The 121,896-nt window shown below is 44.9% G+C and overlaps 1 protein-coding gene across 1 annotated transcript; it reads right to left on the bottom strand.

Annotated features, from left to right (window-relative positions):
• Positions 1-5,512: 5,512 nt before the first annotated feature.
• Positions 5,513-91,163, bottom strand: LOC122936185 (interleukin-12 receptor subunit beta-1-like). The gene is made up of 16 exons (XM_044292270.1): positions 91,068-91,163; positions 83,517-83,569; positions 81,325-81,372; positions 80,942-81,080; positions 77,247-77,407; positions 70,444-70,562; positions 57,543-57,678; positions 55,573-55,652; positions 54,944-55,151; positions 52,732-52,893; positions 50,912-51,031; positions 47,975-48,127; positions 12,190-12,336; positions 9,425-9,521; positions 7,322-7,403; positions 5,513-6,192 (listed from the first exon to the last, which is right to left on the bottom strand). The coding sequence occupies exons 2-16, from the start codon at positions 83,560-83,562 to the stop codon at positions 5,926-5,928; spliced, it is 1,965 nt and encodes a 654-aa protein (XP_044148205.1). The 5' UTR covers positions 83,563-83,569; positions 91,068-91,163; the 3' UTR covers positions 5,513-5,925.
• Between the last annotated feature and the right edge of the window lie 30,733 nt (positions 91,164-121,896).

Genomic DNA, 121,896 nt, shown 5'->3' with positions numbered 1-121,896 from the left:
GTAACGCTTTTTTTCAGTATACCAATACATCCAGATTGTCAGTTTTGGTTTGCATTTACCTATAAAGGAAAAAGGTATACATTTACCAGAATCCCTCAAGTGTGAGTCACCAAAAATATTTTCCCAAGCAATGTCTGCCAATTTGGCCAAGTTTGAACACCCAAATGGTAGTCAGGTTCTTCTGTGTCATGGTCTTACCTCCTTGCTGTTCTCCTTCGTTTGACATGTGCTGGCGGCCATCTTGGTTTCTGGGTTTTCTTGTAGCCTCCCACCCTGCGGCTCCTCCTTCCCACTGGGAGGAGCTGGATGCCTAGCTCATATATATAGGAGGTCTGTGGCTTCAGTTCCTTGCTTGGTCCTCCTGTGCTCACATGCTTCTAAGACTGCTGCTGCTTCTGGTTCCTGATCCTGGCTTCGTCTGACTACCCTGCTGATTCCTGATCCTGGCTTCGTCTGACTACCCTGCTGATTCCTGATCCTGGCTTCATCTGACTACCCTTCTGGTTCCTGATCTCTGGTTTCGCAAGACCCTGCTTCGGTTTAGCCATCCGTTTGGACTTTTGCCTTACAGCTTTATTTTCAATAAAGCCTTCTTATTTCCACTCATCACTTGTTGTACGTCTGGTTCATGGTTCCATGACATTCTGTATGTGAACGACATTTCAATGGCATCACCTACTGACGAAGCCTGCAAAGCAGACACAAAAGCATTGTTATGGTTTTTGTCTGAACAAGGTCATAAGATAAATAAATCCAAACTTCAACTGTGGCAGACAGTCGTCAGGTACTTGGGATATAATCTATCCCAAGAAAGTAAATATTTGGATGAAGACAGAAAGATGGCTATACTCCAGGCACCGAAGCCAATAGCGAAAAGACAGATGATTTTCTTCCTTGGAATGACAAATTTCTGTAGAAGCTGGATAGTCAGACGGATCAGACGTCTGACAAATGCCTTCAGTTTGCATACGTTTTGACGGATCCGGCAGGCAGTTCCGGCGACGGAACTGCTTGCGGGAATCCACTGCCGCAAGTGTGAAAGTAGCCTAATGCCTCACATAATCCAGATGATAGTTTATGTCAGACACTCTCTTTACTGTATCCACCTGTGGGGAGAGTCGAAGCTCCTCCTTTAGTGGTTGCCCACCCAGGTAACTACACCTGCTTCATGAGAAACGGACCAGGTAGGGAATTAGGGAACCTTGCTAAAGAATACTGTGAAAGAACCATAAGGATTGATTAAGACAATAAGAATTATTCCTCCAGCTGGTTTATTAACCAGACAAGCGCCAGGACTGACATTTGGCGGCTGTGTGGAGATAGGAAGCTGAGGCCTAGGCTCCCCTATGAATGGCAGGGAAGCTGTGCTTTGGCTCAGCTCCTTATGCCCTTCCATTTATTTTCAGCCACAGAGTTTAAGAAGGTGAGGGAAAGTCCTGAAAGCCATATATATCACTATAAGTGATCACTTCCTAGAGGATACATTGACTCTAAGGTATATATTGATGAAATATGGGTACCTCAAGGGGTGCCAAATGAGTTTAAGGCCCGATATCAGATTGCAGCAGGGTTTGAATCTGTATTTTTTTTGGTGGGTAACAGTAAATTAGAATGTCGACTGGATTAATTATATCTATTATCAACAAAGGTTTGTTAATTATACAAAAGATGCGATAAAGGGCATAGTAGACAAACTGGGTCCTACTTCTCTGATGGCATGGCAGAACAGGATGGCCCTAGATATGTTACTAGCTGAGAGAGGAGGTGTCTTTAAAATGTTTGGTACTTTCTGTTGTACTTTTATTCCCAATAATACAGCTCCTGATGGCAGCATTACCAAAGCATTGGAAGGACTAACATCCCAGTCTGAGGACTTGGCGGAGAACTCAGGGATAGATGATGTTTTTTTCGAATTGACTTGAAGGATGGTTCGGGAACTGGAGCACCCTTATATCCAGTTTATTGATCTCTCTGACAACAGTGGCGGCTGTGTTGATGACTTGTGGACTTTGTTGTATTCACTGTATAACGGTACTTTCACACTTGCGGCAGAGGATTCCGGCATTCTGGACGCAAACAGATGCATTTGTGAGACAGATCTGGATGCGGATCCGTCTGACAAATGCATTGCAATACCGGATCCGTCTTTCTGGTTTTCATCCGGAAAAACGGATCCGGTATTTTTTTTCTTCTCATTTTTAAAGGTCTGCGCATGCGCAGATCGGGAAACCGGATCCAGTTTTCCGGAACACTTAGTACCGGATCCGGCATTAATACATTTAAATGGAAATTAATGCCGGATCCGGCATTCCGGCAAGTGTTCAGGATTTTTGGCCGGAGAGAAAACTGCATCATGCTGTGGTATTTTCTCCAGCCAAAAAACCTAAGAGGGACTGAACTGATGTATACTGAACGGAATGCTCTCCATTCAGAATGTATTAGGATAAAAGTTTTTTTTCGGTATTGAGACCCTGTGACGGAACTCAATATCGGAAAAGAATAACGCTAGTGTGAAAGTACCCTAAGAGGACTGATTCAAAGACTAATTGACACTTCTATTACTAAAACTATGTATCAAGAAATTAAAGTTGAAAATATATACGGTACGATGACTTGGAGATATCCCATGATGATGATGATGATCGAGACTCTCAAATATGAAAGGACTGGTGAAAACTCAAGGAGAGGACCTCTCCTTGAGGTCTTACAAAAAACTTGAATGATAAATTTATAAAAAAGGGGGGAATGTTGGGAAAATTTTAAATTTACTCATTGTTTTCTAGAATATACTTTATTGTAATTACTTGATGTATATGCAGGGGCCTGGTCTATGCAATAAAGAGGTCAGAGGCCCTGGACACACAGATCATTGCCACCCTGAAACTAGAGACGAGCGTAACAGTGGACAGCTGGGACAGATCTTGTTCTCAGGCACTTTTTGATCAATTGCCCCCAATGTCTGTAATTTTTTTCCATACGTCTTTCACACTGTGAATATGTTGTTAAAACTAGTTCAAACCAGTTTCACTATGCCTTAAGATTGTCTATATAAACTCAACTTTCAAAATATACCGCAGCCAATCTGCTGCACCTCCAGCTAGTGTGTTGTCTCTTCTTATATAGGAACAAAGAGAAATTACCTCCTTTAACCTTAAATTCAGATGACATCGTGATCCTAAAATTATTTTAACAGATGCATATTTTTTCTATGCTTATAAGCTAACACTTAGTACTGGTGTCTTTATAATCATATACTGTGTGCCCGTTTTACAAGGTGGGCAGTGCTAAAGCCCGCCCATTAGTGATGTCACCAGGCTCACTGCTAAGCGTAAGCCTCCGCCTAGCTTTCCCCATGAAGAGCCTGGTACGTCACCAGATCTCCAAAAAATGCCTTTTCCCTGCGTGATTCAGGGCATCATGTTAGGGGGGCCGGAGGGGTGAAGATGGGTATATGTCTGGGTTCAGATTTTAACCCGGAAAACCGCTTTAACTTTATACAACATATTAGGTGGCTTATACAGTTGCAAGAAAAAGTATGTGAACCCTTTGGAATTATATGGATTTCTCCACAAATTGGTCATAAAATGTGATCTGATCTTCGTCTAAGTCACAACAATAGACAATCACAGTCTGCTTAAACTAATAACACACAAAGAATTTAATGTTACCATGTTTTTATTGAACACAACATGTAAACATTCACAGTGCAGGTGGAAAAAGTATGTGAACCCCTAGACTAATGACATCTCCAAGAGCTAAATGGAGTGAGGTGTCAGCCAACTGGAGTCCAATCAATGAGATGAGATTGGAGGTGTTGGTTACAGCTGCCCTGCCCTATAAAAAACACACACCAGTTCTGGGTTTGCTTTTCACAAGAAGCATTGCCTCATGTGAATGATGCCTAGCACAAACGAGTTCTCAGAAGACCTACGATTAAGAATTGATGACTTGCATAAAGCTGGAAAGGGTTATAGAAGTATCTCCAAAAGCCTTGCTGTTCATCAGTCCACGGTAAGACAAATTGTCTATAAATGGAGAAAGTTCAGCACTGCTGCTACTCTCCCTAGGAGTGGCCGTCCTGTAAAGATGACTGCAAGAGCACAGCGCAGACTGCTCAATGAGGTGAAGAAGAATCCTAGAGTGTCAGCTAAAGACTTACAAAAGTCTCTGGCATATGCTAACATCCCTGTTAGCGAATGTACGATACGTAAAACACTTAACAAGAATGGATTTCATGGGAGGATACTACAGAGGAAGCCACTGCTGTCCAAAAAAAAACATTACTGCACATTTACAGTTTGCACAAGAGCACCTGGATGTTCCACAGCAGTACTGGCAAAATATTCTGTGGACAGATGAAACCAAAGTTGAGTTGTTTGGAAGAAACAAACAACACTGTGTGGAGAAAAAGATGCACAGCACACCAACATCAAAACCTCATCCCAACTGTGAAGTATGGTGGTGGGGCATCATGGTTTGGGGGTGCTTTGCTGCGTCAGGGCCTGGACGGATTACTATCATTGAAGGAAAAATGAATTCCCAAGTTTATCAAGACATTTTGCAGGAGAACTTAAGGCCATCTGTCCACCAGCTGAAGCTCAACAGAAGATGGATGTTGCAACAGGACAACGACCCAAAGCATAGAAGTAAATCAACAACAGAATGGCTTAAACAGAAGAAAATACGCTTTCTGGAGTGGGCCAGTCAGAGTCCTGACCTCAACCTAATTGAGATGCTGTGGCATGACCTTAAGAAAGTGATTCACAACAGACATCCCAAGAATATTGCTGAACTGAAACAGTTCTGTAAAGAGGAATGGTGAAGGATTACTCCTGACCATTGTGCACGTCTGATCTGCAACTACAGGAAACGTTTGGTTGAAGTTATTGCTGCCAAAGGAGGTTCAACCAGTTATTAAATCCAAGGGTTCACATACTTTTTCCACCTGCACTGTGAATGTTTACATGGTGTGTTCAATAAAAACATGGTAACATTTAATTATTTGTGTGTTATTAGTTTAAGCAGACTGTGATTGTCTATTGTTGTGACTTAGATGAAGATCAGATCACATTTTATGACCAATTTGTGCAGAAATCCATTTAATTCCAAAGGGTTCACATACTTTTTCTTGCAACTGTATTTTAATTCTAGCACAAATTTTTTCTCCTACGAAACTGCACCTCCACAATCGATGAGGCACAGTGGATACCAGTAATTTTTTTGGGTTTGTTTCATAAATGTGTCTAAAATAATATCCACCAAAATTTGGTGCAACCACAATAGTAAATGTGAACTGAAGTCTTTATGGCTTTTTTGTGGTAATGCAAAAAAAAAAAATGCCATGAAAAAACTTTTAGAATTAACTGTAGACTTTAAAGTAACATCTGGACATACACACAAAAAAATAAAAATAAAAAAATAAAAGGATTAAAAAGGCACCATGAAAAATGCTAAACCACCCTTTGGTAAGGGGATTTGGGGAGAGATGACATGAAGAAACGTTCCCCCGGAGGTCACTTGAGGCAAGTTTACTAGGCACACAATGAACTGCAGCCAGAACATAATGTGAGGATGCTGTACCTGCCTACAACAGCGTATTCAGGAGAAAGGGTTCCACGAGATGGGAGAAAGATATCATGAGTTTCCTCACAGTAGAAAGATTGAGAACTGCAATTGAGATTAGTAAATGACGTGGTTCTGCTATGGAAAAAGTTTGTTTTTCATTTAAAGTATAATTATCATTTTATAAAACTTGACTAAAATTTTGATCATTGGTGGTTGGTGAAACCTCAATAATTTCCTTGCAGAACAGAGAGAGCTTGGGCTCATAGTCTATAAAACTGTCCACTTTGAATGTAAAACAGTGAAGGACATAATTTTTATCCATCAGAATACCCTGTATCCAGGTACGAGATCCAAGATGTGCTACTTCTGTACTGCGGGAGGCTGTTGGCATATGTAGTTAGCACTTTCGGGCATCCTTTGGAATACTTTGAGGACTGACATAATGTTGGTGTACTGTTCTACGCCTCCTGCATGGGCCTGAGATCTCTGAAGGTTAGAGTTCTTCTGTGAGATACCGTTGTCCGTTCCCTCTGTCAGAATAGATTCTGTCTGTGGAGTCACCTCCACACCAGGCTGGTCAATACAAGATTCTTCTTCATCAGATGGTGATGACTGGATGAGCAAATTCTGGAAAGTAAGTGCAAAGGACAAGCGAAAGAGTTTCTACCAGTTATCAAATCACTTGATCATACTAGTACTAAAGTACTATAGGGAAGATTTATCATCTCCCTGCACTTTTTTTTTTTTTTTTTTTACTAAAAAGGTTGCTTGTTTTTGAGACTTTTTAAACACCACTTGAGATAAACCTTGTAGCAAGTGGTGTTTCTGCACCCCTCTTGCCACTTTCTGAAAAAAGAGTGTGGTAAGGGTGGGGCCGGCAGGTCAGCCACTTTTATCTTCATTTGCTCCAGTTTTCAGGTGCAAATGAAGATAAATCTATGGCAGCTCCAAATTGCTGTAGATTTTATTCTGGCACATGGACTGCTGATGCACCTAATTTATGACAAAGCCTGAATCTTAAATAGTGTTCTCATCAATAAGTCGCAGCCCCCAGCAGCGCAGAAGTTTTCAAAGACCCGCCTATGGCTACTTTCACACAAGTGAGTATTCCGGCTCCGGAATACGCTCTGATTTTGGATGATGCACTATCAAGATTGTCATCAGTATTGCTTCAGTAATTCATCCGGATTTACATGCGTAATCCTTCTTTTCTGCATTTTTAATGCCCTCCCATGGACAATAATGGGCATATTTGGAATCAAATACACACAAAACTACATGCTGTGTATTTCAAATGCTTATGGAAATATATGTCCATGTGAATAGAACTATTCATTAAAGGGTTTGTCCAGGCTAGGTCATCAATATAAGATCGGCGCCGGTCCCACACCCCTGCCAATCAGCTGTTTGAGTACACGGCGTGCGCAGTGCCATCTCTCTTCCTGTCCACCGCTGATGGCAAAGCTGATCAGTGGTGGTGTCGGACCCCACCTATCTGATATTGATGACCTATCCTGAGGAAATCCGCGGCAGATGTAGGTACATTATGGTCTCATAGCGGCCTAGGGATGCTCTATTAACTGCTCTGTATTACAGATAGGTTATATGGAGCTGTCATACAACCATGGCATGTGCCATAAATGTGCCCCTTCTCTCTTATATAGAGGGACACTGTTATGTCAGATGTATCTCAAGGATATAGAAGTGAGAAGTGAAATATATATTATATATTTATATATATATATATATATATTACCTTTGTGCCGGCCGCCTCCCTGATCTTGACAGTGTGACTATGTTTTGGATTAGGAATTTCTGGAAAATACCAGTTCTTTGCTCTGTGTAAAGATAAACCATAATTATGACAATATATCGTCAGGAAGGAAAATGCAGAAAAAGTTTTTTAGTTTTTTTTTGCAGCAATTCTAGTGTTTTTATCAACTTCACGTGACTTTGTTACTACATTTTATTTGTATGCTACACTGACCGTTTCTTCCTGAACAACAGGGACACATAGTAGTGCATGTATGACACATAGTAGACATGTAGGAGTGCAAGTACTGTATGTGTCCAAACTATGACACTGTGTAGTTACTCTTTGGGTTTTGCTCATCCACTTGATGGGAGTGTGTCACCAGGAAATTTACTATTGAACCAGTTTTCATACTGGCCACTAGTCCTAAAATATGTTAAGACTTCCTGTCTTTTGAGAGCAGCTTTATGTGCCATAGACACAATTGAAAGGAGGGGACTCCATTTACTTCTATGTGAGAATTTGCTAGGCGTGCTCTGTGACCTGTGCAGGGAGGGAGTAGATAAGCTGTGATATCACCTATTGCAGGCATGGCCAACCTGTGGCTCTCCAGCTGTTGTAAAGCTATAATTCCCACCATGCCCTGCTGTAGGCTGATAGCTGTTGGCAGTCTGGGCATGCTGGGAGTTGTAATTTTGCAACATCTGGAGAGCCTCAGGTTGGCCATCCCTGACCTATTGTAACTGGTGGGTCCTATCCTATCTATACAGAGGTGTTAAGGTGGATTTAGATGGAACGATTCTGCAGCCGATTGTCAGAAAGGAACAGTCAGCTGCTCGCTCAGTGAAGGAGACCGCTGTATTTATATGCAGCGATCTCCTTCACTGTATGAGGATGAAGGATCGCTATTGCCATCCCTTATCCTTAAATAGATTCATGGTTTCTGAGCAGCAGATTGCTGTTTAGACCACACGATCTGCTGCCCAGAAACTATGATCGGTGGTGCCTGCATGAACGACAGGATCTGATTGGCATCACATTTACATTGGCAGATTGTCTGGAACACCCGTTTGCAGGAACGATCGGTCGGTCCCGATAATCTGCTCCATTCTCGGGTCGTCTAAATGCATTGTAGTCTGCCTGTAATGCTGAAAAGCTACCTGTTCAGAACAGGAAGTCTGGCCTATTATTAGAGCTAGTGGCCAGTGTGAAAATTGCAGGATTATATACATTGTTTTAAAATATAGATAGCTGACATGAAAAAATGTTAAAAAATAAAATTCTAAAAAAATTAAATAAAAATGTTTAACATAAAAATTTGACTTTTAATGTGGGGATGGTGAGGGGTGATTAGAATTTTTGTTTTTATTATTATTATCCCTAAGGGACAAACATACGGTTGTCTGATCGCTGCTCCTATAGACTGGATTCTGTAACAATTTCCATTAGAAATCAGTGGCATGTAGAGATACAGTAGAGGCCTCTACAATGAAACCATAATAAGGGTACTTTCAGACTACCGTTTTTCTTTTCCGGCACTGAGTACTGTCCTAGGGGCTCTATACCGGAAAAGAACTGATCAGTTTCATCCCCATGTATTCTGAATGGAGAGTAATCCGTTCAGGATGCATCAGGATGTCTTCAGTTCAGTCACTGAATGGCGTTTTGGATGGAGGAAATACCGCAGCATGCTGCGCTATTATCTCCGTGGTTGCCGGAATGCCGAGTCCAGCATTAGTTTACATTGAAATGCATTAGTGCCGGATCCGGCATTAAAAATACTGGAATGCCGGACCCGGCATTAAAAATACTGGAATGCCGGATCCGTCCTTCCGGTCTGCGAATGCACAGACCGGTAAAAATGTGAAAAAAGATAGAAACTGATCCGTTTGTCCGTATGACAAAAGGAGATACGGATCCGTTATTGCAATGCATTTGTGAGACGGATCCGCATCCGGATCCGTCTACAAATGCTGTCCGTTTGCATGCAGATTACTTGATCCAGTAGGCAGTTATGGCGACGGAACTGCTTGCCGGATCAAGTGTGAAAGTAGCCTAAGGTTGCTTGAGCCCTAAGCTTTAGGTGATATTGAATCCATGACTTACCTGTGAACGGTATAGGCACAGCCTCTGACCAGTACGACAGCACTGATGATTAGTCCAACACATGTTACTATTATAATGATTCGGAATTCAGCTTCATCTGTTCAAGGAAGGAGAAAATAGAAGTGAATAGAAACCATTTGGTCTTTCTAGTGGTCCAATTTATTGGTATGAATGGGTACAATTTTGGCCACTTTTACTCAGTTAATATTGATCGATTTAAAGTCATTTTAACTCTAAAAATCAAAAGATTGCAAAGGAAACTGTCCAGAGCATACTGATACATAAGCTACTTTACATTCAGTCATTTCTACCCTATAAATTGTCTTAATGTCTATTGAAACCCATGTAAGGAGAGAAGCTAGCTACTTCCTTCCACTCCTTGTACACTGATGTCAGTATTGAGTTACATCTCCCAGCTTTTTGTTTTTAATGTGTTCTATTAGTATAAGAGTGATTTTAGAAGTTGGACAAATAAAAGAGCCCCATGAGCCCTAATATGGCTGACAGAGGCAGGTCACACACTTCTTCCTGGGCTAGACTCAAGACGTCCAATGGCTGACCTTAGGCTACATTCACATCAGCGTTTCTAAAATCCTACAGGCTGTAATGAACAGAAGAGAACAGCCTGCTGGAGTTCTCCATATCCGGCAAAGCCAGATAATGCCGGGAAACACCAGATTCCTATTGAGTACATTGGGATCCAACCACTTTCTGGCACAATTCCGGGTTTCAGATGGACAAACAGTCGTGCATGTGCAATAGAGCGAGGACACTGGTACGGTGGCCAAATATGCAGTGGGTCAGGATAGATGTGTATAAGTCTCTGAGTTGTTCGTGACGCCAATTGCAATGGGCGCAGGGTACTGTTGCAGGGCCCTTTAAGATGTTATAACTCACATACCAGGTGAGGAATGCCAGAGGGGGATAATGTCTCTGTGTAGTAGGTATGGTGTCAACTGTGTCTCCTACCTGGCTTACTTGCAATAAAATGAGTGCTGCTAGTAGGAGTATTTGAGAAACTGTGGTAGTAAGAAATGAGATCCAGATTGGAGATATAATCCAACTTGTCTTTACTGAATAGCAGCATTAATCCATACGAGTTACAGCAATAGTCATCTGGGTCCCAGCAGGCATAGGCAATGTATGTCAGGGATCAATGTCTCTTTTGCAGCTATACTATGTGCCTGGAGAGTCTGGCAGGTATCTATCTTCTGCTCTGTCTGTCTTCTGCTTGTAATGGGGCTGACTAGCTGAGGAGGAATTTGGCTTCTCCTGAACTCTGGATATGTACTCACAGCTTGCTCGCAGGCAATGGCTCTTCCTGGATATCTATAGTTCTGGAGGTGCTGCTTGCTTGTCCACAGTCGAGGCTGAAGGCTCAGGTTGGGAAGAGTGATCTTTGGCCTCAGCCGAGGCAAGATCCTGTCTTGGGATCCCTGTTTCTGGGAGCTCCAACTAACACAGACTACCCCAAGCAGGGGTAGCTGGCACACTTTACGACACCTAACATGTTGTAGCGGGGAGACAGAGTTTGGTAACATACTCCAGAATGTTACACATGCAGGACTTGTTATACGGCCAAAAGGCAGCTAGATACATTTGGGATCCCTCTGTAGTCAATGGGGATCTGACAGTTCCCGGCATTATCTGGTTATGCCGGATACAGTGAACTCCGCAACAACCTCCTTGATTTCAAAACGCTGATGTGAACTCGGAGGATTCACATCAGCGTTTCGCTTTCCATTTTAGCAATCCGTTCAAATGTGATTAAAATAAAAAATAAAAGAATTGCCAAAACGGAAAGCAAAATGGAACACTTTAAAGCCATTCTATTTTGATCCGTCCGCATTGGGTTTAATGGAAAAAGGAAAGGAAGGCAGCATTCAGTCAGGTTTCCGTTATTTGGGATGGAAAAAGACAGGACTCTTTTTTTTTTTTTTTTTTTTTATGTCCAAAATTACAGAAACCTGACGGAATGCCGCTTTCTATTGAACTCTAGGAGGACAGATTAAAAAGGAATGCCCTTTAAAGTGTTCCGTTTTGCTTTCCATTTTAGCAATTCCATTATTTTACATTTTAATCACATTTGAGCGGAAAGTGAAACTACACCAGAAAGTGAAACTCTAACGTGAATATCCCCTGAGCCTTATAAGACAAAGACAGAAGGAACATTCATTTTCATTTCTCACTGGAGATATGGTTAAGTGAAATGCTGAAATATTGTATAGAGAAGTAAAATGACATGATGCGACATTTGTGCGACTTTAGTCACGCAACAGCTCACAGTCTTGCTCTGCCCTATAATTAAATTATACATATATCATGCTAATATTGCATTGAAATGTTGAACTCCTGTGAAAGTGCAGCTCAATGCATTCATATGTGTGTATCCATCGTGTAAGGGTATGACCACACGGTGAAGTCGTGACACTGCTTTGCTGCATTCGACTATGGCTCCAATTAAAATAATATAGACTTGCACTGTTAAGTGGGTCTGTATTGATGGCATTGAAGGTGCCACGTGGCCATTAACAATACAGACCCACTGAACAGTGTGGTTTTCATTAGTTTAATTAGAGCCCGCCGCATCACAACCGCGACATGGCTGCACAGCATGGTCGTACCGTAACTTAACTTGCTGCTCAGTAGAATCCCAAAAAACCTCACAGCCTAAAAGGACAAATTTTATTGAATGTTAAGATTGAATAAATATAAGCACAAATGACAAACTTCTGTGATTCGAAGTGAATGAATGCTGCTCGTACCGTAGCTGAGAGTATGGATCTCCTGAGGAATACTGGGCTCTCCTGCACCCGTCACGGTCACTCCTGACACCGTTACTTCATAGGTCTGACTGCCTGTGAGACCCTTAATCTGGTAACGTCTTTGACTCGAGACATTTAGAAAAATATCTAGAAAATAAACATCCAAATATAATCGTGATTTACCGGTAACTAAAATCTGGTTGAACAGTGCAAAAAAGTACAAGAGAAAAGAACTCCAGTGAAAACTCATTGTATTTAGTTGTTTCTCCAGCCCTACATTATCAGGCCGATTTTACTCAGTGACAATGCTCTGGGATTTCATTTCCTGTGAAGGTTTGGCTAAAAACTTCAAATACAAGTTTGGCAAAAGAAGAAAACGCAACAGTTGATTTTTTTAACCATGAAAAATATTGCATATTATCTTAACCACCTCAGCCCCCCTAGCTTAAACACCCTTAATGACCAGACCACTTTTTACAATTCTGCACTACACTACTTTCGCGGTTTATTGCTCGGTCATGCAACTTACCACCCAAATGAATTTTACCTCCTTTTCTTCTCACTAATAGAGCTTTCATTTGGTGGTATTTCATTGCTGCTGACATTTTAACTTTTTTTGTTATTAATCGAAATTTAACATTTAACAAAATGTAACAAAATGACACCCCAAAACACATTGCCCAACTTCTCCTGAGTACAGCGATACCACATGTGTGACACTTTTTTGCAGCCTAGGTGGGCAAAGGGGCCCACATTCCAAAGAGCACCTTTTGGATTTCACAGGCCATTTTTTACAGATTTTGATTTCAAACTACTTTGCATGCATTTGGGCCCCTAAAATGCCAGGGCAGTATAACTACCCCACAAGTGACCCCATTTTGGAAAGAAGACACCCCAAGGTATTTCGTGATGGGCATAGTGAGTTCATGGAAGTTTTTATTTTTTGTCACAAGTTAGTGGAATATGAGACTTTGTAAGAAAAAAATAAAAATAAAAAAATCATCATATTCCGCTAGCTTGCGACAAAAAATAAAAAATTCTAGGAACTCTCCATGCCCCTCACGGAATACCTTGGGGTGTCTTCTTTCCAAAATGGGGTCACTTGTGGGGTAGTTATACTGCCCTGGCATTTTAGGGGCCCTAATGCGTGAGAAGTAGTTTGAAATCAAAATCTGTAAAAAAAAATGCCCTGTGAAATCCGAAAGGTGCTCTTTGGAATGTGGGCCCATTTGCCCACCTAGGCTGCAAAAAAGTGTCACACATCTGGTATCGCCGTACTCAGATGAAGTAGGGCAATGTGTTTTGGAGTGTCTTTTTACATATACCCATGCTGGGTGAGAGAAATATCTCGGCAAATGACTACTTTTCCCATTTTTTTATACAAAGTTGGCATTTGACCAAGATATTTATCTCAGCCAGCATGGGTATATGTAAAATGGCACCCCAAAACACATTCCCCAACTTCTCCTGAGTACGGCGATACCACATGTGTTACACTTTTTTGCAGCCTAGATGCGCAAAGAAGCCCAAATTCCTTTTAGGAGGGCATTTTTAGACATTTGGATCCCAGACTTCTTCTCACGCTTTAGGGCCCCTAAAATGCCAGGGCAGTATAAATACCCCACATGTGACCCCATTTTGGAAAGATGACACCCCAAGGTATTCAATGAGGGGCATGGCGAGTTCAAAGAATTTTTTATTTTTTGGCACAAGTTAGCGGAAATTGATTTTTTTTTGTTTTTTTCTAACAAAGTCTCCCTTTCTGCTAACTGGGGACAAGAATTTCAATCTTTCATGGACTCAATATGCCCCTCAGCAAATACCTTGGGGTGTCTTCCTTCCAAAATGGGGTCATTTGTGGGGTGTTTGTACTGCATGGAATTTAAGAGTCTCCGCAATTATTACATGTATGGCCAGCATTAGGAGTTTCTGCTATTCTCCTTATATTGAGCATACGGGTAATGAGATTATTTTTTTTCATTCTCTGGGCTGAAAGAAAAAAATGAACGGCACAGATTTCTTCATTCGCATCAATCAATGTGGATAAGAAAATCTCTGCCAAAAAAAAAAGGAGGGGAAAGGCGTCTGCCAGGACATAAAAGCTCTGCCCAACATCCATATCCACTTAGCTCGTATGCCCTGGCAAACCCGATTTCTCCATTCACATCAATCGATGTGGATGAATACATCATTGCCGTGATTTTTTTTTTTTTAAATACAAAGTGTTTGCCAAAGCATATGAACACCGCCGCCCCCTCAGCTCATATGCCTCGGCAAACGTATCTTTTACTGCAGAGGAGAAATCTCGTCTTGCAGCGCCGCATACACCGACTTTTGTGCAATCTGACAGCAGCGCAATGCTTCTGTCAGAATGCACATCAGTGCTGCAGCTAGTCGATCGGTTAGTCCACCTGGAAGGTAAAAAAAACAAAACAAAAAAGAAAAAAACAGGCCGCAACGCAATAAATTTATTAACTTTATAATAACATTTGAACGGAACATAGAAACTTTAACTTTTTGAACAGAAATTAACTTTTTTGCTTACCGGTGATTTTTTTTTTTTTTTTTTTACCTTTATAGGACAAACCTCTCCTTCCCCATGGGACAATGTGCAAAGCGCAAATCGCCCAAAGATGTGGTGAAGTACATTATGCACGCACTTTGTCCCAGGTGAAAGGAGAGGTTTGCAGCAGCTGTGAGTGAAAGGGCCCTAATAGCCCTGTGTGCCTGTCCTGTGAGATGCAATCCATATGCTAAGTGTACCTGTGTGTGGTACTTCCGGAAACACTAAGCACAGGGCAGGGTGGTCAGGGCAGTCAGGATAGAAATAGCGGGTGTCATGCCTTATTCCACTCCTGCTACAGACACAACATCTTTTTCGGGGTGACGGTTGGGTTGAGGTACCAGCAACGACATTGGGGAAATGTCGCTCATGTAGACGGCTCACTACACTGGTGGATGGGTCCACGGAACCTGCTGGATACAGGAGGTTCTCTATATGATCTCTTCCTGAAATTTGAGGAAGGATCCTGTTCTCCCAGCCTTACTGTAGAGAACAAAACTATTATATGCAGCCAATTGAATCAAATATACAGACACCTTCTTATACCAGTGTCTGGTGCGTCGAGAAACTAAATAAGGAGCCAACATCTGGTCATTGAAGTCCACCCTTCCCATGTGAAGGTTATAGTCGTGGACTGAGAGGGGCTTTTCAATGACACTGGTTGCCCGTTCTATTTGTATTGTCGTGTCTGCGTGAATGAAGGAGAGCATGTAAACGTCACGCTTGTCTCTACATTTCACCGCGAGCAGTTCTTCGTTACACAAGGCAGCCCTTTCCCCCCTTGCAAGACGGGTGGTAACGAGCTGTTGGGGGAAGCCCCAGCGACTAGGTCGCGCGGTGCCACAGCAGCCAATCTGTTCTAGGAACAAATGCCTGGAGAGGGGCACACTTGTGTAAAAATTGTCCACATAAAGATGGTACCCCTTGCCAAATAAGGGTGACACCAAGTCTCAGACTGTCTTCCCACTGCTCCCCAGGTAGTCAGGGCAACCGACCGGCTGCAGGGTCTGATCTTTACCCTCATAGATCCAAAATTTGTGGGTATAGCCTGTGGCCCTTTCACAGAGCTTATACAATTTGACCCCATACCGGGCGCGCTTGCTTGGGATGTATTGTTTGAAGCTAAGGCGCCCGGTAAAATGTATAAGGGACTCGTCTACGCAGATGTTTTGCTCAGGGGTATACAAATCTGCAAATTTGGTGTTGAAGTGGTCTATGAGGGGCCGAATTTTGTGGAGGCGGTCAAAAGCTGGGTGGCCTCTGGGACGAGAGGTGCTGTTGTCGCTAAAGTGCAAGAAACGCAGGATGGTCTCAAATCGTGTCCTGGACATAGCAGCAGAGAACATGGGCATGTGATGAATTGGGTTCGTGGACCAATATGACCGCAATTCATGCTTTTTGGTTAGACCCATGTTGAGCAGAAGGCCCAGAAATTTTTTTATTTCGGGAACTTGGACGGGTTTCCACCGGAAAGACTGGGCATAAAAGCTTCCCGGGTTGGCGGCTATAAATTGAGTGGCATACCGATTTGTTTCTGCCACGACTAAGTCCAAGAGCTGCGCAGTCAAGAACAGCTAAAAAAATCCCAGTGCCGAACTGATCTGAGCTGTCTCAACCCGAACTCCAGACTGGGCGGTGAAAAGGGGAACTATTGGTGCGGCTGAAGTTGGGGGCTGCCAATCAGGGTTTGCCAGCACCTCAGGGACTCTAGGGGCTCTACGGGCCTGTCTGTGCGGTGGCTGCGACGGGGTATCTATTGCACATGCCACCGTACCAGCTTCAACTGCCCTTCTGGTGCTCGCCACTTCACCATGTTGTACGGCAGTACTGGTACTAGGTCCAGGATGGGCTGCGCTGCTGGTGTATGCCTCACCATGTAATCCGACAGCGCCAGCCCCACTCTGCTGCCCTTGAAGCAGATCCTGCGCAACCTGTGGTCTAGCAACATGGGGCCGGGTACGCCTGGTGCTATCAGGGACCTCAACCTCCTCGTCCGAACTTTGGGTCAGACTGCCACTGCTTTCTACAGGTTCCTATTCTGACCCGCTGGATTCGTCAGATGAGGGTTCCCATTCCTCATCCGACTGGGTCAGAAGCCTGTAGGCCTCTTCAGAAGAATACCCCTTGTTTGACATTTGGTCAACTAAATTTAGGGGGTATTCCCTGAGACTACCTAAGAAAAAAAGCAAGCCTGTCTTACAAATGGGAGGCTAGCGAAGTACCGGAGGCCGCTGCGGTTGATAAAAAATATCAAAACTGATTTTTTTATCGCCGCAGCGCGTGTAAAGTGAATGTGCAGTGATCAAAAAAAAAATAATTTTTGTCACTGCGGTGGGGCGGGTGTGGGCGAACGCACGTGTGGGCGACCGATCAGGCCTGATCGGGCAAACACTGCGTTTTGGGTGGAGGGCGAACTAAGGTGACACTAATACTATTATAGATCTGACTGTGATCAGTTTTGATCACTTCCAGATACTATAAAAGTACAAATGTTGATTAGCGATACGCTAATCAGTGAATCAGTGACTGCGGTGCGGAGGGCTGGTCGCTAAACGATCGCTAAACTACCTAACCAAGGGGCCTAAACTATCCTAAAACCTAACAGTCAATACCAGTGGAAAAAAAAGTGACAGTTTACACTGATCACTTTTTTCCCTTTCACTAGGCGATTGACAGGGGCGATCAAGGGGTGATCAAGGGGTTAATTGGGGTCCTGGGGGGTGATCTGGGGCTAAGTGAAGTGTTTGGTGGCTACTCACTGTGATCTGTGCTCCTCTGCTGCGACCAACCGACGAAAAGGACCAGCAGAGGAGCAGAGAAGCCATTTAACACCATATTTATAAATATAAGGTGTTAGATGGCTTCTGATTCGATTTTTTGAAAATCGCCAGCCTGCCAGCAACGCTCATTGACTGGCAGGCTGGTGACTAAACGCTCCTTTAACTTTTGCCGGCCCGCAATGCGCATGTGCGGGCCGGCTGTGAGCGTAATCTCACGTCTCGCGAGATGACGCACCGGGCATCAAGGAGGAATGAATCGACCGCCGCTAGGACGCATCCCTGCGTTAGGCGGTCGGGAAGCAGTTAATGGTGCCCAAAAGAGAAAAAGAGAAACAATATAAAATATTGTAATTTCATACCCTTTAATGGCTAAGGTTACTTTCACACTGGCATTTTGGCTTTCCGTTTCTGAGATCCGTTCAGGGCTCTCACAAGCGGTCCAAAACGGATCCGTTTTGCCCTAATGCATTCTGAATGGAAAAGGATCCGCTCAGAATGCATCAGTCTCCATTCCGCTCTGGAGGCGGACAACAAAACGCTGCCTGCAGCGTTTTTCTGTCCGCCATGTGGTGCGGAGCAAGACGGATCTGTCCTGGCACACAATGTAAGTCAATGGGAACGGATCTGTTTTCTCTGACACAATAGAAAACGGATGTGTCCCTATTGACTTTCAATGGTGTTCAAGACGGATCCGTCATGGCTATAGAAGACATAGTGCAACCGGATCCATTCATGACGGATGCATGCGGTTGTATTATTGGAACGGAAGCACTTTTACAGATCCATGACAGATCCGCAAAAAACGCTAATGTGAAAGTAGGCTAACTAAAATACATGATGTTATAAGGCAAGCTTTCGAGACTCTGAGGTCCCTTCCTCAGGCCAGGAATGAAAAAATCTCTAAAGCAGGGGTCAGCAACCTTCGGCACTCCAGATGTGGTGAAACTGCAACTCCCAGCATGCACACTTGCTTGGCGTTCTCAGAACTCCCATAGAAGTGAATAGAACATGCTTGGAGTTAGGCCCCTTTCACACGGGCGAGTTTTCCGTGGGGGTGCAATGCGTGCGGTGAACGTATTGCACCCGCACTGAATCCTGACCCATTCATTTCTATGGGGCTGTGCACATCAGCGGTGATTTTCACGCATCACTTATGCATTGAGTGAAAATCGCAGCATGCTCTATATTGTCCGATTTTCACGCGACGCAGGCCCCATAGAAGTGAATGGGAAGCGTGAAAATCGCATAGCATCCGCAAGCAAGTACGGATGCGGTGCGATTTTCACGCACAGTTGCTAGGAGACGATCGGGATGGAGACCCGATCATTATTATTTTCCCTTATAACATGGTTATAAGAGATAATAATAGCATTCTGAATACAGAATGCATAGTAAACTAGCGCTAGAGGGGTTAAAAAAAACAACAACATAATTTAACTCACCTTAGTCCACTTGATCGCGAAGCCGGCATCTCCTTCTGTCTCCTCTGCGCTGAACAGGACCTGGGGTGAGCTGCTGCATTAAATAGAAGTTAAGGACCTTTGATGATGTCACTCCGGTCATCACATGGTCTTTTACCATGGTGAATCACCATGGTAAAAGATCATGTGATGTACCATGTGATGACCGGAGTGACGTCATCAAAGGTACTTAACCTCTATTTAATGCAGCAGCTCACCCCAGGTCCTGTTCATCAGCAGAGGAGACACAAGGAGATGCCAGCTTCGCGATCAAGTGGACTAAGGTGAGTTAAATTATTTTTTATTTTTTTTAACCCCTCTAGCGCTGTTTTACTATGCATTCTGTATTCAGAATGCTATTATTTTCCCTTATAACCATGTTATAAGGGAAAATAATACAATCTTCAGAACATCAATCCCAAGCGCGCATTTTCCCGCAACGCACCCGCCTGTTATCCGGGCAAAAAAACTGACGCCCGTGTGAAAGAGGCCTTATAGTTTCACAACAGCTGGAGTGCCCGAGGTTGCTGATCCCTGCTCTAAAGAAACATAGATATAACAGGAAAGAACAGAGAGGTGGAGTAAAAGGTATCAAATTACAATATTTTATATTGTTTCTCTTTTGGAAAGCATCAAGACTTTTCACTACTGGCTAACACGATACCAAACCTGTTTTTAGTATATTATGAAATCGCTGGTTCCGGGTGAGCTAAGGTGGATAAGGTATATGTAAAGTGATAAGTTACAGATGTGCCTGCACTTAAAGGCGTTGCCCCGTCTGGGATATTTAGGGTACATGCCACATGATCAGGTTTTGTTAGACAGAATGTATAAAGGGAAGATACAACTTCTCTTTTTTGAATACACTCCTGGTATTGGCTTTCAGAAATGCTTCAGGAAACCTGACCGTGTGGCCATACACTTATGGCTTATCGACATGATATAGCATAAATGTTAGATAGGTGCAGGTCCGAACTATAGCACTCACTCCTACTTCAAGAACGGGGCCCCAAAGTGAATAGACAGAAGTCCCATAGCAGTTGTAATAGTGCAAGTGCACCTACTCCATGTACTCTACTATGGGACTTATGGAAATAACTGAACCAACACTTGGCTATTTCAGAAGTCCCATAGCAGAGAATGGAGGGTGGCTGTCCATGTGTTCTCTTTGAGTCCCCATTCTGGAGATAGAATAGGGTCTTGCATCTGTCAGACAGTTATGTCATATCCTTTCATTATACCATAAATGTCCCACATTTAAAGGAATACCCCTTTAACCTTTCTTTGAAGAGGTTGTCCTGCCATATATATTGATGACCTATCGTCAGGATAGGTCATCAGTATCAGATTGGCGGGGGTCCAACACCGGGCACCCCCACAATCAGCTTTTTGAAGAGAATGGTTGGTGGTCCATGCGAGCGCTGCTTCCTCTTCTTTACACTATGCGTCGTCTCCTGTGGAGCATGGACTGCTCATTACACTGCACTTCCAAGATGACGTGCAGTGTGATGAAGAGGAAACAGCGCTTGCATGGAGTGCCACCTTCTCTTCAAACAGCTGATTGGCGGGGGTGCCGGGTGTTGGATCCCCACTAATCCGATATTTATGACCTATACAGGGAGTGCAGAATTATTAGGCAAGTTGTATTTTTGAGGATTAATTTTATTATTGAACAACAACCATGTTCTCAATGAACCCAAAAAACTCATTAATATCAAAGCTGAATATTTTTGGAAGTAGTTTTTAGTTTGTTTTTAGTTTTAGCTATTTTAGGGGGATATCTGTGTGTGCAGGTGACTATTACTGTACATAATTATTAGGCAACTTAACAAAAAACAAATACAGGTCCTTCTCAAAAAATTAGCATATTGTGATAAAGTTCATTATTTTCTGTAATGTACTGATAAACATTAGACTTTCATATATTTTAGATTCATTACACACCAACTGAAGTAGTTCAAGCCTTTCATTGTTTTAATATTGATGATTTTGGCATACAGCTCATGAAAACCCAAATTTCCTATCTCAAAAAATTAGCATATTTCATCCGACCAATAAAAGAAAAGTGTTTTTAATACAAAAAAAGTCAACCTTCAAATAATTATGTTCAGTTATGCACTCAATACTTGGTCGGGAATCCTTTTGCAGAAATCACTGCTTCAATGCGGCGTGGCATGGAGGCAATCAGCCTGTGGCACTGCTGAGGTGTTATGGAGGCCCAGGATGCTTCGATAGCGGCCTTAAGCTCATCCAGAGTGTTGGGTCTTGCGTCTCTCAACTTTCTCTTCCCAATATCTCACAGATTCTCTATGGGGTTCAGGTCAGGAGAGTTGGCAGGCCAATTGAGCACAGTAATACCATGGTAAGTAAACCATTTACCAGTGGTTTTGGCACTGTGAGCAGGTGCCAGGTCGTGCTGAAAAATGAAATCTCCATCTCCATAAAGCTTTTCAGCAGATGGAAGCATGAAGTGCTCCAAAATCTCCTGATAGCTAGCTGCATTGACCCTGCCCTTGATAAAACACAGTGGACCAACACCAGCAGCTGACATGGCACCCCAGACCATCACTGACTGTGGGTACTTGACACTGGACTTCAGGCATTTTGGCATTTCCCTCTCCCCAGTCTTCCTCCAGATTCTGGCACCTTGATTTCCGAATGACATGCAACAGTCCAGTGCTGCTTCTCTGTAGCCCAGGTCAGGCGCTTCTGCCGCTGTTTCTGGTTCAAAAGTGGCTTGACCTGGGGAATGCGGCACCTGTAGCCCATTTCCTGCACACGCCAGTACACGGTGGCTCTGGATGTTTCTACTCCAGACTCAGTCCACTGCTTCCGCAGGTCCCCCAAGGTCTGGAATCGGTCCTTCTCCACAATCTTCCTCAGGGTCCGGTCACCTCTTCTCGTTGTGCAGCGTTTTCTGCCACACTTTTTCCTTCCCACAGACTTCCCACTGAGGTGCCTTGATACAGCACTCTGGGAACAGCCTATTCGTTCGGAAATTTCTTTCTGTGTCTTACCCTCTTGCTTGAGGGTGTCAATAATGGCCTTCTGGACAGCAGTCAGGTCGGCAGTCTTACCCATGATTGCGGTTTTGAGTAATGAACCAGGCTGGGAGTTTTTAAAAGCCTCAGGAATCTTTTGCAGGTGTTTAGAGTTAATTAGTTGATTCAGATGATTAGGTTAATAGCTCGTTTAGAGAACCTTTTCATGATATGCTAATTTTTTGAGATAGGAATTTTGGGTTTTCATGAGCTGTATGCCAAAATCATCAATATTAAAACAATAAAAGGCTTGAACTACTTCAGTTGGTGTGTAATGAATATAAAATATATGAAAGTCTAATGTTTATCAGTACCTTACAGAAAATAATGAACTTTATCACAATATGCTAATTTTTTGAGAAGGACCTGTATATACCCATTTCAATTATTTATTTTTACCAGTGAAACCAATATAACATCTCAACATTCACAAATATACATTTCTGACATTCAAAAACAAAACAAAAACAAATCAGTGACCAATATAGCCACCTTTCTTTGCAAGGACACTCAAAAGCCTGCCATCCATGGATTCTGTCAGTGTTTTGATCTGTTCACCATCAACATTGCGTGCAGCAGCAACCACACTCCTCCCAGACACTGTTCAGAGAGGTGTACTGTTTTCCCTCCTTGTAAATCTCACATTTGATGATGGACCACAGGTTCTCAATGGGGTTCAGATCAGGTGAACAAGGAGGCCATGTCATTAGATTTTCTTCTTTTATACCCTTTCTTGCCAGCCACGTTGTGGAGTACTTGGACGCGTGTGATGGAGCATTGTCCTGCATGAAAATCATGTTTTTCTTACCTTGCAGACTTCTTCCTGTACCACTGCTTGAAGAAAGTGTCTTCCAGAAACTGGCAGTAGGACTGGGAGTTGAGCTTGACTCCATCCTCAACCCAAAAAGGCCACACAAGCTCATCTTTGATGATACCAGCCCAAACCAGTACTCCACCTCCACCTTGCTGGCGTCTGAGTTGGACTGGAGCTCTCTGCCCTTTACCAATCCAGCCATCTGGCCCATCAAGACTCACTCTCATTTCATCAGTCCGTAAAACCTTAGAAAAATCAGTCTTGAGATATTTCTTGGCCCAGTCTTGACGTTTCAGCTTGTGTGTCTTGTTCAGTGGTGGTCGTCTTTCAGCCTTTCTTACCTTGGCCATGTCTCTGAGTATTGCACACCTTGTGCTTTTGGGCACTCCAAATGGGCAGTTATTTTGCACCTTGGTTTTTCCACACGCTTCTTGCGACCCTGTTGACTATTTTGAATGAAACGCTTGATTGTTCGATGATCACGCTTCAGAAGCTTTGCAATTTTAAGAGTGCTGCATCCCTCTGCAAGATATCTTACTATTTCTGACTTTTCTGAGCCTGTCAAGTCCTTCTTTTGACCCATTTTGGCAAAGGAAAGGAAGTTGCCTAATAATTATGCACACCTGATATAGGGTGTTGATGTCATTAGACCACACCCCTTCTCATTACAGAGATGCACATCACCTAATATGCTTAATTGGTAGTAAGCTTTCGAGCCTATACAGCTTGGAGTAAGACAACATGCATAAAGAGGATGATGTGGTCAAAATACTAATTTGCCTAATAATTCTGCACGTAGTGTACTGGCGATAGGTCATCGATATATTTAGCAGGAAAACCACTTTAATTGATTTGTTATGCAATTTGTCGTGATACCAATTCAATACAATATTACACTATCCAGTAAAAAAAAAAAAAAAACAATATACACATAATGTATTCTTTTTTTTAACATCTGTCAGACTTTTTAATTTTTCAGAAATGAATTCCTGAATATATGGACTATTTTCTCTGTTGAGTACCGCCATGGTATAAGTGTCAGTGTTGACGTTCCTAGCAAGAAAGCAGTAGAGACTTGCAGTGCTGACCACGAATGTGTTATTTTTTCACAATTTTTAAAATTTCATATTTGTTTAACAGACCATAACTCTTGGGATATGTACAGAGGCAAGAAAGTGATCACTATAGTCTGCAGGTGAGGACCAAATGTGGACCACAGATGGCTGCTGAAAATGTTGATCAACTTCATAAATTGTGGTCAAGTCGTTGCTGGTGAAAGTGGTTTTGCAATAGGCACGTACAGAAAGGATACATGAATGCTAGTCGTTTGTGGGTAAGGCTGTGACAGGGTGCAACTGACTGACTGTAGAATGTAGAGCTTCAGGCATTACCGATGGTGAGGTTCATTGTGTCACTGCTTGATGCTGTATGTGGTTTTTATCAAACTCATCTGAATTCTGAAACCAAAATAACTTTCATCTGGTGGCATTGTGCAACTGCAGGTTAAATGTTCACACAACAACAAAAAAAGTGACAAATATACACCAAAACCACGGATAGGCGATAACATCATAGCATGTGTCAAGGGGTGGGATATATTAGGCAGCAAGTGAACAGTCAGTTCTTGAAGTTGATTATTAAAAACAGGAAAAATGGTCAAGTCTATGGATCTGAGTGACTTTGACAGATGTGATAGCTAGATAACTGGGTCAGAGCATCTAAAATGTCTAGTATTGTGGGGTATTTCTGGTATGTGGCGCTGTTACATAGATGATGTGATCTTCATCTGGAAACAAAGTAAAGAAGAATTGGAAAAATTCCTAGAAATAATTAATATTAATAACTTAAATTTGGTCTTTACCTCAAACATACAGGAGAGCACCGAATTCTTGGATTTACTAATCACAAAATCTGGTAATAAATACATATGAGACGTTTCGCAAACCCACAGCTAGAAATAGCTATATTGATTTTTCTAGCTGTCACCTGCCAAAATGGCTGACAAATGTCCCCTCTGGTCAGTTCTGTAGGATAAAACGGAACTGCACAGAGGGACACACTTTTGAGATAGAGGCCATTGAGATGAAAAGACAATTTATTGAAAAGGAATATCCTGAAAACTTAGTGGAGGAGTCACTCAATCAAATTAGGAAACTAGATAGAAGAGAGTTTTTTGAGAAGGAAGACAACAAAGATGAAAATGAGAAAGATAAAACACAAAACAAAGAAGAAGCCATTAGGGTTGTTCTTCCATTTAATGAGAACTATAGGAAGATTCAGAAAATTATTAAAACCCATTGGCACCACGTGTTGAATGACAAAATTGTGGGACATCTACTTCCGACTGTTCCGACGATTACCTTCACTAGGGCACCTAATCTAGGTATTAAGGTGGCCCTTACTGTAAAACCTTGGAAACAGAACAAGTTGAGTCTTTCAGGAACCTGGCTGAGTCTGAAGGGTTTTTATAAATGTGCAAGGTGCATGGGTTGTAGAATGAATAAGAAACCCCACCTGACGACGACTGTCCCCTTGACTCAGAATGATTTTAATTGGGAGATAGAAGATTGTCTTACATGTGACTCCAGTGGAGTTATCTACCTTCTCCAGTGTCCTTGCAATAGACAATATATAGGACGCACCAAGAGGCCATTCAAAAAAAGAGTGGCCGAGCATATTGCTAACATCAGGAAAGGGTACGATAAACATTCCCTATCAAAACATTATAAAGACGTACACAACCAGGATCCATCCAGTCTGATGTTTGTGGCACTGGAGAAGGTGGAGAAACACTGGAGTGGCGGTGATTTTATTAGACAAATGTCTAGGATAGAATCCAGACGCATTTATGAATTTGGATCTCTACAACCGAAAGGTCTTAATTCGGAGTTGGAGATTTTTGGATTCATGTAGGTTGGGTGTCTTGTGGCCGACGGCACGTCGCATGCCAGGCTGTTTATCGGCGCTGCGACGTGTCCTTGGCTCCTAGATACCCACCCTTCCTTCTCTATCAAATTCCAAGAATTTTATCAAATTCCAAGAACCCTATAAATCTCCAACTTTCAAGATTCCTCAAATGCATTATAAATGTTGGGGAGTATTTATAGTTTTATATCTGGATTTTAATCTAAATAATTTGTTTAATAATATTTTATCATTAAAATGTGATTTTATAAGTGTTAGCAATTAGATATCAAGTTTATATTTCATACATCAGTATATCACACCAATTGGGACATTTGGGCAAAAAAACGCATGTGTCCCCAAAAAAACGCATGGAAACTGCAAGTAGTGAAAGAATTTTTTTTTTGTTTGTTTTTTTCAATGCTGTATAGAATTATCCCCTGATTATGTGGGAGGATTTCCTGACCAATTGGGAACAGCATGAACAGCAGGTGTTTGAGAGTTGGGAAGTAATTAAGGAATGGATAAAAATGGAGGCCAGGCAGGCAGACACTTGACCACTGAGGAAGGGAGAGCGAATCTACCCGAAACGCGTATGGTGAAAGAAGTGATGTACCTGTATTGAGAAGCCTCCGATAAAACTGTATGGCCATACAGAGAAAGAAAAAATTTTTACAGTAAAGGAACAACTACTTTTATCGTCGAGAAGCTGTACCGAAGGAAATTGCGGAACAGAGTGTCAACTCCCGCGATCTTTGGAACTCCCGCAAAATTTGAACCAGCTTGCTGGAAGGAGCGATCAAATAAGCCGGCAGACATTTAAAGCTCCACTCAAGCAACAGGGAGACAGCAGACACCAGACGGTAAGCCAAATACCGATTTAAAGTTTACCTCGACTTTAAAAGGAAATACCATAAGAGACTTTTTATTCCAACATTATCAGGATTCCTGTGGACATTTTATGAATACATTACGTTCCCAGGGGAAATACACCTACAATATTTAAAGTGATACTCATTTTCCCAATCTGAGATAGATTCACAGAGAAAATGCCTCCCCCTTCACAATAACAGCATATATAGGACCTGGACAATACTTGAAGTTTTTGGTGTGTGATTTATATCAGTGAATTTATCGACTATAGATTAGTATCAAACATTTTATTATCATATATTTTATCATTCAATACAATATCGACTATACTATTATATCTACTATAGTTTATGTGATTGTAGTTTTTGTATGTCATTGCTATAATACACTGTTTTTTATTATTTTTATTACTTGAATTTTATGGGGATTTAATAATAAATATTTTCTGCATATGTCAATTTGGTTGCCAAGTGTATGAATGCGCGCTCATTTTTCTATTGTTACATTCACTTTTTAACAGAGGGTGGGGTGATTCCCTCTATATGAGCTTGCAGCACCACCCTGTAACTACTAAGGAGTGAGCCACTACAACCCACTACTATTTCTGGTATGTCGTGGTTAGTACCTCCCAAAAGTGGCCCAAGGAAAGACAACCAGTGAACTAGCATCAGAGTAATGAACACCAAAGGTCCGTTGATGAGCTTGGAAGCGTGAAAGCTAGCTTGTCTCTACATAAGAACAGCTCCTGTAGCACAGATAGCTGACAAAAGGATATGCTGGCAGAAGGTGTTGGCACACACACAGTGCATCAGAGCATATGTGGCTACATAGCTGCAGACCGGTCACAGGGCACATCCTGTCCACTGCTGAATGCATGTGAGCATCAGGACTGGACCACAGAGAAATGGAAGAAGTTGGTCCCATCTAATGAATTACATTTTACATCATGTGGATGGCCAAGTGCTTTTGCACTGCCTACCCGGGGAAGAGGTGGCACTATGGGATGAAAACAAGCAAGTGGAGGCAGTGTGATGCTCTGGAGACTGTTGTCCTGGGAATCCCTGTATTTTCACATTCATGTGGTTGATACTTTGACATGTACCACCTACCTAAACGTTGTACAGACACAAGTACATCCCTGCATAGCAACGATGTTACCTAATGACAGGGGTCTTTTCCACCAGAATGATGCTCCCTGACACAGTGCGAAAATTATTTCAGAATAGTTTGAGGAACATGAAAAAGAGTTCAGGGTGTTTGCTTGGCCCCCAAATTCCCCAGATCTCAATCTGATGTACTGGAAAAACTAAGCTGACAGAGGCACACCACCAATGAGGCGAGGTGAGGCAATTGCCTCAGGCGGTGATCCCTAATGAAAAGTGGGGGTCGGCAGCTGGGCAGTGAGCGCTTCCATTCTGACAGGCTTCTAGCCTTGTGCCTGCAGTCTCTTGGAGGCAGGCACAAGCCTTGCGATTACATCATCACAGCGTGGCCTTAGTCGGGCAGCATGTCCTGTGTCCTGCGCTGTATCTTGACAGCCACATGAGGGTAAGTATTCGAGTTTGCTATTTTTCTTTAGCACCATGCCGTTAGGCCTTTACGGGGGGAGGCCATTATTATAACTGGGGGAACACTATGGGGACATTGTTTCTGCTGGGGCACTAACAGGGAACCTTTTTTGCAGTGTCGCACATTTTAGGGAGGGCACTTTGGGGACATTGGTTCTACTGGGGGCAGTAAAACGGTATTTATTTAGTACTCACACACATAAGGCCTCACGCACGAAATCATATTTTTGGTCTGTGCCTGATCCATGTTTTTTTGGGGGGATCATACATGGGCCTATTCATTTCTATGGGTCTGCAAAAAAAAAAAAAAAAGACAGCACACGGATATCATCCATGTGCTATCTGCATTCATGTAGCCGGGCAGCAACCTGTACTATTCTTGTCCATTTTGCAGACAAGAATAGGTATTTTTACAGTGGGTCCTGCGGAAATTATGGATCCACAATTTGCAGACCATAAAACTAATACGGTCATGTACAGGAGGGGAATTATTACCGCTGGGTGTAATATACTGGGCTTTATAATTTATTATTATTGGTGTTATGAGGAAGGGCTGGAATTGTCTCTGGTAGCCCGAAAAGCTTATACAAGACTGCTATTTTCGTAATTCATGGATGAGTTTTTACCGCAAGCAAAATAAATCTACATTCCTTTATTCAAGTGGAGCTGGATTTCTTTCAACCTCTTTTCGCACTGGGCTTTATTACTACTGAGAGACTTTGGGGAACAAGATTACTAATATAGGCACTATGGGGACATTATTACTTCTGAGGCGCAATGAGGGACATTAGTACTATTGGGGGAACTGTTAACACTAAGTGCAGTGAATCATTTCTTACATTTTTTTTATACTGTAGATTTTTATTAGCACATAGCGTGCAAATTTTCAATAATACAGAAAGGAAGAAAAGGGAAAAACATGAAATGGTACGACTTACCTCATACAGAGTCATTTGGCAGACCATCAAAATGGGAACATGTACAATGAACATCGCGTGTAGTAGTACAGGTCCCATAATTATATCCAAAGATGTACCACGTAAAAAACTCAGGACTAGGGATAAGATTTAGTGTCCCACTAGGTAGGAGTGGGCACTACACAAGGGTCAATTGGGTAACTTGTTACTTCTGCTCACAAGGGACAGTGATGTTATCTTTATCCATGCATTGTAATGTATTTCCTATGTGTTTTTTTGCATTGGTATATTTCCCCTGTTAATGCTTATCAGGCCTAGTTGGGTGTAATTAGACATCCTAGACACTAGAGGGAGATAGGGAGCCCCTAGTATAAATGTCCAGGCCCAGACAAGGAGTGGTTAGGTCATAGTCAGGAGTCTGTGGAGACAGAAGTGAGAAGGCACCAGCCCAGGATATGCTGAGGGCCTCCTCCTGATATGCAGCTGGACAGTCCTGGTTCCTAGCTGCACCAAGAGGCTAGAAGGAGTACAGCCTGCTTGGAGACCAAGTGTATTCCAGGGGACTAGAGGAGTCACCTCGTCAGCCTGAAGCTCCTGAGGCTAAGGATAGCTCAGTTGAGATACCCCAGTAGTAGGACAGCACCTCCTGGGAGCAACCTGCAGTCATCTGTCAGCTGAAGCAGAGAGAGACAGCTAGGAAGCAAAGGTATTGTAACCTTAAGCAAGCGCCAATACTGGAGGAAGGAATTCATACCAAGGATTTAAGCCAGCGAAAAGGATCCAGCCAGCTAGAATAGCTGTGGGGATAGAGCAGCATAGCACTGCCAAGTATTGTATACCCTCCAAGTATCTTGCAAGATTGCAACCTGCTGTGATATAAACCTGCTGTGCTTTTGGAACTGTAAAGGACTGCATTAACCTCTTCTGTACTGCATGTATAAAGTTGGACTGTTGTCACCAAGTAAAGCAACGTTTGGTTCACTATACCATCTGTGTACCTCACTTATTGCTACTGAAAACCGGTGTGCCACCGTCACAGGCACTGGCGTTACGAACCTTAAAGGGACCTTGCCTCAGGCACTCTAAACACCTGCAACAACCAGGGCACCTCACCCAACATCAGGCCAGGTCTCTACACTCAGAGTGTGCCCCAGAGGAATTAGTGTCTGCCTCTCATTCACTGCTACATGCCTGCCCAGGGTCCTCCAGAAAGTGAGTAACCCTCGATTGCCCATACCGTGACCTCACTGTCGCTATACCCTGCAGGTCTGGCGTGTTGCATATCTTGCAAGATTTATGCCTGCCATATTGTGAAGTGAACCTGCTGTGCATTTGTGCTATAAGGGACTGCATCATTATCAACTGTAACTGCCTGTACAAAGTTGGACTGTTCTGCCAAAGTTAAGCAACGTTTGGTTTACCATCTGTGTACTCCATTAATACTCCTACAAATCGGTGTGCCACCGTTAAGGGACTGGCGTCAAGATGCCTAAATGCTGGCTTGAATCCTTGGTATATAATTCTTCCTCCAGTATTGACCCTTGCTTTATATTTAAGTACCTCTGCCCCTCAGCTTACTTCTCTGAGCTGGGTGTTCTGTCTCTGCTGGGTTGGAAGGTGGCTGCAGGTTGCTCCCAGGAGGTCCATATCTACTACTGGGGTTTCTCATCTGTGTTTGCTGGATTACTGGTCTCGAGGTAGGCTGTACTCCTTCTAGCCTCCTGGTACAACTAGAAGCCTGGACTATCTAGCTGCATGTCAGGAGGAGGCCCTCAGCATATCTCTGGCTGGTGCCTTCTCACTTCTGTCTCCACAGACTCCTGACTACAGACCTAACCCCTCCCTGTCTGGGCCTGGACATTTATACTAGGGGCTCCCTATCTCCCTCTAGTGTCTGGGATGTCTAACTACACCCAACTAGGCCTGCTATGGATGTAACAGGGGAACCATACAAATGCAAAAACACACAGAAAATACATTACAATGCATGGATAAATATAATATCACTGTCCCTTGTGAGAAGAAGTAACACGTTACCCAATTGACCCTTGTGTAGTGCCCACTCCTACCTAGTGGCACACTACATATTGTTTGGAATTGTTACACAATGTTGTTAAGGGATGCCGTGAGACATTCCATGGACCAGAAGTCACGGACCCTGGCTATAAGCATCGACTTAGTGGGAGGGGTAGTCTACTTCCAGGATTTAGCGATCAAGGATTTGGCTGCAGTACATAGTGAGAAAAACAGCCTGGAGGAGTACTTGTCCAACCCCAGAGGTGGTAGGTTAAGTAAGTAGACCTTTGGGTCTAGCGGTACAGGGGATCCAAAAAGGGAATGAGCTACGTCCCCTACCTCCCGCTAAAATGGGATGATACTGTGGCACATCTAGAAAATATGATACAAAGAACCCACGTCGTTCAGGCACTGCCAGCAGACAGAGGGATTTATGGAATGTAGGAGTGCAGGGGTATGGTACCAGTGTATTAGCAGCTTATACTGCGTCTGCTTATACATGGTGCAAATAGATGACTGGACTGCCCTATTCCATACAGTCTGCCAGGCACTGCGAGAAAGAGGGCATCCAAGATCTAAGGGCGGTAGCCTATTTTTCCATGTAAGCATGATATGGGGGCTCGCCCTCTGCAATTGTGGCCAGAAGTCGGTAGATAAGAGAGATCAGACCTCTCGTCCCTGTGCCCAGTCTGCACAAGCGCTCAAATGGGGTAGGAAGTGACACCTTAAGTGAACCAAAAGTGGTGCCCACATAGTGACGAACCTGGAGATAGTGGAATCCCTCCGTCGCCGGTAATTTCGATTGGTCCTGAAGTTGCGCAAAGGACCTCAATGTCAGAGTAGAGGCGTCTACATTGTCCGCCAGATGGAAGAGACCCAACGACGACCAGGCCCGGACCATGGGGGCGGTCAAGCTAGAGGTAATAGCTGGGTTGTAGAGAAAGGACATCATAGAGGAGTGCTGAGAAGGACATGAGGGGTTAAGTGCTGTTGGGGGGAGTCCTAACAAAGCATGACCATCTGGATGAGGACTAACGCACGCAACCTGAAACATCAACGGTTAAAATTGCACACAAAGGCCAAACAGGTCCTCACCCGTCAGGTAGCAGTCCATGAAGTGGCTCCCAAACAATGTCACTGAAGGATTTTTCTTATAATGGGGACACCCTACAGGAAGGTGTCCAGCTCCTCGTCGCTGGAGCTGCTAAATCTCATCAGAGGATGTTCCTGCCTCTGGTGGTAGCTCATGGTAGCATTGGTTGTAGTGCGCCACCACCCTCTACTGGTGGCTGCAGGAACTGGCTGCGCGGACAGCCTGGTAAATGCTGCGGTGACTCGCTGTAGCCCGAGATCTCCAGCCGGTACAGAGGGGGATAGGACCTCTGGCTGCAGGGGCTCAGGAAGGGCTGGAACAGCTGCCTGGGGCTGCTTCCAAGGAAGAAAATTGGGTGGCCTGAGGTAGGGCTGCACCTTAGGGTTGAACGTAAGGACAGAGTTATTTATCTGTCCTACCCTCAGGGTTGGTGGTGGAGACAAATCCGGAATGAGAGGTACTGGTTCAGGTTGGGGCTTCTCTCTATACTGCAGGTGGCCATCTGGGGCTTCCTGAAGACATCTGATCCTGCCCGGAGAGCCTGGATTCTCCTGCTAGGACTCTGGGTTGACGGCAGGGGCAAGCGGTTTGTCCAGCAAAGTGATACCAGCCGCAAAGAGTCCTTGCATGGACCGCATAGGGGTATTTTCGATTTGGTCCCCCACATAAAGGTTGTGTCTGACCTGGGGCAGGTAATGCCTTTTGACAGAGCGCCAGCCTACAAACACTTCGGTGCCCAAATAGGTGTCCTGGAGGAACCCTACTCCCCGTTCTACAGAGAACCACAACACTGTCCCGGTTCTCCTAGTCAACTTGAGGGCCGTCGATTACCTGCTTCACCCACTCCTCGACGGCGGACTTGTACTCCCAAGCCGTCTGGGCGAAAGCAGTTATTTTGTGTGGGAACTCGGGGTTCAAGCTCCGCAACTTTTCGTAGCTGTGCGGTGGAGTGGAATCACTGGCCGCCTCCGACGCACCAGGAGGTATAGACAGCGGTGCGGGCTGGGGTCTGGTGACGTTGGCTGGGGTTGCGGGACGTGGGGCAGGGGCGGACTCGGACCGGGGCCTCAGGGAGCGGGGCAGCTCCTACCTGTTGCTGCGGCCAGTTGGCCGGTTCCGGTGCCTCCTGGTGGCCATCATGGACTTCTGGCGACATCTTTTTCTTTGGCTTGTCCACGGCGTGAGTCGCTACGTCAGTGACGTCCTCTGCGGGTACTATCTTGACGTCGACCTCCCTCCGGGCGGGAACGTCGTCTTCCGTGGGGGTGCTTGATGAGGCGGAGGGATCCACGGCCTCCGGAAACTCCATCAAGTCCGGGCCTTGTGCAGCAGGAACTGGGACCTCATCAGCGGTCTGCTCCGGAACCTCTGGGATGCTGTTTAAGGTAGACGGTCTTGCTCTTGTTTGCAGGGAGGAATCCACAGCCACCGGCACAGCAATTATGATCAAGGGCCCACTTTTCTTTATGATTCAGGAGACATGGCTCTCTGGTGGGCGCTCTTCATATATTGGTTCATCACTGAACGCCATCTGGTTCCACCGTGGTTGGGGAAACGCCATCTTGACAACCACCTCAATCCAGCAGGCTCCCAGTTCCAAGGGTGCGGCCCAGAGGGTGGAGTCTTTATCACCTTGGCTTGCACTAGAAAGTTCACTGGGGGCAGTCTCTCTTTTTCCCGCTTCCGGAGGGGCGTATTCGATATCTTCGCACCTTTAAGGGGGCGTTACTTGGTTTTCCCGCTTCTGGGGGGCGTATTTAATAGTTTCGCGCTCTTGAGGGGGCGTCTTTGTCTCTTCCCATCTCTTGGGTTCTGTTACAGCAACTTCTTGCAGGGGCGTGTATTCGCTATATTCGCCATCTTGGGGATCATAAAGAAGCTGCGCCATGAGGGAGACATGGCTGATTAACCCTTGTAGTGCCGATGCGCACAATGCAGCGTTTTCTGGGCCAGCAATGAAAGTAATAAAGTCCATTTTTAAAGTTTTTTGCACAATCTTCAGCCCTTATAATACTGTGAAACATTCGATGGGTTCAGTTTCTTTACACACAATTGGATCCGGTTCTGTTGTTAGGAATAGCACACAATTCAATCCGATCCTGTTCGTGACGCCACTTATGCAATGAGCAGGACCCTGGTACAATGCAGTGGGTCAGGATGGATATGTGTATAAGTCTGTAGTAGTTTGTGACGCCAATTGCAGCTTGCGCAGGTACTGTAGCAGGGGCCTTTAAGATGTTATAACTCACGTACCAGGTGAGGAATGCTAGAGGGGGATAATGTCTCTGTGTAGCAGATATGGTAGTGTCAACGGTGTCTCCTACCTTGGTACAGCTGGACTCCTGGATCCTGGCTCACTTGCAATAAATTGAGTGTGGTCAGTAGGAGTAATGGTGGAATGATTGAGATCCAGACAGGAGATATAATCCAACTTATCTTTACTTAATGGCAACAGATATCCATACGAGTTACAGCACTGAATGTAAGAGGTATGTAGTACTGTATTACCCTGTAATGTCTTTTTCAAGTATTTCTTTAACAGTAGAGCGAGGGAAGAGGTTCGGTTGAGAATTTGGCATGGCGGGGCCTTGTTTAAAGGGGTTCTGCACTTTCATTTAACTGATGATCTATCCTCTGGATAGATCATCAGCTTCTGATCGGTGGGGGTCCGACACCTGGGACCCCCACCGATCAGCTGTTTGAGAAGGCAGGGGAGCTCCAGCAGTGCCGCGGCCTTCTCACTGTTTCCCGCCGGCCCACTGACGTCACGACTAGTATCAACTAGCGTGGGTGCGGCTAAGCTCCACTCAAGTGAACAGAGCTTAGCCCCGCCCACGCTAGTTGATACTAGTTGTGACGTCAGTGGGCCGGCGGTCTGGCAGTAAACAGTGAGGAGGCCGCAGTGCTGCTGGAGCGCTGCTGCCTTCTCAAACAGCTGATCGGCGGGGGTCCCGGGTGTCGGACCCCTGCCGATCAGAAGCTGATGATCTATCCAGAGGATAGATCATCAGTTAAATGAAAGTGCAGAACCCCTTTAAATTTTCACCTTAGGCAGCAGAAAGGCTAGGTGCTCTCCTTAGTCTGAACCATGGTAGCTCCACCTCGCAATTTATAGGACTTAAGGGATCTGCTGCTAATGTCTTGGTGCCAGTCTGCTGTCTTGGTGCCAGTCTGCCAGATACCACAGGTTACCTTCAGCTTCAGGGATCTTGTGGAGTGCATGCCTCAACAGATCAGAGCTGTTTTGGTGGCATGATGGGTACTGAAAATATTAAGCAGATTTTAATGTTATGGCTGATTGGTATATGTGAGATTAGTGAGATAACACTCAGGATTATGGAGTCATCACAAATTCTGCTGCCTTTCCACATTTTTTTCAACCTTAACACTATCTTCAACTGCAAGTGTTTTAGATGGTTGCTGATAAGAAACCAGGTAAAGAAATGTGGAACCACATAAATATTTTTAATCATTTCTTTAAAGGTTGCATTATCAGGTTTCCTGTATTCTTATGAAAAATAAAACTGAGCATAATCTTGATAAGGAGCAAGTTTAGTGTTTGTTTAGTGGAAATTTTTAGTTGAAAAAAAAAAAATAATTGTACTAAAAATCAGTCACTTTATCTGACTTCTAAGTTGGGGAAAAACCATCATGTGCTTCATACATATGGCCCTCATTTTGAACACCATATTTCTCAAAGTATTTAGATCAGATAACTGGAATAAATACATTAATAAACCTCCTGATTCCCTTCACACAGTATATTGTAAAACTAGCCATCTGCAGCGACCACTAGTGGAGCTCAGTGCATAGGATTTTTTTTCTGTTACCATTGTTATCAATGAAAGCTGTAAATCATTTCAGACCACTAGTGGAGCTCAGTGCATAGGAATTTTTTTCTGTTACCATTGATATCAACAGAAGCTGTAAATCATTTCATTGTACTGAACTCCCCCTAGTGGTGATTGCTGGAAAAAGAATTTCAGCACTGGGCATCTCATCTTCCTTGGCCCTTTTATAGGTAAGTCACTGCTTATTGCATATGTTTTTATACTGAATTCACTGTACATGTGTCATGGAACCATGAACCAGACGTACAACAAGAGATAAGTGGAAATAAGAAGGCTTTATTGAAAATCAAGCTGTAAGGCAAAAGTCCAAACGGATGGCTAAACCGAAGCAGGGTCTTGCGAAGCCAGAGGTCAGGAACCAGAAGGGTAGTCAGACGAAGCCAGGATCAGGAACCAGCAGGGTAGTCAGACGAAGCCTGGATCAGGAACCAGCAGGGTAGTCAGACGAAGCCTGGATCAGGAACCAGCAGGGTAGTCAGACGAAGCCAGGATCAGGAACCAGAAGCAGCAGCAGTCTTAGAAGCATGTGAACACAGGAGGACCAAGCAAGGAACTGAAGCCACAGACCTCCTATATATATGAGCTAGGCATCCAGCTCCTCCCAGTGGGAAGGAGAAGCCGCAGGGTGGGAGGCTACAAGAAACCCAGAAACCAAGATGGCCGCCAGCACATGTCAAACGAAGGAGAACAGCAAGAAGGTAAGACCATGACAACATGTCCTATGTAGTTCTAAATTTAAACAATAAAGGTTGAAAAAAAAATACAGTATTCAACTTGATTCTTGATAAGAATTCTGTCTGTAGGGACCCACACCAATCCCTTTCTAGCTAGCAAAATTATGGAATTTCTATTCATCAAAATTTATTTTGATGGAAAATAACCAAAGATACATGGGCACTTCTCTATTTCTGATCAAGATCAGTCCCTAGGAATAGCAGGGTCCTATTGACCCAACAGCAACCCTCTGTTCCCTGCTATTTCTAACAGCCAGTCTGGTAGCGGTGAATGGAAAGGTGGCTGTGCTTGCATGGTGCATTCTCCATTCACCACTATGGGACTTCTGAAAATAGCTGAGCATACAGTAGTTGCTGCTGCTCAGTTATTTTTGGAACTCCCATAGCATAGTGCGCTCTCCTTCACTTTAGGGACCCATTCTGGAGACAGGAGCGGGTCTCAGAGGTGGACCCCGCCCCATCCGACATTGATGGCATATTTTGGTGATATTCCATCAGTGTCTAAGACAAGATAACCCCTTTCATGGCACAATCTCAGATTGGGTTATAGTCAGCAGAGGGTGTCACAGGGGTCAATATTTGGCCCTGTACTGTAATATATTTATAAAAGATCTTGTAGAGGGCTTACTGCATAAAATTTCCATATCTGCAGATGATACTATGCTCTGCAAAGTAATAAACACAAAGGAGGCTAATGTAAAATTATAGAAAGATTTGGGGAAGCTGAAGGCTTGGCTGGAGAAATTTCAGTGTGGCTAAGGCTACTTTCACACTTGCGGCAGTGTGATCCGGCGGGCAGTTCCGTCGTCTGAACTGCCCGCCGGATCCGCTGATCTACATGTGACGGAAAGCATTTGTGAGATGTATCCGGATGCGAATTCCTCTCACAAAGGCATGGCAAGAACGGATCCGTCTCTCTGCTTGTCATGCGGACAGACGGATCCGTCTTGTATATTTTTTCACATTTTTGCCTGTCTGCACATGCGCAGACTGGTAGGATGGATCCGGCATTCCGGTATTTTGAATGCCGGATCCGGCACTAATACATTCCTATGGAGAAAAATGCCAGATCCGGCAAGTCTTCAGTTTTTTTCGCCTGAGATAAAACCGTAGCATGCTACAGTTTTCTCTTTTGCCTGATCAGTCAAAAAGACTGAACTGAAGACATCCTGATGTATCCTGAACAGATTAAGTGACTTTAGATTGATTAAGTGACTTTAGATTCAGGGACTTCAGTGGGGGACTGTAATTAGCCAGTTTCTTAGTACTACATTATATTGTATTTTTTGCTTTGCTGGTGTAATCCCCATTCAGTATGTGTTGCACAATTGACAACGCAGTCCAGTGCACATCTTGCATGATGTATGCAGTCCTGGAACAGGAGTTCAAGGGTGCATATCTTTGTTCTAGATGTGAGCAAATTACCCGTTTGGAATCGCAAATCGAGTCTCTAAATGGGCAAATTGCAACACTGAGAGGCATTGACAATTTGCAAAAGAGTTTGCTTCTCACCGAGCAAGCACTCTTTGGGGTAGATGAGGGGGAGGGTGACAGAGAGGAGGCTGAGGAAAGTGAGGTAGCTAGCTGGGTAACATTAAGAAAGCGGGGTAGAGGGAAGAGTGTCAGGGAGGCTAGCCCTGATCTGACACACCCCAACAAGTTTGCACGTTTGGCAGATGAGGGGGATGTCAGTCCAGGGATGGCACTGCCGCAGCCAGACACTTCCTCTGCCAGTCAGGGGAATGTCAGCTCCGGTAAGCAGGGGCCCAGGAGAGCAGGGCAGGCCAGACAGGTGCTGGTAGTGGGAGACTCAATTATTAGGGGAACAGATAGGGAAATCTGTCACAAAGACCGTGATCGCCGAACAGTGTGCTGTCTTCCTGGCGCTAGAGTTCGACACATCGCGGATCGGGTTGACAGATTACTGGGAGGGGCTGGAGAAGATCCAGCGGTCATGGTCCATATCGGAACCAATGACAAAGTTAGGGGTAGGTGGAGAGTCCTTAAAAATGATTTCAGGGATTTAGGTCAAAAGCTGAGGGCAAGGACCTCAAAGGTAGTATTTTCCGAAATACTACCTGTACCACGGGCCACACAAGAGAGGCAGCGGGAGATTAGGGAAATTAACAAGTGGCTCAAAAACTGGTGTAGGAAGGAGGGGTTTGGGTTCCTGGAGAACTGGGCCGACTTCTCTGTCGGCTACAGGCTCTATCGTAGGGACGGGCTGCACCTCAATGGGGAAGGGGCAGCTGTGTTGGGGAGGAAGATGGCTAGAAGGTTGGAGGAGTGTTTAAACTAGGGACTGGGGGGGAGGGTAATTATGTTATAGAATGGGAAGATAGTGCAGATAGAGACCGGGGGCAAGGTAGTGAGACTGGGGGAGGAATGGAAGGAGGGACTAGAACAGTTCAGAAGGAAAGGTGTAGAGTAAAAAATATACATAAACCTCTCAAATGTATGTATACTAATGCCAGAAGCCTGACTAATAAAACTGGTGAACTGGAATTAGTGATGTGTGAGGAGGACTATGACATAGTGGGAATAACTGAGACATGGCTGGATGATAGCTATGACTGGGCGGTTAATGTGCAGGGTTACAGTCTGTTTAGAAATGATCGTCAAAATCGGAGAGGGGGAGGGGTCTGCCTTTATGTAAAGTCCGGTCTAAAGACCACACTCCGTGAAGATATAAGTGAGGGACATGAACATGTGGAGTCACTGTGGGTAGAGATACATGGCGCTAAAAACAATAATAAATTACTAATAGGAGTTTACTATAAACCACCTAACATACCAGAGTCCACAGAAAATCTACTACTAAACGAGATAGATGAGGCGGCAAATCATAATGAGGTGGTTATTATGGGGGACTTCAACTACCCAGATATAGACTGGGAAACTGAAACTTGTATATCTCATAAAGGAAACAGGTTCTTGGCAATAACTAAAGACAATTACCTCTCCCAACTGGTTCAGGACCCGACTAGAGGGACGGCCATACTGGACTTAGTATTAACCAATAGGCCTGACAGAACAACAGACGTGCAGGTTGGGGGACACCTGGGAAATAGTGACCACAAAGTAATAACCTTCCAATTATCATTCAAAAGAGTGTTTCTACAGGGAGGAACAAAAATACCAAACTTCAAAAAAGCTAAATTTAGCCAACTAAGAGAGGCCATAGGCCTAACTAAATGGGATAAAGTCCTCACAAATAAAAATACAGCCACAAAATGGGATATCTTTAAAAGCATCCTAAAATCTCATTGTGAGAGGTACATACCGTATGGGAATAAAAGGTTAAGGAACAAAAAGAAACCAATGTGGATAAACAGAACTGTAAAGAAAGCAATAAATGACAAAAAGAAAGCATATAAAACACTAAAACAGGAGGGTAGCACGGAAGCACTGAAAAACTATAAGGAAAAAAATAGAACATGCAAAAAACAAATAAAAGCGGCCAAACTAGAGACTGAGAGATTAATTGCCAAAGAGAGTAAAACTAACCCTAAAATGTTCTTCAATTATATAAATGTTAAAAAGTATAAATCTGAAGGTGTCGGCCCGTTAAAGAGTAATGAGGGGGAAGTCGCAGAGAGCGACGAGGAGAAAGCAAAGCTGTTAAATATTTTTTTCTCCAATGTATTCACTGAGGAAAATAAACTGTCAGATGACATGCCGAATGTTGAAATAAATTCCCCATTAAAAGTGTCCTGTCTGACCCAGGAAGAAGTGCAACAGCGACTTAAAAAAATTGAAATAGACAAATCGCCAGGACCGGATGGCATACACCCCCGTATCCTAAGGGAATTAAGTAATGTCATAGCCAGACCCTTATTTCTGATATTTGCAGATTCTATATTGACAGGGAATGTCCCACAGGATTGGCGCATGGCAAATGTGGTGCCAATATTCAAAAAGGGTCCAAAAACAGAGCCTGGAAACTATAGGCCGGTAAGTTTGACATCTGTTGTGGGTAAACTGTTTGAAGGTTTTCTGAGAGATGCTATGTTAGAGCATCTTAAGGGAAATAAGCAAATAACGCCATATCAGCATGGCTTTGTGAGGGATCGATCATGTCAAACAAATTTAATCAGTTTCTATGAGGAGGTAAGTTCTAGACTTGACAGCGGCGAATCAATGGATGTGGTGTATCTGGACTTCTCCAAGGCATTTGACACTGTACCACATAAAAGGTTAGTATATAAAATGAGAATGCTCGGACTGGGAGAAAACGTCTGTAAGTGGGTAAGTAACTGGCTCAGTGATAGAAAACAGAGGGTGGTTATTAATGGTAAATACTCAGATTGGGTCACTGTCACTAGTGGGGTACCTCAGGGATCAGTATTAGGCCCTATTCTCTTCAATATATTTATTAATGATCTTGTAGAAGGCTTGCATAGTAAAATATCAATCTTCGCAGATGACACTAAACTGTGTAAAGTAATTAGCACTGAAGAGGACAGTATACTACTACAGAGGGATCTGGATAGATTGGAGGCTTGGGCAGAGAAGTGGCAGATGAGGTTTAACACTGACAAATGTAAAGTTATGCACATGGGAAGGAATAATGCAAGTCACCCATACTTATTAAATGCTAAAACACTCGGTAACACTGACATGGAAAAAGATCTAGGAATTTTAATAAACAGCAAACTAAGCTGCAAAAACCAGTGCCAGGCAGCTGCTGCCAAGGCCAATAAGATAATGGGTTGCATCAAAAGGGGCATAGATGCCCGTGATGAGAACATAGTCCTACCACTTTACAGATCATTAGTCAGACCACACATGGAGTACTGTGTACAGTTCTGGGCTCCTGTAAACAAGGCAGACATAGCAGAGCTGGAGAGGGTCCAGAGGAGGGCAACTAAAGTAATAACTGGAATGGGGCAACTACAGTACCCTGAAAGATTATCAAAATTAGGGCTATTCACTTTAGAAAAAAGACGACTGAGAGGAGATCTAATTAATATGTATAAATATATCAGGGGTCAGTACAGAGATCTATCCCGTCATCTATTTATTCCCAGGACGGTGACTGTGACGAGGGGGCATCCTCTGCGTCTGGAGGAAAGAAGGTTTGTGCACAAACATAGAAGAGGATTCTTTATGGTAAGAGCAGTGAGACTATGGAACTCTCTGCCTGAGGAGGTGGTGATGGTGAGTACAATAAAGGAATTCAAAAGGGGCCTGGATGTATTTCTGGAGCGTAATAATATTACAGGCTATAGCTACTAGAGAGATATCGTTGATCCAGGGATTTATTCTGATTGCCTGATTGGAGTCGGGAAGGAATTTTTATTCCCCTAAAGTGAGGAAAATTGGCTTCTACCTCACAGGGGTTTTTTGCCTTCCTCTGGATCAACTTGCAGGATGACAGGCCGAACTGGATGGACAAATGTCTTTTTTCGGCCTTATGTACTATGTTACTATGTTGGATTTCTCTCCATTCAGAATGTATGAGGATAAAACTGATCAGTTATTTTCCGGTATAGAGCCCCTGTGAACGAACTCTTTGCCAGAAAAGAAAAACGCTAGTGTGAAAGTACCCTTAAGGTGTTGCACTTTGGTTAAGGAAACAGAATGAACAATTATGTAGTAAATAGTAAAATGTTGAGTAAAACTGCAACTGAAAAACACTGAATAAAGGGGTTGTCCCATCTCTCTTGTATCTTGATAGTGCAGAGAAGTGGAGCTCTGATGATGTCATCATTCCATTTGCCTATGCTTGAGCATTCTTGAGGCTTTTAGCGAAGCATTTTATTAGCAGCTTCGGCAAGGGATACTGGTGTGAGCAGTCAGTGATGTAGCTGTGCAGAACAGCGCCAAGGCTACTGCATATGCCCTAGGGCAGGGATGGCTAACCTTGGCACTCCAGCTGTGGTGAAACTACGACTACCAGCATGCTCCATTTATTTCTATAGAGTTCTGAGAGCAGCCAAGCAAGGGGGGCATCTTGGGAGTTGTAGTTTTACCACAGCTGGAGTGCCAAGGTTAGCCATCACTGCCCTAGGGCTATTCTACACAGACAACACGGACTGATGCGAGGGGGCCCATGATCCTGGCCACCACACATACAGGAAGTCTTACGGGCTCTGCACAAGTCCGGCCACCACTGCTAGAATACAGTGGTGTCTGTATCCTCTGACAACAAGCATTATAGAAAAGGGTATATTCATGTTTTCAGGATTTCCTTAGTATTGAGCAGGTGATATAATTAGTGTCCATGCATCAGGACTTACCACAGGTATTCATTCTGTGGGATATTCTCAAATCCTGAACTGTAGGTGGGTCCCGAGGGCCGGAGTTTAGAAACCCTGGGATCACGCACGTGTGCATGTGTGTCCCGTGTCCATGTTGTAACTGATGTATCTAAACTTCTAGGAGTTATCTGGGAAATAATATTGATCACTTACCCTCAGGATAGCTCATCGATATCAGATTGGCGGGGGTCCGACTCCTGGGACCCTCACGATCGGCTGTTAGAAGAGGCCAGGCGCTACATGAGCGCCGTGGCCTCTTCTTAGGCCATTTGACATCACCATAAATCAGTCACATGGCCCAATTGCAGCTCAACCTCATTGAAATGAATGGGGCTGAGCTGCAATACCAAGCACAGCTGTGATACAATATGTGGCGCTGTGCTTGGTAAGCTGCTGGGAGGCCACCTCACTCACCAGAGCTCCACAGCTCCCTGAAACAGCTGATCGGCGGGGGTTCTTTGGACCCCCACCAATGTGATAATGATGACCAATCCTAAGGATATCATTTCCTGGATAACCCCTTTAATCTTCAGTAAAGAACCATTCTACTGTTAACCCAGCGTCATTATTCCCTGCACCGCTACACTTCACCGACATCTACAGCTGCACCAAGGGACCCTGTCTTGCTCCTCACAGCAACCTTCAAGATCGAGGGTACCTCAACTGACACCAGGCAGTACCCCAAAACCAGAGAGTACCCCCAAAAGGAAGAACAGTTGCACCCTTCCCATCACTGCATGGACCAAGGGAATGACAGAGTGAGTACTACAACCACCATTCTTGCTACTATCACTCCTCATACCCTTCTCTGCTGGGCTCGCTGCATATTGACTGTCCCGCTCTCTCTGAACATTAACATTTACTAACTCAACATGTGATAGTTAAAGGGGTTGTCTAAAATTATTTTTCTTTTAAAGGCAGAGATGTTATTAGAATACCAAAAAACAAACACCTAAGGGTCCATTCACACGTCCGTATGTGTTTTGCGGATCCGCAAAACACGGACACTGGTAATGTGCCTTCCCCATTTTGCGGACCACACATCGCCGTCACTATAATAGAAAATTCGGACAAGAATAGGACAAATGCGGATGCGGACAGCACATTCCAGCCCCATTGAAAATGAATGGGTCCGCACCTGTTCTGCAAAATTGCGGAACGGATGCGGACCCATTTTGCGGAATGGGTCTCACAGTCCCTCCATTTCAGTGTGCTGCTCCAATTTTCTTTGCTGCTGCAGCCATGAGGCCATGAGTTGGCTGCAGAGATGACATGCCTGTAGTACAGCACAAGACCACTGCTGCCAGCCACTGGTTTCAGCAGCATACAGGACATGACTGTTGAGTCGGGTGATTGGACGCAGCAGTCCAATGCGGTTTACGGACATTTCATCACCGCAATCAGGAAAAACAAATCCTTTAAGAAATGGACAAACTTTCCTGCTGAGTTACATTAAAAACTTAAATGAAAATATGTTGCCAAGTGTGCTCTTACCCCTCCAGGTTTAGGAATTGCAGAACAAAAAGTTAAGCATTGATGTGTTATGTTACCCCATATCAGAGCCCTGAATGAATTCAGACCCCAGAATCTTAAAGGGATTGTGTCACTTCAGTAAATAGCATTTATAGTGTAGAGAAAGTTAATACAAGGCACTTACTAATGTATTGTGATTGTCCATATTGTCTCCTTTTCTGGCTTGATGCATTTTTCCACCACATTATACACTGCTCGTTTCCATTGTTATGACCACCCTGTAATCCAGGAATGGTGGTCGTATTTGCACCTTATAGAAAAAAGTGTCAGCCTCTCTGGTGGTGAGGACCATTGGAGCACGCGTAGACACACATGCACAGCAGCTCCTGCCCCGGCCATCTCATATCTGCAATGAAGAGGTGGTCGTAACCCCTGGAAACGAGCGGTGTATAATGTGATGGAAAAATGAATCCAGCCAGCAAAGGAGGCAATATGGAGAATCACAATACATTAGTAAGTGCCTTGTATTAATTTTATCTACATGATAATTGACATTTGCTGAAGTGAGACAACCCCTTTAAGTGATCAGACCCCAGAACCTTAGATTATCATTCCCCAAACTTAGCAGTGGAAAAGTGGTTGCCAAACAGGCCTGCTGCTTATCTCTTAGGTAGTCAGAGAGAAATATAAAATCCTGTAGTATACAGGGAGTGCAGAATTATTAGGCAAATGAGTATTTTGACTACATCATCCTCTTTATGCATGTTGTCTTACTCCAAGCTGTATAGGCTCGAAAGCCTACTACCAATTAAGCATATTAGGTGATGTGCATCTCTGTAATGAGAAGGGGTGTGGTCTAATGACATCAACACCCTATATCAGGTGTGCATAATTATTAGGCAACTTCCTTTCTTTTGGCAAAATGGGTCAAAAGAAGGACTTGACAGGCTCAGAAAAGTCAAAAATAGTGAGATATCTTGCAGAGGGATGCAGCACTCTTAAAATTGCAAAGCTTCTGAAGCGTGATCATCGAACAATCAAGCGTTTCATTCAAAATAGTCAACAGGGTCGCAAGAAGCGTGTGGAAAAATCAAGGCGCAAAATAACTGCCCATGAACTGAGAAAAGTCAAGCGTGCAGCTGCCAAGATGCCACTTGCCACCAGTTTGGCCATATTTCAGAGCTGCAACATCACTGGAGTGCCCAAAAGCACAAGGTGTGCAATACTCAGAGACATGGCCAAGGTAAGAAAGGCTGAAAGACGACCACCATTGAACAAGACACACAAGCTGAAACGTCAAGACTGGGCCAAGAAATATCTCAAGACTGATTTTTCTAAGGTTTTATGGACTGATGAAATGAGAGTGAGTCTTGATGGGCCAGATGGCTGGATTGGTAAAGGGCAGAGAGCTCCAGTCCGACTCAGACGCCAGCAAGGTGGAGGTGGAGTACTGGTTTGGACTGGTATCATCAAAGATGAGCTTGTGGGGCCTTTTCGGGTTGAGGATGGAGTCAAGCTCAACTCCCAGTCCTACTGACAGTTTCTGGAAGACACCTTCTTCAAGCAGTGGTACAGGAAGAAGTCTGCATCCTTCAAGAAAAACATGATTTTCATGCAGGACAATGCTCCATCACACGCGTCCAAGTACTCCACAGCGTGGCTGGCAAGAAAGGGTATAAAAGAAGAAAAACTAATGACATGGCCTCCTTGTTCACCTGATCTGAACCCCATTGAGAACCTGTGGTCCATCATCAAATGTGAGATTTACAAGGAGGGAAAACAGTACACCTCTCTGAACAGTGTCTGGGAGGCTGTGGTTGCTGCTGCACGCAATGTTGATGGTGAACAGATCAAAACACTGACAGAATCCATGGATGGCAGGCTTTTGAGTGTCCTTGCAAAGAAAGGTGGCTATATTGGTCACTGATTTGTTTTTTTTTTGTTTTTGAATGTCAGAAATGTATATTTGTGAATGTTGAGATGTTATATTGGTTTCACTGGTAAAAATAAATAATTGAAATGGGTATATATTTGTTTTTTGTTAAGTTGCCTAATAATTATGCACAGTAATAGTCACCTGCACACACAGATATCCCCCTAAAATAGCTAAAACTAAAAACAAACTAAAAACTACTTCCAAAAATATTCAGCTTTGATATTAATGAGTTTTTTTGGGTTCATTGAGAACATGGTTGTTGATTAATAATAAAATTAATCCTCAAAAATACAACTTGCCTAATAATTCTGCACTCCCTGTAATTCTATTCATGAGCGTTGCCTTTATTTTGTGGGTCAGAGGATTCATACCAAATGTACGGTATTTCGTTTTTCGTGTTATACTGTTATCGCGTAATAAAAAAATAATTCTTTGTGTAACCATTTTATATTTCATTTGAAGGAGCTGTGTGAGGGTGTTTTGTTTTGCAGGGCAAGCTGTAGTTTTTATTGGGGTACATATGACTTTTTGATCACTTTTTATTCATTTTATTTTTTTGGAGGTGAGGAGACGAATCAAAGAAACAGTTTTTCATTCTGCTTTATTTTTACATTGTTGCATTACAGACACGACAATACCAACTATGTGTACTTTATTTGTTGTTTTTTAACATAATAAACCTCTTTCTAATGGAATTTTTTTTAAGTTTTTAAAGATTTGTATCAAATTTTTCACTAGGGGACTAGACAATACAATCTCTGATATAATACACTGCAATACTTCTATATTGCAGTGTATTATGCCTGTCAGCAGTAAGGACTAGAGTAGGGGGTGAAGTATAGGGGCAGTTTACAGTGTGCAGAGGAAAGGGTTAATACTAAAGGTGCACGATGACTATACAGTTAGGAGAGACTAGTGCAAACACACAGGAAGGCTGCAGTGTGGGGGAAACATAGCAGACTGTATTTGGGGGGGAAAAGTGTGAAGAAGAAGAAAATCCTATTATTGTCCCTCAGTGGGGACATTTTGGCATAACGGCAGCAATCACATTCACAACAGGAGCAAAAATAAGAGTAATTAGAAATTAAAGAGTAAAAATACAAGAAAAACATAACTCAGAATTTACTTAGGCTACTTTCACACTTGCGTTAGAGGATTCCGGCAGGCAGTTCCGTTGCTGGAACTGCTTGCCGGATCCGGAAATCCGTATGCAAACAGATAGCATTTGTTTCCGGATCCGGATGTGGATCCGTCTGACAAATGCATTGAAATACCGGATCTGGTCACTACACAGTGGATGGAGCCTTCTGCTTCCAACTCCATCTGGTCTGCTTTGTACAGTAGTGAAACTAGCTGGTGTGCCAGCTAACGGACTCCCAATGATCTGATATTGATGACCTGTACTGAAGATAAGCCTTCCAATAAGGTCCAGGACCTTGACAGAAAAGATACCAGCTGCATCCAGTGAGCAGCGCAGAAAGTGGTTTTATATCACATACCTTTTCTGGGGTTTCCTGAAGTATCAATGTAGGAAATTCTGTAGCCCAATAAAAATCCCATGCAGTCGTCTGCCGGAATCTCTTCCCACTCAATGACGGCGGAAGTCTTGGTGACATTTTTCACGGTGACATTACGTGGACCTGTTCTTGGAACTTAAAAAAAGAAGAAAAAAAAAGACACCGTCAATGTCACATATGGATAATAATTAATGTGGAAAATGGTCATGAACTGAGAATAGCAGGAAGTAGGGATTTCTATTTATATGGCAATTACCGTAAGAATGTCTGAATGTCCTAGGTGGAGTTCCTGTTTGCACCACAAAAAATATAGATGAGCCATCATGAACTTTCTGACTTCTTCTGCACACTTGGTTCCCATTTCTTGGAGATCAGCCTTACACCAGAGGTGTCTGGAAGCAGCTTTCTCCCCTCTCCCATTCACAACTGCCGAGCTGAGCATGCATGTGTATGGGAAGATTGGGAGAGATGGCTGACTACAGTTCTTCCATATGTATGTGTATAAATGGGCTAGTAATGTAGGAATAGCCTATTTGTTCACGGTATTGTATTGTGTGTTCTCAATCGTGGCAGAAGCTTTTCTATAAATCACTAGTATATGTGTCTATACTGCATGAAAATAAAACTTATGTTATAACTTTAAAAAGTTCTCCTGCCGCCAGAGTCAGGCGGTCACGTGAGCACAGCCCAGATGACCGGATCACCGGAATGGTAAATAGTGGTGAAACAATCTTCCTGCAAGCTACGGTTTCGTCATAGTCCCCTTAAAACCTATAATAGGGCCTCTTTCCTACCCTGGGCCATTTATTTAAGGCCCTATGCACACGACCGTCTCCGTTTTGTGGTTCGCCAATCATGGATCCGCAAAACATGGACACTAACTATGCTTGGTTCGAATTTTTCCGTTCCACTCGCCCCACTTTCTTGCGGGGCAGTGGAACGGACATACAGATTCAGACAGCACACGGGTGCTATGCATTTTTTTGTGACCCCCATTAAAATGAATAGGTGCACATTCAATCTGCAAAAAAATACAGATCGGATGACGACTAAAAATATAGTCATGTGCATGGGACCTAAGGTCTGCAAAATACAGATGTGGTCGGTGGCGCATCTGCTTTTGTTTGCGGACCAATTGTTTTCAGTGGTTCCAGGGGCTGCATTTTGCAGACAAGTATAGTACATGTTCTATCTTTTTGCGCAAAGGACATATGAATGTGGGCAGCACATGGATCATCTTTGTGCTTTCTACATCCGTATGTCCGTTCCGCAAAAGAGACAGACTACATTCGCAAGATGCGGACAACAGACCCATCGAAAACAATGGGTCTACAAATAAAATGCAGACTGTGTCCATGTTTTGTGGATCCCCGATTTGCGGACTGCAAAATGGATACATTCATGTGCATGAGGACTAATACTGGTTGCTTCTAATGTGGCAGAGCAGCCTTTGGGGTTCCAGGGCATGGGGTGACTGTTTTCCCTGCCAGTTGGCTATATGTAAATGCTCACAAACTTCCCCAGTCACCTAGTGTATGTAAGACAGTAACATCGGAGTCAGACATCAGACTGAGAGAGAGATAGATCATAGATTGCAGGGGCTTGGCAAGGGGGGGGGGGGGGGGGGAGCAGGGCACGTGCCCTGGGTGCAGAGGCTTGAGGGCGCATCCGCTGGGCAGTTTGTTTACATTGTTAAGCAGGGTGCCGTCTGCTCCCTGCTTCACTTTTCCACTTAGCTCCGGCGCTCCCCAGCAGGCCGCACATGGCGATGCTGGGGGTGTGGGAGGAGCGGTGAAGGCCGGGAATCAGCCTCCAGCAGCTTGATGTGTTTGTCGTGCTTTTTGTGTTTTGTCGTGCTTGATCATCAGGGAAGCTGTAGGGGGCACTAGGGGCCAAAGGTCGGCCTTAATGCTGTGAGGGAGGCAAAAAGAGGACATAACTACAGGGAAGGGGCCACAGGGAAGACATAACTACTGTGAAGGGGCCACAGGGTGGACATAACTACAGTGAAGGGGCCACAGGGAGGGCATAACTACAGTGAAGGGGCCACAGGGGGATATAACTAATGTGAAGGGGCTACAAGGAGGACATAACTACTGTGAGGGGGCACAAGGAGGACATAACTACTGTGAAGGGGCCACAAAGAGGACATAACTGCTGTGAATGGATCATAGGGAAGACATAACTATTGTAAAGGGGCCACAAGGAGGACATACCTGCTGTGAACGGGGCCATAGGAAGGACATAACTACTGTGAGGGGGCACAAGGAGGACATAACTGCTGTGAAGGAGCCATAGGGAGGACATAACTACTGTGAAGGGGCCACAGGGAGGACATAACTACTGTGAAGGGGCCACAGGGAGGTCATAACTACTGTGAAGGGGCCACAGGGAGGGCATAACTACAGTGAAGGGGCCACAGGGAGGGCATAACTACAGTAAAGGGGCCACAGGGAGGGCATAACTACAGTGAAGGGGCCACAAAGAGGACATAACTACAGTGAAGGGGCCACAGGGGGGATATAACTACTGTGAAGGGGCTACAAGGAGGACATAACTACTGTGAGGGGCACAAGGAGGACATAACTACTGTGAGGGGGCACAAGGAGGACATAACAACTGTGAGGGGGCACAAGGAGGACATAACTACTGTGAGGAGGTACATGGAGGACATAACTACTGTGAGGGGGCACAAGGAGGACATAACTACTGTGAGGAGGTACATGGAGGACATAACTACTGTGAGGGGGCCACAGGGAAAACATAACTACTATGAACGGGCCACAAGGAGGACATGCTGAATCTTTACCCTGGGTGCTGGAAAGCCTAGCTACACCTCTGTACATAGATATGAGATAGATTCATAGATAGATATAGAACAGTGTATGGCTCGTTCCTCTTACAGTATGTCGTACATACCTCCTTCTTCTGTGTAGATATAGGTCAGTCCATAGGTTGTTTCTTCAGTAGAGTCTCTACACTGACAGAAGCTATACAAGTAAATCCCGATCGTGTAACGTTTCATTGCTTCAAATGACCCTGGAAAAAAATACAACACCAGGATAGATGGGTATATAATGTGCACAGGTTGTCTATTAGTTACTTATGGGAAGGGGGGAATGTGGAGCTGTCAGCAGGTTTGTTATTAAGGACCCTTGTGCTTTTCATGTACAGAAAGTTAAGTACAGGGGGGAATGGACCATTTGGGCATCATGAGTAGATAAATGCTGCTGATGCAAATTATTAATCCTGCTCAATTTGTGCCCAGGGAGCCACAGCACACTTACTCCACACCTGCCAGTTACCGACATTGAGGCTTATTTATCAAAAACTGGAATTTACTAAGCCCCTGTGCTGACGGAGGATATGCTAAGTTAATATATGCACATGCTACATATATGCACCTACAATAAACACAATCAAATCTATACCAGAAAACTGGCATAAATGATAATAAATCTGCCGGGGCTGTTGGCCTGCCCATGTCCTCATCCAGTCCCTTTTTTTGAAACCATCGAGGGGGCCATAAAAATGGCAATTTCAAATAATTTGTCACAATTATATTTGAAAAGTCTCAAACCCAGGGTTTGCAACTTTTTTTATGCCAATTTTTGGTGTAGTGAATTTTGTAAATTACCCTCATTGTACTTATGGCTTTCTTTATCTTTTACCAAGCAAAATTTTCAGATTTTTTTTCTACTTTTTGGTAAACTCAAAGAACATTTTTTTTGTTAATGATTCTCAATATTCAGTGCAAAGTTTGCTTGGTCGGCATAATAATAATAATAATAATCTTTATTTATATAGCACCAACATATTCCGCAGCGCTTTACAAATTCATACGGTTAATGTACAAAACAAAAGACATCACAAAGTTACTGACTAATGTACAACTGAAATACTAGGAGTGAGGGTTCTGCTCGCAAGAGCTTACAATCTATGAGGAAGTGGGGTGACACAAAAGGTAGTTGTTGACATATTGCTAGGATATGCCATCAATATCAGAAAGGTGCGGGTACTACCTATGGGATCTGCGCCTATCTCCAGAACATGGTCCCCAAAGTGAAGGAGAGCAGACCATGCATACGTGGCCATCCTCTATTCACCTCTATGAAAGATCTGAAGATAGCCGAGCACTCAGTCCATGTGCCAATAAAGAAAAACTTGCTTCTGGTGTAAATTATAGTAAATCTGACAGTCTACAAGGGACCACTCCTCTCTTGCTTAGCTCCACTTTTAAAAATGTGAGATGAGTGGTGTAAAAGCTCAAACTGCTCAAAAATCCTCAAAAAGTCAAAACGTTTTTGCACAAATGATGTTTGCACAAAAATTTGCAACCTTCTTCACGTCACTTTTCTGGCACAAAGCACAGATTCGTACATTGTATAGTGGCTGTGCTTGGTATTGCAGCTCAGCCCCATTCACTTGAATGGGATGGAGTTGCGCCTTGGCCATGTGACTGATAAATATGATGATGTGACTAGTTCAGGGTAGGCTGCGAGGAGTCCACGGCTTACTGAAGCTTCGCAACCTCTTCAAGCAGCTGATCAGCAATTGTGCCGTAAGTCGGACCCCCACTGATCAGATACTAGGGATGAGCGAACTCGCTGTTTTCAAGTCAAGTTCGGGTTCGGCGTTGGCGTTCGTGTTCTGTGGGAATTCCTTTTTGGATTCCATTATCACGGAATATAATGAGGCATTCCGTTTTGAATTCCGTCATAATAGATAAAAAACATTACCTGGAATGGAGTAATTGTCTATCTTGTGCATGAGGATTTTTGATTCCATTTGTGAGTAGTTGGTGCCCCAATTGATTACAACAAAATCACATTTAAAAAATGGTTTCCAAGTGAGTAATATTGTGTTGTTTTTATAGGTCGCAGTTATTTTCCCTGGTAATTCTGCAAAGGAGAAATATGCATCTAAATTAATGTAATGTCATTTCACCATCCCATATTGTCTGTCATGACTAATATGATAAGAGCCAAGACCATTTCACTCGGACAGGAGCAGATTCCTGGAAGGACAGAAAGGGGCAATTCCCCTCTGGCCTTCCCGCTTTGCACCTCCATATCCCAGTTCCCTCCAGCACTTTTTAGAAAAGGGTGTGCTGTGGGTTGGGGGATGGGGGGTGTTGGTGTTTTGGGAGTTCATAAATACAAGGACTTTTGTGCATGTGCACTGCATTTAGCAGACTCCAATGCTTCAGTCCCTCTGGAGCTGCTCAACAGGGATTTTAAGAAAATGACTGACTAAAAAAAATAGGAGCCCCTGTGTTTAAATCAGAGTCGCTCAGATAAGATATCATAATTCTGGGAACAAATTCATTTTAAAGAAGCTCCTGACTCTCCCCTGAAATCATCAGACGGATAGGGTGAAGTGAATATTTTTACCCCATCCTTCTGATCTCCCAGGAGATAAGAGGTCTCCAGAGGTGCTTGGAAGCAGCTTTCTCCATTCTCCCCATTGACTACACATAGAAGTTTAGCCAACAGGGGAGCCAGCACGGAGCCGGGAGACATAGCTGTTGGCTGAACGATCTTTCAGCTGACAGCTATTGAATGTGTATGGCCGCCTGTACTACCCCATGTATCTGGCACAAATGCTTCATCATGCCTCCAGCTATGCCTCTGCCTGTAAGTTTCGGTGCTTCTGCCATGTTCTTCCCTAGCATCTGTAAAGCTACAGGTTACCTAAGGCCGGCCATACACATTAGATAGCTGTCAGCTGAACAAGCTCTCTCTCCCAACCTACCCATATACATGGCCACTCAGCTCATCTAAGCATGCCTGTGTCCAGAGACTTACTGGAAGTTCTCCATGGTATGGAGACTTATTGGCAATGCTCCATGGGAAAACAATATGCCAAGAGGTATCTCCCAAGAAAGAACCATCTCACCGCTCCACCTATTGGAAGTGGCTCCCTATGAGTCAATGATTTGACTCATCTTGGGAGATACTTCTTTGCATATTCATTTCCTATGGAGCTTTGCCAATAAGTTTCCATATAGGACTGGCCCCTTTAAAGACATTAAGTAACTCAGCCTAAGCATCTTCCAAGGCATTGCCCTGAGCCAGCCAGAATTTTAATCTCTACTGATGAGGGGAAGCACCCTGAAACAGTTGTCAATGGATCTTGACTCATAGGGAGCCACTTCTAATAGAAGCACCGGCAAGATGGTTCTCTTTCTTGGAAGAGACCTCTTTGCATATCCAGAGGACAAAAAGATAAGCAGTTGAAATCCAACAGCTCTGATCCTTAGCTTATCCCCTTTCCTCCAGACCTTCTTCTATTGAGTAGAGTAAGGAGGCTTCCATGCATCAGATGGGTGGCTGGTCACTCCAAAATCATCTGGTTAGGCTGAAGTTTATCTAATGTGTATGGCCAACCTAAGGCTGTATCAGACAGCCCGATTTAACAGGAGATTGCCGGGAAGGAAGCCTTCCTTCACGGCAATCGTCTGCTCGCTATTGGACGAGTCCGCTGCTATAACATGCAGTGATCTCCTCCTCAGTATAGGGAGGAGCAATCATTATGCCATCGCTCTTCCCTATACCGAATCATTGTTTGCCGATAGCAGATCAATTATTAGTCACCACAACCTGCTGCCTGCAAACGAAAAATTTTAAACCTATCAAAAGACTTGGATTGCCCGATAAACGAGCAAATGCTCGTTGGCAGCAGTATTACGCTGGCAGATGATCGCTAACAAGCGTTACTATGAATGCACATAAGCGATTATCTGCCGAGGTGTAATACAGGCTTTAAGTAAAGAATAAGAAATTAGTATGTTATCAAGAATCAGGTCTTTCCTTTACTACAGGAATTCTTGTTAATTAGCAGAACATGCTCTGTTGTAGCCGTTCGTGTTATATATAAATTAGATTTCTACATAGATATTTAATAATGTTGCATGTTATAGACATAATAAAACTGCTGGTGAAATATTACCTGGTGTCGCCAAAGGAGGGACCACAGCGCTTGCTGACCTGGACCTCCCTGCCTTATTGTAAGCCGTTACTGAGACATTGAAGAAAGCCACAGAAAGGTTCATATGGACCTCAGTATTTGCTGTGTTTAAGGCGATATTGTAACCACAGCTGTTTGGAAGCCTGTGTATAATGACATGGTATCCATCCACATAGTCATGACTGGTATACTGCCGAAGGGAAGACAAAGAGCGTGACCACTGTACAGATATGGAGAATAGGTCTAATAAGTAACCCCACCGCCCTGGTCAGACACCTTCTATGTCATCTTCATAGGATCCACTTGGCACATGCCAAACCCAACATCCACAGCCTTCAACTTACTGTATATAGGCTAATGACTTGTCTATAAAAAGATGTCAATGCTGGTATATTGCTATATACAGTCAGCCCCCTAGAAATGAATGGAGTGGTGAACTGAGGAACGCACTAAGACTCTGTTCAGAGGAGACTTGAGGACAACCTTTTAGTGGGATAACCCCTTTAATTTATATTTTCTGAATGGCTGACGTCCACATCTCTGGTTCTTCAAATATTCTTGTAACTATATACTAATGTGTGCAAACATAAAAACCAATGAGCTCTTAGTACCGTCCACTCAACAGTCAGTCTCTGTTTGCCCGGTGATAGCTTCTCCGTGGTGACAATAATATCTGGGGCTCCTAATAATTCTAAAAGGAAATAACAAAAAGAAACAGGTTAATAACATTAATTTTGAAAGTGGACTTTACTTTCACATAACTCTTCAGGTGCCCATACGCATCAGATGAACATCAGCCAACCATGTAATGTGTACATGGGTGTTACATTTCTACCCGACGGCAGATGTTGAAGGAAAAAGCATGGTGGATTTCAATATGACTGATCCTTTATTCACATGGGAGATAAGGCTACTTTCACACTAACGGCAAAGCTAATCTGGCAGGCAGTTCCAGCAGAGAACAGACTGCCATGGTTCTCTAGATACGGCATAGCTGGATAGTCCCATGTTCCCCCTGGACTCCTTTAATTATAATAAGATCCCACCGCAACAGTTTTTGTTTGGCCAAATCCTGCCATTTAAAGGAATTGTGCGGTGGTGACTTTCTCCTCTTGTGTCGCTTGACCATTTGTCTTGACTCAAGGGAAGCAGGTCACTGCCACGGCCAGTGATTGGCTGCAGCCATGTCAAACTGGATGTTTACAGCGAGGGAATCCAATGGGAGCAGGCCAGGCCTGGTAGAGAAGGAGCAGGGAGCCAGCGCCAGCAGGTAAGTAATCTTCCCTTCACAGGTCTGGCCAAGAAAGGGGGAGGGTTGCAAAAACCCCATTCAAACTTGCACAACCATTTGAATGCTGGGGAGTGGTGGTATCCCCACTGGATCCCATTATAGTTAATGGCGTGTGGCTGTGCACGGCACTTTCCAGCTATGCCAGATCCAGAAAAATCCAGTAGGCCATTCTCTACCGGCACAGCCTTTCGGGTTAGCTTGTGACCTTAGTGTGAAGTTAGCCTTAGCTGCCATAAGAGGTCTCTGGAAGTGGCTTATTTTCCTCTGCCTAATGAGAACATATGCACTTTGGCCAATCTGAGTGTGTATGGGGGTTTATGGCAACCTTTAAGGTGCTTTTACCCAGCCAAGGATTGGGGTAATTATTGGAACTAGATATGCCCCATGGAAATATGCCGCCGATCACCCGATTGCAGCAGCATCTTTCGTTGCTACAGAAAGGGGATGATTGCTGCATGTAAAGTCATCTCAACGTTGGATCAACAATCAGGCAATTATTGGGAAGAAACAGTTCATTCCTGATAAATGCCTGGGCGTCAGCCTATGTAAAAGGCCTCTCTGGATTGGGAACTGTCATGTACAGACTAAATACAGTAGCTGAATGCATGCCCAATGCACCTTCCTGTAAAGGGGACACACTGAAATATGAAAATGAACAATTTTTAGGAACTTCCTCAATACTTTGAATGGTGAATTCCGCAACCCTCGCTAAGGTATTGTCATAACTAGCACTATGGTGGTGCAAGAGGAAGTCCTCTATGTCTAGCCTCCTCCATATTTCCTACAAGGCAAAATATATTGATATTGACATGACTACTGAACTGATGGTATGCTTCTTTTTCTGGGACAGCTCCACTCACTTAACGAAGCAATGCAGGGGTGTGCCCTTTCTGTTGCTGCTCTCCCCCTATCACAGTTCAGGGGGGTGTCCTTTTTTTCTGAAGCTCTCTCACTGTAACATTCACAGCTTCTAACAGTTTATATTGTGGTTGCAGTTCAATGATGTAACCTCGCATATGGGACTACCTCAGTAGGTGGATGTACACATTGCTATATGATGAAACACCAGGGGGCACCATTATAATGAAGTAAAGAGAATATCCCGCAGCTAGAGCATTTTTGTAATGGAAAATAAATTACGCAATAAAATAACATATAATGGTGGCACAACCTCTTTAACCCATGATCAAGGGCGCCACCGTTTCTATGCTCATTAGTAAACATACATGAACTTCTGATACTGATGATGTTGAAGAAATCTTGGAAGTAAAACAAGAACAAAGTACTCACCATGTGGAACTATTGTCTCAGTTTCCCATTTGCAATGAAAGCAGGATTCATTGTAACATCTTTGCTGCATGACATACGACTCTGGAACTTGCGCTCCCGGCAGTGACACATTGAACACCGTGTGTGTTACAGTCATCTGTTACAGAAAAAAGGAACCAAGTATCATTCTTCATCGGGGTCATTATATATCAGTTATGAGTAAATGTTTATTGTCCTGGAAACTGTCTCCGGAGAATGTCTTGATTTAGTTATTAGTTTTGTCCATTTCCTGTACCCTTACCTACACATGAGGGCAAATGATCAACAACTACACAACTTAAACTGTAACGGTCATGTTTTCATAAAAAAAAATAATAATCAGTTTTAGCATATGTTACTGCTGAAGCAGCATTATGCATAAAGCAATCTTTAGTTTCTTCACTTACCACTGTTTTCGTTGAGTTTTTCTCTTAGTTACGGCTGTTGGGAACCTGTGACCTGGATTTTGGGTATAGAGCTGAGGACATGGGCTGCTAGATCGCCGCTAGAACATCCGCAATATCCAGTCCCCATAGCTCTGTGTGCTTTTATTGTGTAAAATAAATAAATAAATAAATAAAGATTTTATATATACAGTTGCAAGAAAAAGTATGTGAACCCTTTGGAATGATATGGATTTCTGCACAAGTCATAAAATGTGATCTGATCTTCATCTAAGTCACAACAATAGACAATCACAGTCTGCTTAAACTAATAACACACAAAGAATTACATGTTACCATGTTTTTATTGAACACACCATGTAAACATTCACAGTGCAGGTGGAAAAAGTATGTGAACCCTTGGATTTAATAACTGGTTGAACCTCCTTTGGCAGCAATAACTTCAACCAAACGTTTCCTGTAGTTGCAGATCAGATGTGCACAATGGTCAGGAGTAATTCTTGACCATTCCTCTTTACAGAACTGTTTCCGTTCAGCAATATTCTTGGGATGTCTGGTGTGAATCACTTTCTTGAGGTCATGCCACAGCATCTCAATCGGGCTGAGGTCAGGACTCTGACTGGGTCTCTCCAGAAGGTGTATTTTCTTCTGTTTAAGCCATTCTGTTTTTGATTTACTTCTATGCTTTGGATCGTTGTCCTGTTGCAACACCCATCTTCTGTTGAGCTTCAGCTGGTGGACAGATGGCCTTAAGTTCTCCAGCAAAATGTCTTGATAAACTTGGGAATTTATTTTTCCTTTGATGATAGCAATCCATCCAGGCCCTGACGCAGCAAAGCAGCCCCAAACCATGATGCCCCCACCACCATACTTCACAGTTGGGGTGCAATTTTGATGTTGGTGTGCTGTGCCTCTTTTTCTCCACACATTGTGTTGTGCATTTCTTCCAAACAACTCAACTTTGGTTTCATCTGTCCATGGAATATTTTGCCAGTACTGCTGTGGAACATCCAGGTGCTCTTGTGCAAACTGTAAACGTGCAGCAATGTTTTTTTTGGACAGCAGTGGCTTCCTCTGTGGTATCCTCCCATGAAATCCATCTTTGTTTAGTGTTTTACGTATCGTAGATTCGCTAACAGGGATGTTAGAATATGCCAGAGACTTTTGTAAGTCTTTAGCTGACACTCTAGGATTCTTCTTCACCTCATTGAGCAGTCTGCGCTGTGCTCTTGCAGTCATCTTTACAAGACGGCCACTCCTAGGGAGAGTAGAAGCAGTGCTGAACTTTCTCCATTTATAGACAATTTGTCTTACCGTGGACTGATGAACAGCAAGACTTTTGGAGATACTTTTATAACCCTATCCAGCTTTATGCAAGTCAACAATTCTTAATTGTAGGTCTTCTGAGAGCTCTTTTGTGCGAGGCATCATTCACATCAGGCAATGCTTCTTGTGAAAAGCAAACCCAGAACTGGTGTGTGTTTTTATAGGGCAGGGCAGCTGTAATCAACAACTTCAATCTCATCTCGATGATTGGACTCCAGTTGGCTGACACCGCACTCCAATTAGCTCTTGGAGATGTCATTAGTCTAGGGGTTCACATACTTTTTCCACCTGCACTGTAAATGTTTACATGGTGTGTTCAATAAAAACATGGTAACATTTAATTATTTGTGTGTTATTAGCTTAAGCAGACTGATTGTCTATTGTTGTGACTTAAAATGTGATCTGATCTTCATCTATGACAAATTTGTGCAGAAATCCATATCATTCCAAAGGGTTCACATACTTTTTATTGCAACTGTATGTAAATTAGGCAAGTAAGAAGGCAAGCCACGCCCACTGTGAAGGAGCCCAGCACCGCCCACATACTCCGAATCTCCTCCTTGCTCCCTGACGTCAAAAAGCTAGAGCGTCGTAATCTCGCAATGCGCGAGCTAGCGCATGCGCAGTGTCAGCATAGTGTTCCTTCCCTGTGCTGGCATCAGCCTCAGGCAATGAACTGCGCATGCGCTAGCTCACGCATTGCAAGATTACGGCGCTCTAGCTTTATGACGTCGGGGAGCAAGGAGGAGATTTGGAGGATGCAGAGCGGTGCTGGGCTCCTTCAAAGTGGGCGTGGCTGGGCTCAGAGTCAGAAAACGCTGGACTCATCTCTGAAGCATGGAGGAGACAGGACTCATCTAAGGTTCATTTACATATATATAAGATAGTTTTTTTTGACACAATAAAAGCACAGTGAGCTATGGGGACTGGATATTGCAGATGTGCTAGCGGCGATCTAGCAGCCTATGTCCTCAGCTCTATACCCAAAATCCAGGTGACAGGTTCCCTTTAACCTCTACAATCTTCTCAAGATGGCTACTCTGCCAGTTCTTTGAGGCCAAAACTGCCTTCCCTCACTTCACATATACACTTGCTGTAGCCAGCAGCTTCCTGCCAGCCAATCAGATTTGATTGCTAAGAGACACGCCTCCTCACTCTGAAGCCTAAAGCAGGCATGCAGTGTGAAGGAACGCCCCTCTGTCTTCTGTTTATACTAAAAAGAAGACAGACAAGCCATAGCAACAGTCTTTCAAGGGACCAGTGGAAAGGGACAGGAGACATTAATGGAAGATATTACTTTTGACGATCATTGACAGACTAACTCAGGTATACATGCCTAGCTCTAATAAACTAGCAAATAAGAATATGACAGTTACACTTTAAAGGAAATGTCCAGCTTTGCAACCATTGCTTTATTACTCAAATGCATCTAAAGTAAAAATGAAGCAACTTTGGCTTTGATACAGACGTGGACAAAATTGTTGGTACCCTTTGGTCAATGAAAGAAAAAGTCACAATGGTCACAGAAATAACTTTAATCTGACAAAAGTAATAATAAATTAAAATTCTATAAATGTTAACCAATGAAAGTCAGACATTGTTTTTCAACCATGCTTCAACAGAATTATGTAAAAAAATAAACTCATGAAACAGGCATGGACAAAAATGATGGTACCCCTAACTTAATATTTTGTTGCGCAACCTTTTGAGGCAATCACTGCAATCAAACGCTTCCTGTAACTGTCAATGAGACATCTGCACCTCTCAGCAGGTATTTTGGCCCACTCCTCATGAGCAAACTGCTCCAGTTGTGTCCGGTTTGAAGGGTGCCTTTTCCAGACTGCATGTTTCAGCTCCTTCCAAAGATGCTCAATAGGATTGAGGTCAGGGCTCATAGAAGGCCACTTTAGAATAGTCCAATTTTTTCCTCTTAGCCATTCTTGGGTGTTTTTAGCGGTGTGTTTTGGGTCATTGTCCTGTTGCAAGACCCATGACCTGCGACTGAGACCAAGCTTTCTGACACTGGCTAGTACATTTCTCTCTAGAATTCCTTGATAGTCTTGAGATTTCATTGTACCCTGCACAGATTCAAGACACCCTGTGCCAGACGCAGCAAAGCAGCCCCAGAACATAACAGAGCCTCCTCCATGTTTCACAGTAGGGACAGTGTTCTTTTCTTGATATGCTTCATTTTTTCGTCTGTGAACATACAGCTGATGTGCCTTGGCAAAAACTTCGATTTTTGTCTCATCTGTCCACAGGACATTCTCCCAGAAGCTTTGTGGCTTGTCAACATGTAGTTTGGCATATTCCAGTCTTGCTTTTTTATGATTCGTTTTCAACAATGGTGTCCTCCTTGGTCGTCTCCCATGTAGTCCACTTTGGCTCAAACAACGACGGATGGTGCGATCTGACACTGATGTTCCTTGAGCATGAAGTTCACCTTGAATCTCTTTAGAAGTCTTTCTAGGCTCTTTTGTTACCATTCGGATTATCCGTCTCTTAGATTTGTCATCAATTTTCCTCCTGCGGCCACGTCCAGGGAGGTTGGCTACAGTCCCATGGATCTTAAACTTATGAATAATATGTGCAACTGTACTCACAGGAACATCTAGTTGCTTGGAGATGGTCTTATAGCCTTTACCTTTAACATGCTTGTCTATAATTTTCTTTCTGATCTCTTGAGACAGCTCTTTCCTTTGCTTCCTCTGGTCCATGTCGAGTGTGGTACACACCATATCACCAAACAACACAGTGATTACCTGGAGCCATATATATAGGCCCAATGGCTGATTACAAGGTTGTAGACACCTGTGATGCTAATTAGTGGACACACCTTGAATTAACATGTCCCTTTGGTCACATTATGTTCTGTGTTTTCTAGGGGTACCATCATTTTTGTCCATGCCTGTTTCATGAGTTTATTTTTTTACATAATTCTGTTGAAGCATGGTTGAAAAACAATGTCTGACTTTCATTGGTTAACATTTATAGAATTTTAATTTATTATTACTTTTGTCAGATTAAAGTTATTTCTGTGACCATTGTGACTTTTTCTTTCATTGACCAAAGGGTACCAACAATTTTGTCCACGTCTGTATATAGAGCTTTGTGTATAGAGCTCATCTTCAAATGCTTATCCACAATTAAACCCTATAAACCCTGTGCAATCAGACGTTTTACTCTCTTCTTGCTTACTAACAGTTGTAGAGGGGAGAATATGAGTGGAATAATATTTGACTGCAGGATCAGACTACACACAGGATTTGTTTGTAGTCTGTAAGCATAGAGAAACACTGAATTTAAGCCTCTTATTAAGTTTAAAGCATAACAAGCTTTGCATTAACCAATAGTACAATGTGAGTACATGAGGAATAACACTATTTATGGCCACTATATCACTTGTATCTGGTATTTTTTAGCAGTTTTCCTCTGTGCTTGCTGAATATCTAGTTTGCAGTTCTTCCAAACATGGTCGGTGGAGACTAACTCTGATCCACTGTGCACACAGAAAGTAGAGGAGAATCTGCCTCCTGTCACACTGTCACTCATAAACAGCTCCAGGATACTGTAGGACATTTCAAAGGTATTTTTGTGAATAAACCACTTGTGGTGAGATACCTATGTAGCTGTTCAGTCTCTCTTTAGAGGGGTGTGGGGTTGGGCTAGTGAAACAGCTGATAACTAGATAAATAGCCAATTCTCAATGATAAAACATATTATAAAGTTTCTTGTGGTCACTTGTACTTTTGATTTATGCAAAGTTGTGTGAAACATTAATGACCATTTAAGTCTTTTTTTTTTATGCCAAGAATGTAATGAAATTGGAAAAATGTAATCTTTCCCAGTTCCAGTACCTCTCTGTTTCTTGGTGCTCCAAAATAATAAAACAGATACATTTCCCACTGCAATTCTAAGGCCCCTTTCACACGAGCGAGTTTTCCGCGCGGGTGTGATGCGTGATGTGAAAGCATAGCACCCGCACTGAATCCTGACCCATTCATAAAAAAAAAATTCGCGCATCAGTTCTGCATAGCGTGTAAAACGCAGCATGTTCTATATTCTGCGTTTTTCACGCAGCCCTAACTCCATAGAAGTGAATAGGGCTTCAGTGAAAAACGCATTGCATCCTGAAGCAAGTGCGGATGCAATGCATTTTTCACTGATGGTTGGTAGGAGATGTTGTTTGTACACCTTCAGTTTTTTATCACGCGCGCAAAAATCGCATCAAAATGTATTGCACTCGCTCGGAAAAAAAAATGAACAACTGAACGCAATTACAGACAAAACTGACTGAACTTGCTTGCAAAATGGTGCGAGTTTCACTGAACGCACCCTGAATGCATCCGGACCTAATCTGTCACTAGAGATGGCCTTGCGGTTCGCCCGGCGGTCGCTTCGCAGCGAACTTTGCTTGTTTGCCAAACATGTGAATATATGGCGATGTTCTACAAAATACTGATTGAGGGGTGCAATATACCTGCTTCCACAAAATACTGATTAAAAGTGCGATATACCTGCTTCCACCAAATATTGATTGAGGACCTGCAATACACCAGTTTTCACAAAATACTGATTGAGGGATGCGATATACCTGCTTCTACAAAATAATGATTAAGGGGTTTGATATACCTGCTTCAACAAAATACAGATTGAGGGGTGCGATATACCTGCTTCCACCAAATATTGATTCAGGCGTTCTATATACCTGTTTCTACAAAATACTGATGGAGGGGTGCGATATACCGCCTTCCACTAAATACTGATTGAGGCCTGCGATATACCTGCTTACACAAATACTGCTCTTCTCTAGGGACTTTGGCATAGGGTCATTTTGAAAATAACAGGCAGAGGAAGAGGCAGACCGTTCCGCAGGGGTGGTAGGGGTCGGGCAGGTGCACCAGGCCAGAGCCTAAGTTGGAGAAGGTGCGTGCGATTACATCAAAGGACGCACCAGAGTTGGTTGAGTGGCTCACTCAGCCTTCCGCTTCTGCACCCTCCTCATCCTCTGTATCTGCACCCTCCTCACTCTCTGCTGTGTGCACCCTCAAAGACACCACCACAACCACCACCACCATAGCCCCTCCACTCAAGGAATTATTTTCCTATCCATTCCCAGACCTTACCGATGCGCAGCCATTCTTGGCATCAGATGAGGAAAAGGAGGTAGCAACTGCAGCCACCCAGCGGTCTGATGACAGTACCCAGATCAGCCCAAGGAGGGTGGTCCCCACTGTTGCTGCCTACTCCGAGATCTCTAATGTCAGTGGTGGTGAAGGTGATGATGATGACATGTTGATGGACGTCACGTGGGTGCCCACAAGAGAGGAAGAGGAGGGGAGTTCAGAGGGAAAGACGGAGCAGCAGATAGGGAGGAGAAGGAGGAGAAGCAGGCAGAACTCGCAGTGCACAGGAGGCAAAAAGCAGACTGCAAATGTATCTGGAGCGAGCCATCCACCATGCACGGTCACATCTTGCGCTCCCAGGACGCCAGCACATGGCTCCGCAGTGTGGGCTTTTTTTTAACATGTCAGCTGCTGACAATAGTGTTGTCATCTGCAGCCTGTGCTGTCAATGCATAAGTCATGGTAAGCCCCACACTCACCTAGGGACAACTGCCTTAAGAAGGCACCTGGCCTCCCATCACCGAGCCCAGTGGAAGCAACGCTGTCAGAACCCACAAAGCCACACTCCCGGAACTCCATGTCCTGCCTCTTCTCCTTCTCTCTCCTCCCCTTTGTCCTCCACTCCACCTTCCACTGCGCCGTCATCGCGTTCATCTGGCAGAAGGCAGGCTTCCATGGCCCAAATGTTCGAGCATAAAAAGTTGATGACGCCGGATAACCCTCTTGCCTAACGGCTGACCGATGGCTTGTTGGAACTGCTAGCCCGCCAACTACTGCCATATAAACTGATGGATTCAGAGGCCTTTAGAAAATGTGTGGCCATTGGCACACCACAGTGGAAGGTCCCCGGAAGGAGATATTTCTCCCAGAAAGGCATTACAGAGTTATATGGCCACGTTCAACGGCAATTGAATATATCTCTGGCACACAGTGTTGGTGCCAAAATAAATCTGACCACAGAAACGTGGTCTAGCAAACACGGGCAGGGAAGGTACATAACTTTTACTGCCCACTGGGTGAACCTTCTGACGGTGTTACCGCCACTGATTGCATGCAGGCCTGCCTCTTCTTCTACTCCATCCTCCGTCTCCTCCTCGGCTGACTCCTCCTTTTCCACTGCTACCGCCTCTTCCGTTGCACCCCCAAGCTCACCAGAACCTATTTGACATGCCAAGTGAGACGTTGCCATGTTGTGCTGCGGCTGTTGTGCCTGAAAGCCAAGAGCTACACCGATCCTGCACTGCTTTCAGCTCTGCGGTCACAGGCCGATCAGTGGCTAACCCCGCTCAATTTGACAATTGGTAAAGTGGTGTGCGACAACGGTACCAATCTGCTGAGAGTGCTGAAACAGGGCAAAATGACACACTTGCCATACATGGCACATGTCCTGAACTTAGTCGTGCAGCAATTCATTGCCAATACCCCGGGGTCCAGAACGTGTTGGCCATTTTAGAAGATCTTACACGGCCATGGCTCGCCTTGCTGACGTTTAGCGGCGACACCACCTGCCCATCAGACGTCTGATTTGTTACAGCCCGACGTGCTGGAACTCCACCTTGTATATGCTTGATATACTGCTGCAGCAGCAACGTGCCGTTAACAACTACCTGTACGAACTCTGCAGCCGGACAGGTTCTGGGGAGCTTGGTTTCTTTTTACCACGCCAGTGGCTGCTCATGCGCGACGCATGCAGACTTCTGCGGCCATTTGATGAAATCACCAAACTAGTCAGTCGCAGCCAGGGCACCATCAGTGACATCGTACCTTACGCCTTCTTTCTGGAGCGTGCATTGCGTCGTGTCATTGATCAAGCCGTTGAGGAGCAGAAGCTGGAAGATGAGGAAGTCGCAATGCTGAATGAATTCCCAGGGGGGGCTACTCCATGTGAGACAAATCAGCAGGAGTCTGAAGAGGAGGATGGTGGCTAGGGGAAGGAGGAGGAGCAGGAAGATCAGGCTTTGAGGGGGACTTTACATTTTTGGGGATCCCTGGTGTTGTCCGTGGCTGGGGGGAGGAGACCGAGGACGACATTCTCCTGGGCGATGAGCAGGAGCCAGGGTGCTCCACCGCTTCCAATTTAGTGCGAATGGGGGCCTTTATGCTCCAGTGTTTGAAGAGGGACCCCCGTATAACAAGCATAAAGGGAAAGGACCAGTACTGGGTGGCAACGAACTTAGACCCCCGGTACAAACACAAAATGGCGGACATGTTACCAGCATCACAGAGGGCTGTCAGAATGCAGCATTTCCAGGCCTTGCTGCGAGAGATGCTGCATTCTGCTATTGCGGGCGCTGGCAGAGGAATTTCCATCCACAGTGAAACAGGTGCGGGTACCAATCCTACCGCGCCTGCAAGAAGAGGGCAGTTTAAAGATGTGTTGGTCACTTCGGATATGAGATCATTCTTGCAGCCAACCCATCGAGAGCCGCCCTCTGGATCCAGCCTCAGGGAATCGATTAACGGCCGATGTGGACGCTCTAAGAAGCGAGGAACTCCTGGACTACTGGGTGTGCAGGCTTGACTTGTGGCCAGAGCTGGCACAATTTGCCATGGAACTCTTGTCTTGCCCCTCGTTGAGTGTCCTGTGCGGAAGGACGTTCAGCGCAGCAGAGGGTACCGTGACCGATAAGCGCACTCGCCTAGCTCACGACAGTGTGGACTACCTCACATTTCTCAAAATAAATGAGGCATGGATCTTGGAGGAATTCAACACCTGTGACGACCACGTGTAATTGAATTTCCTCATGCCAGCCCACACATATCCACCACCACTCAGAACAAAGAATGGTCCCTGTCTTATGTATATACAGCGGCATAAAAGGCCATTTATGTCAGGTGAATGCCTAATTTTTGCGGCTTCTACTCCAGTGGTCTACAGTAAATTTTTTATCCAGAGACCGCCTAATGTACCTCCAGATACATAATTACAAGTTCCTCTCTGTCAGGGAAATGCCTAATTTTTGGGGCCTGTACTGACCTAGAGTAAAATTGTTATCCACTGACCGTCTAATATACCTCCAGCCACAAAAATCACTTGTTCTTTTCTGTCAGGTGAATGCCTAATTTTTAGGGCCTGTACTGGCATACAGTAAAATTGCTATCCACTGACCGCCTAATATACCTCCAGCCACATAATCACTTGTTCTTTTCTGTCATGTGAATGCCTAATTTTTGGGGCATGTACTCCACTGGCCTACAGTAAAATTGTTATTTAGTGACCGCCAGGGGCGTTGCTAGGTTAAAACATTTTGGGCCTGGGCCCCTGATGTTTTGGCTCAGGCCCTGAATGTACTGCCTGACAGACAGATCCAACTGTATTGCCATCCTCAGGACAGCAATACAATTGAATCTAATGCCCTGCAAGATCTGAAGGACCTGTGATGACATCACAGTCCATGTGATCAGTTCTGAATGCAGTAGCTGAAAAGGACCTACCATGATGTCACCATCATGTGACCAGTGCAGGAGAGGATGGCTCAGCAGTGAAGTCCTGGGAAAAAGCTGTGGTGAGGTCTGCTACATGAGGATCGGTAAGTGAAGGAGTAGATTACTAAGTGTGAGAAGCAGAGCAATGTTGAGAGTTGTAGTTATTTAACTGGGACTGTATGTTAGGGCTGAAGGGAGGGAAGTTATTTACATAGGACAGTGGGGTGGAGTGATGTTATTTACATGGGAATGCATGTTGGAGGTGGTTGGAGCAGGGTGATGTTATTTACATAGGAGTATATGTTGAAGGCGGCTGTGGGAGGGAGTGATATTACATGGAACTAAATGTTGAGGGGTAATGTTATTTACATGGGACTGCATGTTGAAGGTGGCTGGGGAGGGGGTGATGTTATTTACATAGGACTGTATGTAGAAGGTGTCTGGGGGAGGTAGTGATGTTATTTACATGGGACTAAATATTGAGGGGGTGATGTTCTTTACATGGGACGGTATGTTGAAGGAGGCTGGGGAGTGGGTGATGTTATTTACGTGGGACTGTATATTGAAGGGGCTGAGGAATTATAATTTTTGAGGACAGTAAACGGAGGAATATAACTACAGGGGCCATTATAAATACTGGGGGCGCTTCAGGGCGAGCATTATAACAGTAGGGGGCAATATAAATACTGGCGGCACTTCAGGGTGAGCATTATAATAGTAGGAGGCAATATAAATACTGGGGGCACTGTGAGGGAATTATAACAGTAGGGGGTGATATAAATACTGGGGCACTTCAGGGTGAGCATTATAACAGTAGGGGGCATTAGAAATACTGGGGGCATTTTAAATCCAGGGGACATTAGGCGTTATTATTACTGGGGACTCTATAGGAGGGACTAATCGATCTGCATTATTTCTACCAAGAGCACTATGGGGTCCTTATTACTACTGAGGGGTCTGTAGAGAGCTTTATTACCACTGGGGGAACAATAGGGGGCCTTATTTCTACTGGGGGCTCTGTGAGGGTATTATTAATACTGGAGGGCTCTTCTACTAATGGAGGCACTTTTGGGAAGCACTATCACTGTTGGGGCACTTTAGGGGGCAGTATTACTAATGAGGGCATTCTAGAAGGGAATTACTATTGGTGGGACTATGAGGAGTACTGTTACTATTTTTCTTCAGCATTTTCTTCACTAATTTTTCTTCAGCATAGTATTTGGGGGTACAGAAAGTGAGGAAGCCAAGATGTCTGCAGAGACGAGGCGCGGCTGAGAGAAGTTATTCGGACCGAATGGAGAAGATGATGACAGAAGATCTACATCAGAGTAGACGTCACCTGGAGGCACTTGATGTGACAGGTATGTGCTGTTGTATAGCTGTATAGCAAATACAGTAAAATGTTTTCAGTGCTAGTATTTAGGGCGGTCGGTCGACTTAGAGAATTGGGCCATATGCATTGGGGCTTGGGCCCCAGATCTTTTGAGACTCTAGAAACGCCCCTGGTGACCGCCTAATGTACCTCCAGCCACATAATCACTTGTTCTTTTCTGTCAGGTGAATGCATAATTTTTGGAGCCCGTACTCCCGTGGCCTAAAATAAAAATTTTCTAGGCTCCAGCAGGGCACATTTTTGAGAGTTTCCCTTTAAGACGCATAAAAATGGCCCCTGATTAAAATACATATTTTTTGCCTTTGTTCCCCCTCTGGTATGTCACTGTCCATGTTGTGGGACTATTTGTGCACTTCTAGTAAGTATTTAGTGGCTGCAAATATGATCTGAAGGTTTTTCAGGTTTGCCTGCCATTAAAGGGAATAGTGCCCTCCGCGAACGCGTGGTTCAAGAACATTTGATCGCGAACTCGCGTTCGCGAAACGTCCCGGCCAATGTTCGTCCATCAATATCCATCACGCTCGTGTGAAAGGGGCCTTAAAGTACAATTAGTATGGTTGTCACTTTTTCACTATGAGTGAAAGGGAATTTTTAAAGTAAGATTGCGACAGTTTAGCATAAAGCAGCTAGACAGGCTCACCACCTTCACTTTACCAACCCTATTTTCAAAACTGGAGTAAATGTAAAAATACTAAATGTCACACAGTTTTGTACTAATAAATAGGGATGAGCAAACTTTAAGTTTTGAAGTTTGAGTTCAGGTTTGGGTATATGCTGAATTGCGTTATGGATTCCGTTACCCTGGACCATAACACAATTCCATGATGGAATGCAAAACAGAAAGCCTTTAGAGACATTCCATTATGCATTGCGTCATAATAGAAGTCTATAGAGTCCTCTCCTGCATAATGGAAACCGGACGGATCCGTTATTCAGGCCATAGACTTCTATTATGACAGAATGAATAACAGAATGCCTCTAAAGGCATTCCGTTTTACATTCCATCATGGAATTGCATTATGGTCTGTGGTAAAGGAATCCATAACGCAATTCAGCATATACTCGAACTTGAACTTCAAAACTTGAAGTTCGCTCATCCCTACTAATAAACTCCAAAAGATGGCAAAGCCCTTTTTCAACTTTTGAAGCCAGTATTCTGGAGTGCAGGGCTTGATAAGTTCCCTCAAATCACTGCTCTTGCGACTTACAGTGTGCCACTGGGATGACATGATTTCTCGATATCTCACTTGTCCAATCTTATCCAGCAGAAATCTTAAGGTGTTTCCTGAGTGAACCGCATGTTGGATCTTTGGAGACTGACAATTCACTAAAAAAGAAAAAGTATTCATTATATCACTAGTCATTATAGACTGTGCTAGTTACGCACATATTATAGACAAGAAAAACATGACCCCCATGATTGCATAACCTGTGATTAAACACGTATACAGTATATATATTTTATAATATCCCAGTGTAAGTCAGTCTATGATAAACAGGCACGCTGCCGAATGATGTGCCTTATTTAGGATGAGGCGTCATAAATTAGGCAGCATCTGGTAGTCTATGTGACTATACTGATATCCAAGGGCTGGCATACATTTCAGTGTTCTTTTACTCCAGAAAACTAGTGTAAAATATGACAAATGTGACGGGGTTACTGGCCCTGCCCCTGTCACGCCTCCTTTTTGGGAAAGCATCAATGCCAGCGTAGAAACCCACCGGGGCAGAAAAGTGGCACAAGTTTCTTTTAAAAAGTTGCAAAGTGCAGTTTTCTGGATGTATAATAATGATAACTCTGTCCCACATGCATGGGGGGGGGGGGGGAGCTTTGAAGTCCTACATTTTATAGCTCTGTGTGATCTAATCATAACTTAACATAAGAACTTGGGGTGTCAATTGGCCATCTGGAACCGATAAATGATCGATTCCTAGGGACTGGGCTAGTGAAGAGTCCATTCTAACTCATACCCCAAATGTTTATTTTACAGAATGAGCAAATAATGCTACATTCCCACCAAATGTGGAAATAATTCCAACTTTTGTACAACGTCTCCGGCATACATTGGAGGAGTTCGGGTCGATGTGGGGTAAGGTACCACCTATTCAAGATTTTCCTTGTGGTCTCAATTTGGTCTGCACACCTGTATGATTTATGGCTCCAGTTAAAAACACATTCCCATTGGTGGCTAGAAAACACAGCGCCTAGGTCATACTGGCATCTGGTGACAAATATAAAATAGTGTTGGGCAGGGTTAGCCTGTAATACTTTGTATCAGTGAGATAGATTTTTATGGGTTTTACTGAGGTTGTTGAAGAAAGGTGAGAAAGTTGAGTGAGCGGGTCAGTCCTCAGGTACATTTAGGGATTAAAGGATGTCTATTGCCTGTTGTCCAGTGCCTACAGGATCAGAGACACAAGTTCCGGACCCGAGCCTGCCGTAACAGAGACACAAAAGATAGCAGAGAGGAAGTGTGGGCATGTCCAAGCTAGCTGAGATCCTGAGCCTGATAAAAGAACTGCTTCTACACTGTTTCTGAAGATTATAGGAGCCTCCTGTGTGTCTGTAAGTGTGATCACCCCCTCCTCATCTGTTCTGTGACCTCTAGAGCTGTAAACAAACATAGTGAGAAGCAGGGGCGTACGTAGAAATCATGGGGCCCCATAGCAAAACTCAAAATTGGACCCCCCCCACCAATAAAAAGTACAATTATTATAGCTGATTAGTGAGGGTGCGGGGTGTTGCCAGTGATATTGATGAAGAAAATTGGAGTAAAGGCTCATGCACACGACTGTATGTATTTTGCGGTCTGCAAAATGCGAACTCGCAAAAAATACGGATGATGTGCGTGTAACATTCGTGTTTTTTGGGGGGGAACCATTGTAACAATGCCTATTCTTGTCCACAATACAGTGCGGGACTATGGAACAGACATCAGACATACGGATGCAGAGAGCATTTTCTGCAGACCCATTGAAATGAATGGGTCAGCATTCTATCCGCAAAAAAAAGGAATGGACACGGAAACAAAATACATTCGTGTGCATGAGCCCTTATTGAGAAAAATTTATTTAGTGGATATTTTTGTCTTTAAAAAAAATTAAAATAAAATGTTATGTGTATTATATATTATGTTTGCAATTTTTAAACAGAGCATCGTAAGTGTTAAAATGGTGTAATTGGAAGTAGCTCCAGTCCTGCCAGTTGAAGCAGTGTGTTATACCAACAGCTGATTGAGCAGGCTCAATTTTGGAGCCTTTGCCATCACAATGCTGTACATGTACATTTAGGAGCTCAGCCACAGGCTGCACGGAAGATGGATGGACTGAGGGCTCTCACATTGCTCTCATTCCCAAGGCGCTGGACTGTAACACCTCACGCCGGCAGTGTGTATTCAGGTCGGAAAGGGGGCGGGGCCATGCAGCCTGGCCGGGCCCCCTAACCTCACAGGGCCCATAACCAGTGCATGGTCTGCCTATATTGACGGTACGCCACTGGTGAGAAGGAAAAATATGTCACAGCAGTGCAGTGCTGGCAGATTTCACAAAAGGAAGTTTTCCCTGCTTCTGAGAGAAATGCATCTAGCTGTGAAGCTTAGAGGGGTTGTCTGGGTTCAGAGCTGAACCCGGACATACCCTTATTTTCACCCGGCAGCATCCCTGAGCCTAGCATCGGAGCATCTCATGCTCCGATGCGCTCTTGTGCCCTGCGCTAAATCGCGCAGGACACGGGCTCTTTTGTTTACAATAACACACTGCCAGGCGGTAACTTCCGCCCGGCAGTGTGTTCGGTGACGTCACCAGCTCTGAGGGGCGGGCTTTAGCGCTGCCCTAGCCGTTTTACTGGCTAGGGCAGAGCTAAATCCCGCCCATCAGTGCCGGTGACGTCACCGGGATTCCTGTCAGCCCCATGGAGAGCCTTGGTACGTCACCAGAACTACTAAAAATGCCTTTGCCCAGCGCAATTTAGCGCAGGGCAAAGGAGAGCATCGGAGCATGAACTGCTCCGATGCTCATGTCAGGGGGGCTGCCGGGGTGAAAATGGAGGGATGTCCGGGTGCTCTGAACCTGGACAACCCCTTTAAGAGAAGAATAATTAGACTGAAAGAGACATTAGGGAAGCATAAAAATGCCTTATTTCTTCACAGTTATGATTGTACAAACAAATACAGCCATTACGCAAACTTTTTTTTTTTTTGTGTTAGGTTTTTATTTTTCTGTTGATGGAACTTTTTGTTTTAAAATTGTTTTTATTGGTTTTACAACAGTAAGGACGTACATTCTTTACTTGCCCTACAAGGGCGCCAATATAAGAATGCATCTGATACAGTACAATCAAATGGGAAAAATCAAATCACTGAATAACAAACAAAAAGAGGAAGGGACATAGGAAGGTCCGAGGGAAGGAAAGGGATGGGGGGGGGAAGCATCTATCATGTTGCAAAATGGTAGGACTTGTTCCAGAGAATTAATGCAATGATACCTTTGATGTTCACGAGAACCATAATGCTATGCAATTCAGTTCGAAAAACCTCTATAATTCTTCCAAGGTTTCCATATCGCCTCAAATCTGTGTGGTGTTCGGGCTTCCCAGTGAGCTATCTGCTCAAGGCGGTACAATTGATCGCATCTATTGATCCATTGTTTTATTGGGGGTATCTCAGTCTTTTTCCAGTAAACTGCGATGAGTATTCTGGAAGCTGCCAGTAAAATCGGACTCAACTTTTGCGTATCTTTAGGCAGGGGTCAAGTCCTGGGAAAAAAAGTGTGGGAACTCACCCAAGATCCACTGCAACCCCCCCCCCCCTTCCTCCAAAAAATAAAAAAGCACAGAAAATCTAGCATGCTGTAATTTGTGTCGCTGCGGACTAAAAAATAAATTAAAAAAATAGCACTTTTATAAAAGTTTGTCCTGGGATTTGATCTCATGACCTCTACACAGCAGAAGCAAGGCATATGCCCTCACAGCTATGAAAGCTGTCTAGCTTGCTACTTAAAAAAAAATATATATAAGACTTCTACTGTAGGTAACTTTGCCCACTGTGTATGGATGTAGCAGAGCTGGGTGTGTTGGGGCAGCTGTCATGTGTATGGTTGTACACTAGGTATCAGTACACAAGGTATCAGTAGAAGTATCAGAAAAAGAAAAAAAAACACTTTGAGTTTGTCCTGGGATTCGAACTCATGACCTCTACACATTACAGGCAAGGCATTTACCCTCACAGCCATAAAAGCTGTTGAGGTAGTTGCTTAAAAAAAAAAAACTAAGACTTCTACTTATACCTAGTGTACTGATACCTAGTGTACAACCATACACATGACAGCTGCCCCAACACACCCAGCTCTGCTACATCCATACACAGTGGGCAGCTGTCATGTGTATGGTTGTACACTTGGTATCAGTAAACTAGGTATCAGTAGAAGTCTTATAAAAAAAAAAAAAACACTTTTAGAAAAGTTTGTCCTGGGATTCGAACTCATGACCTCTACACATCAGAGGCAAGGCATTTACCCTCACAGCCATAAAAGCTGTCAAGGTAGCTCTTTAAAAAAAAAAAATAAGACTTCTACTTATACCTAGTGTACTGATACCTAGTGTACAACCATACACATGACAGCTGCCCCAACACACCCAGCTCTGCTACATCCATACACAGTGGGCAGCTGTCATGTGTATGGTTGTACACTAGATATCAGTACACTAGGTATAATTAGAAGTCTTATATTTTTTTTTTTAAGCATTTACCTAGACGGCTTTCATGGCTGTGAGGGTAAATGCCTTCCTCTGATGTGTAGAGGTTGTGAGTTCGAATCCCAGGACAAACTTTTCTAAAAGACATTCTAAATGATCTCGTAGTGAAGGAGATGATGTCATTAGGGGGCGGGGCGCCATGAGAGGAGTCGCAGGCAGCGGCACCGCACAGACAGCTTCCTCTCAACTGAAGCCGCCCCTCCTCCCTTAGCCTGCCCTGCACAGTGCGCTCCGTCTCCCCCTGTGAATCTGATTCAGCCGTGTTCTACTGGCTTGAGGCTGAAAGGGAACGGCGTTCCTGCCATGAAAAAAGTGCAGGAACGCCGTTCCCATGCGTTCCCCCTCCACTCGACCCCTGTCTTTAGGGCACCTGAAATTCCCGAACACCCCAAAGAGACACACCTTCGGAGAGGCTGGAAATGGCTTCTTACAGATCTCAGATAAGACCTTACATATCTCTCGCCAGTAGGAAGTAATCTTAGTGCAATTCCACCATAAATGGCTGTGAGTGCCTACGTCCTGTTCACATCTCCAACAGTTTGGGCTGCATTCAGGGAACATGCGGTTAATTCTTTGTGGCGTATAATACCATTGAGTAAGTACCTTATAGCTATTCTCTTGTAGTCTTTTTTTTTTAAAACTCTGATATGATTTAACTTCGGGAGGATTCCCATATTTAGCATGAGTGACCTGGAGACATTGATTTTGTAATATGATATATTGCCAAACTGTAGGAGGAGATCTGATAGGGATATCAGTCAGATTTCTGGGTAGGAAATGTCCAATATCACATCATCAGTGACAAGGCCAATCTTCTGCTTATGTTTACCAATCATAATTCCTTTTATATCAGGATTTCCTGCACATGCTAAGCAAGGGGTTCCATAAGGAGGTCAAACATTTTAGGGGATAATGGACACTGATGCACAGTGATCTTATTAAGCAGTGGTTGCTAGATCAATGGTCTGATGTTGTGTATGATCAAATAGCTTTGCAGGAGAGATTTTGATTGTCATACAGTTGTCAAGGCATCCAGACAACCCCTGTATTGGCCCCATCTCCCACCTCCATTGTTAAACGTCTGGCAAAAGATGCAGCCATGCTTAAAAAGTTAGGTTCTCATCTTGTTGAGGCTCAATTGCCTCAGTACCTGATGGTCTTCCTCATCACATTGTTATTTTTTCATAGTTTAGAATAGCTATTTTTGTGCTATAAAGGAAATCAGCAGTTAACTGACTTCACAGCATAAGCCACAGAGCCTGGTTAATGCACACAATGGTATCCCAAAACAGAGAAAATAAACACAGTAAAGTCACACTAGCAGGATAATGCACACAGTGATATCACATTACTGGGATAATGAACAAAGTCATGTCACTGTACAGGGTTGATGCACACAGTCATGTCACAATACAAGGATAATACACAGGATAATACAAACAGTGATGTTGCAGACAGGGATTGTGCACACAGTGATGTTGCAATATAAGAGCAATGCACACATTGATGTCTCGGTACAGATATAATGCACACAAGGATATCACAACATAAGGATAATACACCCAGTGATATCACAGTATAGGAATGATGTCCGCGGAGATGTCACAGTACAGGGATGATGCACATAGGGATGTTACAGTATACGGATAATGCACACGGTGATGTCACAGTACAGGGATGATGTACACAGTGATGTCACAGTACAGGGATGATGCACATAGGGATGTTACAGTATACGGATAATGCACACGGTGATGTCACAGTACAGGGATGATGTACACAGTGATGTCACAGTACAGGGATAATGTACACAGTGATGTCACAGTACAAGGATGATGTACACAGTGATGTCACAGTACAGGGATGATGCTCATAGGGATGTTACAGTATACGGATAATGCACACAGAGATGTGACAGATAAAAGTTGGAATAATGTGGGCAGTGGTTTCAGAGAACAAGGTAAAGAAGCAGGTATAGTAAACCTTGTGATGTCACAGGTAATGGCTGTCATAGTACAGAGGTACACTGTAATGGCAAATAGTATTCCTTAATGGAGCAAATAGGCCATAAGAGACCATCAGGTTCTAGGGCCCAGGTGCCATTGCATCCTCTGCACCCCTTTAGTTATGCACCTGTCTTCAGACTGGAGATGTGTTACAGTCACTGTCAGCTATAACAATACCTTCAGTCTTGTAAAAATGTACATTTGTACATGTATTCAGAAATCATAATCCCCCCCCAAAGTCTGATAGACCAACCTTCAGGTTTGATGGAGAAATTCTTTGTTTTCATGCACAGCTGATCTGAAATCACATATGACACCCAAATAGTCGTCACCAGATCAACTGGAAGATGTTCCTTCCCGAGGATCATCGAGGTGTCATGTGTGTCAATCACTTCACATTCAAGATACTCGGGCCTTAAATGATAAAAAATAAATATATATGGTATGAATATATGATCTCTCTCCCTATATCATCTAGATCAGATCAGTATTGTGCTTACCTACCTCCCCACAGACAACCCCTTATACACTCACCTAAAGAATTATTAGGAACACCATAATAATACGGTGTTGGACCCCCTTTTGCCTTCAGAACTGCTTTTATTCTACGTGGCATTGATTCAACAAGGTGCTGATAGCATTCTTTAGAAATGTTGGCCCATATTGATAGGATAGCATCTTGCAGTTGATGGAGATTTGAGGGATGCACATCCAGGGCACGAAGCTCCCATTCCACCACATCCCAAAGATGCTCTATTGGGTTGAGATCTGGTGACTGTGGGGGCCATTTTAGTACAGTGAACTCATTGTCATGTTCAAGAAACCAATTTGAAATTATTTGAGCTTTGTGAAATGGTGCATTATCCTGCTGGAAGTAGCCATCAGAGGATGGGTACATGGTGGTCATGAAGGGATGGACATGGTCAGAAACAATGCTCAGGTAGCCCGTGGCATTTAAACGATGGCCAATTGGCACTAAGGGGCCTAAAGTGTGCCCAGAAAACATCCCCCACACCATTACACCACCACCACCAGCCTGCACAGTGGTAGCAAGGCATGATGGATACATGTTCTCATTCTGTTTACGCCAAATTCGGACTCTACCATTTGAATATCTCAACAGAAATTGAGACTCATCAGAACAGGCAACATTTTTCCAGTCTTCAACAGTGCAATTTTGGTGAGCCCGTGCAAATTGTAGCCTCTTTTTCCTATTTGTAGTGGAGATGAGTGGTACCCGGTGGGGTCTTCTGCTGTTGTAGCCCATCCGCCTCAAGGTTGTGCGTGTTGTGGCTTCACAAATGCTTTGCTGCATACCTCGGTTGTAATGAGTGGTTATTTCAGTCAACGTTGCTCTTCTATCAGCTTGAATCAGTCAGCCCATTCTCCTCTGACCTCTAGCATCAACAAGGCATTTTCGCCCACAGGACTGCCGCATACTGGATGTTTTTCCCTTTTCACACCATTCTTTGTAAACCCTAGAAATGGTTGTGCGTGAAAATCCCAGTAACTGAGCAGATTGTGAAATACTCAGTCCTGCCCGTCTGGCACCAACAACCATGCCATGCTCAAAATTGCTTAAATCACCTTTCTTTCCCATTCTGACATTCAGTTTGGAGTTCAGGAGATTGTCTTGACCAGGACGACAACCCTACATGCATTGAAGCAACTGCCATGTGATTGGTTGACTAGATAATCGCATTAATGAGAAATAGAACAGGTGGTCCTAATAATTCTTTATGTGAGTGTATATGGGACTCACTGTCCTGCTCCCAACACCCCTAAAAGCATTTATCTATCCTAGGAAAAACTCAATAAAGAGGGGTCCAGTTTTAGGTAAATAATACATTTTTCTTTAATAACAAGTTGTGCAAATTTGTTATATACATTGGGGGACATTTATTAAGACCAGTGATTTATAAGCCAGTCCTAATCTCTTTGCGCTGCTTGCGGATGTACCAAAGTTATCTAGAGGTGCCGGCCTCTACATAACTTTGGCTCTAGCGGCTGCTGGCCGTGCGACGTGATTTAAACTACGCCCATCCACACCATAAACTGGCGTGGAAAATTATGAATGAGACGGGCCAGCTGGCTCGCTCTCTTCCCCACCCACACTATACCCCTTTTCCCACCAAAACACCTTTGCAACAAAATCTGCAACCTGATTACGCTACAAAGTGGCATAAATCAAATAATAAATGCCCGCCATTGTGTTTCAAATCCTCATCATCTTCAACACCTCTGCTTGCTGTGGCATAATGAATACCTTCTCATTTACATCCAGAGGACTGGTCCTGAGGACCACTACAGACCTAGCACTACTCATAGCTGAGAAGTACAGTAGATACAAGTATTCCCGGCCTGAGCTATCAAAAATACGTTAGCAATTATAAAGATTTATTTACATAAAAAAATATATAATCCCGTTAATATGAAATAACTATACGGGGTCATTTCCGTTTTTCGCTGTCTTACGGGCCTAAAAAAACAAAACGGAACGGACATGGAAAAACTACGTTTGTGTGCATGTCTAAGGCCTCTTTCACACAAGTGAGTTTTCCGTCTGGATTCCATGTGTGTGTTTTTCACGCATCATCTCTGCGTTTAGGAAAAATCCCAGCATGTTCTATATTGTGGGTTTTTCATGCAGCCCTGGCTCCAAAGAAATGAATGAGGCTGCATGAATAAGAAGGCATCCGGATGCAATGCGATTTTCACTGATGTTGCTGGAGATGTAGATTGTTATTCTTCAGTTTTTGTGAAAATCGCATCAACCTCATCCACACGGAAAAACTGAGACACTGAACGCAATCGCAGACAAAACTGATTAAACTTACGTTCAAAGCCATCAGTTTTTCCTGAACAGACCCTGACTCATTCCGTATCGTTCGTGTGAAATAAGCCTAAATGAAAAACTCCACAAAAAATGTGACTACAAATACTCCCCCACCCCCCTAAAAAACAAATATGAAACCATCCTTGTACATGACAGACAATAACAACTGGATGGGGGACTTGCTCCTGCATATTGTCGACATACCCTCTTTACACGGGGACAGGTGCTGCCGACATTAAAGATCTGAGCAGCCGACTAATGAGCGTTTAGATGCCGCGAGGAGTGGGAACAAGCGTTCCTGTGGTTGTCCATTTAGCCTAGATAAAAGGGCTTGAAGTTCACTGTTTGTGTAAATTGTGAAAATGATTCTAGAGCAGAGGTGGCCAAACGGTGGACTGCAATGTACGTCACAGCGGAGACCAGTAGATCTCCATTATAGGGAAAAATGGATTCTCGTAGGTTTGTTTCAGCGCGCCCGTCACCTCTCTTTCTAATGAGACATAAATGGGTGAATCACAGAAGGGCTGGTGATTTCTCACCATGGTTGTTAGGTGACAGGGGCGGATTCGCCATAGACCTTACAGGGAAATTGTTCAGTAGGCCGATGCCCAGGGCGCCGTCTGAACCCTCCTCACGGCCGGCCAGTGGAAGTTTTTGAGTATGTATTTTGTGCTGCTGGCGGCAGTATTTTGTGATGGACTGTGGTATTTGGCTCTGTTGGGGTGGTATAATGTGCCGCAATATGGTATTGCCGGCCCTGCCTTCCACCAGTTTGGACCCAACTACAAAACAGGGCCACTTTTAGTATTTTTTCCAGGGCCGCTTTAAGTTCCCAGTCCGCCCCTGTTAGGTGATATGGGCCTCATACACTCCCTGACTTCTAAGTAGAGATCAGAGGGGAGGAACAACACTCTCGATGGAGATGGCATGGCTGTGGAGCAAGTGCAATATGTAAGTAACTGTGGCTGCTATCACTGATATGGAGGACTGGGGCGTCTGGAGAAGAGAGATGTGCCACATAATTCTCAGTGCACCACATATGACTGTCTCTGGTTCCTTAGCAAACCCAAAGCACTCATTCTGAAAATGTCTTCTAGAGCGTTGGCACTTACCACACCAGATGCAACTTGTATCCATTGGCTTTCGATGGTAGAGAAGATTTATATGGCAGCCATGAACAATTCACATATAGCAAACGCCCCCTGGTGTTGAAAACGGAGTGACAGAAGATCCCATTGCTCCAGTCGGTATCTAAGAGAAGACAAATGAGACAAGCAGCATTTCTTAGCGTTATGTTATATTTTTCATGCATGTCTTTTGTAAAATTGTGCTTTTTCACATAGAGGTTAAATCATCAGGACAAAAAGTGTCCATATTGTTTGGTTACAAAGACGTATAAACGAGGGCCCCCCATTCAGGAGCCTTTCTGCTCTACTGCATTATGGATATGGGATCAAGAAGAATATATAGGCTTAATAATTACAGCATAACTTACCTGAAGACTTGGGACAGCCCAAAATACCATCACAGCTGTCTGTGAGTCCTATGAGAAGAACAGGACCATCATTAGTCAGGAGGAAGCCCACCCCCACTGAAAAAATAAGGTGCGGTTAGTGATGACTATGGATGATGGAAGGGGATATAGAAAATGCAGGAGGGCCCCATGTCATATAGTGTGCATTATCCCTGTACTATGACAGCACTGTTTGCATCATGTACCCTAGCATTACTGAGCTGACTCTTCCTGTACTCTGACATCACTCTGTGCATTATCACTATACCGCAACATCACTGTGTGCACGATCCCTTTACTGTGATATCACTGTCTATTAATCCTGTAGTGACATCCTGTGTGCAATATCCGTGTACTGTGACATCACTGTGGGCATTTTCATTGTACCGCAACATCACTGTGTGCTTCATCACTGTACTGTGACATCACTGTGTGCTTCATCACTGTACTGTGACATCAATATTCTAGCAATTTGCCGCCAATGTATGAGATGGACCAACCCCTTTAAAGATAGTATAATATCACAGCACAAGGGTACTAAAGTGAAGTAACAGCACAGGAACAATACCAAATAACAGCACAGGAACAATACCACATTGCCAGGTGCAAGATGTATCCGGCGGTGCTATACTTAATAGTGCATATTGTAGTTTAGTATTGTGTGTAATATATAAGAATACTATTAAAGTGTTAGCGTACAAAGTGATGTCATAGTATGGCAGTAGTGCATACAGTGATGTCACAGTATGGCAGTAGTGTGCACAGTGATGTCACAGTATGGCAGTAGTGTGCACAGTGATGTCACAATATGGCAGTAGTGTGCACAGTGATGTCACAGCATGGCAATAGTGCGCACAGTGATGTCACAGTGTGGGAATAGTGCACACAGTGATGTCACAGTATGGCAGTAGTGTGCACAGTGATGTCACAGTATGGCAGTAGTGTGCACAGTGATGTCACAATATGGCAGTAGTGTGCACAGTGATGTCACAGCATGGCAATAGTGCGCACAGTGATGTCACAGTGTGGGAATAGTGCACACAGTGATGTCACAGTATGGCAGTAGTATGCACAGTGATGTCACAGTATGGCAGTAGTGTGCACAGTGATGTCACAGTATGGCAGTAGTGTGCACAGTGATGTCACAGCATGGCAATAGTGCGCACAGTGATGTCACAGTGTGGGAATAGTGCACACAGTGATGTCACAGTATGGCAATAGTGTGCATAGTGATTTAATAGTACGGCAGTAGTGTGCACAGTGATGTCACAGTATGGCAGTAGTGTGCACAGTGATGTCGCAGCATGGCAATAGTGCGCACAGTGATGTCACAGTGTGGGAATAGTGTGCATAGTGATTTAATAGTACGGCAGTAGTGTGCACAGTGATGTTACAGAACAGGGATAATAATAACAAGTAACAGAGCGATGTCTCAGCTAATGACTAAATTGATGCCATATACAGAGATAATTGTTATGCCCTTAAGTAGCAGACTAGCTGCATAGATTTTGTATTTTCTTCCTGTGTTTGGGTGGGTTTCCTCCCACACTTTAAAGACTAAGGGGGAGATTTATCAAACTGGTGTAAAGTAGAACTGGCTTAGTTTCCCCCTTTCATTTTCCAAAGAAGCTGTGAAAATTTTTTCACAGCTTCTTTGGAAAATGAAAGGAGGAATCTGATTGGTTGCTATGGGAAACTAAGCCAGTTCTACTTTACACCAGTCTGATAAATCTCCCCCACAGGGCTGATGTACAGGACCACGTGTGCCCCCTGCCTACATACAGTGGGTCAGCAATATACGGGCACCGGCCCTGTGCACTCCGTATCACGGAAGACCCATTGACTTGAATGGGTGGGAACAATGTAGTGTCTATCCAGCAAGTAAGGACTGAAGGTGCTGCATTCTGAAATCGGCATCTTGGACACCAACAGGGCTTGTTCCAAAACGTATCCTTCGTACTGTCTCTCTGCAACTGCTGCATCCTCTGCGCACAAGCACCAGGTTCATAGGTACAAATCTGCTGACAGATGCCCTTACATTTTTTTTAAATAACATATGTAGAAAATAGCCTCTGATCCTATAACCTAACATTTTTTTTGTTTTACAGTGAAACAGATTGGGTGGTGATGGGTTTTCTTTTATTTAGCATGAGGCGGAACACATATCATCTTACCTGTCCCAAGGCAGACAGTGAATAGTAGACCCAAAATGCATCTCATGGTTTTCCTAAAAGTAGAAATAGGACTTAGAAGTAATGTTATTTGGATTGTGCCTCAGCAGCTGTGGCTTTATTCACATAGCAATCCAGGTTTCAGTTCGGAGCCTCCGTCACTTTTGATGGCAAGAATAGTGTAGCATTGACTGAAACCGAGACAGAACCGTGGGATACCACGTTATAAGTGAACGGGTGGATGTGTTGTAGGAAGGGAAGCCACAATGCAGTGGTGAACAAAGCCTGATAACACCTATTGGCACTACTAGCATGCCTAATAAAGTATTTAAAGGGGTCTTCTGGGATTTTTAATCCTCAGGATAGGTGATCAATATCAGATTGGCAGGGGTCCGACACCTGGCCCCCCGCCGATCAACTGGTTGAAGAGAAGGCTGCTCTCCGTGCCAGAGCAGCCTTCCCTTCATCGGTGAGCAGTGAACAGGTGTAATTACAAGCCTTCCCATTCAATTCAATGGGATGGCTCCTTCCTAATCAAGTCCTTCCTATTCAAGCTCATTCTTCTCCTTTAGGGCTCATGCACACGGCCGCAAAACACGGGGCATCGGCCGTGTGCACCCCGCATCACGGAGGCAGACCCATTTACTTGAATGGCTCCGCAAACCCAGAGATGCGATGCGGAAGCACGGATCGGAATCCCACGGAAGCACTACGGAGTGCTTCGGTGGTGTTTCTAGCCGTGCCTCCTCATCGCAAAAAAGTAGTGCGTCGGATGCGGATTGTGGACTCCATTCAAGTGGATGGGTCCGTGATCCGCATGTGGCTGCCCCTCAGTCGGTGCCTGTGCATTGTGGACCGCAATTTGCGGTCCACATCACGGGCCCGGCCAGCACACGGTCATGTGCAAGAGCCCTAAAGGAGAGCCAGTACCTCACCTAAGTTACAGTACAGTATATCCAAGGCATCTTACTCCTCTGGCTAGAATCCAACTCCGTACTGATGAGGGACAAACACCCGAAACAGCTTTCTGTGGATGGATATTTGGCTCGGCTATTTTCTTTGTCATGCCACTGCTGACGATAGGTCATCAATATACATGGCCAGACAGCCCCTTTAAGTATAAATCAAACCTCAACACAGTCCAAACGCTCCATATGCACAACTTGCTGACACCACCTACACCTAAGTTGTGGGCTTTTATGTAGCCAACATAGGTACATACAGCTCTCCAGCAGTTCAAGGGTTAAAACAACTCGATTCTCCACAGGATGGCGCAGTGTCAGTGTGTATAAATAGCTTAGCTCAGACCTAAGTGAGGCAGTGCAGTCATGTGCCGTGTGTGCCGTCCTGTGCAGTTATGTGCCGTGTGTGCAGTCCTGTGCAGTCATGTGCCGTGTGTGCAGTCCTGTGCAGTCATGTGCCGTGTGTGCAGTCCTGTGCAGTCATGTGTCGTATGTGCAGTCCTGTGCAGTCATGTGCCGTGTGTGCAGTCCTGTGCAGTCCTGTGCAGTTGTATGCAGTCATGTGCAGTTGTGTGCTGTGCAGAGCAGTTCAGTTCCTGGTTGAGGTAAATCCAAACCAGTGCAGATGAGCTCAGGTAAATCCAAGTGAGAGTTCAGTTGAATGCAGTTCTCTCATGAGCCTTCAAGAAAGCAACAGCCATGTAGCTGAATATCTGGAGGGAGGCCCCTTCCTAGCCTCTCTACTTTGTCCCTGTCGGCTCCATAGCCCAGGGTTAAGGCCTGCAAGTATTCTACCTAGAGGTGAGCAATCCACTCCTATAGATCGCTCTTCCAGGGTGACCAATGTCTAAACTGTACGCAGCCGAGTATATAAGGAATTATCACGTTTATGCAAGACAAAGGATTAGCAAGATAGTCATTACCTGAGGACTTATTAGGCACCTTTGTACTAGGTGTAGGAGACAGCATGAAGCATCTACATCTCTAGTATAAATCCTGAGGACAGTCCGGCCAACTGACAGAACAGCATTGGAATAGAAGTGTCAGGATTCAGAAAAGCACCTTTTATTCAAGGATTAGGACCAGGCCGGAGTTGTGACCAGTGTAAGACTTTCATTATTACCAGCCTAGTCTGAGCAGTAGTCTTCTTATGTATTACAAGAGCCTGTACTTCATTGAGGATTTGCATTTCCCTTTCCCCATATGTATGGGAGATTGTGCTTAATGCCGGATTGTATCAAGAGACTGTTTAATGCCTATGGATGTATTGTAATCAAGAGTCATCATCAGTAAAGTGCCATTTGGAGTTTCACCCTGCTTGCCTCAGACTCAGTTCCTCTATTAACACTATAGTAAATGGTTGTACCTCCATATAATAGGTACTGGCGTCACAAGGGACATTGCCACTGGCACATTAATACAGACCACCAAGGGCACCCCAAACCACCATCTGGCCAGTGTCCCTTACACCAGAGTGTGCCCCAGAGAATCCTTGTGCCGTTCTCCTCATCACTTATGCGAGCCTGCCCAGGGATGACATAACCGTGAGTAACCAGAACTGTATTTACCTCGGCCCACCTATTGCTCACACCGTGACCTCGCACATAATTCCCCTGCAAGGTCTAGCATACCGCATAATTAAAATTGGCGTCACTACGAACAGGATTTCTGATAAATTCCTATGTGCTTTAAGGAACTGGACTTGTGCATTGTTGTATTTTTGAGCACTACAATAATTGAAATTGGCGCTGTGTGTGAACAGGACTTGCAAAACCCTGCTTCATTGTGGATTGCTGATTGTGAATAAACCCCAACTGTTTATTGCTTCTATTGGGCCAAAGAACTGTTAAAAATGCTTAAAGACTGTCTGTATGTGTTGCGCTATTCATCTACTACAAAACCGCATCGTTAAAACTGCAAAATTGTGGATTTTTGAAAAGTCAGTAGCGCTGCTTGCTGTTTTTGAATGGACAGTTTTTGCATCTAAAATGGCAGCCGAAGGACTTGTAATTGTTTGCTGCGCCATCACTGAGCAGCTTGGCGGTAAAGACTAAAGACACTCCCCCTCTCAAAGCGGAAAAATTTGGCGCCCCTGCATTTTGAAAGTAAACGGTAGAAATATTTCTGCTGCGCCACAGACCAAGCCTCATTCGCATGGATTACAATATGAGTACCGCCTCCCCTATACTGGAATACCTAGGGGGCGTGCCTGAAATGAGAGGAAGTCTGACGGAGCAATGGAGAGACTTGTTGAATGTCCTGCAAGCATGTCAGAGACTGCGCTCCCATAAAGAGGGCATTGGCAATCCGTTCGGTCCCCTACACCATATTCTTTACTTAACCACCCCTTAGAAATAAATACACGACACTACTGCTCGGATTTAATCGGCCACAGCAGCCGTTTATTGAATAAATACATAACATAATTAACTTAATAAATTAACCAATGACGAGGGAGGTCCTAGAAGCCCCAATAACCTCATAAACACCAAGAAAACCTGCGTCTCCATCTTGCCCCCAGCCGTTGAACCCAGCTCGGAGGCAGCAACTGATGGATGCGTAGTTAGTTAATACCAGCTCCTCAATGAGAGTCCAGCCCCTCCTGCGGGGCCCTCCCATCCTCAGGTACCACCATATTCTTCCACTTCAAGGACCTCCCCCGCCTCCACGACTGCCGCGAAAAAATAAAGGACCCTAAAACCTTGCCCAATACCGCATTCACCGGGGACGGGAGGGTGGGCGTTTCCTTGCCCTGACCGCAATGCTCCTGCTCCCGCTTCCTCCTCCCTTGTAACCGCTGGCCACACCCCCCGCTCTCCTAGCAACTCGCGCCCCTTGTCTTCTCCCCGCCTCCACCACTTAAGCCCTGCCTCACCTGTCCCCTCACTGCCAAAAACCTCTTCATGAGCGGCCTTCCCTACCGCTGCGCTCCCCGTCCGGCCTGACTAGAGCGATGGGCACCGAAGCAACTACCGAGACTTCAGCATCTGCCGATGCACAGCCCGGAGCCGCAGCATGTGAAATGAGTGAGCCACCAGCTTACTCTCCGAGAACGTTCTCCTTATCACTTATGCGAGCCTGCCCAGGGACGACGTAACCGTGAGTAACCAGAACTGTATGTACCTCGGCCCACCTATTGATCACACTGTGACCTCACATGTAATTCCCTTGTCGGTCTGTCATACCGCAATAGGTATCTGTGTTGTTACTGGTAATGGCCACATCCCTTGCCTCAGGTGTTGCTAATGTGGTCATTTAACCTTATTATTGTTGCTTCTCTCACAATGCTGTGCGGTTTATAGCTTCAGTTTCAGTTGTGGATTGCTGGTGTGTGGATCTCAGTGTAGCTCCTGGTGCTTCCATAGCCCCATTGAAGTTGTCTTTCCTTTCCCTGTTTGTATTTAGTTTGGGTTTTGTGTGTTGCATTTTCCTATTGTTGTATTAGGCCTGAAGAAGACTCCTGTTTGTCCTTCCTTTTGGTAGTCTCGTCCCTGCCATTAGTACCAGGGTCCAATAGGGCTAGATAGGACTCTAGGTATTCCTGCGTATGAACTCACCTACCTCTGGGGCATGTTTATACTGGTAGTCAGTCAGGATTGTGGTTAGGGTTTTACTAGGAGGTGTCCATCTTCCTTCCCTAGTTCTCAGCCCCGATTCCCTGTTTCCCCCTTCCTTCTATGCTCGGTGTGGTGTTTCCCTCCCACACCGAAGCGTGACAAATCTTTACACACCTCAGAGTCAGATCTGACCACCAGAATTTTTATTGTCCAAAGTGCTCATCACAGAGGCAGACCTCTCAAATGTCCCTCTTTTGGACAGACAGTCCCCCCTTTTTGACCCAAGTACACCTGTCCCTCTTTTCTCCATTAATGTCCCTCTTTATGATCTCGGTGGCTCAGTGGTTAGCACTGGTGGGGATCCTAGGCTTGATTCCGACCAAGGACAACATCTGCATGGAGTTTGTATGTTCTCCCCGTTGGCGTGGGTTTCCTCTGATTGTGAGCCCCATTGGGGACAGCTTGATGCTAATGTTTGTAAAGCGCTTTGGAATATAGTAGCGAAATATAAAAATGTAAAATAATAAAAAAAAAAAATAATCTGTGGTATAGATTTTCATTATTGCATTTTCAATATTGATCCAGAAAGTGTTTGGCCGGTTCCCATGTGCATATTAGAGACCTCCTTGTATACTATTTCATTATTTGATGCAACTTGAATTTTAGAAATTTCTATATTCAGATAATTTTTGCTCTATTAAAGTGTATAGATATGCAGGACAAATGGATCTTTCACACAATGAACCACAAGCAGGGACGTAGCTAAAGACTCATCGGCCTGGTGCAAGAATTCAGCCTGGGCCCCCTTCCCTCAGTGCTTTGTGGCCAGGGGCAGGGATGCACATAGCCTTCATGCTGCCTTAGGCCAAAATTTAAATGGCACCCCTTCCCCATGCCATATTATTGACTTAACCCCTTCCCTCCAGCCAGAAGTGTAACCTGACCAGCATGCACTTTCTATAGAACCAGTGTCTTCTTATGTGGCACAAGGATCTTTGGGCCCCATCAGGCTCCTGGGCCCGATAGTAACTGCTACTTCTGCACCCCCTATAGCTAGGCCTCTGCCCTCAAGTGTCCATAGAGAGGTGTGTGGCAGTGTTACTGCATTGGGCAAAGAAGTGGGGAAGCAAATAAAGGGGGGAAAGTTGTGGCATGAGCTATTTGGAATCGTCTCGCGCCTGGTTGCTCCCCCTTGATATGTCTGTGACCTAAATGTAACCTATAGGTATATCTAAAGTACGCTGGGCCACTGTGTTGACTCCTCATGATGTTGCCACCTCACCACTCGGTCATAGGGCACTACTTGTCTCAGCGTGTAACAGAACAGATACTGTAGAAATCTAAGTGGAATCAGCTGTGAAAGGAGTGCGCCCTTTCATGCTATAGTAGGATCTTGGGCCTCTGCATGGTTCTTTATACCTGGTGCTAACATTGACCTGTAAGGCTGAGTTCATACTTGAGTTATTTGGTCAGTTTTGGCCCCGTGACTGCCCAAATAAGTGAAGTGTGCAGTGATTCTAAGAGTGACGCCTGTCATCTGCATGTCATGTGGCTCACAGTATTGTTTCACTACCACAGCGGACTCCATATGCGTGTTACTGCAAGCCACAGTGTCAAACACCGCTATAAAGGCTCTCTGCCGCCAGAAAATAGTTTTTTAACACGATTCGCCACAAATAAATTCAGATTGAATATTTTTGGGAGATTTGGCGAACAGTCCGAATCAAATTTTTAAAAAATTCGCTCATCTCTACTTTGCTTCTTTAGGATGGTCTAATCTAGGGACACATTCAGCTGCATCTTTATCTTCTCTCATCCCCTGCATCACATTCTGTCTCACTCATCTAACTCCCCCCTATGGGGATAGATGCACAGCCCTACCTAGTCATAGAAAGCCTATTAACACCTTGTGCACCAATATTTGAAATGCATACGTTACATAAAAGCATGTTTAACCCTTTTGTGGTGTACCACTATTGTAGTAGTGGGAAGCTGCACTGATAAAATATTCTTCAAGAGTAACTTCTCCCAACCATCCAGGAGCAATTTGCTGATGAACAATGCTTTTTCCAGTATCGTGGAGCGCCATGTCGCAAGGCAAAAGTGATAACTAATTGGCTCAGTGAACAAAACAATGACATTTTGGGTCCATGACCAGGAAATCTTATTGAAAACCTGTGGTCTATCCTCAAAAAACACTGAAATTGGGATAAACTCTAAGCACTGATTACACAAGAATGGGCTGCCATCATTTAGGATTTGGCCCAGAAGCTGATATCGAGGGCGAATTTAAGAAGTCTTTAAAAAAGTGTCAACGCTGTCTTTGCATAGACTTGATTGATTTGTCAATAAAAGTTAAACAACTTAAGAAATGCTTATAGTTGTACTTCCGTATACCATAGAAAGATCTGACAAAAAGATCCAAAAACACGGAGAGAGCAAAATATGTGAAAAACAAAATTTGTGTCAGTCTCAAAATATTTGGCCATGACTGTAGATTCTACTAACCAGCTCCACATCTACCAATGTATATAAATGTACATAAATCATGCATACAGAGGTCAACTAAATATAGATAGACAAGTCAAATAAATAGTGGATCCTGGCGATGAATGATTGATACAGTGTCCACATAAAGGCTTTGGACACTTTCACATGACGATAAAACAGTTTTTATCATTGTTTTTAAATAAAAATTCACTGGGAATTTTACAGGGAAAATAAAACATTACACAGTGCCATATTGAAATCAATGGGTGTCTTTGTATTGCAGGATAAGACCCCCAGAGCGAGAGATGCTGCTCCCCGTTCTGGCCAAGAGATTAAGATCACCCTATTGACTATAAATTCCCCAATATTGTATATGAAAATCGGTTTTCCAAATTGGACAACCCCTTTACCATTGGCTCCAATCTGGCATCTCTGTTGTATTATTACTATTTCTTAATTAGAATGGTAATACAACGATAAGTAGAATATAGTATATAAGTCTGTATAGATACATAGACAATAATCTATACAGCGCCCCCTCTTACCTTTTGCAACACACTGGCCACACCTTTGCGTAATTATTAGGATGTTCGATTCTCTACTTTTTGTGCAGGTTTTGAAGCGCTTTGTAGAGGTCTGTGATGTGTTGTGATGCTCATCTGTATCTAGCAAAAAGTTCCTCTTATCTACCTCCCCAGAGCAGATATGACAGCGACAGAGTACATCCCACACACCGCATCACATTTCCAGTGACAAATGTGGTTTAAAGGCAAAAGGTCTTTTTCTTTAAAACTTCTAGCATTACTAAAAATGAAAATTGAGAGTTCTCAGTCGTTAATACCTTTTTATAGCTAGTGTGGAATAAATGATAACAAATAACAAGCTCTTGAGAGTACATTGGAATAATGGGGGGAATTTACCATAATCAGAATATTTGAAGTCAGTTTTGCTTGAGACCGTGTTGGCATACCCTATGCCACACTTATCAAATGTCACATGTTCGATACGTTTGTCTTAAACCTAACACTTTTGTCTAGAGAAGCTCCTCCAGTTTTCCTACTCCACCCTCCTCCTGGAGAGAGACTGCGACTTTAAAAAAAAAGTCTCAATGATAAATAGATAACCACGTCCACCTTCCCATACAAATTTCAAGACTGGAGTGAGTAGAGTAAAAATGTAAAAAGTTGCAAAATCTTTGCTCAAGTCACATAAACTCGCATAGGCCCCATTTTGTGACTTTTTGAAGCCAAAATTCTGTAGTGAAGGCATGAAAAATAAGGGCCAATATCTGGAGTCACATATTTATAGATGAAAGGACATAGGAATAAGGCCTCTTTCACACTTGCGTTGTCCGGATCCGGCGTGTACTCCACTTGCCGGAATTACACGCCGGATCCGGAAAAACGCAAGTGTACTGAAAGCATTTGAAGACGGATCCGTCTTCAAAATGCTTTCAGTGTTACTATGGCACCCAGGACGCTATTAAAGTCCTGGTTGCCATAGTAGTAGCGGGGAGCGGGGGAGCAGCATACTTACCATCCGTGCGGCTCCCGGGGCGCTCCAGAATGACGTCAGAGCGCCCCATGCGCATGGATGACGTGTCCATGCGATCACGTGATCCATGCGCTTGGGGCGCCCTGACGTCACTCGGGAGAGCCCCGGGAGCCGCACGGATGGTAAGTATGCTGCTCCCCACTACACTTTACCATGGCTGCCAGGACTTTAGCGTCCCGGCAGCCATGGTAACCATTGAGAAAAAGCTAAACGTCGCATCCGGCAATGCGCCGAAACGACGTTTAGCTTAAGGCCGGATCCGGATCAATGCCTTTCAATGGGCATTCATTCCGGATCCGGCCTTTCGGCAAGTGTTCCGGATTTTTGGCCGGAGCAAAAAGCGCAGCATGCTGCGCTATTTGCTGCGGCCAAAAAACGTTCCGTTCCGGAACGGAAGACATCCTGATGCATCCTGAAGGACGGACTGTCCATTCAGAATGCATTAGGAAAATCCTGATCAGTATTCTTCCGGCATAGAGCCCCGACGACGGAACTCTATGCCGGAAGACTATAACGCAGGTGTGAAAGAGCCCTAAAGTGGTAAATGAGATCTGAAACAGAACTGATACTCCCACCAAGTCTGAGGAACGCATTCCTTAAACGGAATTTAAAGGGGTTTTCCGAGATTTTCCTATTGATTACCTATCTTCAGAAGAAGTGATCAACATGAGTTGATTCCCTGCACCCTTGGTGATCAGCTGTTCGAAGAGGCTGCCGCGCTACGTGCGCCCTTAGGCTTCTTCCTAGGTTACTGATGTCACATTCCTCGGTCATGTGGTCTAGATGTAGCTCAGTAAGTGGGCTGAGCAGTGATACCAAGCACAGCCTATATCAAATACATGGCTCTCTACTTAGTAAGGGTGGGTTCACATCACGTTTTTCCTGTCCGATTAACGTAAACAAAAAACTTATTGTTAAACGGATGCCTCAGATTGATGGCATACAGTAGCATCCGTTCCCAATAGAGTTCCATTGTAAAAAAAGTATACTTTTTTTTACTGAACTGTGCAGGATACAAGAATGTGGTGTGCTGCGTTTTTGTATACATTTTTTTCTAAGGTGCTCTGGTGAGCACCTTGGTTACTACTATTGAGTAAACGAAGAAAAAGGAGCCAAAAATGCCAAATAATGAAAAATATAAATATTTATTGTAGTATAACAAGACAAAGGTAAAAATGCAATTACATGCATATGATGCCAAAGGACAAGGACAGGATAGGGAACAGGGAAGGAATAATGGCGCCACCCTGGGAGGAACACACTGGTCAAAAATGCATAAATTTACTCGGGAGCTTGTGCCGAGTTATTTCTCTGGGGTGTTATTTGTGGATACATTAGGTGGGCACTGTCCCCCCTCCTCTACTCTCCAAACCCCTGGGGTCCCCCTTTTTCGTTTTTTACTATTGAGTAAAGCGAGCTACGGATCATAGATCTGAAGTCGCTTCAGTCAAAACTTTGTTTGAATGCTGTTAGGAGATTAGTCTCCGTACAGCATTAAAATCTATAGGCTCCGGCGGAGGTGAAGTGAGTTATCTCTTACCAGTTGGTACCGAAGCCGACTTTGGATCCATGTTTTCAACAGGTTTTAAAGTTTAAAAATCGATGGCCAAAGTTATTCAACCGAAGTCTCGCGAGACGTGGGTGATAACTCATTTCACCTCGCCGGAGCCCATACATTTTAATGCTGTACGGAGACAGGTCTTCATACAGCATTAAAAAGAAGCTTTGAGTGAATCAACTTCGGATCTAAGATCCGAAGCTCGATTCACTCAACACTAGTGGTTACCTCAAACTGCTGATCGGCGGGGGTGCTGGTTGTCGGACCCCGTCTGATGTCATATCGAAGGCTTATCATATTAAAGGCCATATGGGCGATCAATATGAAAATCTCAGAAAACTTCTTTAAAACAAATTTTTTGCTTGCTTATCTGCTTATTTGCAGGACTTTCCTTCTTTTTTGTGGGTGTGCAGCAGCTCATCCACAGCACCTGAATCCCTTAGAATGCATAGAGCTCTTGTTAACCTTTTCCTCCCCTGAATACAAAATAATGTATTTTTCGCCCTATAAGACGCACCAGCCCATAAGACGCACATAGGTTTTAGAGGAGGACAATAAGAAAAAAATATTTTTCATTAGACCTCAGGTCAGACCACAAATCAGACCCCCAATGTTAATTAGAACTCAGCTGACAGCCCCAATCAGACCACCAATGTTAATAAGACCCCAATAAGACCTAAGCTCAGACCCCAATGTGAATGACCCCCAATCAGACCTCAAATAAGAGCCCCAATCTAAAAAAAGACCCCCATTCAGACCTCAGATCAGCCCCCATGCCTACGATCAGCCCCCATGCCTACGATCAGACGTCAGGCCTTCGATCAGACGTCATGCCCCCTATAAGACCCCAAAACCCTCATACCTCTGATCAGCCCCCAGCCTCTTATCAGCCCCCATGCGACTCATCAGCTTCCAGGGCACGTACACAGGAGCAGTCATGTTTGAAGACTTAGAGGTGGAGCAGGCATGTGTGGCAGGAAAGCCTGTTCCGCCCCTCATCTGCCTGCTCCCACACTCCCATCAACATCTCCCTGCAAATCTGCCAGCCGGATGGTCCCTATCAACCTGCACCAGCCACACCATCTGACCCTACCACCCAGCGCCCGCCGCAGCAGACCTTTTCCTACCTCCCAGCACACGATGCGGCTGTCCCTATCAACATACATGTGCTACAGCCGCTGGTCGCTCTCTCTTCAGGTAACACGGGTGCCTGGTACATCGCAGGCTCCTATTTCTATGCAGCGCAGCCTGCGATGTACCGTGCACAAGCAATGCGCCGCACATTTTAAAATTTTTTTGCCCTGTATTCACCCTATAAGACACACTAGCGTTTCCCCCTCATTTTAGGGGGACAAAAAGTGTGTCTTATGGGGCGGAAAATACGGTAGTCCCTCACACATAGCCCCAGAGATACATATAGCAGGTAATGCCCGTGCAATTTTCTTCTTCCTTGTCTATAGAGAGATATAGCTGTATATTTCTAGGAATTTACAAGCAGAGATTAATAAATAAATGAATGGATGGGTGAATGGTGTCTGGACCACTTCACCTGCTTCACTATGGTATCAATATGATGGCACTGAGAGAAAGAAGGAAGCAGGGAAGCTACTGAGCATGAGAGTCCACCACTGAATGCAGGCAAAGCTGGGGCAGAACATTAAACAGCATGGGGTGCTACGAGAGAGGAAAATGCATATAAATGCATTTCATTGCCTGTCAAAGTGTAGAGGATGCGGCAGTTGCAGAGAGAGCAGAGCCTCTAGGTGTAACGGCAACGCCCCCATTGCTCCTAGAGGCTCATTTGCATATATTAAGACTTACTTTTTCTCAGCAATGCGGGCACATATGACCATGAGACCAACACAGATGCCTTCAGCTGCCAAGCGCACATGTAACAGGTCAGCCAGTTTCATAGGTACAAATCTGCTGACAGATGCCCTTTAAGTAGACAACATTTGGTAGGAGAAGGTATCTAGGATCTACAGTGTGAGGGCACTAAGGAGGCAAAACTGCTGAGTAGGGATACTAAGGGAGCATAACTACTCTAAAGGGGCAAATATAAGCGATTTCCAGCCACCGGTATTGGTAAAATCCATTCAATTTTATTTTTTCTCCATTAAAAGCAGTTACAAAGGAAAATACAAATCAGGCCTCACACCTCACTGACGCGTTTCGGGTACACGCTTGTAGCACCCTAAGGCCTCATGCACACCGTTGTGTTCCGATCCGCAAAATGGGGTTCCGTTGTTACGTGATCCATTTCCGTTTTTGTTTCCATGTGTCTTCCTTTGTTTTTGGAGGATCACCAGACATAAAGGAAAGTAAAAAAAAATCTAAGGCAGGTTTGCCATGCAAATGATAGTCATAGAGTCACTAGATGACTACACGAGTCAGGTTTTTGGTGGAAAGGAGGGAGAGGACACACCCAGTGGGTGTGAGTGGCATAGAGGAATACTAGTCACAACAATATACATGACAATCTTCAAACATAGATTAGTAATGTAAGATTAGATCTTGTTTTCTATTCAATCCATGGGGGACACATGATTTTTAGTGGCGCCGAGGGGGTTAAGTGAAGGCGGCATAGACTGGGGAGATGGAGACAAAGGGTTAAGGCGATTCAGCAGCTAGCAGTTTAAGGTGGAAGTACCAATATACAAGGGGGGGTAGCTCCCCAGACTGAGTGGGCGGATTGTTATATTCTAGGGTTTCTCAAGCTTATCCTCCCCTTTCCCCTGATTGGTTGCCATAAGTGGTAGGTGCCACACAGGGTTAAATAGGGGTTGCGGCAGGGCTCTGCCTCTTCCTCTACAGCTCCAGCAGGCAGCTCTGCTCAGCAGGTATGGCCACAGAGGATCAGCTTCTTGCAGCGCTTGCTGCACATTTGCAAAATGAGGGCCCGGCCTTTCTTGCCCGCATGTTTGCGGGCTTACAAGCGCCCCAGCCACCTATTCCCCCGCCCGTTGCTTGCACAACACCAACGGAGTGGCCGGGTGGTAGGTGGCCCATCAGAAATACCCGCCCGACTCAGTCCCTCTCTTGCCCCTGTACCTCGCCGCACCAGGAGCCGGCGGCAGCAGCAGCGCGAGGATCCTCCGGCTTCCAGGGTTCGGAGGACTCCAGCGCTTCGGCCTGCACGTCAGCAGGCCACGCCCGCCACTCACCAACTTCCGGCGCCGCGGGACCAACAGCTTCAGTTCCCGCCGGCCGTGTCTCAGCCCCTCCTCCCTGCTCCCCCTGCACAGATCAATATGGGCAACCGTCACAGCGAGCGCTCCTCTGCTGAGGAGAATGCAACCATAGCGCAGGCTTCTGTCCCTACGGTGGAGGGTCATTTAGTGGAAGCTGTAGTTAATACTTCTGAGGCTTTATCACCGCTGGTGACGCAGCTCATGCCACAGAGCATGCCCCCTTCAGGCCCTCCAATGCAGCTGCCTACTAGTGGTGTTCCTACCCCCAGCCACTGTAGCAGGCAAACCCCCCTTTGCTTCTCACACCAATGGCATCTGCCAATGTATAGATGACCATGCCGGCTACCGCTCCTGGACAGGAGGCTGCCCCACGCTATCCTTCCCAGCTCGGATTCCGGTAGGTCACATTCCCGGAGTTCGCGGGCCCCCAGACGTCAGTCAAGAAGGCCTTCCCGCGTGGCGGAGTCTGCCAGCGCGGTTCCAACAACGGTTCCTCAGGCGAGTTTAGTCACTCCTACACATCAGAATCCAGCTACTAGTGAGTACAATTTTACTGGGGCATGGGGCGCAGATACAGTAGCCAAAGGTTTGGTCCCTGCGCTTAGGGCCTTGCTAGCACAATTAGACCCAGTGCTTCTCTGACACAGCCCTCCACAGAGGCTTCTCTGTCCAGCAAACCCAGACCTAGCAATCATAAGGAATCCATATTTTGCGGCTTAACGCCGTTGGGAGCCCACCTAGATAATGACACCAAAAATAAAATATGGGCTAACCAGTATATTGACAACTGGTCGTTAATTTCTGTGGATCAGCATACGGTGGACAAAGAGAGGCGCCCCAATGCTGAGCGATTTATTGACCGCAGACCAAAGGTGGCGCGTACCATAGGTAATTGGATACAAGCATTTGCGGTTTTAGGTTACACCATGGCTCAGCGCCGGCCTGAACTCTCGGCGGACCTTTTCGTCTACTTGGACTCTATCTATAGTGCGTTTAAGGCGCATGGCGGTTCCGCTTGGTGGCGGTATGACGAAGAGTTCCGCCGAAGGTTAGCTTTACAACCTGATATAGGTTGGGTGGTTAAAGCAGCAGATTTATGGCTTTGTCTTATGATGTCACAGAGAACGCATCCCTTTCTTCCCGCAGCCACTGCTCCCTCAGCAAATGCATACGGCGCAGTGGCCGTGCGCAGGCCAGGAGCCTGCTGGTTATATAACGAGGGACATTGTAAATTTTTTGCCCTATGCAAGTACAAGCATGAGTGCAGTGTCCCAGGGGGTCAGTAGTGTATGCTGGGCTTGGTAGTGCAGATTAACCCACTAACCTGGGATCCACTGTCGTCTTCAATTCTGGGCAGCGACTGGAACAGGCAGGTGATTAAAAGTTTGTGACGCCAGTGTCAATTAAACGGTGACACGCCGTGTATGGTATTGTAGAAGAATGAAGCAACCACAGGATAGCCAACCATAAACCGGAACTTTACTGAATATCAGTGATAATTATACATGGACGCAGTTGGAAGCGCCGTTCCTTGGAAGACAGTTGGTTTCTATTTGAATACAGGTGGTTCTTAGAAGTACAGACTGGCCGGTTATAGCAATGTTCTTTACAGAGTGTTAATTACAGGAGATGCAGTACAGGCGGCTTGCACACTATTCCTGACTGGTCCTGAAACATGTGACTTATTCTCCAAGGTCTAATGCCCTATATCTGGCGTATCCTTGAAGCTGTCCTTATCTAGTACCTCCTCTGTTATCTTGAGTACCTCTTGCTTTATCAGATTGGCCTCGGTTGTATTCTGTGTCTTCAGGCTGTTTAACTATGCCCTTCTTGCTTCTATGAATACGGACTCAGGAGGGGAACCTTCTCCTCAGAACTGGAATCCGGTTACAGGGCTTTCTCTATCCTCTCAGCACTGAGTCTAGAAACTTCTGCCTTCCTGAGCTAGGCCCTAGCCTATTTATACTGAACTGGGGGCTCCCTCTGCTGGCTGTGACAAGAATTGCCGGTAACCGGCCTGACTGGCTTAAAGGGAAATACACATTTCAACCTAGCAGTGTCGGGTAGCCTACCCGTATGCTGCACACCCCCAGACTTTAACGTGAGTAAGGCCTCGTACTCACACACATGCCTGAACCAACATAAGCTGATGCATAATTTAAACATTACATTATAAATATAAGAAACAACTATTTCACACAAAAATATAACATTTGCGACGTGATGAACAAATGACGCATAAAAAAAGGGCGTCTTCTTTCTTCTTAGGCACGGCCGCTGACCTGGCACAGCGGACTTAAGGTGAACCAGGTTAGTCTATTTTTCTTGACTGAAGTATAATAAGGAACTACACAGGGTTTCCCCGTGGGTGTAGAACAGGCAAGGGCTCACGTGGAGGAGTCCATTCTTGCGCACAAACGTCAAGCAGGCTATTTCTAGTAACAACTGTTCGGGGGGAGACACCACCAGCATAGTCAAAGTCTCCTAAATGGACTGGCGGACGTCCCCTGGTTATCCGGGTGGACCTTCTCAACACAGGGGTCTCCTCTTCTCTTAGCACCGAGGTAGAAGAGAGAGGAGCAACAGGAGGATCTCCATCCGTGAGACCTTGGTCAGGAACAACTGGAACAACAGGAACAACAGGATCCACTAGAGGGGGAAGCTGGATCCGGGGCATCTTGAACCGGCTCTTCTGGAAGTAAAGGTACAGTAGGTGCCGGAGCGGGCACCAACAAGTTCAACCATGGTGTCAGAAGCCAATGCATGGGATCAGCGTCATACCTTAGATTACGGACAGCCTGCATAGGATCCTCGGGCTGTATTGATGACTCTGACACAGGGGGTTCAGATATAGAACTCTCGGCACTGGGTTCTGGTGTCAGGCAGAGCTTTAACCGGTTTCGGTGTACAATTTGGGATCCCCTGCCTTCCCGGGTGATCTCATAAGTGTGAGTTCCAACATTTGGGATTGCAGTGACAACATAGGGACTTTGCTCCCATTTACTGTCCAGTTTACTGGTACGGCGGTTATTTTTTAACCATACCACAGCCCCTATTGTCAAGGGTTCTGCATGGGCTGCTTGGTCATAGTCTCTCTGCTGCCGGTCTCTAGCATAGTCCATACGTTCCTGAACAATAGCTTGGGCCGTATTCAATCGCCTTTGGTGTTCAGCAACCCAGTCGGTATTAGGTAATGGGTTGATGCAATCAGGTACGAGTACGTCCAAGGAGTGATCAGCAGGCAATAACCCTTGGCGCCCAAACATCAAATAAAAGGGGGTATACCCGGTGGAACAGTGTATGGTATGATTGTACGTGAACATGAGCTGTGGCAACAGATTAGGCCAATCTCCCCTGGTTTCAGGAGGCACGGTCCTCAGCATCTCTATCAAGGTCTGATTCATTTTTTCACACAATCCATTACCTTGCGGATGGTAGGCCGTCGTCCGGATCTTCTTACAGTTGTGCAGGCGGCACAGTTCATGGAACAGATGGGACTCAAAAGCAGGACCTTGATCGGTGAGGATCTTTTCTGGACAACCGTAGGGCAGGAGGAAGTGTTTCCAGAACAGTTCGGCTGTAGTCTTGGCCGTCTGGTCTCTCACAGGCACCGCTACAACAAACTTAGTGAAATGGTCAATAATAGTCATAGCGTACACATACCCTGAGCGATTAGGTTCCAGTTTCACATGGTCGATGGCGACAAGTTCAAGAGGACGAGTACTTACAATGGGTCTCAGTGGTGCCCTCTGATCATGGTGTTCACCTCGTTTCAAGGTACAGGCTACACACTCTCGACACCACTTCTCCATGTCTTCTCTCATGCCCACCCAGTAAAACCGCTGGCGGATATTTGCCTCAGTCTTTTGGACCCCAAAGTGACCGGATTGATTGTGGTACATCTCCAACACCATACCTGCATCTCGTCGGGGTATGAGAATCTGATGCACTCTTTCGTTGGACACTGGGTCTAGGCTTCTCCGTAGCAACAGGCCCTTTTGTATGAAGAGCTGATGGCGCTGTCTCCACAGTTTGATGAGCTCAGGAATCTGTACTCTTACGCCGAATCCTCTCAGGGGCTCTGCCACTGGTAATGAAGTCCAACAATTCACCCAGCACTCTACTTTCAGACTGTAGTTTCACCCACCTTTCTTCTTTGAGTTCAGGCCTACTGGAGGGTGAAGGATCTGCAGCTCTGTCACTGGTAGCCCGAGCCTGATCCTGTTGAGCAAATTTATGGTAGAAGGCCGGCATTTCTACATCTTCCCAAGCATCTCGCACATCATCAGGAGCTGTCTCTGTGGGAAGCCTGGATAAAGCATCAGCATTGTCATTAGTACGTCCAGCACGATATTTTACAGAGAAATCATAGTTGGCGAGGCGAGAGGCCCATCTTTGCTCCAAAGCCCCCAATTTAGCTGTATTTAGATGTGCCAGAGGGTTATTATCAGTGAATGCAATGAAGGGGGTAGCGGCTAGATAATCTTTGAATTTCTCCGTCACTGCCCACACTAATGCCAGGAACTCTAGTTTGAAGGAACTATAATTCTGGTCATTTTTCTCAGCTCCTTTCAGGGAGCGGCTTGCATAAGCTATCACTCTTTCTTTTCCCTCTTGGATCTGGGCTAACACAGCCCCCAGGCCTCGCTTGCTAGCATCAGTATACAGATGGAAGGGCTTGCTGTAGTCTGGATAACCTAACACGGGAGGCTCGGTCAGTTTTTTTTTTAACAACTGGAACGCTATCTCTCTTTCTTCATTCCACTCAATGGGCACTGGAGTTCTAGGACTTTTCTTGGGCTGCCCCCTCAAGAGTTCCTGGATAGGATCAGCTATTTGAGCAAAATGGGGGATAAAACGTCTATAGTAGCCGGCAAAACCAAGGAAACCCCTCACCTCTTTGACGGTAGTGGGGACCGGCCAGTTACGGACAGCCGCTAACTTATCAGGGTCAGGTTGTACGCCCTCTCCGCTTACCACATGCCCCAGGTATTTTACCGCAGGTTTGAGCAAGTGGCACTTGGATGGCTTTACCTTCAGGCCATATTTGATAAGGATTTCAAAGACCTCTGCTAAGTGTTTCAGATGGTCTTCATATGTTTTTGAGTACACAATGACGTCATCTAGATACAGCAGCACTGTTTCGAAGTTTTTGTGACCCAAGCACCGCTCCATTAGTCTCTGGAAAGTTCCTGGGGCATTACATAACCCGAACGGCATACAATTGAATTCGAACAGGCCCATGGGAGTGGTGAAAGCAGTCTTTTCCCTATCTGCCGGGGCCATGGGTACTTGCCAGTAGCCACTGGTCAAGTCCAACGTGGAGAAATAGGCAGCGGAGCCCAGAGCAGTTAGTGACTCCTCAATGCGGGGCAGTGGGTACGCGTCTTTGTGGGTTATTTGATTAATTTTTCTATAGTCCACGCAGAAACGGATACCACCATCCTTCTTCTTTACAAGGACCAGGGGTGCTGCCCACGGGCTACGACTGTCCCGGATTACATTAGAGTCTTTCATCTCTTGGATCATTTCCTTTACAGTCTGATAGGAAGTAGGCGGTAAGGGTCTGTATCTCTCCTTGATAGGAGGATGAGAGCCAGTAGGTATGGTGTGTTGTATGGCACTAACCTCTCCATAATCAGTAGCATGTTTACTGAAGGCCTGGTGGTGCTCTTTGACAAGCTGTAGTATCCCTTCTTGTTGACGTTGGGGGGTAGTCTCGTCCCCGACATGGAGCTCTTCCCACCAGGGCACTTGTGACTGGGGCACCGGCGGACATCCGCTGACTGCAGCTGGCGGCTTTTCTGCCACTGGAAGACGGATGATGTCTTGGAAGAACACCTGAGAAAGCTGGGCAACAGGGTAATGCTTAATAAGCGCAACAGGATGATCACTCAGGTTAATCAGACGGACAGGTACTTTACCTTGGGAGACGTTCACCAGGCACTTGGCAGCTCTCACATAAGGGTAGTTCTCCATCTGGATTGGTTCCACCAGGGCTGGATAATCTTGGCCTTGGACTCCCAGGACAGCACGACACCATAAGAGAGTTTGGGAATTAGGAGGTAAAGTCACAGGCTTATTATCCCGGATCCTGGCAGTACAAATCTCTCCTTTCCCGTTAGCAAACCTCTGCTGGGCACTTAGCACAGTGATAGTCTTTTGAATCACCCTCTTGGATGCAGAGGAAGCAGTGGGTAGAGTCTGGTGTAATACGGCAAGTATTTCTGCATAACAGTTTTTGAAGACATTGGTGCCTAGAATGACAGGATGTCCTCCTCTGTCGCCGGCCTGTACTACTATCACCCCCTGTTGAGGTAAGGTTACTTCTCCCACCTGCAGGGTGGGTTCCCAGTATCCATGAATCTTTACTGGTTTGCCATTGCTGGCGATAATCTCTACCCAGGATTCAGGCGGCTGGGTCAATTGGTTGGTGTCCCAGAATCTTTCAAAGGCGGGCAGCTGAATAGTAGTGACCTGAGACCCAGTATCTAATAGGGCTTCAAAGGAGACCCCGTTGATCTCTACATTGATTTTAGGATGGGATCCTACATACCGTGGCATCCAATTTGGATCCTTTGGACCTAGTGTTCTACCTCCCGAGGGGTGGTCCTCAGCCTCAGGGGTTGCCCGTTTAACTGCCAGCACGTGGATTCTGTGTGTCCCACCTTTTTGCAGTATGTACACACGGGCCGCTTGCGATCCCTATTGCGCCTCCCAGGATCCCTGGGGTGAGTCTCTTGGTATGGAGGTGGGAACGGCTTAGGAGGTGACAGGAACTCTTCTTCTGACATCATGGGTTTTTCCCATTCCTCCATTTTTCTGCACACTCTCTCTAGGCTTTTAGTGAGGTGATTTACTTGCTCTGTCAGCATGGCGATAGTATCGGTAGCTGTAGCTTGAACAGCTTGACCGGCCTCAGCTCGGTTAATGATAAGCGGTTTTGACCTGCAGGCTGATAACTCCGGTGGTGTGCTCAACTCTGTAGATACTGCTGACCCCAGAATTTTTATAGCCAGTTCTTTAAAGTCCAGAAAGGTACTGTTAGGGTGTTGGGCGGACAGCATCTTTAATTGAGTCCTTATTTGCTCACTAGACACCCCTGTGATAAATTGTTCCCTCAGGGTCTGGTCCTGACTATCAGCCTCCCTGGGATCTATCTGGATTACAGCCCCCAAAGCCTCCTGAAGTGATAGGGCATAGTCACGGAGGGACTCACCGGACTTTTGTTTCTTGCCAAAGAAGTGCATCTTTACCTCTGAGGCAGTCCTCGTTTCAAAAGTGGCCCTGAGGCGGGTGAATATCTGCTCCAGAGTACTCCTTTCAGCAGCAGGCCAGGATAATACCTCTCTGCGGGCAGCCCCCTCCAGTTGCGCTAGCAAGATTTCCATTTGCTGATCGGCATTTATGGGGTACAGTTTGAATAAGGCCAGCAACTTTTCTTTAAAGTCTCTTAGGGTATGGACCTCTCCGTTATAGTGGGGAAACCATGGGGCCCCAAAATAGTAAGGCATGGTAAAGGGCATCATGCTGGGGGCTATAGGATGATTAGGAGCCGCAAGCTCTCCCGGGTCCGGCCGCTCGGCAACTCCCGGATCTGACATGTTAACTTATTACGAGGTGGCCGCTGGTGACTAAAGGGGCCGGAACAATCCCCTTCCCTCCGGATACGAGTTCTTACCGGTTTCGCCGGGTGTGCGCAGGCCAAATCTCGAGATACTCCGGACTTCCTGCGACCGCGGTGACGTAGAGGAAACAGGGCCGTGGCGGTGCGATGATGAAGAGGGGCGGGCTTTTCGGTGTCCTTGAAGGGATCCGCCCACGAAGGTCCTCAGCAGCGCGGGAAACTTTACTCCAGGCGGCCGGTGGCCATCTTGATCACCATTCCCTGACAGCAAGCAGGTTGATGAAGAGTTCAATAAAACACAGTCCACAAATACGATTTTCTCTCTGGGGGTAGCGCAACACAGTACAGCGCCTCCAATTCCTCCCAGGCACAATTGTAATCCACAGATTTGGGAATAAAGGTTACAGTCTTTGCAATACGGTGGTGGAATAGTTAAAGCACACAGTTCACACTTCTCTGCACTTCAGAAGCATGCGGATCCTGTTCGTGACGCCAAAAAGAGCGATGCAGTGTCCCAGGGGGTCAGTAGTGTATGCTGGGCTTGGTAGTGCAGATTAACCCACTAACCTGGGATCCACTGTCGTCTTCAATTCTGGGCAGCGACTGGAACAGGCAGGTGATTAAAAGTTTGTGACGCCAGTGTCAATTAAACGGTGACACGCCGTGTATGGTATTGTAGAAGAATGAAGCAACCACAGGATAGCCAACCATAAACCGGAACTTTACTGAATATCAGTGATAATTATACATGGACGCAGTTGGAAACGCCGTTCCTTGGAAGACAGTTGGTTTCTATTTGAATACAGGTGGTTCTTAGAAGTACAGACTGGCCGGTTATAGCAATGTTCTTTACAGAGTGTTAATTACAGGAGATGCAGTACAGGCGGCTTGCACACTATTCCTGACTGGTCCTGAAACATGTGACTTATTCTCCAAGGTCTAATGCCCTATATCTGGCGTATCCTTGAAGCTGTCCTTATCTAGTACCTCCTCTGTTATCTTGAGTACCTCTTGCTTTATCAGATTGGCCTCGGTTGTATTCTGTGTCTTCAGGCTGTTTAACTATGCCCTTCTTGCTTCTATGAATACGGACTCAGGAGGGGAACCTTCTCCTCAGAACTGGAATCCGGTTACAGGGCTTTCTCTATCCTCTCAGCACCGAGTCTAGAAACTTCTGCCTTCCTGAGCTAGGCCCTAGCCTATTTATACTGAACTGGGGGCTCCCTCTGCTGGCTGTGACAAGAATTGCCGGTAACCGGCCTGACTGGCTTAAAGGGAAATACACATTTCAACCTAGCAGTGTTGGGTAGCCTACCCGTATGCTGCATGAGTGTTCCGTCTGTGGAGGCTCACATGCTGCTATCCAATGCCAGCGCCAACTGCCAGTTCATAAAGCCCACACTTCTGCCGGAGGGAAAGACCCCGGTGAGCGTGCACGCGATGTCCCCGTGGCTAGACCAGTACCCCAATGAGCAGGCGGCCGCTCAACTGCGTTCTGGTTTCACGTCAGGTTTTTTTCATTCCATTTTATTTCTCTTCCCTACCCACAATTTCTGATAATTTGAAGTCCGCAAAGGATAACCCTGAGCAACTGAGAAGCAAAGTAGGTAAAGAAGTCTCTTTAGGGCGTATAGTAGGACCGTTTAAGTCCCCTCCGTTTAAGAACATACGTATTTCCCCTTTAGGCCTTATACCTAAAAAAGAGCCACGTTCATTCAGATTGATACATCATTTGTCCTTTCCAAAGGGCTCATCTGTGAATGATGGTATTTCCAAGGAGGAATCTTCGGTGTCATATGTGTCATTTGATAGGGCAGTAGCTTTAGTTAGTCGCGCCGGAAAGGGCGCATTGTTGGCTAAATCTGACATTGAAGCAGCTTTTCGCTTACTCCCTGTACATCCTGATTGTTATCACCTATTAGGTTGTATGGTGGACAGCGCCTATTACTATGACACATGTCTACCGATGGGTTGCTCTATATCATGCCATTATTTTGAATTGTTCAGCACCTTTTTGGAATGGGTCATCCGTTTTGAAACGGCCTCACAGGATATTATCCATTATTTAGATGATTTTCTATTTGTTTCCCCTGGCAATTCAAAACAATGTCAATTCCTCCTGGATACATTTTGTTTTTTCATGGCTCGTTTTGGTGTTCCCCTCGGAGGATAAAACAGTTGGTCCGGCGACAATCATCACGTTTTTGGGTATTAAAATTGATACCAACCTGATGGTTTTTCGCCTACCAAATGACAAATTGCAAAAATTATCGGCCTTGATATTGGGTTTCATGTCAGTAAAATCGGTGACGCATCATGCCGATGGCTCGTGTTTTTTCCCGTAGACTATCTCTGTCCACGTGCGGGGTTAAAAAGCCGGCTCACCACATCCGGTTGTCCAAGCAGCTGAAATTGGATTTGCAGGTCTGGAAATCCTTTTTGTCTCAGTATAATGGCCACACTTGTTACCAATCTGTAGAGATTTCATCTCCGGATTTGTCATTATTTACGGATGCTGCTGGGTCCACCGGTTTTGGTGCAATATTAGGCCTGGAGTGGTGCGGGGCCTCTGTGCCAACATCACTCTACTGGAATTATTCCCTATTATTGTAGCAGTCAACGTGTGGGGGCCCTGTTTTCGAAACAGGCGGGTCTGTTTTTACACGGACAACATGGCGGTAGTCTGCTGTATTAACTCATTAACCTCTTCTTCCCTTCCAGTTCTCTCGCTACTCCGCCACCTGGTCCTCCGATGCCTAGAGTTCAATGTCTGGTTCCGAGCTCGGCATGTGCCAGGCGTCAACAACCCTATAGCTGACGCTCTCTCTTGTTTTCGTTGGCAGGAATTCAGGTTCCTGTTGCCAGGGGCAATCCAAGATGGGATCCCATGCCCGACAACGCTTTGGGATTTGCCGATCAGCGACTGATGAGTATGGTACAAGCTTCAGTGGCACCAGCCACATGGTCAGTACATGGTAAGGCGTGGGCAGAATGGAGGGTGGTGGGGGAGGAGTTGGCAAATGTTATATTGCCAGCTGCATGTTTACAGGTGACCGTTGCTTATATTTTGTCCCTGAAAGCCAAGGGAGTTAGTGCTTTGGTTTCGCAGCGAAAATTGTGGGGAGTTTCATTTTATCTTAAAATGCGAGGTTGGCAGGACGTGACGCAGCATTTCTTGATTAGGCAAGCTATTAGGGGTTGGCGTAAGGAGCACGTCCGCCGCGAATTTCGCCGCCCGGTGTCATTTGCTTTGTTAGCAAGCATGTGTCAATTACTACCTTCCATTTGTTCATCTCCTTATGAGGTGGGTTTATTTAGGGCTGCTTTTTGCTTAGCCTTTTTTGCGGCCCTTCGTATTGGAGAGCTGGTTTCCCCTTCCCTCGCTCGCGCAGGAGGTTTGGCAGCTACGGACGTTTTCATCAGTGACTCGGCCCTAAGGGTCTTCATCAGGCGCTCTAAAACAGACGTTTTTGCGCTAGGGGCCTGGCTTCCATTGCATAAGATTGGCGGCCCAGTTTGTCCCCATGCCGCTGTAGCCCAGTTCATGTCTACTCGACCCGAGGGAGCTACCTTCCTGATACATGCTGATGGCACCCCCCTTACTCGTTTTCAGTTTAGATCCATATTTCGCCGTTGCCTCCTTTTTCTGCACTTACCAGTTTCAGAATTTGGCACGCACTCTTTCAGAATTGGTGCAGCCACGGAGGCGGCTCGCGCTGGGTTGCCAGAGACTGAGGTTCAGAGGATCGGCCGTTGGAAATCTACCTGCTTTGCTTCATATGTTCGACCTCATTTATTGATTTGATTTTCTTTTAGATGCTGCCCAGATTACAGTTTGCTTCATCGGCCATTCATACATTTTTTGGGCGGGACAGAGAGCGGAGAAACGTCCGGGAGGTTGATGCCTTGGCTTCCGAAATATTCAAGCACGCTGGCGGGGTGTTCGGGGCTTACGCTAGTCCCAGGTTCTCCCGGAAGCGGTCGAATGTAGTCATCTAGTGCGATCCCCGGTGATATTAGTTATACATGCTGGGGGCAATGACCTGTGTCTGCTAAAGATAGCGGAATTGATCACATTGATAAGAGCTGATCTAGAGAGACTTCCTTCTTTCTTCCAGGAGGCGGTTATTGTATGGTCGGAAATTATTCCCCGGGTTACGTGCCACGGCCATAGAAAGGGCCAGGCGCACGGTCAATAATCGCATTTCACGTTTTATTCGATCCAGAGCTGGGGTAGTGGTGCGCCATCGCCAGTTGGAAGGCGACAACGGGCGTTTGATGCGGCCCGATGGTGTCCACTTAAATGATAGAGGGTTAGATATTTTCTTGTCTGGTTTACAGGATGGAATTGAGCAGGCCCAGTTCTTGTTGGGTGGGGGTCGGTGCGCCGTGTAGGAATACACGGGCCCCTCCGTTGAGGTCGGTGCTAAAAGCAAAATGGAGAAGAAGGCGGACTTGCCCACAGAGGGAGTCTGTGGGGCATACCGCTTCTGGAGACTCCAAATTTGTTGATGTTGGTTCGAGTATAAAATAAAAGTTGGTTTGATAAAGAAATGAGTAATAAAGCTGTGACCGACTCTCACCCAACAAAAGAAGGTTGTCATGTCATTATTCCTAGCTGCTAAGTGATAAAGGGGTCAGTAGTTTCATTCACCACAGTCAAGCTTGAATATCCAAAAAGCCTCACGATTAAAAAGTTTTCTCTGTAAATCTCGACCCCTCTCATATAATCTTACTTTTTCAATACCCTGTACCATAATGTGACTCACATGCCCTCCATGATGGTGTAAGACATGATGGGAGACTGCTGCGATATGGCGGAATGTGTTTGTGTTTTTGTTGTCATCTCTCATTGCATCCGACAAATGCCGTCTAATCTGAATTTTTAAGGGGCCAGATGTGCACCCTACATATTGGAGTCGGCAAGTTTTGCAGGTAATCAGGTAAACTGCACCATGTGTGTTACAGTTGATGTATTGTTCGTTCATATATGTATGGTTCTCTGTGCAAGAAGTAAAGGCTTTTGATACGTGAATAACAGAGCAGCAGGTGCAGACATTGTGGCCACATTAAGGCCTCTTTCACACTGGCGTGTGTGGCCCGTTGCCATATTGCAGCCCGCAAAATGCGGGCCGCAATACACGGGCGCTGTTCCGTAGGCATTCCGCATCACGGATTTGGACCCATTCACTTGAATGGGTCCGCAAATCCGGAGATGCGGAATGGTGCGGAACGGGACCACGGAGCGGAGCCCTACGGAAGCACTACTGAGTGCTTTCGTGGGGTTTCGTCCCGTACTTCCGTTTCGCAAAAAGATAGAACATGTCCTATCTTTTTGCGCAACGGCCGGATCGCGGACCCGTTTAAGTGAATGGGTCCGCGATCCGCTGCGGCTGCCCCACGGACTGTGCTCGTGCATTGCGGGCCGCAGCACAACCATGGGCCGCACACGCCAGTGTGAAAGAGGCCTTATATGTACCTTTATGTTGCAACACGTTTATTTTTGCCAGTGCTGTTATCTCTAACTAGACTGGGGGATAAAGTATTACCCAACGTCTTTGCTCGTCTCGCTACACACTGAATTCCCATACTGACTACTTCAGCAAAGCCTGGGTCCATTTGAAGAACTGACAGGTGTTTTTTCATAATTTGGCAAATTTTGTTATATTGTGGACTATATGGGGTTGAAAACACCCCTCTGTTTCTATCCTGTGATTTCCCTTTGGGTGTGCCCACTTCTCAGAGTAGTTCAGTTCTGTCTCTCTGACTAACCAGTTTTAAGGCTCTGTTCACACTCCAGTCAGGATAACTGCGTCTCCTTAGTCTCTGAACTATGTCAGTGGATTCTTTTTTATAATCTTGTTCACATGTGCAATTCCGCTTTGCTCTGACTAGTTCACCTACAGGTATATTGTATGTGCAGGATGACATGATTTACCATGGAGTATAGTGTTACCTGCCGTAATTTTTCTATAAGTGGATGTAATAATCCTCCCTGTGTCTGGTGAGGCTGTCAGATTCAAATCAAGAAAGGAAATTTCCAAAGGATCACAGTGATATGTAAAGCACAAATGATTTGTGTTATTGTTTATGTATTTTATTAAACCTGGTCCGGTCGCCACATCTCCGACCCATGTAGACAACAGGTCATCGATATAGCGACCGTACCACTGCAGGTGGTCAATAAATGGATTGTTGTCAGAGAACAAATATCGATGTTCCCACAAACACATGAAAATATTTGCAATTGATGGCGATACCTTCGCCCCCCATACAGGGGCGTATCTATCACGAGGCAAACAAGGCATTTGCCTAGGGCGGCACTTGCCAATGGGGCGGCAAAATGCCTTGTTTGCCCCTTGTCCCATCAGTCTCATCTGCCTCCGGTATATTCAGAAGATCCGATGGTATATTCTAACCCCCAGGCGTTCCCATGGTGACGGGGACGCTTGCCTGGGGGTTAGAATATACCATCGGATCTGAGTTTTCACGCTCTCAGTGAGAGCGTGAAAACACAAATCCGATGGTATATTCTAACCCCCAGGCGTTCCCATGGTGACAGGGACGCCTGCCTGGGGGTTAGAATATACAGGGCCCCGCCGCTCACAGGAAAACCTTTAAAAACGAATCAGTAACCTAAACTTTATTCATTGGTGATGTCTTTACTGTATACCTTACTCTGTCTTTTAGCTCCGGTAACAGCAGGCAGTGCGGGCGGGCGGCGCTCACTCAATGACGTCACGCGCCTGTGCCGCCTAGTGGGAGGAGCAGGCGCATGACGTGAGTGAGCGCCGCCCGCCCGCACTGCCTGCTGTTACCGAAGCTGAAAGACAGAGTAAGGTATACAGTAAAGACATCACTAATGAATAAAGTTTAGGTTACTGATTTGTTTTTAAATGTTTTCCTGTGAGCGTCAGGGGGAGGAGGAATCTGTGGATGGCACCGTTTAGGGGAGGGGGGGAATCTGTGGATGGCACTGTTTAGGGGAGGGGGGGGGAATCTGTGGATGGCACTGTTTAGGGGAGGGGGGGGGGAATCTGTGGATGGCACTGTTTAGGGGAGGGGGGGGAATCTGTGGATGGCACTGTTTAGGGGAGGGGGGGGAATCTGTGGATGGCACCGTTTAGGGGAGGGGGGGGAATCTGTGGATGGCACCGTTTAGGGGAGGGGGGGGGGGAATCTGTGGATGGCACTGTTTAGGGGAGGGGGGGGGAATCTGTGGATGGCACTGTTTAGGGGAGGGGGGGGGAATCTGTGGATGGCACCGTTTAGGGGAGGGGGGGGAATCTGTGGATGGCACCGTTTAGGGGAGGGGGGGGGAATCTGTGGATGGCACCGTTTAGGGGAGGGGGGGGGAATCTGTGGATGGCACCGTTTAGGGGAGGGGGGGAAATCTGTGGATGGCACCGTTTAGGGGGGGGGGGGAATCTGGATGGCACCGTTTAGGGGAGGGGGATCCGTGGATGGCACCGTTTAGGGGAGGGGGATCCGTGGATGGCACCGTTTAGGGGAGGGGGATCCGTGGATGGCACATAGGAAGGGGTGGGGTTTAGAGAGAAAGGGGTTTTGCCTTGACAGGAAGGGGTGGGTCAAATTTATATTAGGGGGGTGCCCGAGTTTAGTCTCGCCTAGGGCAGCACAAAACCAAGATACACCACTGCCCCCATAGACGCACCAGATATTTGTAAATAGTGCGAGTTGCAAAACATGAAATAATTATGCGTCAACAAATGCTGTATGGCTGTACATAAGTAATCCCGCAAAGTTGGAGTGTAATCGCTGTATGTTAAAAACCACTGGGGTAGGGAAGTGTATAATGCTGTAACGTCAGCAGTGACCCATAAAAACTCTTTTTCCCACTGGAGGTTATGCATTGCTTGTAGTACATGCATGGTGTCACGTATAAAACCAGGCATGGATCCAATGAGTGGCTGGAGTAGGCTGTCAGCTCACTCAGACAGCCTTTCATTCAATGATTCAATGCTTGAGACTGTAGGTCAGTGCAGCTGTACTGGGGGGTGACAGCCTTTAAGGGAGGCTGCCATGATAGGTTTTGGGGAGCGAGGGGATGCAGGGTAAGTAGGTGAGGGCTAGTAAGGTGAGGAAGGGGTTAAGTGGAGGGAGGTAGCGGTTAGTGGAAGGGGAGGAGCTGGAGGTTTATAAGGGTGGCGCCAAGGGCTATCGGGCGCCATCTTTAGTTTAAACAAGCTCCCACCCACCCTCCCTTTTTTGTTTGCAGAAGGTCGATTCTGTTTGTCACAGCAGTTGGGGCGGTAGGAGGTGCTGGAAGCTGGGCTAGGACTTGGTGTTTTGTGGATGGGAGGGCCTCAATTGGTGGGGCTGGACTCCCAGGTTTTGGTAATCGGTCGGTTTAAGGGGGATACAGCACTCGGGGGTCTCCAAGCTGGTGTGGTGCGGCTGGAGGCAAGTCGTATTTACCCGGGTGTTTTGGTGCACTTGTTTTAAAGTGAAGCTAGGGCTTTCAGGACCTCCTTCATCGGGTTCATGATGTACATGTTTTTGATGTTATGTTTATATTAATAAAAGGCTGCTGTAGCCATTTAATTCCAATTATCTGCCTCAGTGTCTTTATTGGAGGGATGATGGGGTGGGGGAGGTTGGTAGTTACGGGTGAAATAGGGTGGGGAGGACCCGAGGGAACTTCCCCAATAACCTTATCATGAGTGGTGGAGGGAAATTATTATGGATCTTGGGCAAGGCATGAAAAATTGGAAGGACTGGATATGCAGGAATCTAATATTCAGATTGTTTAAGAGTAATAACACCACATTGTAGCCCTTCCGCTCCCAGTCTTTCCAATTTATTTTTGAATATTTTAATGAATTCCTTATGTGTCTCTGTGGATAGCGATGACTCTCTTTTGTGCTTTCTCCCCCTGCGTCGTTTTTTGCCTTTGGAATATGTTTAGGTGTTTGCAGAGTAGGTGCTTGATCCATTTTTCAAATTATTTCACTGCTCTCGGAGGCAGTGTCTGAAAAGTCCATATCAGTGGAGCTAAAATTAACCCTTAAAGTCTCGCAGCATTTTTTATTTTGCTTCCTGCGGTTAGATTTTTTGAGAATAGATTTAGGAGTAGACTGGGTGTTGGATAGCTTCCACCAATTGTAGACACTGTTCGTCTTATAATCTTGTAAGTCTTACAAAAATGTATTATGTTTTACATCAGTGGTCTCGGTTTCCAATTTTTCAATGGTCGCCTTTAATTTAGCATCACATATTTCCACTGAGGTTTTATCCGCCATATTGTGAAGGACTTCACGTGTCTCTTTAATTTTCAGGCTCAGCTCTGAGAGCTTTTTTTCTTCCTCTGCCATTATAAGGTTCATTAGTTTCAATGAACACTCAGACAAAATATTTTCCCAATCTCTCACAAATTGGTCTGAGTATTTGTGGAAACTACGCCAGCTTCTGCTCGGACCTCCAGGGCACGGATGGTACAGGACTGCACTCCCACAGCGATAAATATAAGCGATCTCCAGCCACCGGTATTGGTAAAATAAAAATAATCCACTGACATAGTTCAGAGACTAATGAGACGCAGTTATCCTGACTGGAGTGTGAACAGAGCCTTAAAACTGGTTAGTCAGAGAGACAGAACTGAACTACTCAGAGAAGTGGGCACACCCAAAGGGAAATCACAGGATAGAAACAGAGGGGTGTTTTCAACCCCATATAGTCCACAATATAACAAAATTTGCCAAATTATGAAAAAACACCTGTCAGTTCTTCAAATGGACCCAGGTTTTGCTGAAGTAGTCAGTATGAGAATTTAGTGTGTAGCGAGACGAGCAAAGACGTTGGGTAATACTTTGTTACTGGGCCACTCTGTGGTCTCTTCATTAGTGATGAGCGGGAGGTGCCATATTCGATTTCAACGAAATTTGCGAATATTCACTTGAATATTTGTCTCATATTCGTCGAAATCGAATATTCGTCATTATTCTAGTTATTGCGATTAATATGCGATTTGAATAATCGCGTATTGTGATTTTAACTTAAGGCAACTTTCCTATTGGTTTGATATCTAGAATTAGCGAATATGACGAATGTATTCGTCATATTCCTCAAAACGAAGATAACGAAGTATTCTCCATCTTCGTTTTAGCTCCATATTCGTCAACTTCGCTAATTCTAACAATCAAATAGGAAAGTTGACTATAGAGACAGCTGTGTTTAATTCGCTATGCGATTATATTACTTTGCTTTTTTTTTAGAAATAGAATAATTATAATAATTATCAAGTATTATAATTATTTTATTTATTTAAAAAAAGCAAAGTAATATTATCACATAGCGAATTAAAAACTTATCTGTCTCTAGTCAACTTTCCTATTTGATTGCTAGAATTAGCGAAGTGACGTATATGGAGCTAAAACGAAGATGGAGAATACTTCGTTATCTTCGTTTTGAGGACTATGACGAATACATTCGTCATATTCGTCACACGTCATCTTCGCTAATTCTACCAAGCCAACCATAGTAAACCAGCTGTTCGTTGAAATCGCAATTCAATTAATATAACTTGAATTAATCGAATTGCGATTTCAACTTAGAGCTGTGTTTCTAATGGGCCTGCTTGGTAGAATTAACGAAGTTAACGAATATGGAATATAGCAGTGCTAAGTTGAAATCGCAATTCGATTAATTCAAGTTATATTAATCGAATTGCAATTTCAAATTAGAGCTGTGTTTCTATTGGGATAGCTTGCTAGAATTAATGAAGACAGAAACATGCAATGCGACAGTAAACTGCAATATAAAGTACAAAATTACATAATAATAACAAGTGCTACACTATAAGTGCGAGATACTTGGCAAATCGTTTTGTACAAAATTATTTGAGCCCGTCTGCCGAGCGTCAAGGCGATCTCTGTTAGACGGGTTCCTACGCTAAATTCTACCTGTTAGGTGCCATGACAGCTACCATACACTTCAGGGATTGTAGGTTCCACATTCCTACATTGAATACTACCTGTTAGGTGCCATGACAGCTACCATACACTTCAGGGAGTGCAAGTTACACAGCAGGCCCACTCCACAACACCACTGGCGCCAAGCAGCTACCAAGGAGTGAGAGTCCCACTCCTGGTGCCATGGCTTCAGTGAATGAGGGGGAGCAGGCCTGACTATGTACTAACACTAATTAAAATCAGCCTGTGGAGCAGACAGGGTGGTCAGGAGTGCATGACTGAGGAGGCAGCCACACCTCCAATACAGACTGCAAAGAAAAACCAAAAAGGGGGTCAGTCAGCACATACCAAACCGCAGTAGCACATTGCAATGGCAAGGAACAACATTAGAAGACAGAAACATGCAATGCGACAATAAACTGCAATATAAAGTACAAAATTACATAATAATAACAAGTGCTACACTATAAGTGCGAGATACTTGGCAAATCGTTTTGTACAAAATTATTTGAGCCCGTCTGCCGAGCGTCAAGGCGATCTCTGTTAGACGGGTTCCTACGCTAAATTCTACCTGTTAGGTGCCATGACGGCTACCATACACTTCAGGGAATGAAGTTAACGAATATGGAATATAGCAGTGCTAAGTTGAAATCGCAATTCGATTAATTCAAGTTATATTAATCAAATTGAGATTTCAACTTAATTCTCACATCTGACAGTACATTCTAGTATGGAGGCGTTCCCATGGTGATGGGGACGCTCCATGAGCACGGAAGTTGGCAGAAGCGGCAACGGGCACTGACTGGAGCCTGGCTGGAGCAGGAAGTGGGAAAGAAAAAAATATAACAATAAAAACCCCCCAAAAAAAAGAATATTCGAAATAGCAAATTTATAGTGCTATATTCGAAATATTCGTGAATTAGCGAAGTGCCAATATTCGATAAAAAAATTAGCTATTCGAATATTCGCGCTCAACACTTCTCTTCATGCTGCTGACGCATCACTTCTCTGTGGTCTCCTCATGCTGCTGCCACCTCAACACTTTGTCACTAGGCCACTCTGTGGTCTCCTTATGCTGCTGCCACCTCCCCACTCTGTCACTGGGCCACTCTGTGGTCTCTTCATGCTGCTGACACATCACTTCTCTGTGGTCTCCTCATGCTGCTGCCACCTCAACACTTTGTCACTGGGCCACTGTATGGTCTCCTCATGCTGCTTGCACATCACTACTCTGTGGTCTCTTTTTGCTGCTGCTACCTCAACATTATATCAATGGGCCACTCAGTGGTCTCCTCATGCTGCTGCCACATCACTATTCTGTGGCCTCCTCATGCTGCTGCTACCTCAACACTATGTCAATAGGCCACTCTGTGGTCTCCTCATGCTGCTGCCACATTACTACTCTGTGGCCTCCTAATGCTGCTGCCACCTCAACACTATGACACTGGGCAACTCTGTGGTCTCCTCATGCTGTTGCCACCTCAACACTATGTCACTGGGCCACTCTGTGGTCTCCTCATGCTGCTGCCACATTACTACTCCGTGGCCTCCTAATGTTGCTGCCACCTCAACACTATGTCACTGGGCAACTCTGTGGTCTCCTCATGCTGGTGCCACATCACTACTCTGTGGTCTCCTCATGCTGCTGCCACCTCAGCACTATGTCACTGGGCCACTCTGTGGTCCTCATGCTGCTGCCACATCACTACTCTGTGGTCTCCTCATGATGCTACCACATCACCACTTTGTGGTCTCCTCATGCTCCTGCCACTCCACCACTCTGTGGTCTCCTCATGTTGCTGCTGCCTCACTACTATGTGGTCTCCTCATGCTGCTGCCACCTCCCCACTCTGTCACTGGGCCACTCTGTGGTCTACTCATGCTGCTGCCACATCACCATTATGTGGTCTCCTCATGCCTCTGCCACCTCAACACTATGTCACTGGGCCACTCTGTGGACTCCTCATGCTGCTTCCACATCATTACTCTGTCACTGGGCTACTCTGTGGTCTCCTACTGCTGCCGCCACATCACTTCTCTATGGTCTCCTCATGCTGCTGCTACTTCAACACTATGTCACTGGGCCTCTCTGTGGTCTCCTCATGCTGCTGCCACCTCACCACTATGTCAGTGGGACACTCTGTGGTCTCCTCATGCTGCTGTAACCTCACCATTATGTCACTGGGCTACTCTGTGGTCTCCTCATGCTGCTGCCACCTCACCACTCTGTGGTCTCCTTATACTGCTGCTACCTCAACACTATGTCAATGGGCCACTCTGTGGTCTCCTCATGCTGCTGCCACCTCTCCACTCTGTTACTTGGCTACTCTTTGGTCTCCTCATGCTGCTGCCACATCACTACTCTGTGGTCGCCTCATGCTGCTGCCACCTCCCCACTCTGTCAGTGGGCTACTCTGTGGTATCCTCATGCTGCTGCCACCTCCCCACTATGTCATTGGGCCACTCTGTGGACTTCTCATGCTGTTCCCACCCTCCCCACTTCTGGGCCACTATTTTGCATTTTGGCCTGGTTGACATCATCATTTATTTGACCCTTCTTCTGATCTGTCAGAAGGAAGTAAAAATGAGACGCACAACGGATCCTGTCTATGTAGCAGCTGTAAGGCCTGTATGACATGGTCCCATCAGAATTGGCTTGATTTGGTCGCCAAAAGCAGGAGTGGGGTACAAAACACAGAAGACATGGAAATATTCCATTCACGTGTCATCTCTGTTTTGGATCTACTCCTGGTATTTTTTGGCTTTAGCAATACTGATGGATTACTGACCAAATGCTGACTGAGTGAAGGTAGATGCTGAACAGACAGGATCCGTTTTTTTGGGGGGTTATTGTACTGATGGATCAGAAGACAGGGCAAAATAATCAGTCACGTCAACACAAAGTTACTGCTGACACCCTCTGCACTCTGTCAGGGGGCTCTACTTGTATAAGCGTTTAATAAATGTAGATGTAGACATCTACAGTCGGGTCCATAAATATTGGGACATCAACACAATTCTAACATTTTTGGCTCTATACACAACCACAATGCATTTGAAATAAAACAAAGAAGATGAGTTTTAACTGCAGACTGTCAGCTTTAATTTGAGGATATTTACATCCAAATCAGGTGAACGGTGTAGGGATTACAACAGTTTGCATATGTGCCTCCCACTTGTTAAGGAACCAAAAGTAATGGGACAATTGGCTTCTTAGCTGTTCCATGTGTTATTCCCTCATTATCCCAATTACAATGAGCAGATAAAAGGTCCAGAGTTCATTTCAAGTGTGCTATTTGCATTTGGAATCTGTTGATGTCACCTCTCAAGATGAGATCCAAAGAGCTGTCACTATCAGTGAAGCAAGCCATCATTTGGCTGAAAAAACAAAACAAACCCATTAGAGAGATAGCAAAAACATTAGGCATGGCCAAAACAACTGTTTGGAACATTCTTAAAAAGTAGGAACGCACCAGTGAGCTCAGCAACACCAAAAGACCCGGAAGACCACAGAAAACAACTGTGGTGGATGACCGAAGAATTCTTTCCCTGTTGAAGAAAACACCCTTCACAACAGTTGGCCAGATCAAAAACACTCTCCAGGAGGTAGGTGTATGTGTGTCAAAGTCGACAATTAAGAGAAGACTTCACGAGAGTGAATACAGAGGGTTCACCACAAGATGTAAACCATTTGGTGAGCCTCAAAAACAGGAAGGCCAGATTAGAGTTTGCCAAATACATCTAAAAAACGCCTTCACAGTTCTGGAACAACATCCTATGGACAGATGAGACCAAGATCAACTTGTACCAGAGTAATGGGAAGAGAAGAGTATGGAGAAGAAAAGGAACTGCTCATGATCCTAAGCATACCACCTCATCAGTGAAACATGGTGGTGGTAGTGTCATGGCGTGGGCATGTATGGCTGCCAATGGAACTGGTTCTCTATTATTTATTGATGATGTGACTGCTGACAAAAGCAGCAGGATGAATTCTGAAGTGTTTCGGGCAATATTATCTGCTCATATTCAGCCAAATGCTTCAGAACTCATTGAACGGCGCTTCACAGTGCAGATGGACAATGACCCAAAGCATACTGCAAAAGCAACCAAAGAGTTTTTTAAGGGAAAGAAGTGGAATGTTATGCAATGGCCAAGTCAATCACCTGACCTGACTCCGATTGAGCATGCATTTCACTTGCTAAGGACAAAACTGAAGGGAAAATGCCCCAAGAACAAGCAGGAACTGAAGACAGTTGCAGTAGAGGCCTGGCAGAGCATCACCAGGGATGAAACCCAGTGTCTGGTGATGTCTATGCGTTTCAGACTTCAGGCTGTAATTGACTGCAAAAGGATTTGCAACCAAGAATTAAAAAGTGAAAGTTTGATTTATGATTATTATTCTGTCCCATTACTTTTGGTTCCTTAACAAGTGGGAGGCACAAATGCAAACTGTTGTAATTCCTACACCGTTCACCTGATTTGGATGCAAATATCCTCAAATTAAAGCTGACAGTCTGCAGTTAAAGGACATCTTGTTCGTTTCATTTCAAATCCATTGTGGTGGTGTATAGAGCCAAAAATGTTAGAATTGTGTCCATGTCCCAATATTTATGGACCTGACTGTATGTGGAATCAGCTGACGACATTGTAAAAGGAGTGCACTTGTTCTTGACGCTAACATCGACCTGTAAAGGCTGAGTTCACACTTGAGTTATTTGGTCACTTTTGGCCCCGTGACTGCCCAAATAAGTAAAGTGTGCAGTGAGTCTAAGAGCAACGCCTGTCATCTGCATGTCATACTGACTCACGGTATTGCTTCACTACCACAGCAGACTCCCTATGCGTGTTTCTGCAGGGCACAGACTCTCTGCAGCCAGGAAATAGCTGTTTTATAACGCGATTCGCCACAAATAAATTCAGATCTTTTCAGAAAATTCGGCGAACCGACTGAATTGAATTTTTGAGAAATTAGCTCATTTCTAGTTGGGAGGTTCTGTTTGACATTTCTTGTCTCTATAGTAGTGTACTCTTCATATATTGTGTTATTCTACTGAAAGCTTGCTATTTGTTATCTTTTGTTCTACTAGACATCAAAAGGTATCAAAGACTGAGCAGTGTCAGTTTTTATCTTCTCCATCTACTGGCTGGCACACTCCGCTGAGTTTCTTTCCTTTAGCATTACTGGTAAGGCTCTATAAATACATACAATGTATCATTTAATACACAGAAAATACATACTCTTCATAAATAGGGATGAGCAAACCTGGAGCGCCCTGTTTGGGTCCGTACCGAACATTACATTGGAGCCAAAGTCTGTGTTCGTGTTCAGAGTTAAAATAAAGCTTGTTGAAAGGCTGCAGAGCAGCCAATCAACAGCATTTAAGCTGTGGGCACTTGGAAGCCATCACAGTCATGCCTAGTATTGGCATGGCTGTGATTGGCCAGCGCACCATTTGACCCTGCATGCCTAAATGCCAGATCACGTAGTGCGCCGCCATTCTTCTCTGACTAATGTAGGGACAGGACGCTGCTGCACTGAGGGACAGTGTTAGGCCCTTATGCAGATGAACATATTTTCTTTCTGTGTCAGTTCCGTTTTTTTTGCAGACCGTATACGGAACCATTTATTTCAATGGGTCTGCAAAAAAAAAAACTGGAGTTACTCTGTGTGCATTCCGCTTCCGCATGTCTGTATTTACATTCTGCAAAAAAATAGAACAAGTCCTTTTAGGGTCCATTAACATGTCAGGTTTTTTTTTCCGCATCCGATCTGTAAGTTATGCGGATAGGATGCTGCTTTATTCATTTTAATGGGTCCGGAAAAATTGCGGACAGCACACAGTGTGCTGTCTGCATCAATTTTTCCGTTCCACAGCTCCGAAAAAAATATGCAGCTTATCCTATTGTTATCCGCAAATTGAGGTCCGTGGTAAAATGAAAGTCAATGGATCTGCAAAATGCGGAAGACATTCCATATGTCATCCGCAATTGCGGATTCCGTTCCTGGAAATTAAGTCCTGCCCTCAGAGATCCATGTGCTTGGCCCTGGCAGAGCTGGACTGTGAATCTTCTGTGTGAAGTTAAGTGCAGCCAATCAAGATGACATTGTTTGATGTTGAATAGCTCATCGTCCTGATTCAAGAACGTCCGAACCTATGGGATACCAGGTCTGAGTCTTACGCAAGGACAGGTCATGGGAGGAGATCGGCAAGGAGCTTGCAGCTTTAGAATGGGAGAAGGCAGACTCAAAAACGAGGCAAACCATCAGTGAGTAAACACATTGGGCCAGATTTATCATTAGCTCAAGTCAGAATAATGGAGTGAAAAAGTCGCAAATTTTTGCGCAATCGCTTAAACTGCGCAAAAATTTGTGACTTTTTTCTGCTCTGCACTATGCTCACCAGTTTTCTGAAAGTGGGCGTGTTTTCTTATGTAAATTAATCTCTAGTCAGATTTACTATTGGGACTATTTAAAAAGTCGCAAAAAATGCGCAATTTCACTCCAGTGAGGAC

This window comes from Bufo gargarizans, chromosome 1 (assembly GCF_014858855.1).
Source record: "Bufo gargarizans isolate SCDJY-AF-19 chromosome 1, ASM1485885v1, whole genome shotgun sequence".
NCBI classification, from domain to species: domain Eukaryota; kingdom Metazoa; phylum Chordata; class Amphibia; order Anura; family Bufonidae; genus Bufo; species Bufo gargarizans.
The sequence above is the reverse complement of the archived record's forward strand: the minus strand, read 5'-3'. Positions and strand labels throughout refer to the sequence as shown.

Excerpts from the sequence above, each read along its gene's own strand:
- LOC122936185 (XM_044292270.1), bottom strand. The coding sequence starts at position 83,562 with ATGAGATGCATTTTGGGTCTACTATTCACTGTCTGCCTTGGGACAG. Across the intron at positions 12,337-47,974 it reads TTCAGGAAACCCCAGAAAAG|ATATTTTTCTAAATGTCTCG; the intron begins GTATGTGATATA and ends TTTATTTTCTAG. Across the intron at positions 7,404-9,424 it reads TGTGCCTATACCGTTCACAG|AGCAAAGAACTGGTATTTTC; the intron begins GTAAGTCATGGA and ends ATCTTTACACAG.